Below are 144,179 nucleotides of genomic sequence, written 5' to 3'. Positions count from 1 at the left end.
AACCATTGGGAATGGAAATGCTGATTGCCAAATGCAACCTAGAATTGTGGGGAATTCATTTGTTAAATCCCAAAAATGGGTGCAGTACCAGTACTCACCACTATCCAAAAGCCGGCATTTTAAAACCACACCAGATTTTACTTTTTTGTGTAAAACTGAAAGAACCGAAAGCAGGCTAAATAAAGACTTACTGAGAGGTGGATACAATGTAAAGTGATATTCTGAAGTTACTTGAAGGTTTATAACAAGACTGGCTGAGCTGTGGATTGCAGCAGTTTAAGTTGCACTGGATTTAAAGACACTAAAATCGAAAATGTTTAGATTAAATGAGTGACCTATGTTTGGTGTCACATGCCTTTGTAACTGTTGAAATGTCATAGTTTTGCACTTAGAATCAGCATTCTAGCTGCATGTGTAAAATTGCAAGTTAATTTAAAAAGCAACAAAAAAAAACATGACAGTTAGCTGAAGGTCTGGCTTAAGGAACTTGATTTTGCTTGACAGCTACCCCCATCAGGAGTGAAACTTGAGTCACAACTGTGTTCCCAGGCTATCTGCCTTTTGCTGGCTACACTAAGGATATGCCATCTACCTGATAATTGAATTACCTGGGCTCTACAGGAGCTCTGAACAAAGCCCTCTTCACTCAGGCAAAGGTTTTATTACAGCAGTCGTAAAAATGTAGCTTCCTCTTGGCAGAAGCTGGGAGGAGCACTGCCTGTGAGAGCAAGCTGGCTTGGCAGAACTGGATAAACCAGTATTTCTACCTTGTGCTGAGAGAAAACCACACCCCTTTGGAGCCAGAACATAACTTTAAAAAGATGGATCATTCATAGAGCGGACATGTGAACATTTTATAAATGATACCATAATTCTTGTGATTTTTCTGCCCACAGTTTAAGAGGTTTTTAGAACCGGTGGTATGTTCAGGGGGGTGTTAGCGGAAAAGTGGATATTACTCTAAATGTATGCATGTTAAAAATCTGAAACTTCATCAGTTAATGTCCATACTCCCTGTGCACATGTATGTAAAGTTGGGTCAATGTCAGAAATTGAAAAATCAGTTAAAAAGTCAAGTATGTGCCATTTCTGAATGCAAGCTCCTAGAAACAGCAGATTTGGGACAGAGTATACCTCATGTGATAGGTGACATGGGTATGTAATTTCAAACAACTGTGTAACTGTGAAATATGGATTTTGATCATATATAGATTTGGGTGCACAGATGATAGGGGAGTTGTTTCAAGAGATCATAAATGGATGACATCACCCTGACACAACTTAGTTCCCCAATCAGGGGAGGATCAGGGGAGGAATGAAAGCTGGACCAATGACAAGTGAGAGGGGCGAGTTTAGTTATGACCAAACACACACACCCACTTGCAGAACATATAAATGGACCACTGAAACTTAGGTAGAGACCTTCAATTCCATCTGCAGTGGGACGCTCTGCCAAAATCCATACGTTACCTCCATCAACCTCCAGAAAGCCAAACTAGAGACTTCAATCTATCCAGAGCAGAGAGACCCAGAGAACCGGTGCCTAGCAGAGACCAGGCCATTGTATCCAGAGTGCTGACCCCGATGCTGTGAGCAGTTCCAGAGGCCAGGCGCTGTGAGCGGAACCCGGGAAGACCTGACCAGACTGAAGTCCGTGACCAAGTCGCTTTCCGGTTCAAAATCTCTTGTGAGTACTCAGCAAAACTCAGAACACATCTCTTAGTTAAAATAATATAATTCAATCCATTTTTAATCTAAGTAGAACTGCAGCTTAGCAATTGTGTTATTCTGCCATCATTTTTAAAGCTGAAAAAGTGTGCGTTTAAAATTTGCAAAACCAAAAACGACCTCTATTAGATCGGTCATATCTCCGCGACCGTTTGTCTTAGAGATAGTCCTTGCGGTTCCTCTGTAATAGCGCTCGGCGCATCTGCGAATTTTGCCGCGATTTGCAAATTTCTTCACGTGTAAAAAGACAGCAGTTTTGCTTTTCCATTTGCCAGAAATTCGTTTAACCTGCTAATCATCCCTGAATCATTGCTAGTGTGAGCCTGGACTAATATTAACTAGATACCACTCACTCTGAACCTCTGAAAGGGAATTAAAAGCATTTCCAGCATATTTCTCATCCATTGCTAGCACATATCAAAGCATTTGTGCCTGTGTTTTCAAAACTCCTATCTGTTTTCTGTAGTGTAAGCTTGCTGGGGTGAACTGAATTACAGTTGATTGCATTTCTGAGAACTGTGTGCTTCCTTCCATTTCCTTGCATTGCATCAAGGGGGGGAGGGGATTGCCAGAGAAAAGTGATTACATTGTTTTGTTGAAATCATATTGAGTATTTTCTATACTGCATTTCATTCATTCAACATTCCATCCATTTGAACTCTATAAAGCATTCTCTATCACATTATTCTTCTTTTGTTCCTATTTACCAGTGTGCTATCTCATCCATTTCATGTCAACTCATTAGTGATTATAAAGAAGTGTGCTAGTGCCAGATTCTCCGTTGTTAATCTTTATCATATCAGATTAAGTGTGATATTCAATTATTAATTTATTATAAAGTGTGATATATATATATTTTAAATTATCAAATAAACCTTTTAAACTTGCAAAACAGAACTACTTCTTGGCTCAGTGGGGTCAGGGGGATTCCAAGAGGGGTGTTATATAGGGGTAGTCATCCAGAACGCATGAACTGGACCTAAAGATATATCAATAAGGGTTTTCATTCAGTATTCTAGACTAGGCGTTAACTTAGCTGTAGTGCTGAATTGAATCCTCTTTCAAATTGGGGGCTCGAGCCGAGACGTTGGGTTAGATTTACCACTTGTGCAGCTTAATACAGTGTGCTAACTGACGGGATACATACATCCGGTCGGATCACCACGCTGCATTACGCTGTGAAGCATTCCTCAAAAGGGACACTCCAAGAAAAGTTCTGTTCTGCAAAAATAAAATACTAACTTCTGTAAGTCAGGACAGAGACCAATCTCTAGAATGACGACCTTGGTAGATATGAAAATAGCCAGAGAGCACTTCTTACATAAACTATTTGTGAGAGGTGAATGGGCTGAGCAGGGCCAGGATGGCTGGTTGCAGGCCATCACGCGACAGGTCACTGAAACAGGGTCAGACTTATGGAGAGATCAGGGTCCATTACATGTGGCCCTGAGTGAACTATATATGGCTCCTAAAGCCAAAGAGGAACACAATAAGATTGCCAGGATAGCAGCATACCTGTACCTATATATGGGAGACATGCAGGATAGATGTGCTGAAAGCCAAAATCTGGCAAATAGGCAACAGATGGTGTTAGAGAAGGTCCAATCTGACCTGGTCTCTTCTGAGCAGAGGCTGCAGAGGAGCCAGGAGTCAGAAAATGACAGCAGACTGTACATCACTAAAATGAAGGAGGATATGGATGTGCTGCAAAAGGAAAAGTCAGAACAGGATACTAGATTTCTGGCCTTGCAGAAGGAACACCAAGAAGGTTTGGACTCCCTACTGCAAAGCCAGAAAAAGCTGGAGCAACAGCTAGACTTCAATAGGGCATGTGCTGAGCAGGTAGTCACCCTGCAAAGCCACCTAGATAGAGAGAAGGCAGAGAGCAATAAACTGATTTTGAAAGACCTGGATACCCAGACAGAGTTTGACCAGGAGCGCCAGAAAGCTGGTACCTTCCAAAGGCAGAGGGACGACCTGGCGGCACAAATGCAGGCTCTTAGTCAGGAAAGAGACGCCATAGGCCAGGAAGTCTGCCATTTAAAAAGGAAAATGGAAGAAAATCACCTGGCCCTCCAGGGGCTGGGTGACCTCCAAAAAGAAAACCAGAACTTGTTAGAGCACACCAGGAGGGTGGAAGAGGCTCTGGCAAGAAAGGAGCAGGCCAATAGGGACATTGCCCAGGAGGTAACCCTCCTGCAGCAAAGACTGGCCCAGTACTCCAGGACCAATCAGGAAGCACAAAGAGAGAATGAGGCTCTCTGCCAACACAATGATAGGCTCCAACAACAGGTAGCGATGCAGGAGAGACTGATAGAGTCTAGTAAGGCCTTAACTGAGGAACTGAAGGCACAAATGCAGGCTCTTGCATTGCAACAGGGAGCAGGGGCGGATAGAGATGAGGTTCGCTGGGAAATGGAAACTCAGGAGCATAACCTCAGGAGCCCTGGTACCAGAGGCCCTCATACCTCTCAGTCCCTGGACTCTGCCACCCCCATGTCCCCTGGCGCACATGAGCACAGGGCCACAGGGATGGCAGATTACTATCCAGCTAAGAGTATGGGGCTCATAGGCCAGTACCACTCAGGAATGGAGGGGTGGGCATCCGGGTATGGGCACCCAAGTACAGTACAGTTCAATGGGGAACCCCAGGAGAGTAGGCCCATTAAGGGCATCCTGAAAACCTCTGCCCAGTTAGGTCAGTGGAGGGGGTACCCATCAAATCCTGGCAGCAAGGAGGAATCTGAAGACTCCTCTGAACTGCGCAGGACACAGGAGACCAGGTCCCCACATTCTGCCAGCCATTCCCAGGCTCGCAGAATCTGGGAAAACCTGGAAGAACAGACGGGAACCTCTGGGAGCAGTGCCTCTGAGTCCGAGGAAGAATGGACAAGGGTTACCCGAACCAAAAAGGCCAATAAGGCAAAAAGGGCCTTGCTTAAGGACCCCTTAAAGCAGATTAAGGCGATCAGGAGCGTCATCACGCCTTACCATAAGAACGCTAAGTATTCTGTTTGGGAGCACTTAGAGTTGTTTGAACAAATGATGGAGACTTTCCATTTGAAGGACAGCCAAAGCTGTATTCAATATGTAAAGTGGACCTTCTCCCCGGAATACTCCAGTTTCTTTGCGGGGCTGGAGGACCAAAATCATTTAAGATGGTCCACCTATAAGGCGGCCATCTTGAAACATTTCTCTGTTCACAGAAATCCTCAAGAGGCTCGCAAGGCAGCCTACAATTTGCAATGTGGGGAGGATCAGGCCCCACAAGAATTTGTGCAAGAACTGAAACGTGCTTTTGCGCAAACCACCAGAAGGGTGCGCACAGATAGTAGAGAGTTTATTAATACGTTTTTCCATGCCTTGCCCAAATATATCATGACCCAGCTCGTGAGGGATTTTCACGAGAAAAGATCTTTAGACTGGGTCATTGAACAGGCTACCCGGATCTATGAGGTGCAGAAACCGGTAGATAGCAAAAGTAATGCCCAGAAAAACCCCAAAGCCAACAGCACCCCTGCTGCTGCCAAGGTGGCAGAGGTAAAGGTCACCCCCGTTTTGGATTTGGAGATGGGGGGGCCTAAAAACCTACCTGCACCTAATAATGCTAGGCCCAGAAGGTCCTCGGGCCAGTCACAGACAGGGAGCCAGGGAGGCAGCCCCACAAATGGGGTCCCTCGCTCTCCTGATTATGTAAGTCCCCGTTACAAGGGAAATCGACCCATCCTGGGTTATGTGTGGACCCCTCCAGCCCAAGGGGGGGGATCCAGCCAAGCACCTAACCCAGGGAACTTCCCTCCAAACTTCCCACAGGAGGGCAGAAATTTACCAAACCCTGGGCAGAACTTTTTCCCCAGATATCCACCCGACTTTCAGCCCCAAAACCATCCATCCTTCTTTCCCCAATTCCCTGAGCCCAGACCACTGAATCCGGGAGAGTGGAGGCCAAGGGTGGAGGGGTACCCAAATCTTCCCAACCCGGGGTATTACCAGAGGAGGGACAGATATCCTTCCCGGGATCAGCCCAGGGGAGAAAACAGGGCCCCGTATCAGCCTGAGCGGGTTTCCCAGTTAGAGCGCCAGGTTCAAAACATGGCGCGGGATATGGGTCATATACTGAGGGCGCAGCAGAACCCTCAGATCAGCATGCCGGCGCAGAACGCACCTAACTCTGGACCTGGTGCTCCAGAACAATGACGGGGGCAGCACCCCGATAACTCACCGGTTCCCAGGGAGGAGGCACAAGGGGAAGGGGGGTGTAAAGCCTTGGAGGAAGCTTCCTTCCTCACTTGTAAATAGCCCCTGGAAACCCAGGAACCGGAAACAAAATCTCTTGCCCCTGAAAGTCTGCCTCCTAAGGAGCAGAGGGGGGGTAGGAGAAACAAAAGACCCAAACAGACTCAGTTTGAGGAGGAGGTACAGATCTTCCAATTTGAGGGAGAGGGATCCTCAGAGGATCCTGGGAAAAGGATCTTCTCCTTCAGAGAGGGGGGAACTCCTCCCAAAGAAAAATGGGTCCCTAGGGATGCAAATCCAGACTAGGGAGATGTGGAGACTGAGCTACCGCCGCCCACCATCTCATCCCAGAACCAACAGCAAGAAAATCCCCTGGGTCAAACCCATCCTGGTGACTGCCTCCAAAAAGGGGGGGGCGGCCCAGGACCGGAGCCAGGGGAACCCACAATGGCTCTGATCTCCAGTTGCCAAATTTTTCTTTCAGATTCCCAAGGCTCTCCACAGAATTCTGCCCAAATCTCTTCGCTAGCGATGTCCAAAACCAGAAAATTAGCCCACCAGTTGTCCAAAAATGTACATTATCTGTGCCCCCTGGAGGAGAAGGAGGGAAGATATTATGCCCTGGTACAAGTACAGGGGCAGGGTACAATCTCGGCACTGGTGGACACTGGATCTCAAGCTACCCTTCTGTCCAGAAGGGCCTTTGACGAACTGAATGCAGGAAGGGGAGAGAATTACCAAATTCCTCTCACCTCTCTTCCTGGACAACTGCAGAACTTTGACGGGAAGGAAATTCCCGTTGAGGGGACTGCAGACTTGGACATTAAGATCGGGCGACATAAGTTGAAACACCCGGTCATAGTTGTGACCCCAGAGGGCACCCCTTGTTTACTAGGCAATGACCTCCTGAGAAGGTTGTCATCCCTAATAGACTGCGTAAACAAGGTCCTCTGGACTCAGACTAGCCGACCCATAAAATTAAAACAGAGTGTCAACCATGTTAGTTTAAACGGCACATGCCACATGGTTGAACAAAAATCTGACCAAGTAGAATTTCACTTACAGAACAACCAAATTCCAGACGTGACAGTAATAGCAGTAGGACAACAGACTGGTGATGGGGGGTCCTCTCTATTTCTGAAAATCAACCTTCCTTCCAGTTTAAGGTGGTATTCCACGCTGGAAGGAAACACTCTGAAATTCTATACCAATCCACAATCTGAAACTCCCACTCCTATAGTCCAGAAAGATGTGAAATCAGCTCAGAGCCTGGCTGAGATTCAGCAAATTGGAGAGCAGTTGTTCATCCCTGTTCAGTTAAATGATGGGAAGGACTCTGTTCTCGCTCGAGTGTGTGTGAACAACGGTAAGAGCTTCATCAGCGAAGCCATGTTCCGCCAACTCCCAAAAGATCCAGCCATTCCCACCTTCAAACTGATAGACAAGTGGGAAATGGACCTGGAAGCACCCAATTCAAAACATCTCCTGCCAAGCAGGTGTATGCTCAAAATCTCCATTGGCAACAAGAGCATAGTCCACAATTGTTGGGTCGTGCGAGACGTCCCTGCCGCCTTTTACTTAGGCAGTGACATTCTCAATCGCTTTGCCATTAGTTTGGACCTAATAAACTTCAAAGCCTGGTCCCGATTAGCGGATAATCCCATGGGCTTTGATGATCCAGAAAAAGCATTTAGGTCAGCTCAATTGCTACCTTATGCAGTTGAAATTCAGGTTAAAGAGGAAGTCACCATCCCAGAAAGGACCCGACAATTCTCCCTGGAAGTGAAAGTTAAAAGGGGACAAGAGTTGAAAAACCCTGATGCTTACATACATCTAAATGCTTCTCTCCAACAGCAAGGGTTGGGGGTAAACCCAACACCATTAGTCAACATAGAACATGACACCATTCTAATAGAGGTGGATAACAGCGACTTAAAGAGTATTACTCTAGCCGCAGGCGGTTGATGACCGACATTTTTCCATTGATTTAGGCAACGAACTGTTAGGGCCAATCCCCAAGGACTGCGTTGACAGTGACAGTGAGGACAATACAACACCAGACAGGATTTTTACCCGGCATGGGGGGAACTTCCTGGTGTACACTTCCTGCCCCTATGGTAAGGAAGATGTGACTTGTGACTTAAGGAGGGATGAGGTGATTTTCCAGGTCCATGAGGGCTGCCTTTCCCACCTGAAGCCTCCGGTCCAAATCAGCACTCTGACCAGGGACTTCTCCACCCAGTTGGAGGAGGCCGCTGAGATAGCCAAACCAGAAGTCTTTCCAGGCTTCAGGCAGATGGTGGAAGAGAGAGTCAACCTAGCTGATGCCTGTGTGACTCTGGAACAAAAGCAAAAGTTGAAACAAGTTTTCTTGGATTTCCAAGATCTCTTTGCGGTAGACTCATATGACTGTGGTCGCACTGACATCCACACAACAACAATCCCCACGGACCCTGGCATGACTCCTGTGTTTGTGAAGCAATATCGCTTGCCTCTCGCATCAATGGAGTCCCTTACTGAAATAATTAAGAACCTTGAGTCCCGGGGAATAATCCGTCCAGTCCACAGCACCTTCAATAATCCGGTGCTGGGAATATTGAAGCCAAACGGCCAGTGGAGACTCTGTGCTGACCTCAGGGAGCTCAACAAACGGGTCCATACTTCCCGATGGCCTCTGCCCTACATTGACCAAGGGCTGGCCCAGATCCAGGGGTCACAGGTATTCACTGCAATAGACCTGACCAATGGATACTGGACTGTGCCTGTCAGTAGGGAGGACCAATACAAGCTGGCTTTTACCTTTGGGGGCCAGCAGTACACCTGGACCCGGACTCCCTTCGGATACCTCAACTCCGGCAATGAATTCAATATTTTCCTACATAAGGCCATGCCCGACTTGGGTGCAAGGGGTAACCTGGCTTATGTAGATGATGTCCTCATCAAAAGTTCATCTGTGGAGGAACACATAGCGGAGATCCGTTATGTTCTGACAAAGTTGAGGGCCGCCGGAGCAAAACTTTCCTTTCAGAAAGCACAGTGGTGTAGAACCCGTGTTAATTTCTTGGGGCATGAGATTACTCCTCAGGGTCTCTGTCCCCAGGAAAAGAAAGTGGAAGCCCTCCAAAAATTGAAAGACCCCAAAACTCTGCGGGAACTAAGGAGCCTCCTTGGACTGACTAATTACAGCAGAAAGTTCATTGAGGGCTACGCAGAGATCACCAGACCCCTGATTCATCTCCTGAAGGGGGGGGGTCAAGTGGGAATGGGGTCCAGAACAAGCCGAGGCAGTAAAACAACTCAAAAGAAGCCTCTCACAAGCGCCTTGCCTAGCTTACCCTGTCAGAAACAAGGAGTTCTTCCTGGAGACAGGGTTCTCTAATATGTGCTTGACGGCCGTATTATACCAAAAGCATGACAAGGTCAATAAAGTAATCTCCTACGCGAGCAAAACTTTATCCTCTGTGGAGGAAAAATTCAACGATTGTGAGAAGGCACTCCTGGCAACGGTGTGGGCATTGAAGAATTACCGCCCGTTTATCCAGGGGGAACACATCATAGTGGAGACTCCACACCAGCCTCTGCAATATCTCCAGAGTGACAGAATCCGGGCCGGAAATGTGAGTAATTCCCGAATTACTTCCTGGATTCTGTCAATGCAAGGCTTTCCTGTGGAGGTCCGATATGGCCAAAACAAGAAGAGTCCCCTCGCGCAAGGTCTGGCTGACTTGCATGATTGTGCCAGAGAAAACTGTCTCGAGGACGAAAGTCTAAAAATAAAGGACAACATGGAGGCATACCTTAATTCCCCCCACAAAGTCTTTGAAGAAGACAAGTGTGTGGGAATGCCCACTGTGTATGTGGATGGATGCTCTTACCATGTTGACAACAACGGGGAGAAAGAACTGGTGGCCGGCGTAGGGAATGCATGGGTGAATGAGTCCCCAGAACCTTCCGCTGGATACAAAATTGGTCCCCGAAGTAGTCAGGTGGCAGAATTGATGGCTGTGCATCAGGCCATCCTCACTGCTGTCCAGCATCAACTCCACGAACTGGTCATAATCACAGATTCGGATTATGTACGGAACGGGTTCGTGGAGCACCTGGTTAATTGGAAAACCAGAGGCATGTTATGTGCTAACAACAAACCCTTGAAACATGGGAAGTTGATCCAAAACATTGATGATCTGGTCACATCGAATGGGATGACCATCTATTGGAAGAAGATCAAGGGTCATTCCAAAGTAGAGGGACCAGACAAAACTGGAAATGACTTAGCTGATCAGCTGGCCAAAACCGGGGCCATCCAAGGGGATCTAATTGAGATTGAGTCCCTGTTGGGGGAAATCCAGGTCACTGCCATCACTAGGTCCCAGACAAATGCTCACAACGACCTTTCAAGTGCACAATGGAGTAAGGAGACCCCTGATGCTGATTTGATTACCGCTCAGAAGGGGGATCCAATTATTGGTAAATTTTACCAGCACCTTGAGGACCTTGAGAACTTTCCCCTGACGGATACCGATTACATTGGGAAAGAGGACCTAAGAGTGTTGATTAAATGTCCAAAAATGTTCTGGATCCAAGACGGTTTGTTGGTAAGGAAATCCAAAGCTGGCCACGATCAGTGGGTGGTTCCTACCTCATTCCGAAGCCTGATGTTAAGTCACACCCATGATGCGGCCACCGCCGGTCATAGGGGGTTTCACACAACATTGGAAATCTTAAGAGAGGTTGCATACTGGCCACACATGGGCCAGGACCTCAACCAATATTTGAAGGGTTGTCTTGTGTGTGCACAATTTCAGCCGACATCCCTCACACACCGGGCGCCTTTACAAAAGAGGGGAATGACACTGCCATGGTCAGATTTACAAATCGACTTTGTAGGCCCTGTGATTCGCTCGGCTAGGGGGAATAAGTACATGTTGACTGTGACATGCTTGTTTACCAAGTGGGTGGAATGTCTCCCAGCCCCAAATTGCAAGGCGGAAACTGCAGCTGCCTTGATGATCAACCACATCTTTTCCCGTTTTGGTCTACCTCAAAGGATTGAGTCAGACAGAGGTAGCCACTTCACCAGTGAAGTAATGACAAAGATGTGGGAGATACTGGGGGTCAAGAGAAAGCTGCATATTGCTTATCGACCAGCTTCTTCTGGGGCAGTAGAGAGATATAACCGGACAATTGTGAGCATATTAAAGAAGTTTGTGGCAGATTCTGGGCCAAGTTGAGATATCCGATTACCTCTGGTCCTAATGGCCATCAGATCTACCCCTTCATCTGCAACCAAAATGTCACCATTTGAGTTGATGACTGGGCGCAAGATGGTGCTTCCTCAGCATTTGCTCTACAGGACCCAAGAGCAGACACTGATAAATGCCTCCACTACTCATGAGTATGTAGAGAATTTAAGGAAACACCTCCAACATGCTTTTGCTTATGCTCAGCGGAATCTAGAAAGATCGGCTGATAGCATGAAGACCCATTATGACCTGAAAACTTCCAGGAAGGAATATCAGGTGGGAGACCGGGTCTATCTATACAACTTCCAAAGGAACCAGGCCAAGCAGCGCAAATTTTTGCCTACATGGAAGGGACCATTTGAGATCGTCGACAAGATCTCCCCTGTGGCCTACAAGATCCGCATCCCCAAAGGCGGTTCGGCAGAGGGGGAAGACAAGTGGGTCCACATAAACCAGTTGAAATGTTGCCATCCCAGGCACACTCTGCAACAACTGGAGCAATCCTCTGGAATCCTAGCGGGTACTGTATCAGACTAATTCAGTTTCAATCATAAAACATACCACATCTAGTCTCTAACATACTGTGATTTGTATGAAACTGCCTCTTAGTCATACTGTTTTTATTAAAATAAGAATGTAATGTTTCGTTATGATGAAATGCATATGCTGCCCCACTATCTCAACACTGGTGGAAAAACGTCTATGAGTAGGTATTGCCGCTCTTCCTTTGTCGTCCTAGGAGAAAGAAAACCTGAAGACGGGCCAAGGAGGGCGATCCGGAGACCGGGAACGAAGATCCAATGGGCCCAGTGGACCGCCCAATATTCACATCAGGACCGGCGAGGAGAACCCATCGATCAGTACCGGATGGAGAAGAAGATGCTGAACTGTGCCATCTACAGAAGAGGAACAAGATTATGCGGACAGACCGGTGCGTGGGTCAAAACCCTTGGGCACGCGACTCCCCATCGACTCAAATTCAGAGTGCAGTCGCGTGGGGGGGCTTGTTGGGTGTCCTGACCCACGTTTAAGCTATCATCCTACAACATTTGGTGCTGTGGGCTCAGAAAATTCAAGATGGCGGAAAACCCACATGTGCGCCGAAATCCAGGAAAGCTGCGCAGTTTGTGCGCACACTAAAATGGTTGCCTCACTTGCCACCCACCAGTGCGAGAATGAAAGGCCGGGTTGCCATGAGGGAAATGGGTTGCCAAAGGAAAAACAGTAGCGCCGGTTAGCTTCAAAGCGCTTTAAAACCACCATTGGACTACCCGCACAGTAGTCTGAAACCATTGGGAATGGAAATGCTGATTGCCAAATGCAACCTAGAATTGTGGGGAATTCATTTGTTAAATCCCAAAAATGGGTGCAGTACCAGTACTCACCACTATCCAAAAGCCGGCATTTTAAAACCACACCAGATTTTACTTTTTTGTGTAAAACTGAAAGAACCCAAAGCAGGCTAAATAAAGACTTACTGAGAGGTGGATACAATGTAAAGTGATATTCTGAAGTGACTTGAAGGTTTATAACAAGACTGGCTGAGCTGTGGATTGCAGCAGTTTAAGTTGCACTGGATTTAAAGACACTAAAATCGAAAATGTTTAGATTAAATGAGTGACCTATGTTTGGTGTCACATGCCTTTGTAACTGTTGAAATGTCATAGTTTTGCACTTAGAATCAGCATTCTAGCTGCATGTGTAAAATTGCAAGTTAATTTAAAAAGCAACAAAAAAAACATGACAGTTAGCTGAAGGTCTGGCTTAAGGAACTTGATTTTGCTTGACAGCTACCCCCATCAGGAGTGAAACTTGAGTCACAACTGTGTTCCCAGGCTATCTGCCTTTTGCTGGCTACACTAAGGATATGCCATCTACCTGATAATTGAATTACCTGGGCTCTACAGGAGCTCTGAACAAAGCCCTCTTCACTCAGGCAAAGGTTTTATTACAGCAGTCGTAAAAATGTAGCTTCCTCTTGGCAGAAGCTGGGAGGGGCACTGCCTGTGAGAGCAAGCTGGCTTGGCAGAACTGGATAAACCAGTATTTCTACCTTGTGCTGAGAGAAAACCACACCCCTTTGGAGCCAGAACATAACTTTAAAAAGATGGATCATTCATAGAGCGGACATGTGAAAATTTTATAAATGATACCATAATTCTTCTGATTTTTCTGCCCACAGTTTAAGAGGTTTTTAGAACCGGTGGTATGTTCAGGGGGGTGTTAGCGGAAAAGTGGATATTACTCTAAATGTATGCATGTTAAAAATCTGAAACTTCATCAGTTAATGTCCATACTCCCTGTGCACATGTATGTAAAGTTGGGTCAATGTCAGAAATTGAAAAATCAGTTAAAAAGTCAAGTATGTGCCATTTCTGAATGCAAGCTCCTAGAAACAGCAGATTTGGGACAGAGTATACCTCATGTGATAGGTGACATGGGTATGTAATTTCAAACAACTGTGTAACTGTGAAATATGGATTTTGATCATATATAGATTTGGGTGCACAGATGATAGGGGAGTTGTTTCAAGAGATCATAAATGGATGACATCACCCTGACACAACTTAGTTCCCCAATCAGGGGAGGATCAGGGGAGGAATGAAAGCTGGACCAATGACAAGTGAGAGGGGCGAGTTTAGTTATGACCAAACACACACACCCACTTGCAGAACATATAAATGGACCACTGAAACTTAGGTAGAGACCTTCAATTCCATCTGCAGTGGGACGCTCTGCCAAAATCCATATGTTACCTCCATCAACCTCCAGAAAGCCAAACTAGAGACTTCAATCTATCCAGAGCAGAGAGACCCAGAGAACCGGTGCCTAGCAGAGACCAGGCCATTGTATCCAGAGTGCTGACCCCGATGCTGTGAGCAGTTCCAAAGGCCAGGCGCTGTGAGCGGAACCCGGGAAGACCTGACCAGACTGAAGTCCGTGACCAAGTCGCTTTCCGGTTCAAAATCTCTTGTGAGTACTCAGCAAAACTCAGAACACATCTCTTAGTTAAAATAATATAATTTAATCAATTTTTAATCTAAGTAGAACTGCAGCTTAGCAATTGTGTTATTCTGCCATCATTTTTAAAGCTGAAAAAGTGTGCGTTTAAAATTTGCAAAACCAAAAACGACCTCTATTAGATCGGTCATATCTCCGCGACCGTTTGTCTTAGAGACTTGCAGTAACTTTCATTTGGAAGCTGAAATCCTAGGCTTTCCTAGGACTCCAAAACGATAGAGATAGTCCTTGCGGTTCCTCTGTAATAGCGCTCGGCGCATCTGCGAATTTTGCCGCGATTTGCAAATTTCTTCACGTGTAAAAAGACAGCAGTTTTGCTTTTCCATTTGCCAGAAATTCGTTTAACCTGCTAATCATCCCTGAATCATTGCTAGTGTGAGCCTGGACTAATATTAACTAGATACCACTCACCCTGAACCTCTGAAAGGGAATTAAAAGCATTTCCAGCATATTTCTCATCCATTGTTAGCACATATCAAAGCATTTGTGCCTGTGTTTTCAAAACTCCTATCTGTTTTCTGTAGTGTAAGCTTGCTGGGGTGAACTGAATTACAGTTGATTGCATTTCTGAGAACTGTGTGCTTCCTTCCATTTCCTTGCATTGCATCAAGGGGGGGAGGGGATTGCCAGAGAAAAGTGATTACATTGTTTTGTTGAAATCATATTGAGTATTTTCTATACTGCATTTCATTCATTCAACATTCCATCCATTTGAACTCTATAAAGCATTCTCTATCACATTATTCTTCTTTTGTTCCTATTTACCAGTGTGCTATCTCATCCATTTCATGTCAACTCATTAGTGATTATAAAGAAGTGTGCTACTGCCAGATTCTCCGTTGTTAATCTTTATCATATCAGATTAAGTGTGATATTCAATTATTAATTTATTATAAAGTGTGATATATATATATTTTAAATTATCAAATAAACCTTTTAAACTTGCAAAACAGAACTACTTCTTGGCTCAGTGGGGTCAGGGGGATTCCAAGAGAGGGGTGTTATATAGGGGTAGTCATCCAGAACGCATGAACTGGACCTAAAGATATATCAATAAGGGTTTTCATTCAGTATTCTAGACTAGGCGTTAACTTAGCTGTAGTGCTGAATTGAATCCTCTTACAAATTGGGGGCTCGAGCCGAGACGTTGGGTTAGATTTACCACTTGTGCAGCTTAATACAGTGTGCTAACTGACGGGATACATACATCCGGTCGGATCACCACGCTGCATTACGCTGTGAAGCATTCCTCAAAAGGGACACTCCAAGAAAAGTTCTGTTCTGCAAAAATAAAATACTAACTTCTGTAAGTCAGGACAGAGACCAATCTCTAGAATGACGACCTTGGTAGATATGAAAATAGCCAGAGAGCACTTCTTACATAAACTATTTGTGAGAGGTGAATGGGCTGAGCAGGGCCAGGATGGCTGGTTGCAGGCCATCACGCGACAGGTCACTGAAACAGGGTCAGACTTATGGAGAGATCAGGGTCCATTACATGTGGCCCTGAGTGAACTATATATGGCTCCTAAAGCCAAAGAGGAACACAATAAGATTGCCAGGATAGCAGCATACCTGTACCTATATATGGGAGACATGCAGGATAGATGTGCTGAAAGCCAAAATCTGGCAAATAGGCAACAGATGGTGTTAGAGAAGGTCCAATCTGACCTGGTCTCTTCTGAGCAGAGGCTGCAGAGGAGCCAGGAGTCAGAAAATGACAGCAGACTGTACATCACTAAAATGAAGGAGGATATGGATGTGCTGCAAAAGGAAAAGTCAGAACAGGATACTAGATTTCTGGCCTTGCAGAAGGAACACCAAGAAGGTTTGGACTCCCTACTGCAAAGCCAGAAAAAGCTGGAGCAACAGCTAGACTTCAATAGGGCATGTGCTGAGCAGGTAGTCACCCTGCAAAGCCACCTAGATAGAGAGAAGGCAGAGAGCAATAAACTGATTTTGAAAGACCTGGATACCCAGACAGAGTTTGACCAGGAGCGCCAGAAAGCTGGTACCTTCCAAAGGCAGAGGGACGACCTGGCGGCACAAATGCAGGCTCTTAGTCAGGAAAGAGACGCCATAGGCCAGGAAGTCTGCCATTTAAAAAGGAAAATGGAAGAAAATCACCTGGCCCTCCAGGGGCTGGGTGACCTCCAAAAAGAAAACCAGAACTTGTTAGAGCACACCAGGAGGGTGGAAGAGGCTCTGGCAAGAAAGGAGCAGGCCAATAGGGACATTGCCCAGGAGGTAACCCTCCTGCAGCAAAGACTGGCCCAGTACTCCAGGACCAATCAGGAAGCACAGAGAGAGAATGAGGCTCTCTGCCAACACAATGATAGGCTCCAACAACAGGTAGCGATGCAGGAGAGACTGATAGAGTCTAGTAAGGCCTTAACTGAGGAACTGAAGGCACAAATGCAGGCTCTTGCATTGCAACAGGGAGCAGGGGCGGATAGAGATGAGGTTCGCTGGGAAATGGAAACTCAGGAGCATAACCTCAGGAGCCCTAGTACCAGAGGCCCTCATACCTCTCAGTCCCTGGACTCTGCCACCCCCATGTCCCCTGGCACACATGAGCACAGGGCCACAGGGATGGCAGATTACTATCCAGCTAAGAGTATGGGGCTCATAGGCCAGTACCACTCAGGAATGGAGGGGTGGGCATCCGGGTATGGGCACCCAAGTGCAGTACAGTTCAATGGGGAACCCCAGGAGAGTAGGCCCATTAAGGGCATCCTGAAAACCTCTGCCCAGTTAGGTCAGTGGAGGGGGTACCCATCAAATCCTGGCAGCAAGGAGGAATCTGAAGACTCCTCTGAACTGCGCAGGACACAGGAGACCAGGTCCCCACATTCTGCCAGCCATTCCCAGGCTCGCAGAATCCGGGAAAACCTGGAAGAACAGACGGGAACCTCTGGGAGCAGTGCCTCTGAGTCCGAGGAAGAATGGACAAGGGTTACCCGAACCAAAAAGGCCAATAAGGCAAAAAGGGCCTTGCTTAAGGACCCCTTAAAGCAGATTAAGGCGATCAGGAGCGTCATCACGCCTTACCATAAGAACGCTAAGTATTCTGTTTGGGAGCACTTAGAGTTGTTTGAACAAATGATGGAGACTTTCCATTTGAAGGACAGCCAAAGCTGTATTCAATATGTAAAGTGGACCTTCTCCCCGGAATACTCCAGTTTCTTTGCGGGGCTGGAGGACCAAAATCATTTAAGATGGTCCACCTATAAGGCGGCCATCTTGAAACATTTCTCTGTTCACAGAAATCCTCAAGAGGCTCGCAAGGCAGCCTACAATTTGCAATGTGGGGAGGATCAGGCCCCACAAGAATTTGTGCAAGAACTGAAACGTGCTTTTGCGCAAACCACCAGAAGGGTGCGCACAGATAGTAGAGAGTTTATTAATACGTTTTTCCATGCCTTGCCCAAATATATCATGACCCAGCTCGTGAGGGATTTTCACGAGAAAAGATCTTTAGACTGGGTCATTGAACAGGCTACCCAGATCTATGAGGTGCAGAAACCGGTAGATAGCAAAAGTAATGCCCAGAAAAACCCCAAAGCCAACAGCACCCCTGCTGCTGCCAAGGTGGCAGAGGTAAAGGTCACCCCCGTTTTGGATTTGGAGATGGGGGGGCCTAAAAACCTACCTGCACCTAATAATGCTAGGCCCAGAAGGTCCTCGGGCCAGTCACAGACAGGGAGCCAGGGAGGCAGCCCCACAAATGGGGTCCCTCGCTCTCCTGATTATGTAAGTCCCCGTTACAAGGGAAATCGACCCATCCTGGGTTATGTGTGGACCCCTCCAGCCCAAGGGGGGGATCCAGCCAAGCACCTAACCCAGGGAACTTCCCTCCAAACTTCCCACAGGAGGGCAGAAATTTACCAAACCCTGGGCAGAACTTTTTCCCCAGATATCCACCCGACTTTCAGCCCCAAAACCATCCATCATTCTTTCCCCAATTCCCTGAGCCCAGACCACTGAATCCGGGAGAGTGGAGGCCAAGGGTGGAGGGGTACCCAAATCTTCCCAACCCGGGGTATTACCAGAGGAGGGACAGATATCCTTCCCGGGATCAGCCCAGGGGAGAAAACAGGGCCCCGTATCAGCCTGAGCGGGTTTCCCAGTTAGAGCGCCAGGTTCAAAACATGGCGCGGGATATGGGTCATATACTGAGGGCGCAGCAGAATCCTCAGATCAGCATGCCGGCGCAGAACGCACCTAACTCTGGACCTGGTGCTCCAGAACAATGACGGGGGCAGCACCCCGATAACTCACCGGTTCCCAGGGAGGAGGCACAAGGGGAAGGGGGGTGTAAAGCCTTGGAGGAAGCTTCCTTCCTCACTTGTAAACAGCCCCTGGAAACCCAGGAACCGGAAACAAAATCTCTTCCCCCTGAAAGTCTGCCTCCTAAGGAGCAGAGGGGGGGTAGGAGAAACAAAAGACCCAAACAGACTCAGTTTGAGGAGGAGGTACAGATCTTCCAATTTGAGGGAGAGGGATCCTCAGAGGATCCTGGGAAAAGGATCTTCTCCTTCAGAGAGGGGGGAACTCCTCCCAAAGAAAAATGGGTCCCTAGGGATGCAAATCCAGACTAGGGAGATGTGGAGACTGAGCTACCGCCGCCCACCATCTCATCCCAGAACCAACAGCAAGAAAATCCCCTGGGTCAAACCCATCCTGGTGACTGCCTCCAAAAAGGGGGGGGGCGGCCCAGGACCGGAGCAGGGGAACCCACAATGGCTCTGATCTCCAGTTGCCAAATTTTTCTTTCAGATTCCCAAGGCTCTCCACAGAATTCTGCCCAAATCTCTTCGCTAGCGATGTCCAAAACCAGAAAATTAGCCCACCAGTTGTCCAAAAATGTACATTATCTGTGCCCCCTGGAGGAGAAGGAGGGAAGATATTATGCCCTGGTACAAGTACAGGGGCAGGGTACAATCTCGGCACTGGTGGACACTGGATCTCAAGCTACCCTTCTGTCCAGAAGGGCCTTTGACGAACTGAATGCAGGAAGGGGAGAGAATTACCAAATTCCTCTCACCTCTCTTCCTGGACAACTGCAGAACTTTGACGGGAAGGAAATTCCTGTTGAGGGGACTGCAGACTTGGACATTAAGATCGGGCGACATAAGTTGAAACACCGGGTCATAGTTGTGACCCCAGAGGGCACCCCTTGTTTACTAGGCAATGACCTCCTGAGAAGGTTGTCACCCCTAATAGACTGCGTAAACAAGGTCCTCTGGACTCAGACTAGCCGACCCATAAAATTAAAACAGAGTGTCAACCATGTTAGTTTAAACGGCACATGCCACATGGTTGAACAAAAATCTGACCAAGTAGAATTTCACTTACAGAACAACCAAATTCCAGACGTGACAGTAATAGCAGTAGGACAACAGACTGGTGATGGGGGGTCCTCTCTATTTCTGAAAATCAACCTTCCTTCCAGTTTAAGGTGGTATTCCACGCTGGAAGGAAACACTCTGAAATTCTATACCAATCCACAATCTGAAACTCCCACTCCTATAGTCCAGAAAGATGTGAAATCAGCTCAGAGCCTGGCTGAGATTCAGCAAATTGGAGAGCAGTTGTTCATCCCTGTTCAGTTAAATGATGGGAAGGACTCTGTTCTCGCTCGAGTGTGTGTGAACAACGGTAAGAGCTTCATCAGCGAAGCCATGTTCCGCCAACTCCCAAAAGATCCAGCCATTCCCACCTTCAAACTGATAGACAAGTGGGAAATGGACCTGGAAGCACCCAATTCAAAACATCTCCTGCCAAGCAGGTGTATGCTCAAAATCTCCATTGGCAACAAGAGCATAGTCCACAATTGTTGGGTCGTGCGAGACGTCCCTGCCGCCTTTTACTTAGGCAGTGACATTCTCAATCGCTTTGCCATTAGTTTGGACCTAATAAACTTCAAAGCCTGGTCCCGATTAGCGGATAATCCCATGGGCTTTGATGATCCAGAAAAAGCATTTAGATCAGCTCAATTGCTACCTTATGCAGTTGAAATTCAGGTTAAAGAGGAAGTCACCATCCCAGAAAGGACCTGACAATTCTCCCTGGAAGTGAAAGTTAAAAGGGGACAAGAGTTGAAAAACCCTGATGCTTACATACATCTAAATGCTTCTCTCCAACAGCAAGGGTTGGGGGTAAACCCAACACCATTAGTCAACATAGAACATGACACCATTCTAATAGAGGTGGATAACAGCGACTTAAAGAGTATTACTCTAGCCGCAGGCACCATTATTGGAATGGCGGTTGATGACCGACATTTTTCCATTGATTTAGGCAACGAACTGTTAGGGCCAATCCCCAAGGACTGCGTTGACAGTGACAGTGAGGACAATACAACACCAGACAGGATTTTTACCCGGCATGGGGGGAACTTCCTGGTGTACACTTCCTGCCCCTATGGTAAGGAAGATGTGACTTGTGACTTAAGGAGGGATGAGGTGATTTTCCAGGTCCATGAGGGCTGCCTTTCCCACCTGAAGCCTCCGGTCCAAATCAGCACTCTGACCAGGGACTTCTCCACCCAGTTGGAGGAGGCCGCTGAGATAGCCAAACCAGAAGTCTTTCCAGGCTTCAGGCAGATGGTGGAAGAGAGAGTCAACCTAGCTGATGCCTGTGTGACTCTGGAACAAAAGCAAAAGTTGAAACAAGTTTTCTTGGATTTCCAAGATCTCTTTGCGGTAGACTCATATGACTGTGGTCGCACTGACATCCACACAACAACAATCCCCACGGACCCTGGCATGACTCCTGTGTTTGTGAAGCAATATCGCTTGCCTCTCGCATCAATGGAGTCCCTTACTGAAATAATTAAGAACCTTGAGTCCCGGGGAATAATCCGTCCAGTCCACAGCACCTTCAATAATCCGGTGCTGGGAATATTGAAGCCAAACGGCCAGTGGAGACTCTGTGCTGACCTCAGGGAGCTCAACAAACGGGTCCATACTTCCCGATGGCCTCTGCCCTACATTGACCAAGGGCTGGCCCAGATCCAGGGGTCACAGGTATTCACTGCAATAGACCTGACCAATGGATACTGGACTGTGCCTGTTAGTAGGGAGGACCAATACAAGCTGGCTTTTACCTTTGGGGGCCAGCAGTACACCTGGACCCGGACTCCCTTCGGATACCTCAACTCCGGCAATGAATTCAACATTTTCCTACATAAGGCCATGCCCGACTTGGGTGCAAGGGGTAACCTGGCTTATGTAGATGATGTCCTCATCAAAAGTTCATCTGTGGAGGAGCACATAGCGGAGATCCGTTATGTTCTGACACAGTTGAGGGCCGCCGGAGCAAAACTTTCCTTTCAGAAAGCACAGTGGTGTAGAACCTGTGTTAATTTCTTGGGGCATGAGATTACTCCTCAGGGTCTCTGTCCCCAGGAAAAGAAAGTGGAAGCCCTCCAAAAATTGAAAGACCCCAAAACTCTGCGGGAACTAAGGAGCCTCCTTGGACTGACTAATTACAGCAGAAAGTTCATTGAGGGCTACGCAGAGATCACCAGACCCCTGATTCATCTCCTGAAGGGGGGGGTCAAGTGGGAATGGGGTCCAGAACAAGCCGAGGCAGTAAAACAACTCAAAAGAAGCCTCTCACAAGCGCCTTGCCTAGCTTACCCTGTCAGAAACAAGGAGTTCTTCCTGGAGACAGGGTTCTCTAATATGTGCTTGACGGCCGTATTATACCAAAAGCATGACAAGGTCAATAAAGTAATCTCCTACGCGAGCAAAACTTTATCCTCTGTGGAGGAAAAATTCAACGATTGTGAGAAGGCACTCCTGGCAACGGTGTGGGCATTGAAGAATTACCGCCCGTTTATCCAGGGGGAACACATCATAGTGGAGACTCCACACCAGCCTCTGCAATATCTCCAGAGTGACAGAATCCGGGCCGGAAATGTGAGTAATTCCCGAATTACTTCCTGGATTCTGTCAATGCAAGGCTTTCCTGTGGAGGTCCGATATGGCCAAAACAAGAAGAGTCCCCTCGCGCAAGGTCTGGCTGACTTGCATGATTGTGCCAGAGAAAACTGTCTCGAGGACGAAAGTCTAAAAATAAAGGACAACATGGAGGCATACCTTAATTCCCCCCACAAAGTCTTTGAAGAAGACAAGTGTGTGGGAATGCCCACTGTGTATGTGGATGGATGCTCTTACCATGTTGACAACAACGGGGAAAAAGAACTGGTGGCCGGCGTAGGGAATGCATGGGTGAATGAGTCCCCAGAACCTTCCGCTGGATACAAAATTGGTCCCCGAAGTAGTCAGGTGGCAGAATTGATGGCTGTTCATCAGGCCATCCTCACTGCTGTCCAGCATCAACTCCACGAACTGGTCATAATCACAGATTCGGATTATGTACGGAACGGGTTCGTGGAGCACCTGGTTAATTGGAAAACCAGAGGCATGTTATGTGCTAACAACAAACCCTTGAAACATGGGAAGTTGATCCAAAACATTGATGATCTGGTCACATCGAATGGGATGACCATCTATTGGAAGAAGATCAAGGGTCATTCCAAAGTAGAGGGACCAGACAAAACTGGAAATGACTTAGCTGATCAGCTGGCCAAAACCGGGGCCATGCAAGGGGATCTAATTGAGATTGAGTCCCTGTTGGGGGAAATCCAGGTCACTGCCATCACTAGGTCCCAGACAAATGCTCACAACGACCTTTCAAGTGCACAATGGAGTAAGAAGACCCCTGATGCTGATTTGATTACCGCTCAGAAGGGGGATCCAATTATTGGTAAATTTTACCAGCACCTTGAGGACCTTGAGAACTTTCCCCTGACGGATACCGATTACATTGGGAAAGAGGACCTAAGAGTGTTGATGAAATGTCCAAAAATGTTCCGGATTCAAGACGGTTTGTTGGTAAGGAAATCCAAAGCTGGCCACGATCAGTGGGTGGTTCCTACCTCATTCCGAAGCCTGATGTTAAGTCACGCCCATGATGCGGCCACCGCCGGTCATAGGGGGTTTCACAAAACATTGGAAATCTTAAGAGAGGTTGCATACTGGCCACACATGGGCCAGGACCTCAACCAATATTTGAAGGGTTGTCTTGCGTGTGCACAATTTCAGCCGACATCCCTCACACACCGGGCGCCTTTACAAAAGAGGGGAATGACACTGCCATGGTCAGATTTACAAATCGACTTTGTAGGCCCTGTGATTCGCTCGGCTAGGGGGAATAAGTACATGTTGACTGTGACATGCTTGTTTACCAAGTGGGTGGAATGTCTCCCAGCCCCAAATTGCAAGGCGGAAACTGCAGCTGCCTTGATGATCAACCACATCTTTTCCCGTTTTGGTCTACCTCAAAGGATTGAGTCAGACAGATGTAGCCACTTCACCAGTGAAGTAATGACAAAGATGTGGGAGATACTGGGGGTCAAGAGAAAGCTGCATATTGCTTATCGACCAGCTTCTTCTGGGGCAGTAGAGAGATATAACCGGACAATTGTGAGCATATTAAAGAAGTTTGTGGCAGATTCTGGGCCAAGTTGGGATATCCGATTACCTCTGGTCCTAATGGCCATCAGATCTACCCCTTCATCTGCAACCAAAATGTCACCATTTGAGTTGATGACTGGGCGCAAGATGGTGCTTCCTCAGCATTTGCTCTACAGGACCCAAGAGCAGACACTGATAAATGCCTCCACTACTCATGAGTATGTAGAGAATTTAAGGAAACACCTCCAACATGCTTTTGCTTATGCTCAGCGGAATCTAGAAAGATCGGCTGATAGCATGAAGACCCATTATGACCTGAAAACTTCCAGGAAGGAATATCAGGTGGGAGACCGGGTCTATCTATACAACTTCCAAAGGAACCAGGCCAAGCAGCGCAAATTTTTGCCTACATGGAAGGGACCATTTGAGATCGTCGACAAGATCTCCCCTGTGGCCTACAAGATCCGCATCCCCAAAGGCGGTTCGGCAGAGGGGGAAGACAAGTGGGTCCACATAAACCAGTTGAAATGTTGCCATCCCAGGCACACTCTGCAACAACTGGAGCAATCCTCTGGAATCCTAGCGGGTACTGTATCAGACTAATTCAGTTTCAATCATAAAACATACCACATCTAGTCTCTAACATACTGTGATTTGTATGAAACTGTCTCTTAGTCATACTGTTTTTATTAAAATAAGAATGTAATGTTTCGTTATGATGAAATGCATATGCTGCCCCACTATCTCAACACTGGTGGAAAAACGTCTATGAGTAGGTATTGCCGCTCTTCCTTTGTCGTCCTAGGAGAAAGAAAACCTGAAGACGGGCCAAGGAGGGCGATCCGGAGACCGGGAACGAAGATCCAATGGGCCCAGTGGACCGCCCAATATTCACATCAGGACCGGCGAGGAGAACCCATCGATCAGTACCGGATGGAGAAGAAGATGCTGAACTGTGACATCTACAGAAGAGGAAGAAGATTATGCGGACAGACCGGTGCGTGGGTCAAAACCCTTGGGCACGCGACTCCCCATCGACTCAAATTCAGAGTGCAGTCGCGTGGGGGGGCTTGTTGGGTGTCCTGACCCACGTTTAAGCTATCATCCTACAACATTTGGTGCTGTGGGCTCAGAAAATTCAAGATGGCGGAAAACCCACATGTGCGCCGAAATCCAGGAAAGCTGCGCAGTTTGTGCGCACACTAAAATGGTTGCCTCACTTGCCACCCACCAGTGCGAGAATGAAAGGCCGGGTTGCCATGAGGGAAATGGGTTGCCAAAGGAAAAACAGTAGCGCCGGTTAGCTTCAAAGCGCTTTAAAACCACCATTGGACTACCCGCACAGTAGTCTGAAACCATTGGGAATGGAAATGCTGATTGCCAAATGCAACCTAGAATTGTGGGGAATTAATTTGTTAAATCCCAAAAATGGGTGCAGTACCAGTACTCACCACTATCCAAAAGCCGGCATTTTAAAACCACACCAGATTTTACTTTTTTGTGTAAAACTGAAAGAACCCAAAGCAGGCTAAATAAAGACTTACTGAGAGGTGGATACAATGTAAAGTGATATTCTGAAGTGACTTGAAGGTTTATAACAAGACTGGCTGAGCTGTGGATTGCAGCAGTTTAAGTTGCACTGGATTTAAAGACACTAAAATCGAAAATGTTTAGATTAAATGAGTGACCTATGTTTGGTGTCACATGCCTTTGTAACTGTTGAAATGTCATAGTTTTGCACTTAGAATCAGCATTCTAGCTGCATGTGTAAAATTGCAAGTTAATTTAAAAAGCAACAAAAAAAACATGACAGTTAGCTGAAGGTCTGGCTTAAGGAACTTGATTTTGCTTGACAGCTACCCCCATCAGGAGTGAAACTTGAGTCACAACTGTGTTCCCAGGCTATCTGCCTTTTGCTGGCTACACTAAGGATATGCCATCTACCTGATAATTGAATTACCTGGGCTCTACAGGAGCTCTGAACAAAGCCCTCTTCACTCAGGCAAAGGTTTTATTACAGCAGTCGTAAAAATGTAGCTTCCTCTTGGCAGAAGCTGGGAGGGGCACTGCCTGTGAGAGCAAGCTGGCTTGGCAGAACTGGATAAACCAGTATTTCTACCTTGTGCTGAGAGAAAACCACACCCCTTTGGAGCCAGAACATAACTTTAAAAAGATGGATCATTCATAGAGCGGACATGTGAAAATTTTATAAATGATACCATAATTCTTGTGATTTTTCTGCCCACAGTTTAAGAGGTTTTTAGAACCGGTGGTATGTTCAGGGGGGTGTTAGCGGAAAAGTGGATATTACTCTAAATGTATGCATGTTAAAAATCTGAAACTTCATCAGTTAATGTCCATACTCCCTGTGCACATGTATGTAAAGTTGGGTCAATGTCAGAAATTGAAAAATCAGTTAAAAAGTCAAGTATGTGCCATTTCTGAATGCAAGCTCCTAGAAACAGCAGATTTGGGACAGAGTATACCTCATGTGATAGGTGACATGGGTATGTAATTTCAAACAACTGTGTAACTGTGAAATATGGATTTTGATCATATATAGATTTGGGTGCACAGATGATAGGGGAGTTGTTTCAAGAGATCATAAATGGATGACATCACTCTGACACAACTTAGTTCCCCAATCAGGGGAGGATCAGGGGAGGACTGAAAGCTGGACCAATGACAAGTGAGAGGGGCGAGTTTAGTTATGACCAAACACACACACCCACTTGCAGAACATATAAATGGACCACTGAAACCTAGGTAGAGACCTTCAATTCCATCTGCAGCGGGACGCTCTGCCAAAATCCATACGTTACCTCCATCAACCTCCAGAAAGCCAAACTAGAGACTTCAATCTATCCAGAGCAGAGAGACCCAGAGAACCGGTGCCTAGCAGAGACCAGGCCATTGTATCCAGAGTGCTGACCCCGATGCTGTGAGCAGTTCCAGAGGCCAGGCGCTGTGAGCGGAACCCGGGAAGACCTGACCAGACTGAAGTCCGTGACCAAGTCGCTTTCCGGTTCAAAATCTCTTGTGAGTACTCAGCAAAACTCAGAACACATCTCTTAGTTAAAATAATATAATTCAATCCATTTTTAATCTAAGTAGAACTGCAGCTTAGCAATTGTGTTATTCTGCCATCATTTTTAAAGCTGAAAAAGTGTGCGTTTAAAATTTGCAAAAGCAAAAACGACCTCTATTAGATCGGTCATATCTCCGCGACCGTTTGTCTTAGAGACTTGCAGTAACTTTCATTTGGAAGCTGAGATCCTAGGCTTTCCTAGGACCCCAAAACGATAGAGATAGTCCTTGCGGTTCCTCTGTAATAGCGCTCGGCGCATCCGCGAATTTTGCCGCAATTTGCAAATTTCTTCACGTGTAAAAAGACAGCAGTTTTGCTTTTCCATTTGCCAGAAATTCGTTTAACCTGCTAATCATCCCTGAATCATTGCTAGTGTGAGCCTGGACTAATATTAACTAGATACCACTCACCCTGAACCTCTGAAAGGGAATTAAAAGCATTTCCAGCATATTTCTCATCCATTGCTAGCACATATCAAAGCATTTGTGCCTGTGTTTTCAAAACTCCTATCTGTTTTCTGTAGTGTAAGCTTGCTGGGGTGAACTGAATTACAGTTGATTGCATTTCTGAGAACTGTGTGCTTCCTTCCATTTCCTTGCATTGCATCAAGGGGGGGAGGGGATTGCCAGAGAAAAGTGATTACATTGTTTTGTTGAAATCATATTGAGTATTTTCTATACTGCATTTCATTCATTCAACATTCCATCCATTTGAACTCTATAAAGCATTCTCTATCACATTATTCTTCTTTTGTTCCTATTTACCAGTGTGCTATCTCATCCATTTCATGTCAACTCATTAGTGATTATAAAGAAGTGTGCTAGTGCCAGATTCTCCGTTGTTAATCTTTATCATATCAGATTAAGTGTGATATTCAATTATTAATTTATTATAAAGTGTGATATATATATATTTTAAATTACCAAATAAACCTTTTAAACTTGCAAAACAGAACTACTTCTTGGCTCAGTGGGGTCAGGGGGATTCCAAGAGAGGGGTGTTATATAGGGGTAGTCATCCAGAACGCATGAACTGGACCTAAAGATATATCAATAAGGGTTTTCATTCAGTATTCTAGACTAGGCGTTAACTTAGCTGTAGTGCTGAATTGAATCCTCTTACATCACTATTCAGGTAACTTTTCAGGATCACCATGCATATACCTCCCCAGTCTCTTGGCAGTCTGATGTATGCCTTGGATCTGCATAATTACTGCAGTTCCATGTACCATACCTGGAGCGTCAAAAACTCATCCAAAGTTCTTATTCTCTCCCATCTTTCTAGTGCCATTATTCCTGAAGACGAATTTTGGGCTTTCTAGCAGCACTATCTGCAAGGGTCCTCCTCAGTCTTCGACCCATGTCAATAGTTTTGCAAGTTTCGGCCACAATGGTTTGCAGCCATTCTGCACAATGTCAACAGTTTCTTGGTAGAGTCCAGTGATCACCTAGGCTCTGCAAATCACCACTCCTTTTTCCCACCCAGCACTGTGCCCCAGATCTGCATTTGAGCTCTATTCTTCCACTTTCGAGCTTCCTCTGGAGTTTTTCCTTGGATATTTAGTTTTGGGTTCACTTCCCATCTTATTCCTGCTCCTTTAACTCTAGGCTTCTCGTACCTGATCACATGATTCCTAGTATGAGCTCTGTTTCTTGTCTTAATGTCTTGAACATAATCATCTTCGTCAGGATAGGCTGTTTCAGTTGCCCATATTAATGAGGCATCACTACTCATGAACTGGCCACTGGTCTTGCACATTGCTACGTGTGACAGACAGTGTGCTGTCTGGACATCGATTTCTACAGCTACGAAGATCTTGGATTTCCCCATGCTGTATGGTAGGAGTGCACAAACAAAGCACTCCCTTCTGAATTTTGTCTTCCAGCTTCTTTCATATGCTGGTACCAAATGTTGTTTCCCAAATGTGCTATGCTGTCCAGGTAGTCGTTTAGTTCATTGTCATCTCCATGCATGCTTCTCTTGATTCTTAGTATTTTCCTGTAGTTTGCTATAACTACATCCCTAAATGCATCTGTATGGCTCTTTCTTGCTGGAGGATTCTCAGGTATCCCGGTCCATGGTGCAGGCTTCCTCATCTGCACCATTTGAGTGGATAAGAGTCTAGCAGCTCTTTCCCTCTCTTCATACATCCTTTTCTGTCTGGCTACAAATGTTCGTATCCATTCTGGCATTGGTGTAGTATATGGTTGTACTGTGGAAATGATACTTGTCCCCTGTGTTGGAACATATATGTTTGGCAATGCAGTCTCTGCGGTTTTATTCTTCAGTTCCTCTTGTATTTTCCTTGCTTTGGCTATGACCAGCCATAAAGAGTCTACTATTAGTTGTGCTTGTGAGATCTTCCTTGACTTTGTCTTTGTCTCCATCAGTGTTGTCTCAGGGGTGTTTATCATCATCATTTCTGTTGGTTTCTTCTCTGATTCCTCTTGCCTTCCACAATGTCTGTTGTGGAGTTTCTTATGGCAAGCAGTCTCTTCTTTTCTACTGTTTTGGCTTGTGGTTCTGCAGTCATTGACACTAGGCCTGTTTCGTGTGCATTCAGTGTTTGCATGCGTGTGGTTGTCAGTAACCTTTCTTCATTCATTTTTTGTCTACCCTGTCTCCGGATTTTCTTTTTGGTTGTTACCACAAGTGTGTGTGTGTCATTGCTAATCACATCCATTTCAAGTTCATTCATTCCTCCATCAGATCTTCTAGGGACTGGAATGACTATCTAAATTCTGGGTGCTTTTGTGGGTTTCATGTGTGCATCATTAGGTGGGTGCACTGGAATGTGAATGCTTTGTGCACCAATACAAAATGCAGTTCTGATCGTTAATGACAGTAAAACAATGATGAATATGATACACAAATACACTATGCCCCTGTAAATCAGTGTGATGGAGAACCAGCAGCTGCCGACATAAGAAGGAAGGACAATAAGGCACAGAACCACAGGGAGGGATATAATACAACCATAAAGCAGGACAACATAATGATCAATCTGGTTAAACGAATGAACCACAAAAGACAAGGACTACATATCCCAGAATGCCCCTCCACTTACCGCATTCATTTAAAAGCCAGAGAGTGGGCAATGTAAGTAAAGAAGGGAGGCGGAAAACCACGTGCCCCTATTCAAGCAGACCCTCACCATCAGGGGTTAAAACTCAGGCCAGCGTAGCGAGGAGGGAGCAGGGAGGAGGGGAATTAGACGCAGGTGTGAATGAAAGGTGGCCGGGAACACATGGCATTAATTACCAGAGAGGAGGGGCTCAAGGGTTAAAACTGCTACCAAACCACTCAAGCTCTCTCTCATGTTTCAGGAATGGAAGGAGGCTGCCGGTGAGGCTCCCGAGTGGAACGAGGCCAGTAGCCCATACCGGTGGGCCTTTTAGGGAGAAGAAGAAGGACCGGCGGAGCACACCGTACCTGTCCAGCAAACAACAGCGATTACAGAGCGGAGGAAAGTGCCTGACGGAAAAGGTGCTTGCCGCGGGTGTGTAAACTGACACCGAAAGATTTGATTTATCTTTGTGCTACAAGCCGGGATCAGCCAGGCAAGTGGGCTGCATTCCGGAGGGACCTTCAACAGAAGGCCAGGACATTGATTGATTAAACAAGCGGTCGGGAAAACGCTTGGACCTTTTTGGAATTACATTTGTTTGAGTCAAGAACTAGAGTCCTGTGTTAAAACCGTTGCAAACTTTAAGTGTTAAAAGAAACCCTGAACCCTTGTTTTTTTGTTCCGGCAAACGGCATTGGAAAGTAAGACTGACAACCTTGGGGGGGGGGGGGGGTTCTGATTTAAGTTAAGAACTGCAATTGCTGAAAGAGGCCAATCCTTAGTTGTTTTACCTGACCAACTGTATCGGCACTTGCCTAAATAACATCATATCCTCCGGTGAGCTGTGCAATAAAGTTTGTGTTTTGTGTACTCACACAGTGGTCTCTGACTCACTACATTACAGTCAGGCACCAGCATTTACTTCCAGAGAAACGTGGTCATCTCTCCTCTTGCGGGAGAACCAGATTGCTTCTCTGGATCCCCATCTCGATCATTCGCCAAATGTCAATTTTTATCGTACTCCTTTAAACAACAGTGTCTTTCGGGTTCTATGTTTAAGAGTGTTAGGTGCTCCACAAGTGTCCCCCCTCTTGCGGGTGATGAATTGTCTCTTATTTCAGGATACAGTTCCTTTGCTAACTATGGGAAAAAATCAAATCAAATTATACTTCACCACGTCCTTTCCCTGTGCATGTTCAAAGTAGATCAACTGCCAGTCCACACCTCGGATTTGCTTCAGTCCTGAGGACATATTGTATGCTAGTCAATATGAAGAATAAGGACAAAATAACAACAAATGCAATAAGTGAAGTCCTTGACACTGCTTCCTCGATCTGGACCTCGCGGAAGGCTTTTAGTATCTCCTCAGATAGTTCTGCTGCTGTTTCGAGAGTTCTATTTATAGTACAATTCCATGCAAGAGCATGCCCATCTGTGCAACATTAGCTGGGTCTCTGATGAATGTGAGGACGTCAACATCAATCTGTCTCCCCACTAACTCTGGAAAGTCAGTGACTAGACGAAAAAGGACCTTGTGAGCTATCCTGCTGTCTTCTAGTGACAGGGACATCCGTCCTGTCTTGCTGAGTTTTTCAGGATTGTATGCTTTCTCTTCAATGTAAACAATGTCTGCACTGTCCGTTCGCGTGGAGTGCAACTAAGATCACAATTTTATTTAGGAGTTGGCTTAGATGCTCTGTATTTGCTGGATCTTGACGAAACGTGAGTGTGTCTGTTGTTCTTCCGACAAGAGTTGGACCGTCTTCGATTATACGAAAGAACAATGCGTTGATAAGCTCATTTATTTCCATCTGTGTTTGAGACATTTCGTTCTTTCTCACTGTACTCAGGAAGTAAGAGACATTGTTCGGCAATAATAGTAAGCAATCTCTTTATTATATTTTCGTTTTCAGGATCTTGAAGAAAGTCAGTGACACTGGTGAGCCTTCCCACCAATGAAGGGTATGATCTTAGCACTAGATTAAAATAAGTGATCACGTCTTTTGTGATGTCACTACTGTGGGACACCATAAGTGATTCCGAATAGGGTCCAGGTGTGGAATGAGTCGGGATACTGTATTTGCTTCCAATGTAAGTGTCCTCGGTCAGAATTTGGCATATTCTTTTCTCATCAAGGCTTAAGTGTGCCTCAGTCCAAAGTTCAAAGTCAACAGACTATGTTTAGGCTTATACATGCAATTTTCTTCTTCACCCTGCAACTAGGATGCACAGAGTGTCAGTTGTTATGTCTTTATCCCCTTCTTTGCTTAGAGGAAGTGTCCAATTTAAGCACAATTTGCAAAAAGTTCTTTGTCTTTGTCTGGCTGGTCATGCGTCCTTCTTCCTCGTCATGGATCTCATCTGCACGTGCTGTGGTTCTTCTCCGTCGTTCTTTGATTCCTCTCATTGGGGTGCAGGCAGGGGGCCTTCTTCGATGTAGGGTTTGATATCGCCCAGAAAAATTGAAGCTCTCCTGCCTTGTAGTTTCACTGCGGATGGAGTGCAGTCCTCCACTGTGAAGGGACCGTTAAATCTTGGCTCGTCCCACTTTTTCCTTGTATGGTTCCTTACAAGGACGGTGTCTCCAGGGAAAACGGATGGTACACAAAGTCCTTGAACTGCGTCGGTAGTAGTATCTCTTCTGTGTTCCGTGCTGCCCTGCACCCCTTTCGTCGTCGCTGCAGCTGGTCTGAAATTACAGTAAGGCAAGATGTCATGCAGTTCAGGTAGTTTTACATTTCAGACCCTAACATTTCTCCTGTTGATTGGGCATTACATCTAGTTCTCATTCTTTTTCCTGTGACTATCTCGTGTGGCGTAAAATGATGGTCAGAACCGGGTTGGTTCCTAAGTGCATACAGTGCCAAAGGAAGGCAGTGCAACCATCCCTTCTTTAGAGTAAGCTTCAACTTGGCTATCCTTTCCTTTAACAAGCCATTGAGCTTCTCACAGATCCCCCGTTACCTTGCGGATGATACACCGTCAAGAACTTGTGCTTTATACCAAGCAGCAAGCTAATCTGTTAGAATATTGCATTAACAAAGTGAGGGCCATTATCTGATCTCATGACCTCGCACACCCCCCACCTGGGGAACACTTCCCTCACTAAATATGTGGCCGCACAGGTAGAGTCTGGGTGTGTACAGGCACATGCCTCAATCCATCTAGAGAATGGACACACCACAACCATTAAGTATCTGTACCCGTTACATGCTTGAATCATGTCGACATAATCGACATGCAAGTGCTGATAAGGCCCATTTGGCCTTGGGATGACTCCTCTCATTACTTTTAATGTGTGCCCAGCTGTGAATTGTTGGCATATTATACAATTTACTATAAAAGAAATGCAACATGCTCGGCTAAATTCAGTAGTGCGAGTGTTGCTGCAAGATTTTCTTTTGTCATGTGCGTCGGATAATGTAACTGCTCCAGCGCTATTTTTAATAGGGCTACAGGCATTACTGGTTTACCATTGCTTTCTTGTTGCCACAAGCTGTCAGAGGGGTTTAAAGAACACCCTTGACATTTCCAAAGGTTCTTTTCTTCCTGTGGTGCCTCCCCTTGGAGTTCCATTAGCTGTGTTTGCCCCAAATTACTGTAACTCTCAGGTGCAATTTGTGCAACCATCATTCACTCGTTGGCATGGATAACTTCCACTTCCAGGATTGTTTCACTTTTGGATGCCATTTGCTTGGCTTCCGTGTCTGCTGCTTGATTTCTGCGTGAGATAAAATCTGTCCCCTTTGTGTGGGTGGCGCACTTCACGACTGCTATGCCCACTGGGAGCTGTAGTGCCTTGATCAGCTTGTCCAGTAAGGCTGCGTGCTGCACTGGTGTGCCGTCTGCTCGGAGGTAGCCCCTCCTTTTCCAGCGCGCTAAGCCTGCATGCACTGTCGACGTCACATAGGCAGAATCACTGTACACCGTTACTTCCTGGTCTGCGCGATTCTCAATGGCGAGTATCAACGCCAATAATTCTGCAGCATTTGCTGAATAGCGAGATGGTATTTGTGCACTAAGAAGCATCACAGCAACACCTGCATATCTTTGTCCGTCACGTTCATCAATCCTCGAAGACCCGTCAATAAAGACGATCTCTCCTTCTGCTAAGGCATTTTCTTTCACCCTGGTATTTTCATCATAGAATTCTACATAATTTGCACAGTCATGTATTGGCTCTCCTTCAGTGACTGGCTCTGCTATAAACGTAGCTGGGTTCACTATCTTACGACAGACTACCTTAATCGAGGGATTTGATATGATCACTTCATAAGCAGAATATCTCTGAGATGTCAATGTGCCCTTTGGTTTCTCTAGAATGGCAAATAGCGAGTGCTCGACGTACAACGTCATAAAGCATCCAATCACAATGGTTGTAGCCTTCTCTATGGCGAACACTGCGGCAGCTAAATTTTGTTCGCACGGGAAATTATCTCTCATTACTGGGTCCAAATTTCCACTGTAGTAAGCCAGGGGCTTGCCATTGGACCACAATGTGGTTCTCTGCGTGAGTACTGCCGTCATAACGCTGCCATTTGTGTGTGAAAACAGGTAAAATACCTCTGCATAATTGGGAATCCCTAGAACTTGTACTGTGCAAATGGCTTTTTTGAGTTCAGCAAATCCTTTCTCCATGGTCTCAGACCATTCAATCTTTTCTTTCGTTACTTGGGCCTTCTTTAGGGCCTGAAGAAAAGGCTTAGTGTAAGAGCTATAGTCGAAGACCCATGCTCTGACATAGTTGCATAGGCCTAAAAAGCTCTGCATCTGGTTTATCATGTGTGGCTTAGCCGTGTTCAGTATGGCTTCAGCCCTTTCTGGGGTCACTCTTTCCCTCATGTAAGATTAGCTGGCCTATGTACAGCACTTCCTGTTGACAATATTGTAACTTCTCCTTGTCAACCTTATATCCTTTCTCAGCCAGTGTAGTCAGTAGCTGAACAGAATCGTGCCTGCATTGCTCTTCTCTTGTACTGCAAATTAAGATGTCATCCACATATTGCAGGATGACACTTTTTAGTGCAATATTGCTCAAGTCCATCTGCAGGACTCTGTTAAAAATCGATGGAGACTCACAATACTACAATACTCCTGGGGTAGCCTTGTGCTTTTCAGATGCATTTGTCTGAATGTGAATGACATCAGATCTTGTGAGTCACGGTGCAACGGGATTGAGAAAAATGCATTTTTCAAGTCAATCACCATGAAATATTTTGCCAAAATGGGTATATTACATAGAATTGTAGCCGGGTTAGGGACTAGAGGGAACTCAGCCTCAACAATATCATTTATTTGCCTTAGATCTTGGATTAAACGCCAAGACCCTCCCTTTGATTTTTTGATCGGATAAACCGCGGTATTGCATGACGACTCTGACGTCACTAAGATGCTTTGCTCCATCATTGCGGAAATTGTCTTAAAAATCCCCTCATCTGCCTCTCTGGACATGGCATATTGTCGGGCTTTTGGTAGAATTGCTCCTGGTTTCAGTTTAATTTTCACTTCTCCAACCCCTTTCAAGAGGCCTACGTAGGGGCCTGTGGTCCATACTGTGACAGGCACCTGGCCCCTGTCGTCATCAAAATATTCAGGACGGTTTTGTGCCAAGATTATTCTCTGAGGCACCTCTCTTTTGATTATTTTCAACCAAAAGGTGAGACTCACTTCCACTATTGTCTCTCCCATATCTGCTTGCTCTTCAAACAGATCGTCATCAGTGACGTCAGTCAATCGATATCCTTCTTCAATGGCGATTACTGTGCACCATTGTCGGCACTCGTCATCATAACCATCAATCAAGGCCATTCTCCCTCGTACTGCAGCTGTGTGTATCATCAAGGGAAATACTTGTCCCTTTTCCTCGTGCATCAGTATTCTTGGTCTGAATAGGAATTCATCAGGGGTTCTCATGATTCTGTCTGCAAGGCCTGGCAGTCCTGCCATAAGCACACGCATACCATATGCAAATATTTCTGGCTCTAATTGTGTAGCCCTCATTGCTGTGTGTCCCGCGTATGCTCTGATTATTTTGCATACATTTGAATAGTGCATTCCTGGAGTTGAGCATACTATGCCTTCCTCCGTGAATGAGATTGTCATGTTTAACTTTGTCATTAAATCTCGACCCAAAATGTTTACATGGGTCTGACAAGAACATAGTAAAGGCACATTCATTTCACATTCTCCTATGGAGACTGGAAGTGCATTTGTGAAGGGAACACGACGTGTAGCTCCTGTAAAACTCTGAGTATCTATGGCCTCGCCGGACAAGGAAAACCTGCCTTCACGTATGCACGAGCGTGTTGCACCCGTGTTAACTAGGAAGGAATATTCTTTATCCCCTATAACGACATCCACCTTAGGTTCCCTATGATGGTCTGGTGTCACTGATAAGATAGAACACATCAGGGTTCCCAGTGAGCTGTCCTAGTCCATATAAAAATGTGGCCTACTGTGTGCTGGTAGATTTCCCCCATTCCCCTTGTTACATCCCATTCCAGGGTTCGTGGTCTGCCCTCTACCAATCGTCTGCTATAGTTGCATCGGTGCCTGTTGGGATTGTACTTGTGGAAAATTCTGCATGTTCTGAGGTTGCACGCCTTGTTGCGCTCCTGGAACTTGTTGTTTCACGTGTGATTTTGTGCAACACCCTGCTGTCAATCTGCAGGTAGATTCGCCATGCCTGCTCCTGTCCCTTGGCCGTTCTGCATCATGCCTTGGTTTCTGCATGTGCGCGCTAAGGGCACTGTCATTCCACACAACCAACATACTGGCGGTGGTCTTATAATTTGCCCATTTGACATATCTTGATTGCCATTTTGCATATTCTGGAAACCTACTTGGTTATTATGAAAGCCTCCCTGATTGCTCTGCCATCCTCTTCCCCTAAATCCTCTTCCCCGTGGGTAAAACCCAGTACTGCCCTGATTATCCTGCTGCATGCTCGATTCAGCTGCGCTAGTTATCATGTCTTTTCCAAAAAACAAATCCCTACCATCGTCTAGCCCCCCTGGGCACCCATGCACCGGTCTTAGACAATCTTAGACAATCTCCTAGGGGGGTGTGGATCACTATACCCCCCTACTCTCGTATTTTAGGCCCTATGTGCACTGTGTTACTCCTAGATTACTTCTAACAACATACCAACATACTCCTATCTTACTACGGTGGACACAAATAACATAAGACACAAAGAAAACACATGAAGCGATTCAATTATAACAATAGAATACATTTATTTATGCACAGCAAAGCATGATGATGATGCAAGCATTCCTAAAACTATTGCACATATCTAATTTGCACCTTTTATACTTCTGGTGCAATTCTACCATGCAGTGAATAACTATAAGCCTTACAGGCTTCTAATGCAAGTCTGTGATTCAAGCCTATGATTCTAATGTCGTCTAATGGAAGCATCAGCATCCCTCTCCTTCATACAGGATCAATCCACACCAACCCACACCATACTTCACACTCACTCTCTTAAGACAATCCCTGTCTGATTTCCCCTTCTCCCAAACCCAAAGTTCTTTGTGTGAGTGTCTGTTCTAATCAATCAGTTCAGTCTAGGCCATAAACCATACTTCCCATTTGCATGTCTCTCCTCTCCAGCTCTGTCTTTGTCAAGTCTCTCTCTCTCTCGCTACTCTGCAATCAGCCAGTCATTCAGAGCCGGGCCTCGCTCTCTCTCTTCCAGATCAATTTCTATCTAACTGCTCTCTTCTCTCGGCTTCTGGTTATACTTTCCATGGTTACTTACATTCTCTAAGCTAAGAATGTCTCTTTCTCTGTTAGCAATGCCTGCCAGTCTGTGTTATGCGTGCACTTTCACTTTGTGTTCTGTCAGCGTGACATTGGACATCATATCTCTTCCTTGGCCTTCTGTGTGCAGTGCAAAATTCCATCTAATTCCTCCATTTCTCCACTCACTCCACTCCAATGTTGGCTCTCTCTGCATCACAAAATCCTCTCTCTCTGTGCCCGTGTTCAAAGCATCTCATTGCCTGAAAAGGCTTCTCTCCCATCTCCCCATGTTGCACTCCCTCCCACCGTTGCTGTCTCCGCAAAGCTCAGAGCTCAAGCTGATAAGGCTCCCTTCTACTAAGGCAAAGGCGACCTCTGTGTCTGCCAAGAAACTGTTTACATTCCTTCTATCACAATGTACCATAACATTTCGCAGTGCCGCGGCACTCCTCGGTCTCCATCAGAAATGGCTTTATGCTGCCAGCTAAATGCTTCCTAGCGTTTATGCTTTCTCTCGCAAATCCAAGCGCTAACTACATACAAACTCATTCTGTATGTAGTGCACACTCTCCATACATACATGTGTACATAACATATCTCTAAATGTGTCTCTACAAGAATAACAATGTGTCATTCTAAATGGCACTACGTGGCATTTCCAAATATGACAATGTGTCATTTCAGGCCTCATTCGTTCTCTCTAGTCTAGCACATACATTGGCACAATATATGGTAGAACACAGGTATAGATTTCGTCCAAGTTTCATGAGTCTCGAGCACCCATGCGTCTTGAAAATTCTGTATGTAAATTAACGGATCCTCAGACTCCTTCATTTTTCATGTCATTATAGCTCCCATATCCGAAGCGCCAGTAAAGCACTCATAGCGCTTTCCATACTGCGGCTCTGCAGTTGTTAGATGGTGCTCCGTCATGCGCGGTATTAATTGTGGTTACACCAGGGTAGCCTGCCCGTGTCCACACATCGTCTGCTCTCTCACCAAGTATGGCGATTTGGAGACCCTTAATATCCCCTATAGCTAACGTGTTCCCTCCTGTCATTTTCTCTAACTCATCAGCATTGGAAGCTTGTTCTTCAAATGTTCTCGATCCATGTCTGGCCATGGAATATATTGTGGTCTTACTCTCCCGTTCTCAAGCAATGGAAATTGGGATGCATAATTCTCTCTCTCTTCCCTCATGGTTATTCTATCTATAGCAGGGGTAATATTTCCGCATCGTCGCCTGCCTGGTAGGGACCTAAGTCTGTCCACGTAGGGCGGTGAAGACACCCCCCTCTGACCATGAGATACTTCTTCATGTCGTTCTGACTGCATGGCTGACTCTGATGCCCTCGGTGCAGACTCGCTAGTGTCTGACCACCTTATTCCTTTTTCTCTTGGGAGGCGTCTTTTGCTCTGTCTCTCTTCCTCATTTTCCTCACGCTCCTCCCTTTCTGAATCGGACATTGTCTGTCCCCAATTTGTGCAACATCTTGTATCTTCTTGGTTCCTACTTAATTCTAATCTATCCAGGGATAGTTCCCTACTCCCACTACTTCAGGTGACATCCTCACTGTCGTAGAGCGGGGTGCTCTGCAGGCGCTCATCTTCCCCCTCCCTTTGGGGTATTTGTTCTAGCCCCAGTTCATCATATATTCCATCGATTGTTTCTCCGATGCTTCTGGTGTCGAAGTCATCTTCAATATTCGCCCTAGACGTGCCTGGTACTGAATCATGTGCAGGAAAGAATTCCTCTACATCTTCCCAATCTACTACAGGATCAGGTTTTTTAACCTATCTCCCCAGATATTCAAGATCGCATGCTCTCTGTCTTCGCTTATGTTCTACATCGTCCTGAAATTCTTTGCATTTCCTTGCCTCTTCTCTGACTCTATCTTCTTCCTTTTTCTTTTCATTTCTACGTTCATCTGCCCTTTGAATGCCCTCATTTCTTTGTCTCTTTATTCTTTTCTCTCGTATTCTTTGTTCTTCCTCTGACCTTTGCTGTTCCTGTCTGTCTTGATCATTGGCTGTTCCTGGTTTGCGATCGAGCTGTCTTTCTTGCTCTTCGGGATGTAGCTGTTCTCCCCTTTGTCTGTCTTTCTTTCTTATTCTTTCATCTCTTAACTCCTTCTCTTTCCCCTTTCTCTGTACATCATCTAACCTCTCCTTTTGTTTCGCATCATCAATGCCTTTGCCATCAAGTTTCAATAAAATGTGCCCTACCATCCATTCGTTTTTTACAAATGCTAGCTCATCAGTTCTATCTTCGTTTCCCTTCCATCTTTTCCCTTCTCTCTCTTTGTCGAGAGATGCACTTGTCTGTGCCCGATCCCTTCTTTTGTCATTGTGTCCCCCCTTGTCCTGTGGGACTGTGGAGGTAATATCCTTATCGTTATCTTTCCCTTGATTTTCGTCCCTACTTTGCGTAGGCGACTCATATGCAGGGTTGCTATACCCCGTGGCTGCTTTAAGTTCTCTCAGCGGGTATAATCCCTCATCTTTAATTTCTTCAACTTTTGTTTCAGATGGGGAGGGTGGCGCGGTAGGCGTCGCAACCCTCTCTGTGCATATGTTAAGTATCCAACCTATTGGCAGCTCCTCTCCCTTTTCTAGTTCATACATTTTCCAAAGTTTTAAAATGGCTAGGCGTTTGTCTAACTTTTTACCTGTGTATGTGGCATGCAAATATGTTGTCATATGTTGCAAGACAGCTTTAGATAAGGATCCACCTTGTGGCCATGGCACAAACATTTTGTGGGCGGTTCCCTTAACCCACTCTGTACTATATTTCTTCAGTTTGAGTGCGTGTTTTGGCAACTGTTTGCATAAGTGTGTCAATGGGGTTATGTCTTCGATGCTTAAATCTGTTCCCTTTCCTCTTATATAACACTTGTCAACACTTTTGCGTAACTTAAACAGTTCCAAAAATATGAGCGAGCACCAACACTGCAAGCTCCAACCCAGATTTTTCACAAAATGTTATACCTTCTATTTTACTCAAAAAACATCAATTCATATGCAATATTATCTCAGCTATTCAATCGCATAAAATTGAAATCTGTTTTCTCAAGGAACATTTTTCGATGTATGACGCCACAACAAAAAACATGTAAGACAGACACTTAACAGACTAGACGAACACCAGCTGGTCACAGGTATCTCTGCCTCTAATCATTACCCATTCATGGAGTCTAAACATACCCCTTTCACAGCGTCTTTAATCGCTGTGGTAGTCTATTTGTTCCCCTTTCTTTGGGACTATGGGTACATGTTTCTTCTAGCCGCTTGTATTAAAAGCGTAGGAATAAGGCGAATCCTCTCACTTCTCGGGCGTCTTCCCCGGTAACCTCTCTCTCCTAGGGTGTCCTTCCCGGTAACCTTTATTTACTTAATTATCCTTGAGTCATTATTCCCTTATATACACATTCTTCTCTTCTTCTTACTATATTTTTCCCACCTCCCTCCGTTACCCTTTCCCTTTACTTGTTCTAAAGCATGCACTTTTGCCAAAACACTCAATCTTTTTTACTCACTGTTCTTATATTTCCTCTCTGGACCCTCGGGATCACAGCCTTCGTTACCGCCTTCTTTGACTTTTCACCCGCTCAGCTGCCCGTAGGAATGGGAAGGGATAATGTGGGCAACACGGGTCCCTTCAGACCCTGGTCTGCAGTTTTTTCTTACACTACCACTGTCTATGGGGAGCTTCACGGTCTACTCAGCCGAATGGCAAAGGACTTGTGATATTGCTGAAGACCTAGAGTTACTTTATGTCGATGGTCAATGGGTGTCTTATTCTAATCAATAATCGATAATCGATAACCATCAATCTCTGCTACCAAGTGTACTCTGGAGACCGCCAGCCGGCCGATAGAACCAAGTTTTGCTCCAAAATACTTTAAGACGAGATAGCTGCACCCATGAGATGGATGGGGGTGCAGATTTATTACTCCAACACCAATGAATAAGGACAACTCAATCGTTTGGCAAAGGGAGTCCGTTTCATGACAAGTACAAAAAACGGGGAGTCATGGAAATCAGCAGTGCTGCGATCGTCCTTCTCGCTTCAACTCCAATGACCTTCACACAAATTGTAACTTTTATACTCAAAACTCATCATAATTGACGTGTAACACTCCAAAGTTAACATGCAATTCTATTGGTTAGGAAAAGGTAACTTTAATATAAGTACTATATCTGTATATGGTAATGGAGTGAGGGGATTGGGTAAACACTGTCAGATGGGCATTTAAGCCCTACCTTCAAAAATGACTACTGAAGACGTCATTAAAGGTCCGATGTCCCATTGGTTTCTACTAACTATAGGACCCTAGATTATTTGGTCCGTTGTGATTGGGTTGGCACCAACCCCATGCATATTCTTCCACTTTGCTTAGCAGCACGCAGAACGGTCTGGGCTGAAATACACACAGCTGCTTCGTTGCCCTGCTGTGGTAACAATCTGTGCGGGTTCACTGCGTTTGGGACATCCTCAACTCTAACTTTGCTGCCGCGGAATCTACACGACGCCGAGACGTCCCCTGCTCGTATCTGAACCTGCCAGCACTGAAACTGACGCAGAGAAGTCTGGGTCTGCCTGTAGCGGGGACTGGTGAGTAGCAACGCTAGGAACTGGTCGCCCTCCTGCAGTAGCCCGTAGCTTTTCCTCGCTGTGTTAAACAGCACACCTTTTTCGCACTCGCGCTCTGCTTCTGCCCGCAAGTGGAGGCCGTGCTTGAGTAGTGGAGATCTGTTCGCCCTCCTTTGTTCACCACTCTGAACTGCCTGATTTCCTTGAAGAGACTCCCCTTGGCCCGTTGGCACCAGCGTGTGCAGGTACTTTTGAGCACAAGGCTCGACTCTTCATAGGGCTCGGACTTCCTTCTAGTTAGGTGGCCTCTGAAGGCGAACTGGGTCTAAAGATTACTTGCACTGCCTGTTTTCCTCCCCATCTAGGTGGTCTGCATATTTCATGCTTCGAACTCTTTAGACCCTTCGGTAATTGTATATATATTGTATTTGATTGTGATGTGTTGGTTTACTTGAGTTTTATCGTGATTCTTTACTATGGTCAATGTTACAAAGGCCTTGTAATAGATGTGTCTATATTTTTAATATAAGACCTGCTTGGAGTAATTTGTAAGTGTCCTTGCTTTGTCTGCTCATTGCGGGCTTTCAGTCACCCTCACCCCTCTTGAGACCTAGTCTTGACCGCCGCGATCGCTACCTAGATTGGTCTGGCTTGTCCAGAGGTTACCCTGTTCCAAGAAACTAGGCTGGCCTTCTGAACCTCTGCCCCTCCATGACAGAGTTCAGAAATCCATCTTAACAGGGGTCAATCATGTTGGAATCATGCTGGGTGCTGCTGCTTCACCATGAAATCAAGGTGGGGGTCGTCCCTGGTGTGGAGGTGAACGATAATGCATGTCTGCTGGGACGTGGAAATGACTGTCTTTTTCCTTTTTTCTCAGTGGCAACTCCCATTTTAGTTATGGGACACATTAATTTTTCTTCCATTTGAAAGGGTGTCTTATCCTTTTATTTTGAGTAGGACTCACTGGGTTCAGAGACGAACATCACCAAACCTGGCCACATGCCATGTGGTGTAGAAACCATAGGGTACTATCTATTCTGTCCTGGTATGTAATCGTTACTTGTAGTTGCTGATAGAAGGGTTGGAGGGTACAAGCATTATCAGTTATTAGTGCATTTCTTTACATTTGGAAAACATCGGGCCTCTCTAAAGTTTATTTCAAGAAAGGTGTTCACCCAGACATTTGATAAAACAGCACCCCAATCTACACACAACAGACATGTAGTGAACACCCATAACCCACAATCCACATCAAACATGATAACGTACACATTCTTTACATTCTTAACAAGGCTGAACATTCCCCATATGTTTTGGCCAGATTTTTTGGGGGCCAGGTAAAGGAGTATCCCCCCCCCAGAATGACTTTAGTTGTGTCACTGTTCAACCTCATGAAGTTGACACCCATTCACATTTAAAGAGCTTCCATAGAGCGTGTAAACGTATAAAGAGGCACTTGAGAATTTGCCACCATTTTCAAATAGACTTGCACATCATCCACACCATTGGATATGTGGATGCCGTGAGATTGTGGCAAAGCATCGGTGGGATTATGTAAATACCAAATAAGAGGAGACAAGACGGAGCCTACAGAACTCCACATGTTATGATCTCTTTGGGGGAGAACTCCACATGTTATGATCTCTTTGGGGGAGAACTCCACATGTTATGATCTCTTTGGGGGACTCAAATGGACGCAGGATGATTTTTTGTGTATGATTTATACTTTGCACTTTGCCTCTCATTGCTATGTCTAAGGATTTAGATATTACAATGGTGTTTTCTTCAATATCAAATGCAGCAGAGAGGTCCAAAGGGACCAATATCCTTGTTTCATTTGAGTAAATCTCCATCTTGAGGTCATGGTATGGTCTCAACCAAGTACAGGGACACGGGGAGGGCCGCATCCTATCCATCCCAGACACATGCACACAGGCATTGCTGAGCAGTGATTGCAAGCCCCAGCACATGCTGGCAGATCTAGAAGACAAACTCTTGCTTCCACCTACTCCAGATACAGGTCAAAGCTGGGGCTGCTGTGAAAGGTTTCCTGTGACATATTCTGGAGACCCACCTGTGCCAACAAACCAGCCCACTGAGAAATGTCATTTGAGGTGACCTGCCACTTTCAGATGAATCTCTACAGCAAGGCCCCAATGCATGCTGAGCAGGACAGGAAAGCAACTACTAGACAATGTTGCACTGCATAAGTGCATCAGCTTTGTGCCTAGTAGCAGATTTGGAGAATTGTAGCGCTGCCTTATGGTGATGGAAAATCACATTGCTGACTCTCCTCCAGTACAGTGCTTAAGTGCATCATTGCTGACTCACCTCCATTGAGTGTTTCAGGGTATACATTGCTGACTCACCTCCAGTGTAGTGCTTCAGTGTATACATTGCTGACTTTCCTTCAGTACCGTGCTTCAATGTACTGTATACAATGTATACATTGTTCATTCTCCTGCAGTTCAGAACTTCATTGTGTACATTGCTGACACTCCTCCTGCAGTACTAAAGTGTATACATTTCAGACTCTTTGCCAGTGCCGTGTTTCAGTGTATATATTGCTGACTCTCCTCCAGTGCAGTGCTTTAGTGTACACATAAGCTCAGGGGCAACACGCTCGCCTTGGAAGCAAGACGACGTGCAGCGAAACACGGGTCCGCGCTTAGAAACCTGCCTCTCCTCCAATACAGTACTTTAGTGCATACACTGCAGACTCTCCTCACCTACAGTGCTTCAGTGTATACATTGCTGCCTCTGGTCTAGTGTGGTACTTTAGTGTACACAATGCTGACAATCCTCCAGTGTAGTGCTTCAGTGTATACATTGCGGGCTCTCCTACATTGCTGTGATTCAGTGAATACATTGCTGACTCTGGTCTAGTGTGGTACTTTAGTGTACACAATGCTGACAATCCTCCAGTGTAGTGCTTCAGTGTATACATTGCGGGCTCTCCTACATTGCTGTGATTCAGTGAATACATTGCTTGCTCGCTGCCAGTTCTTGGTTAACACTTATTACACCTTTATTTATAAGATTAGGAGTCACAGTAAGTATCTTTGTCAGGGGGACTTCACAGCACTTCTACTTCCACTTCAGCAACTTTCAACTCTGAGCAACTTCTACAAGAGTTCACCATGAAGGTCTCCTCCCCTGACTTATAGTATTCCAACGTCAGTTGTGCTACTGAATCATCACATCTAATGACAACCAAGGGTCTCCTCCCCTGACTTACAGTATTCCAACGTCAGTTGTGCTACTGAATCATCACATCTACTGACAAGCAAAAATACCACCACAGCTTCATTACTTTGTGACTCTAAACAGTGTTCAGTTATGACAGTATTCACTTTCGGTTAATTCAACACCTTCAAGTAAGCAAGGCACTTTTCCTCTGAATATTCCTTTTCCAGAGGGGCAGCCTCTTTGCCACTCTTGTCTATCTACAACAAAGAAAACCCGGAATTGCCTTTAGGACACACTTCTCTTCTTCCTATTGGCTTTGGCAATGTAGGTTGTATCAACTTTAAAGAACAATCACAAGTAGCAAGCTTCCCTTCCCCAACCTTGTCTTTATCCCTCTGTCTTCTGTTAGCCAGTATAATTACCCAGAAGTTCTGTTTCCACTCTCTTGGATTTAGGCAACGCATGCACACTTTTGTCTTAGGCAATGCTGGTATTCTTTTTGGCTCATAGTAATAATTAAACCGTTCTTTGGCTTTGGGAAAGGCTGGTTTCAGTCTTAATTGGGGAAATACCGTATTCACTCTTGGCTTGGGCAATGCTTGCACTTTCCAACTTCTAATAACAATGTTTAAACATTTGACTTCTCTTGTTATAATTGTTCAACTGGTTTAGTAAATGATTCAGAGGTCACTCTTCCTCCTTTAACCTTTATTAGGTACATGCCACCACTTCTTTCTGTGCTTCTACAAGTTTTATGATATGATATGATATGATAATTTATATCGCGCTCGTACACAAGTGTTTCAGAGCGCGAAGTTTTAAGTTCAACAATTGAGTTTCACTTTGTTTCATCTTAACGTGAGTGAAAGAGAATACCTGATCACATGCAAGTGCTACAATTCAAGTGGTCCATTGTTAAATGCTCAACAATCAACTTCGCATCACTTCTACTCATAAGCAAGTGATGATTTTTATGGATACTGTTGCCAACAGTGTTTGCGCATGGAATCAGAATGCCCGGTTAAACTCTCTGGCTTCTGTGTTCCTTTTTCCGCAGGCTGCACAACTTCTACGACTTCTGGCTACACTTTGGACACACACACTCACTCAAGGCGTCTCCGGTCTGGCCATGCAATTAAGGGGCCCCTCTTGCTCCTAAGTCTCTTGGCTTCACAGCAACGTCTGGCCACTGTCTCCGACACGCTTTCTGCTGCGCAATCTCTGCAATTAGGCTCAAATGGGGAGAGGCAGTCTTCCTTCACGCCTTCCGCTGCACAACCTCTGCACATCAGAGTTTGATTGAACAGGATCCTCACAGGACAAGCAAGTGGAATCTGCTGTATCAAAGTCCTGGTGTCCCTTTGGTTCTCCCACTTCTGCCTGAATTGCCAACACTGTGCTTACTTCCTTCTGCTACTGCCGCATACACTCCAGCCCCAGTTCCAGCTCCTTCTAATGGCCTGCACCTGAGGGGGCTTTTATGCCTCTCAGCTTCCCTCAGGTGTGGGCTACTAGGCCTAATTGCCTGGCTACTACTGCAACATGCCTATTCAGCCCTCTTCCTCGTCTCAGTACCTATAGGATTGTGGAACTTGTAGTCCTCAACAACACAATCAGGAATTTGTGATAACTGCTTAGTTTTAAGGGAATTTTTATTTCCATTAAGGGTATTTAGGGATGCATCATAGGAATTGTAGAATAGCTCTGTGCAGTGTTTCCTTCTCTTCTCCTCCTCTCGCCTGCCCTTTCGCTTCCCTCTATCACATCCACTATGGTGCTCTCAATTTCCCCATCTTCTCTAACTGCTTTTCTATCTCCTATCCTGCTCTTCTCACTAAGACTGGAAAGAAGAATCTCAAGAAGGACACCCTGGTCTCCAATCCAGGCCTCCCCATTTCTAACACCTATGTCAGTGCTTCCTCCACACAGACTTTCACCGACATCCTGTTTGCCGTTCCTTTCACCCCAACTATGGACCCTTCATATGGTCGCACTTCTCTCTCCTTCCTCCTCATCTCCCATTCATGGTGGCACCCGGTCGGCGGTCCTCTTGGCCTCCTTCCAGTCCTCCAGAGTCATCATTAATGTCTATCTAAATGAAATTGTCATGGTCCCGAGCCCTCAGCCCAATCTCTTACTATTTGATAAGCGCCTCCCTAACCACATCAACTTCCTTCCTTCTCTTGCTATTCCTTCTACCACTTCTATGGCTCCTCTGCTACCTCCTTCCTCTACTGGTCTGGCTCCTATGCCATCTACTACTGCTCTGGCTCCTCGGCCACCTCTGTCCACCACCTCTCTGACTCCATTGCCATCCACTTTGACTCTGGCTTCTCTGCCGCCTCGTCCTTCCACCTCTCTGGCTCCTCTACCACTTTCAATGGAAACTCCTCTCCCCTGTAACTCCCACAGAATTCTTTCAAAAGTGGCAACCTGCTCCATGTGGCTACTCTCAACTTTCGATCTGATGTCAAACACTCCTGACATCAGCCATCTCCTTGAACACCTGGACCTGGATGTTCTTGCTCTTACTGAGACAGGGTTCAAGGCCAGCTATGTCACGAGTTTTAAGACACTCCTCCCCGAGGGCTACACAATCCTCTTCGAGCCCAGGCCCAATAGGCCCAGAGGTGGAGTGGCCCTTATCTTTGCTGAGTGGATCCTGGTTTCCAGCATCCCCACTCCGACCTATTCCTCCTTTGGATACCTGGTCTGCAGGCCCACTATCTCTCCTGGCATATCGCTGCCCATGGCCATCATCTACAGGCCAGCTGGTCAGGTCACCCTCTTACTCTCTGAATGGGCAGACCTCACTTCCTTTCTACTTTCCTCTTCCTCCCAGCTTCTCCTCCTTGGGGATCTCAACATCCACCTGGTCTCCCCAGACTCCTCTGGGCTTTTTCACAACCTATGGGACTCTTTCCCTCTCCATTCTGCCCTCTTCACCAACTCACTCTGCCGGCCAAACCTAGGATGTTCTCATCTCTTCAGACATCCCCCTCTCTAAACCTCTCAATACTCCTCTCTCCTAGACTGACCACTTTCTTCTTTCTTCTCACTTGGAGCTACCTGTTCCCTTGACAAAGGCACACCCAGTACTGCCACCTTCCTTTATGGTCATTCGACCTATGAAGCAAGTGTCAGTGGGCACCTTTGCCTCCACTTTCTCTCCCCCACCTACTACTGTGTCTGACTCCCATCCTGACATCTGTGCCCCTATTATGAGGATCTGTCTGAAGCCTACCGCCAAGTGCAATTCTTGGTATGACTCAGAGAAACATGAAAGACCGGGTGTATCTGCCAAGAGGGGGGCAAAGTTAGGCGGACCGCCACCGGATTGATCACAGAAGCAACAAGGTAAGGACCCACAAACCTAGGCATTAATAGCCTTTTGAGCAGTTCATAATTTGTAAATGTCTCTACTGGTTTCTTTAATGTTGCCTCTATCTTCCTCTTTCAGGTCGTTCTGTCCGGGAGGCGTGCAGATTCGAGGAAGCTGTTCTCAGTAGCTGGAAGTGTTTAAAGATGAAGACTGCAGGTAAGATGCTGCTGCTAATGAGGCTCCTTTTGTCTCCTTGCAGGTTCTGCTTTTCTGAGGTTCGAGGGAATAGCTGGACACGGTGAGCGTCACGTTGCAGGCTGCAAAATAACGCAAAGCTCGGGTGTGGTTTAAATAGCCCCGACAAAATAGTCCAGGTAAAGGAGTCCCTAGGCTACCACACCCAAAACACTAGACCGCATAGCTTGGTTCGTAGGAACCAAGCTATGTGGATGCCTCCATGTTGGCTGACAATACAACAAAGTAGTTCCCAAGCACATTGTTTTTCATGGTGTATGAGGACTGGCCCCATGAAGGCTTTTGAAGAGGATGCCAGGTTCTAGAGGCCCGAGTCCTGACTCCACCTGACCAATGGGTTTGCCAGAGGAGGTTTTGGACGAGGGTCGTGACGCTTGCGCGGTTTGAACTAGCTCCTCAGGAAGGACAAGTTCAAGATGGTTACTCTCTCTCAAGTCCTCCAGGCCCTTCAACTTCAGGACTGGTTGGTGTCTTTCGACCTCAAGGATGCTTATTTTCATGTGCGGATTCATCCCAAGCACAAGAAGTACCTGAGTTTTGCGGTTGGCGACTCGCATTTTCAGTTTCGGGTCCTGCCGTTCGGATTGACCTCCGCCCCGAGGGTCTTCACCAAGCTCGTGATGGTGGTGGCAGCGTATCTCAGGAAAGGGGGGATTCACGTCTACCCCTACATGGACCATTGGTTGATCAGGGCTCGCTCTCCCGAGCAAGTCTTCGATCATCTGTCAGTCACCTGCCACTCCCTTCACAGGCTGGGCTTTTCCCTCAACTTTAAGAAGTCCCATTTGACGCCAACACAACGGCTCCTGTACATCGAAGCAGTGCCCAACACATCCCTGGGACAGTGTTTCCCCAGGTGAGGGCTCATCACATTCTGCAGATGGTGCACAAGTTTCAGCATGCCCAGAGTCTCCTGGCGTTCGAGTTCTTGAGGTTGCTAGGCCTCATGGCATCCTGCATTCTTCTGGTGCCAGAGGTCAGACTGCGGATGAGATCTCTGCAGTGGGCTCTCAAGATGCAGTGGTCACAATCCCATTCAGGTGCCGCCCTCGGTCGCCCAGGATCTTCTGTGGTGGGCCGGCAAAGGCAATCTGATGAAGGGGGCTCCATTTTGGCTACCCTGGCCGGAGGTGACGATCGTGACAGATGCATCCCTCACAGGATGGGGAGGTCATGCCAACGAGTCGACAGTCAGCAGTCGTTGGTCTCCGTCGGATTCCAGACTCCATATCAATCTGTTGGAGCTGAGGGCCGTCAGGCTTGCCCTGAAGGCTTTTCTGACGACTGTGCGAGGGAAGAATGTCCTGATTCTGACAGACAACACAGTTGCCATGCACTACCTCAACAAAAAGGGGGGGCAGGGTCACTTCCTCTGTGCAGGGAGGCGATGCAGCTCTGGTTCTGGGCCATCCAGCAGGAAATTTCGATCTCGGCAGTTCATCTGGCCGGAGACGAAAACGAGACGGCGGATGCTCTGAGCAGGCAGAGCGTGATCTCTCATGAGTGGGAGCTGGCTCAGGAGATTCTCCTGGAAATCTTCGCCCTTTGGCGGAACCCACAAGTGGATCTCTTCGCCTCCAGTGTCAACCGGAAGTGTGAAAGGTTCTGCTTGCGGGAATTTCCTCCAGAAGGGGCCTTAGGGGACGCGTTCGTGATGGAGTGGTCCTTCCTACTGCTGTACGCGTTTCCTCCAGTCCCCGTCATCCCGCAAGTGCTGCAGAGGTTATGGAGGTTCGGATTCAGATGATCCTCTTTGCTCCGGCATGGGCCCTGAGAACGTGGTACCCCTACCTCTCGACTTGTCCATCTGCCCTCCACGCCGTCTTCCTTACGGAGACGGTCTGCTCTCACGGGAGGGCGGTCAGGTTCTCCATCCAGAGGTCAGATCCCTCAACCTTCACGCTTGGCTTCTGAAAGGTTTTGGTATAAGGATTGAGACCTCCCTGAAGACGTGATGGAGGTGTTGCTTTCGGCCAGACGGCCCGCAACAAAGTCCCTGTACCGTTGCCATTGGAGAAAGTTCTGCGACTGGTGCAGGGTTCAGAATGTGGATCCTTTTTCATGTGACATTCCTGTGGTTCTGTCTTTTTTGCTTTCCTTAGCCCACAAGGGCCTGCAAGTGGGTACCATTAAAGGTTACCTGGCGGCGCTGTCCATATTTAAGCGCTCGTCTGAGGAGTGTTCTTATTTTAAGATTCCTTTAATTTCTCAGTTTCTGAAAGGGCTCACTAATGTGTTTCCACCGTCACCTTTCCAGGTGCCCGGTTGGGATTTGAACCTGGTTCTAAAATTCCTAATGGGTGCTCCATTTGAGCCTTTACATTCTTGTCCTTTAAGACTGTTAACCCTTAAAACTGTATTTTTAGTTGCGGTTACTTCCGCTCGCAGAGTGAGTGAGTTGCAGGCACTTTCTGTTAAGCCACCCTTCACAGTGTTTCATAAGGACAGGGTTGTCCTTAGGGTTCGTCCTTCCTTTCTTCCGAAAGTTTTGTCGGAATTTCATTTAAGCCAGAAGGTCATTCTTCCGGCGTTCTATCCTCCTCCGCATCCTGGTAAGGAAGAGGAGAGGCTCCATAGGTTGGATCCTAGGAGAGATTTAAGTTTCTACATTTCACGCATGTCCCAGGACAGAGTGGACAATCAGCTCTTTATAGGATACGCTGGAAGGCGTTTGGGACAAGCTGTTACTAAGCAGACTTTGTCTAGATGGATTATCTTGGCAATTTCTGAATGTTACCACTTGGCGGGTAAGGACACTCCAGTAGGCTTACGGGCCCATTCTACTAGGGGTGTGGCTGCCTCTACTGCTCTGCAGAGGGGTGTTCCCATCCGTAACATTTATGAAACAGCCACATGGGCTTCGGTCCATACGTTTGTAAGACACTACTCCCTAGATTCTATCCATGAGGAGGATCTGGCCTTTGGCAAGGCGGTCCTTTATTCTGCATTTTAATTGGGCATTCTAAATTTCTATATTCTAAATTCTTTCCCTCCTCCATACGTTGGTACTGCTTTGGGAGTCTGTCATAGATATGGAATACGTCGGATGAACCAATCCCCTCGAAGAACAAGTTTCTTACCTGGTAACATTCTTTCGATTGGATGTTCTGACGACGTATTCCATGTCGCTCCCTCCCTGCCTGCCCCGCTACAGAATTTCTTATGCGATTGCAGCTTACGTATCCGCAAGGCTTTCTGTGGTCATACTGGCAGAAGATTGGTGCCACACTTTCTGGGAAAAACTACAACTGAGGCTACGGGCGTCGTGTGTCCTACTTATAACATCCGGTGACATCGGCTCGACGGAGGCCCTCGAGGACAGCGTATTGATGTCATCGATGCAGGATGCAGACACTGAAAATTTTCCGAAGCAGCACAGCTGTGGTGATTACCTGTCATAGATAGTCGTCGAAACATCCCATTGAAAGAACGTTACCAGGTAAGAAAGTAACTTGTTCTTCTCCATATATACACCTATTCAGGGCAAATGGCATGTCATTGTCGACCAGTGGCAATGAAATTTTGTTTCACAATCTACAGGCTGCACTGAAGACCCTTTTGTAAGAATGTGAGCTGACGTTGAACACAGGTTTACTTACAAAAACCGCAAAAAAAAGTGTTTCTATGGAAGCACCTGTTAAAAAAAAAAAGCCTCTTTTAAGAGCCGCCACAACTAATGACGTCCCCTACCCTAGTTGAAAGTTATTCTCCCACTCCCGCACACGCGCAATGGTCCGTGAATATCGCGATAGTTGCAGGATGGCACGTGTTAAATACGCCCCTTTTTAAGATGACGGCCATAGAAATGGGCCTGTAGAGGTGACGCGATTGGGCTTTAGGGATATTTGAAATACATTGACTGAAAGTGAATGGAAAACACTGTGAAGTAGCTGCTCATTTTGGAATCTATCATGTGGATGTGTAGTGCTATGGAGTACCTACAATGAAGTGACTGATTTTGGTTTGTCTGTGTGACACTTTGGTGACATGCAATCATGAGGATATTATTGTTGTTCATTGTGGAGGGAAAATTGCACAGCATGTTACACGAGTTTCAGTGATGTTTGCGATGAAGGAGGCACTTGCCCAGGTCATGCTTTTGTTTCCGATCTCTTGCATAACTTTCTATCGCATTATGCAGACACCCATGTGGCTGTATCATTTTCTATTTGTTCTGCAAATGGAGAAAGTGCAGTACATTGCGAAGAAGTGCATTTGTGTCTTTGTACGTCATGTGCCAATGGCGTACTTCACACATGGGAATATGACGTTTCACAGCATGAACAGTTTTCCCCAGCTATAACGTTCATCTTACTATGCCTGCCATCCCGATTTCTGCACACCCCATCCAAATTGCCTTGGTGCCCTTCTTGAAAGTAGTGAGACATTTTTGTAGTACGTGTTGCACACTGACACTCTTCAAAACGCTCTGCAACATGTAAAGAAACCTCTTTCTACTGCAACCCCCTTTCTTTTTTTTATTTTAATAATTGTTATTGAAATATATAATACAGTAATAATGGCATTGTTTTATAAACATAATGCAGTAATTCATTGGTTAAACTTAAAAGATGATAATTAGGGATGAAAAATTCTGAAGAACAAGTGAAAAAATCATTAAATGCTGATTTTGCTTATAAATTACTTGACTAATGTAGCATTATGACTAAACAAAAAAGAGAAATATGTAACCATATATGAGGACAACTTATCATTGAAAGATTTCTGCATAACAATATTTTAAGTAGGGGGTAGACAAACACAAGACATACATAGAACAAACAAGAGATAGAGGGGGGAATCATGGGGAGCTAAGTAAAGAAGATATGGCACTTTTGCATATGATTATATTCAATAAGGTTTCAGGAGTTAAATATAGATATACAAAATGCTAGGTGCATCGAAGGAATATAGGAGGTATGAGGAGGTCAACTTCATTGTGTGGTTACATTAAAGTGATCCAGATAGCGGATGAAAAAAGACCATTTAGCATTATACTTAGGTATAGAGTTTAGATTGCTTGCCATACACAGTTCCATCCTTTGCGTGAGATATATGTTATTCCACCAGCTGCTGATACACACGGAACGAACGTCTTTCCAATTGGCAGTTATGTTATTCAAAGCCAGACTGATAAAGAGATTGTAGAGTTTGGTTGCTCCAGATGGTAAGTGGGTGGTTATTGCAATGCTTCCCAAGACAATATTTATGAAGGAAAGTCAAATAAATAGAATTAAGGTATTTCCATACATGTTGCCAGAACTTGAAAGTATAGGGACACTTCAAAACGTATGCTAATATGAGGCAGAGGCAGATCCACATGTGCAACAGTTATCATTGCTACTTATCTTAGATGAAGATAATTAAGCAGGTGTGATGAATGCTCTATGTATAAAGAGGAAATGCTGAGAGAAATTCCCTGATGTAGAGATATGTTTAATTCTCAAAAAAAGAGTAGACCACGTGTGATCGTCTAAAATGTGACCAAAATCATTTTCCCATTTATAGGGATCGTACATAACTTTAACGATGCAATAAGAATGTTATAGAATTTTGAAGCCTTGGTGTCAGACAGCACTGTAAGCTGTAGTAGTCTCAGGGCATCAGGAGTTAATATGTCATTGGAAGAACTGTGAAGTGCATCAAAGCAAGAGCTGACTAATTATTGTATAAATTAAATTCTGTATTGGGGATGGAAAATTGATGTTTGAATTGTTGAAAAGATAGAATAGAGGATTATTTATGATTTTTTGTATAAATCTAATACCCTTTTTCAACCAGGATTTTCTGTGTAGGGTTCTGTTATTAATTAGGATCTCTCTGTTATGCCATAGTAAAGGAGAGAGGCATTTTTTACGAAGTTTTGTATGAGGAAATAGAAAGAATTGGAGGGCAGATATTGTAGCTCTGATTGGGTCTGATATGGTTGATGAAGAATGGTTAAATACATAAATAAGGTCAGTTATTTCTACAGGAAACACCAACTGTTTCTCTATGGTACACCATGTGGGAATATCTGATAATTTAGGACAAGCAAACCAACATCTAGATTTTTCAAGAGAAAAGCAGTGTGGTATACCTTAAAATCAGGAAATCTAACCCCACCCTTGCATTAAGGCGCCTTCAATTTGAACAAAGCAATTCTTTTGCTTTTACCCACCCCCCAAAGGAAGTTTAGTAGGATTGAGTAAATAGATGTAAAAAAGGAAGGAGATATCGGAACACATAGGAGTTGTAGATAATATAAAATTATTGGTGACAGCATCATCTTGATCGTATCAAGTCGTCCCCACCATGAATAATACAGGGGGGACCATCTAGATGTTAATTCCTTTAATCTATCCAATAGAGATGGTGTATTAAGTTTTATGGTATCCTGTATAGTAGGGGCAAAACATAAACCTAGATACTTAATAGAGGAGCTTTACCATTTAAAACGAAAGGGAGTCAATGTCATGTTTAAGACAGAAGGGATTGAGGGGCATGATTTCTGATTTGTCTTTGTTAAGTTTGTAGCCTGATACAGAGCTAAATTGAGAGTACGTTAAGTAAATGTGGGATGTGTATTTTAGGGTTCTTAATGAGAATGAGGATGTCATCTGTCATCTGCATATGGAGCTATTTTTATATGAGATGTACCACCTGATATACCTGGGATATTTTTGTTAGTTCTGATTAGTTCCAATAACGGTTCTAATGAGAGAATGTATAAGATAGGTGAGAAGGGGCAACCCTGTCTGGTGACTCTGCTATGGGAAAAGAATGGGGAGGTTAGATCATTAATACATATTGAAGATTTAAGAGAGGAATAAAGTAACCTGACAAGGGAGATAAACTTATCACCACAACTGTGCCAATGAAGAGACTGAAACATGAAGTCCCAATTGACCCGATCGAAAGCCTTTTCTGCCTCTAGTGCTATGACAGCGGAACCCTGATTATCTTTTTTATTTTTGGCCGATAGGTGGATAGCATTTAAAAGTGGTCTGGCATTGGAAGAAATGTTGCGCCCTTTTACATAGCCAACTTGATCAGGTTTTATTAGGGAAGGAAGAGAGGACTCGGTCCTATTGCCTAGAATTTTTGCAAAGATTTTGTTTTCAATATTGATAAGAGAGATGGGCCGATAATTACCAGGGAAAGAAGGATCCTTGTCGGGTTTGGGGAAGAGTATGAGTAAGGCTTCCGAAAAGGATCCAGAGTAGGCTTTTTGGCAAATAATGAAAGAGAATAGATTTTGGAGTTTGGGGATGAGGGATTGAGACACGCTATCAAAGAATTCAGTGGAAAGACCATCTGGGCCAGGGGCTTTGCCTTTACCTAAGCCTTTAATTGCTTTGGAGATTTCTAGAAGAGTAATATCGTTATCTAAGTGGGATGGATCCAATTGAGGATAAGAAGATCTGTTAATATTATCAAAAAAGAATATGATGTTGTTATGGGGAATTGAGTTCTCAGGAGTGTATAGGTTAGCATAAAATGTTTTGTAGCAATTTAGTATATCGCTAGGATGATGATATACAGTGCCGGATAAGACTTTGATATGGGAAATAAAAAATGTTTCTTTTTTTGTTTTCAAGTAAGAGGCAAGTGCTTTTCCGGCTTTATTGGATGTTTGATAAATGTTCGTTTTATATTTAAGAATGGTACCCGCAGCAAGATCAGTACTCTCCTTATAAATTAGGAAGCATATGACCAATACCTGACGAAGATTAGTATGGTTGGAGTCGCTATAATACTGTTGTTCAGCTAAGGTGAGCTGAGAGTAAAGGTCATCCAGATGCTTTTTGCGTAGAGCTTTCTTTTTTCCTGAATAAGCCATAATGTGACCACTTAGAGCCGCCTTAAAAGCATCACTATTATTGGGATAAATAGAGGATCTTGTAAGAGAAAATGATTAAGTTTCCAATGGCATGACGATTTATGCACGTCTGATAGGCTGACGGAGGTACATACCGGAGCGTGGTCGGATATGATATTTTCTATTTTAGAATCAATAATGGAACCTGTAAGGGATTTAGAAGAACAAATGTAATCTAGGCAGGAGAGGGTATTATGTGGAGAAGAGTGGAAAGTATAGTCAAGTTGAGTAGGATGAGATAATCTCCATGTATCAATAAGGCCGGTTTCAGCTAAACATCCCAAAAAAGATTTGTGTGATTTGTTGTTTTTGAACTGGCAACCATATTTTCCATCAGGAATAGGAACAAGGACCTGATTGATCTCCCCACACATAATTAAATTGGTAAAATTATTTTGAAGTATCAATTGTTTAATGGAAACACAAAAATTGGGATCAGGGTTAGTGGGATCATAAATGTTGAAAATGGTAACCTGTGTAGAATCTATCTGTAGTTTGACCCAGACCCATCTTCCATCAGTATCAGCACATGATTAAGAACTTTGAAGGGTAATTTCTTGCTAATTAAAATAGCTACACCATTTTTCTTAGTGACAGCGGGACTAGAAATGATTTCCATCACCCAACGGGATTTTAGTTTCAATGCTTCCTTGTGGGAAAGATGTGTTTCTTGTATACAGGCTATGGAATTGTTGAATTTGTTAAGATGAGTAATGACCTTACATCTCTTGATTGAGTTATTACAACCTTTGATGTTCCGTGTGACACAATTGCAGATCATTATAATATTTCAAGAATTATGATAACATAACCTGAGACCATGAAGATGAAGAACTGTAGTGCCAGAAAAAAACATATTAAATCATAAATATTCATAAGGAGACACAAGAGGGTGACACAATGGGTTAAGGGAGGGGGTTAGGAGGTCTGATCATGAGAATGAAAGGTAGGGTATAAGACAATAAAACAGCAATTAGGATCAGACTGGATAAGGGAAACAACAGGTGAGTGAAATAGCAGGGATGGGTGAGGCCCGCTGAGTCGTCAAAAAGAAAAAAACGACTCAGGATGGAATATGGACATAGTAAGGACACCCGTCCCACAAGTTATGGTAAGTATGAAAGCTCTAAGGTCAGCTGGTTTGTCAAACATGTTTGTACAACTTTAATGTCTCACTTTGAATTAACAAGGGTGGTATAGACCATACCAGATATTTAGTTGCTTTAAGGCTGGATGGAAGGATATAAAAATGTTCCTGCTTTGGGCCGTGCTTTTAGCAACATCTTGTGAGATGCATATCTTATTGCCGTTCCAAATGAGGGATTTTCGTTCCTTGGTAGCAGACAAGATGAGCTGAAGTTGGGAGTATTCCAGAAGATAAAAAATCAGTGTTCTGGACAAAGCTTTTGGAGATGTAGAGATGGGTGATTTTCCAATTCTATGAGCACGTTGTATGTTGATTATTAAATCAGAAGGTAAGTGAAGCTGGGTTGAGAGAAACCTTTGTAAAAAAACAATGGTGTTGTTACCTTCTGATCCCTCCGGCAGCCCTGAGATGCGAAGATTGTTGTGTCGGCAAGGTTGCGGAAAGAGAGGCCGATTACGGCCTGTTGGTCACGTGCACCACGCCGATGCGGAAACGGTGTCACCGTCGCCACGTAAACGCCCACGTAAATGGACATACCGCCCCCAAAAGCAGTGTAAAAACTGTGTCCCCCGCCGTCCTCACGGACACGGAAGCGGAAATACCATGACCGCGAAAATTGGTAAGAGAGAGGCGGCGATTATATAAACCACAATCCACTGCCATCCAGAGTCAGCACAGGCCAAATCACCACTCTGAGAAGGCAAAAAGGACCAACACCATGGCAGCCAGGATCCCTGCACAGAGACAGCGGAAACAGCGCTTCAGTGAGGCAGAGCTGACTGTACTAGTGGACCACATTGTTCAGCATGCAGAAATGCTGTTAAGCGCTGACCAACGCCGTGCAACCCAGCAGCGTAGAAAGGAGGTGTGGGCAGAAACTGCACGCAAGTGTACAGCTGTGGGTGTCGCCACACGCAGCGTGAAGGACTGCCACAAGAGGTGGGACGACCTCAGACTGAGGGTGCGAAACCTAATTGCTGCACTCTGGCATCGCAGCAGTGGCACAGGTGGAGGGCTTGCTTCACCACTAAGACTGCAGACATGGGAGGAGCGCTGCAGCAGTGTCCTCCACCTTGAGGCAATACATGGAATTGGCGATGCAGAGGCAGGAGTGAGCCCACCTGTAGATGCTGGTAAATGCACACATTACAATGCCATGAGTACTTGTGGAGCCCAGCTGTGCCCCAAAGGACCCATTCACAACCCCCCTCCCCCAGTCAGTGCAGGAGTGCCCCAAAGGACCCATTCACAACCCCCCCCAATCAGTGCAGGAGTGCCCCAAAGGACCCATTCACAACCCCCCCCAGTCAGTGCAGGAGTGCCCCAAAGGACCCATTTATAACCTCCCCCCCAGTCAGTGCAGGAGTGCCCCAAAGGACCCATTCAAGACCCAGACGAGAAGCAACACCCCCACAATACATGGCCATCAACAGTCATATGCGTGTTAATGTAAATGCTCACTGATCGACCTGTCTGATGCATGTGATGGACCATCAGGTACCAGCACACAACTAATAGCATGCCCTCTGTGTCCCCACAGCCATTTCAAGTGACAACGCCCAACAGGCGAGGCAACGTGCACCTGCATGTGGAGAACCCAGCACCCCTGCCCAGGAGGATGAGGCAAGCTGCTCTGGAACTCAGCCACCAGCTGCTTCTGGCACGGATGCACCAGCCAACACCACCATCCCCATGCTGCCTACTGCCACACAACTGCCAGGCCCACCCATCTTGCTCACAGATCCCATCCCTGAGAACCTCTGCACTGTGGAGGAGGCTGCAGGCAGTGACAACAGTGACCCAGCCCTGCAGGCTGATGTAGGGCCACAGGGGGAGGAGCCCAACCTGGATGACATACCATCCCTCCAAGACCTCCAGTTCAGCTGCCCACCACTGCATTGTCCCATGATGTCGCCAACACCCTCCATGGCTGAGCTGAATGCCCGTATGCAGCGGATGGAGGATCAGCAGGCCACCCTTACCCAGCTAGTTGAAAGACAGCTGGAGGAGTCCAGGCTGCAGCGGGAGGAGGCCATGCTGCAGAGGGAGAGTTACACTACATCTGTGTGTCGGATGTCCAGGGCCATTGGATGGTTTGCCACCACCATTGTGACCTTTGCACGCCATGTCCGGGAGGGCAACAACAACACATCCACGATAGCGGAGTCCATGTTGATTGCCCAGTAGGCGTATCTGGGATGTATGCCATCACTGACACCAACAGTGCCATCCACAAGCACCAACCCATCTAGCTCCACCACTGCCAGCCCACGGAGGTGCTCAAGTCGCCTGACAGGGCCCTCAGGCAAGGATGCACATGCGCAGAAGCGCACACGCAAAAAATGCGATGTGTGTTTGGCAGTGCAGGACACATATATGGACAAAAAGGGTGTAAGGGGGTGGGTGCGTTTATATAGTGGGGGAGAGCCATTAGGGGGTTAGTACATTGGGGCTGGGTAGGGGGTGGGTACGTTTGGATGGTGAGGGAGGTCTATTAGGGGGTTAGTACATTGGGGCCGGGTTGGGGGTTGGTATGTTTGGTTGGTGGGTGGGCACGGGTGTACAGCTTCCCTACCCAATGCACCTTCTTCCCTGTTTTGTTTAAAATATATAATCTTTGAGAAAATCATTAATGAGTGGACATCCATAATTTCATTTGCAGTCTATTCATTTATTTACTGCATTGTTATATCCATGCAATGGTGTCAATGTGCAGTCTCTCAAAAGTAAATGCCAATGAGTGTATCCCATGCTCGTTGGCCATCTTGTGCACCCCCGGAAGGCGGTGGAGCCATCCCATCCCCATCCCCATCTTCAGCTCCATCATCATCCTCTGTGTCTGGGGGCAGTGGAATGTTCATGCGCATGCACAGATTGTACAGCATGGCACACACAAGCGTCATTTTACCCATCTTCACTGGGCTGTAGAGCAGTGATCCGCCAGATCTGCTCAAGCAGCGGAACCTGGCCTTCAGTAGGCCAAATGTCCTCTCAATCATGCCACGTGTGTGGACGTGTGCCCTGTTGTACGCCTCATCATGCCTGTCCCTTGGCCTCCGTACAGGCCATGGCGTCTGTGCATATCCAGCATCACCTACATGGGATGGAAATGTGGGTGGCATGTCAGTGTCTGGTATCATGTCTTGATCAGATGCAGTTCAATCTTGTGCCATCATTCAGTCATCCATATGTGCCAAGCAGTGGTTGGACCGGTGGGTGATTACCATTCCTGGGTCATTGTTCCTTTGTTGGCATTTGTACATTGACCAACGACTTGCTGTGCATATGTAGTTGCCCTTGCGGACAATAGTGGTTGGTAAGTATGGCATTGTGCAGTGATGTACACACATGGCAGAGTCAATCAAATGACTGTGATGATGTGGTCGATGCAGGATGTCTCATGTGCAGGCATCATGTGCATTGGGGGGTAGTGGTGCATAGTGTGGGTGGATGCATTGAGTGGCTCAGGTTGTATGGGCTTGTGGTAGTATTGGTTGTGTATCTCATTTGGCAGGGTGTGTACGGGCACACTGTGGCAACCTGTCATGTGTAGCTTTGTGATGTTTGGGTTGTGCTGACTGTCCATTACATAGGCGGGGGCGTTGCATATGCTGTTGTAGCAGCCCACTCGCATAGGTCATTGCCTTGGAGACACACCCCCCTTCCACAGGGCCTGTGCATTGGCAGTTGTACTCACCCAATAGCCATGTGCTTTGTCCAGCGTAGCGCTCCATGTACCATGGCAACGTCAAATTCTGCAGGACCATTGAGTCATGTGTTGAGCCCGGGAAACACGCGCAGCAATGTGTTATGACTTGTCCGGCATCACGTACCATCTGTACATTCAGTGAGTGGTACAGTTTCCTATTGTGGAACACCATCTCCATTGCACGTGGTACTGTCAGCTCTATGTGGGTGCAGTCTACTGCACCTATGCAATTTGGCATGCCCGCAATAGCATGGAAGGCCAACTTGGTGGCAATAACCTGGGCAAGGGTACGGCGTATGGCGATGTGTTCAGAAACATGGTGCAACAGGGCATCCAGTACCTGTCCCAATATTTTTGAAAAACAGGGTTGTGAGAGCCCATGCAGCTCACCAACTGTGTGCTGATAAGTTCCGGTGCCAAGAAAATGCAGTACCGACACCACCTTCAGGAGGGGGGGGTGGCGGTGGAAATGTCAATGTGGCTGCTGATGTCCTCTATCATGGTGGTGATGTACATGATTGTTGGACGGTCCAGCCGGTATAATGTGTGTATCTGTCCTGGGGCAGGTTCCAGGGTGAGGCCCTGATGCGGGGTATTGCAGGCTGCCTGCGGGGTCATGCCGGCTGTACAATTGGGTTTGGCATGGGTACAGGGTTTGCTAACAGCCGCCTGCGCCTCCTACGCCTCCGCCTCATCCTCCTCTGCACCATTACTGCCACCATGTGCAGTGCTGCCTGTTGTTTCAATAGCCCCAGTCCCAATGCTGCTAGAGCTGCTGCCTGCATAGTTGTGTTTGGAGTTGGCCTGGGTGTGGCCCTTTTGTGAGCTCCCAGTGGCCTGCTGGGTCCAGCTGGGCTCATTTGGTGCACCTGTGGCCTGATTCAGCTCACCAGGCACTGTTTAACATCATGTTCACGGTTTTTACGCACATTTTGTGCCAGTGTTTCCATGTCCGTGATACTCGTAATGCGCACAGTGTTACGTATTGCTGGTAACTGGGGGGTTTCCCTGCAGACGGAGTTTACGGGTGCCTTAACTCCACGGTGGCGGTTTATGGTGGTGGTATTTCCGGATTCGTAGGTCAGAATGTGGCGATCATGAAAACGGCGCCAATGTGGTTATACTGGAAACGTTAAGTCCGGACAGCCGGACTCGTAATGAGGCCCTATCTGTTTATATGATGACTTTAATAAAACTGTTAGTTGTAAATGTAAAATGCACGTTGGAAAAATAACCTGTGTTTTGTTAGATTTTTAATAGCTTATTCGTGTTATATTATTGTAAATATTTGGCTAGGGCCAGCTGTTTTTTTGCAAAAACAACGAAAAATAAAAGAGCCTGCAGACGCTGAATTATACGAATGTGTTCCTGTACCTTTAAGTTGACTAAGTTCTTAAATGCACGTAATCCGGAAATTCACTTCTTTTTTCTTTTTTTCCTTCCTTCCTTGTTGACAGAGAGGCAGCAGTGTTGGTGAGAGAGAGCCGCACGTCGCAGTAGGCGCATCGCCGTTATTCTCCTCAGAGAGGACAGGCACCCAAGGCAGCTGTCTCCGTAGGCGGACGGCCGGAGCACAGGGAGCTCAGAAAGAGGGGCTGAGCAGCGTCAGGAAGCCAGTCGGAGCACGGAGCAGCAGCCAAAGATGGAATACAAACGTAAGGTAAGTGAAATAATGTTTGTATAATTTAAAATAATGCCATTGATATATACGTATGGGACGGAGCGGCAGCACTACACGTCCATCTTCAGTGGCGTCAGGCCACGCCCCTCTGCAACCCCCTTTCTAATCAATTGACCTACAGTGTTTTGCACAGTGCCACACCTCACGCCCTGCATCTGTTCATTGGCAATTCCGTTGTTCATCTCTAAAAGGTGCTTTCTTTATTTCCCTTTTTTCCTTTCCCAGTTCATTTCCATTTATTATGATCTTCTGACACACGCCACAGAAGGAACGGCAGGAAAGGCCTGGTACAGAAGGGGCAGCGCCTGCATGGATACCATAGGGGACGTGACGAGAGACAGAAATATTGGGTGGCCCTCACCTACATGTCATGCTCCCGGAATGACTCTTCCCACGCACTTCCAAGTACCTTTCCTATGTAGAGTAGCGCGTTGCAGTACATGCGCAATACAATGCCCTGTAGCGCGGCATATGGTCTGAAAGGATGTTTTAGAGCTCTGCAGCCCTACAGGAGTGCCCCTTTTGTTGCCCGCAACAGATGTGGTAAATGTTGTACATGAGATTACCCTACGTAATTGTTGGAAGGGCGGTAGACTGCCCACTTGTCCGTTGTACTTTCATTTCAGTTATTGTCACATGCAGTACAAATATTCATGCTACGGCATTAGTCTTAGGGGTAGCATTCCCGGAGATGCATACATTGTGGAATACAAGAATGTTTACAACAACGCAAAACATAGCTTTGTTACGTGTAGCAGGAAGCCATTTATTCTGGGCAACCCATGCAGCTGCAGTACTTTTCTAACCACCACTAAGATTGTTTGTGCTCTGCATATTCTGCTGTTTGCTTACTTGCCTTTACATGCACTAGTATGTGCGTGACCAAGGCGCACCAGCTTTCCCATTTTGCAGACTCACAACAAACTGTCCCACCTGCAGTTACATGTTTTGTTCAACTGTACGATCTGCCGGCGACCTCCTGACACTTTCCGTCACACTGCTCAGTGCAGACACGATGTGTCTGTTTCACAGGTCATGGAAAGGCAAGCAGCACAAAAAGAGAAACTACTCAAACACTCACCAACATTTACTATGTGCATCTGTAATGGCTAAAATACACCAACACTATTCGGAAAAGGAAGGGGTAGCGCAAATAGATACAGACACCAGACAATTTGGCCTTTCCACATGTTTATCATGAGGGCAGCCAAGGAATCAGCAACAAGCCGTTGTTAACGGGACGTTATAGTTCCCTTGCAGTACCAAACTGCTATCATCTTTACAGAAAACACTATGCTAAAGCAACGTTCTGGTTACAGTGTCCTACTAAAAACCTATGAAATTCAATAACAAAAACATTGTTAAAGGGATGTTATGGTTAAGTTGCACTAGCAAAAACTTATGAAATTCAATGGAAAAACGTTGTTACAGGGACGTTATGGTTACAAGTAAAACCGAGAAAAGAAAACGAAATTCGCCAGTTATGGCAAGCTAAGCAACCATAACTCGTGCCACCAGTGTGCACTGCAAGGACTAACACCCATGACATCAAACATGCCATCACAAATCTAAAACTGCTCTTTATCTGTGTTGCCATGAAAGATTGTGAGAATTGTAACAGGATATCTTAACCAATTGCTTTGTAGAGATAAGTGCAATTGTGTACCACAACATTACCACAACATTAGTGGCTGTAAAATTGTTTGATTTTCCTTTTTCATTAAAGAAATAATTTAATAAATATCTTACTAATACACACCGGCCTGATTCCTGATCCATTGAGACACAGGGTGTTTGTGGAGGTTGGGTGCGAGATGGGTTGGAGGCCTATTCAAACAGAAAAGAACCTGTGGTTTATTAAAAATAAAAAGCGCTTTATTGTATGCCACATTCTTTGTCAGAGGAGGAGTCCCTGGCTGGAGTGTTCCGTGTAATAAAACCGTGACACACTGTTGTAGAGAGGTCGAGAGCATTGGACATTTATTGACTGATTGCTGTAAATTGCAGGAATGGCACTATAAGGGGTACAAAGATACAGTATGCGACCCAAGAATGATAACAAGTGATCAATTTTGGTCTACGATTTACATTGCCAAAACCCTGCTTTACATAGGGTCAGCATATTATATATGGAAAAGAGCCAGAATCGAATCATATCCTGGTGGTGGAGCGAAATAACAACGTAGTTCTGGTAGGATAGAGGAATTTAAGGTGAAAAGAATAGGTAGATAGCTTTAGTACGATGTTAATCTATGGTTTCCTTGAATTTGTAATTTTATTGATTTGAATTACTGTTGATAATTAATGCTTTTGTGATTTTTACATACAATGGTTTTATTGACAGTTTAGTATATATTGGAAATTAATTATGATTATGTAATATTGTGTATGAAATGAAATGTAATGACATTTTGGGTATATGTTTTTTTAAGGGAATAGTAATGAAATGTAATGAATTATTTTGTATACGTTTTAAGAATTGTAATTTTATTTATATTTCTTTTAGTGTATAAGGTTTTTAATTAACCATTGCACTATAAACCAAATAAAAAAAGATTGAGAACAATAATTGAACATGGCAATGATGGATATACACATTTTCTAATATTACAGGTTGTTCCATTGATGAGGTAGTTTGTACATGAAGTGTGTTGGAAATTGCAAGAAAGAGAAATTATTCAACTGGAAAAAACCACAGTGGGCCTAATTCTGAGTTGGCCAGTAGCACTTAAATGCGGCGGTAACAGTGTTACCACCGCATTTTAGGGACCACCCAATCTCGAGTCTGGCATGTTTAAACCCAGTTCATGGGTGTAAACACGTCCGAAAAATTGTCATTTCCGGCGCAATTACCGCTGCAGTATTAAAGGGGATGCAGCATGGGGGGGGTTCTGGATATCTGAGAGGTGTACCCGATACCGCAGCTCCTTCACCTTGACCACAAATTGAGTGGCATAGATGACTGTGTAAGGACCATTATATCGTGGCTCACTCCACCTGCGGACGAAGTTGAGGACAAAAATATTTTTGAATGGATTGTATCCTTCCACGTATTCCTTATGTTTGATATTTCCGATATCCAGCTTTGCTGCTTCGCAAAAATGTCAGCAGGGGCACTGTGTGTCGATGCCTGTCGACACGATGTCCCTCGAAGGCCTCCATGTCGATGTCACTGGAAATATATGTAGCACGCGCAATGCCCGTTGGCTTCAATTCCGTTTTTCTGTGCTTACGCTTCGAATACGGTACGCTTAGTTCCTTGAGAGGAATATATTCGATAATTTCTTCGAATAAAATAGTTAATTCTTTGAGTGAATTTATGAAGAATGGCTACCTCTTTGGCGTCTTCCACTCCCAAGTCAGGCTTCAAGACATGCTGGCACTGCGGTGCGAAGATGTCCATTAAGGACCCTAATAGGATCTGTCATTGGTGTCTGGGGTCGACACATCCGTCATCGGAGTGTGAGGACTGCCTTTCCATGAAGGCCAAAGCCCTGAGAGAGCGGAGAGGGAAGCTTGTGGCATGTAGGTCCCAAAACTCCACTTTGACTCCATTGAAAAAACAAAAAACGTCAGACGACTTGAGAACAGTTTCTCCTCGTCGCAAAAAGAACAAACATTCCCGGTCACATATTGGTTCACACGACTCATCGTCCTCTAGACACAGAAAGAAATGGCGCCATAGATCACCATCTTCCTCGTCTACAAGTTCCTCACCGGAACAGGTCGGTTGCCCCACTAAATCTAGCTCACTGGCCCAGTGTGAAGAGTTTGGATTAAAAATGTTAGAGGTGTTCGAGAACGCGGCCTTGCCCCCCTCAACAACACCTAAAAGCCATGCTCCAGTCGAAAGTCCTCATAAGCACAAAAGCTCTGCATGTTCAGACACGTTGGGCAAGACTCCTTGAGAGCGGTCGAGCGGTCGAAGGATCCCTTGAGTCGAGGAAATGTCCCCTCATGGACTGCGTCGACGTCATTGATGCCGTAAAACTCGACATCAACACCATCAGGCACGAAAGGTGTGTCATCGACGCCATTGGCGCTGATAACTTATGAGAAGCCATCTACGCTTCGAGCATCAACCTCCTCGACGCCACATGTGTCGAAGCGATCAACGCAACCTTCGAAGCCGTCGACAGTCTTGAAGATTATGGCACCTTTGACCACTAATATAATGACGACGTCTACTACATTGGAAAAGACATAGGGCCTCATTATGAGTGTGCCAGTCTGATAACAACGGTACCAGTAAACGGTTTATAGTCATAATGTCGAAAAAAAAATGTCGACAAACAAAAATGTCGAAAAAAAAATGTAGAAAGCAATAATGTCGACATCCTATACATATAATGTAAAAAGTCATTTTTTAGAAAAAAAAATGTCGACAAAAAAATGTCAATTAGAACTATCAACACCTCACCCAACACCCCCTGCCACCCCCCACACCCTCTCACCCCTCATACTCAACACATTCTAATTATATATTTATTTATTTTTTCAATAAATAAATAAACAAAAAGAGTATCATTTACTATGGGGGGGGGGGGTCCCCCCCAAACCCCCCTCACCCAACACCCCCCTGCCATTTTTTCGAAATTTTGACTGTCGACATTTTTACTGTCGAAATTATGACTGACCACCCCAGTAAACGTACTGGCACCGTTGTTACCGGACCAGCAGCTGCTCACAGACTTTGACGGAAGCACCAGCACTGTGCCTATGGGACTTGAATGGGAATGGAGAGTAACATTTTCCGGCGCCGGGCTGTAATGCCCCAGTCATTCTCCTAAAGCAAGGTGTCAAAAAAACACAAATCCGGTGCAGCCTACCATTTTTACCAGCTCGGCTACCGCCAGAGTTGTAATGAGGCCCATATACTCCCTTGCCAAGGTCTGATTATTTCAAGTCCATCTCCTCTATTTATGAGGATGCAGAGGAATCTTCTGATGAATCCAGACCTTTTGGTTTACAGTATGGAACACCGTCAGTGCCTGAAGCATTAATTTCAGAAGATTCTAGAATAAAAAACTTACAAGAATGTCTGCATGATGCCAGTGGGTTAGCCACCTCACGAGAGGTTGAGTTTGGCTGGGCAGACCCCGCTAATCACACAGAAGTGTACATACAGACAATTGATGTCAAGAGTTATGGAGCATATGGGGTGGTCAAGACGAAAACCAGTCTTTGAGCAAGACGATTTAACTGATATCTTGGACAGGGGACCACAAGAAGACCCAATTGTGCCTTTCCATCAAGCCTTACAAAGGCGTGTGGCTACTAACTGGGAGGCACTAGAGGTTATTCCGGCTGTCAACAAGAAGTTAACTTCAAAGTACAGAGTTTCAAGCTCTGATCCTTTTTACACCAGAGAGTCTGGTGGTTCAAGCGTCCACGTCCACCAGTAGGCAGAATGCCTATCCCACAATCCCTCCGATAGGAATGACAGGCGTTATGACGTCCTGGCCAAAAATGTTTTTTCAGCTGCGAGTATGGCCTTGAAATTGGCTAATGCTACGTGCACATTACCAAGGTTTACACACACCCTTTGGGAGTGCATTTCCATGGCGGCTGACCATATCCCTGAAGGGGAAGAGCAAGACACGTTTATGAACATTGTCAGGGATGAGAAAGATGTGATGTGCGAATCCCTCCAGACTGGTCTCGACTCTGCTGACAGTATCAGCTGAGCTATGGCTGCAAGTACAGTGATGAGCAGATTTGGCTGGTTGAGAAAGTCAGGATTTACCCCAGACGTACAATCCAGACTTCTCAACATACCCTTTGACAGCATTCTTTTATTCGGAAGCAAGGCTGATGAGAATTTGGAGAAGCTGCAAACTTCTAAGGCAGCAGCCAAATCCCTTGGTGCTGCAATCAGACAACCTCCAAACTGTCCCTTGGGTACACCCTTTCATCACTACTCCACATTTGGAAATGGCAGAGGACCACCAGCTCAAAGAGGACAAAGAAGATTCACCCACGGTGGACGTGGAAGAAGTACTAAGACCGCAACAGCAGCACCTCGTCAGCCGTCCAAAAACCTCTCTGAGGACTTGATTCAAAAGACTGCAGTGGGAGGCAGACTGTCATAGCATCTGACGGAATGGCAGGCTATTACTTCAGATGCATGGGTATTGGAAACATTTGCCCAAGGTTACTGCCTACCTTTTCTGCAAAAACCTCAGAGTCAGCTCTTTTAAAGGTCCACATCCACTCCTTATGCATGAGATACTAACCCTGCTAGAGAAAATTGCTATAGAACCAGTACATGTAGCGGAGAGGAACAAGGGTTGGCTCCCTGTATTTTCTAATACCCAAAAAGGATGGAGGATTGAGACCCATCTTGGATTTAAGAGACTTGAACAAGTTCTTTAGGAAGGACAAGTTCAAGATGGTAACCCGTTCTCAGATCCTTCAGGCCCTCCAGCTTTAGGATTGGATAGTATCATTGAACCTTCAGGATGCCTACTTTCAAGTGCTGATCCATCACAAACACAGACAGTACCTGAGGTTCACCTTTGGAGGTTCTCATTATCAGTTGCAAGTTCTGCCATTTGGGCAGACCTGCGACCGAGGGTGTTCACCAAACTGATTGCGGGTGTGGTAGAAAGTCTCAGGAGAGGGAGAATACACGTTTACCCCTACCTAGACGATGGACTGATCAGGGCCAGTTCCGCCGAAAAGGCCTTAGAACATCTTAGCTATACCTGTCACTCCCTTCACAGACTGGGCTCCTCCCTCAACTTCAAGAAGTCCCACATGATACCATCACAAAGACTCCAATTAATTAATTGGGGCCGTCCTGGATGCATCCCTGGGAAAAGCCTTGCCACCAGTGGTGAGGGCTCAAGACATTCTGCAGATGGTGACCAAATTCCAGAATGCCCCGTGTCTACTGGCCTTCAATTTTCTGAGGTTGCTCGGCCTCATGGCATCCTGCATTTTCTGGTGCCTGAGACTCGTCTGTGAATGAGATCTCTCCAATGGGCTCTCAGGGCTCAGTGGTCCCAATTGTCAGGAAAGATTTCAGACCTCTTACAAATTCCGAGCAGAGTCTCACTGGACCTTCAGTGGTGGGCCTGTCGGGAGAACATCTTGAAAGAAGAACCATTTTGGCAATCATGGCCGGAGATAACAGTAATGACGGATGCCTCACTCACAGGGTGGGGAGCGATCTGCGACCAGCGACCAGCGATCTGACAATCAACCGTCATTGGTCGCCATCGGAGTCCAAACTACATGTCAACCTTTTTGAGCTGAGGGCAATCAAACTTGCACTGAAGGCCTTTTTGCCACCTGTACGGGGAAAGAATGTCTTGATAATGACAGACAACACAGTGGCCATGTACTACCTCAACAAGAGAGGAGGTGTAGGGTCACTTCCACTTTGCAGAGAGGCAATGTAGCTCCGGTTCTGGGCAATAAAAGAAGGAATCTCTCAGTCGGCAGTTCACCTAGGCGGAGAGAAGAACACGACAGCGGACGCTCTGAGCAGGCGGAGCACAGTCTCCCACAAACGGGAACTAGCTCAGGAAGTCCTTCAAGAGATCTTCACCCTTTGGGTAACCCCTCAAGTGGATCTGTTCACAACTAGTGCCAACCGGAAGTGCAAACTGTACTGCTCAAGGGAATTTCTCCCAAAATGAGCTCTAGGAGACGTGTTCGTGGTGGACTGGGAATTTCCACTCCTATACGTGTTTCCTCCAGTGCCTGTCATTCCTCACATAATCAGGAGGTTGAGAAAGTTCAGGAAATCCATGATCCTAGTTGCCCCGGATTGGGCCAGGAGGACGTGGCACCCGCCACCAGAGTCTCCCCTACATTGTTGTTCGTCAGCACTGCACAGCAGTAAATCATCTACGTATTGCATAATCATGCTGGCCACGTGTACACTACCCAAATCTGCATGTAGCACCCTGTTGAAAATACTGGGGGACTCACAGTTCCCTTGGAGGAGACTAGTGTGCTGGGATCTGGCTCTACCATATGAAAATGCAGTGAGATATTGCGAATCACTGTGCAATGGAACAGAGTAGAAGGCTTTTTTCAAATCCACTACTGTGAAATGTTTTGTTGTGGGGTGTATGTTAAACAAAATGGTTGCAGGATTGGGAACCGCTAGAAATTCATCCTGTGAGGGCGAAAATCCTGTATCAAACTCCAACTATCCCCCTTTGCCTTTTCACCTGATATATTGCGGTGTTGCATGGGGTGGTTGAAAGCACTATGATGCCTTGGTGTGAAGCGCTATAATAGTATCGCAGATACCTTCCTCTGCTTCTTTAGACAAGGGATACTGTTTCACTCTGGGTAGGACTGCAACTGGCTTCAAAGTAATACGGATCGGGGCAACACTTCGTAAAAGTCCCATGTCATGGGGGTTACTTGGCCACAGGTTGTTGGGCACTTGTGCTAGGTCATTTTGGGCAAAGGATGAGGTACTGCTTGCAATCTAAACAAGTGCGGGGACACGTCTGTACTATACCATTATCTCACATTGGACACAAACTGCCAATACCACTGACCTGTCTCTTTCATCACCGTCAAACAAGTCCCAATCTGTTAGTTCTTTCAAAGGTTTTGTCAGATCAGTGCATAACACTGTACGCCATTCCCCTCCCTCACTGTCTGCCCCGATCAGCACTATCTTGTCATTCAACACCAGCAACTCCTTAATGTCTACGGTGATAATGGTTCCTGGGACATGCTCTTAGGGTTGGGCTGGCCTGAACAGGAATTCGGCTGGTATTCTCCACGTCTTGCCAGCCGCACATGGCACTGCTTGTAATAACTCTGTAGCTCCATATGCGAACAAGTCTGAGTGCACCGGCACCCCTCTATCTGCGATCTCAGGTCCTAGCGAGTGTATTCTTAACATCACCCAAACGTAGCATAAACTGGGTGGGTTTAGCATACCACCCCCCTATCTGTAAAGCAGATGGTCATGTTCAGCTTACTGAGCACGTCCCGCCTCAACAGCTTAACGGGGGATGCTGTGGAATCCAACAACAGTGCCCGAACCACTCTGCCACCTACCTTGGTAGGTACTTCTTCAGTAAATTGAACCGATTTTATTGCCCCAGAGACCCTGTGTGTGTCCATTCCTTCCCCTGACAATGGGAAGTAGCCTTCTGTGATACACAATTTTTTTGCATCTGTGTCCACCATGAAAATGAACGTTTTATTCCCTATCTCCACACCCACCAATGTTCCTCATCTGGGCTGGCAGTGACTGATAGGACTGGGCACGCTAAAGTTCTATGTGGGTTGTCCTAGTCTGCAAATGTGTTTTTCCCCGGGAAGACGAAAGGATTGCCCCCTACTACGCTTGCTCCCATTGGGTACTGCGTTACTGTTTGGAATTTGAGGGGCCTATAGGGATGTGTATGCTGGCATAGCGGTAGATGTGGGTACAGGGAGCTGTGGGAATTGAGGTGGGGTTGCGGGCTGTGCATTGGGCAGAGGTATGCCATAAGGCACTGCTGGGGGTGGGGGCGGTCAGTAGGACTGTTGGTATGGGCCAGGGGCCCCTTGCATATACAGGGGCATCTGTTGATAATATGCAGATGCCTGTCTGGTCCTACATTCTTGCACACTGTCCCATGGTTTCACCCCTTGGGCCTGGTCCTCCAAATCCATACACTGGCCCTAGTATCATTGAAATGGGCCACAACATGACTGTCATCTCCCAATTGTATTCCGGGAAACCTTGTTTTTGTCCAGATGTCATCCGCCTGATCTCCTTGAATGGTAACAAACATTTAATGTCACCCACAGCTAGGGTAACCACAGCTGTTTAGTTCTCAAATGTGTAGATCCACTTTCCCACCCCTCTTGTGAGAAATGTTAAAATTTTATCAAATTATTCCTGTCCATGTGTGCCCATGGTACATACTGTGCCCTTCCCAGTCCCTCATGAAGTAGGAGAAACTGAGCTCCTAACATGTTCGCTCCTGCTCCCTGTGTCACCTTTTTCTTCCCCGCCTGCCTCCCTTTCACTACCACCATATGCCCATAACGATTTCTCAACCTAGGCACCCACAAACTTTCCACCTGTGGAGATATGGTGGGTGGGGCCTCATCATCTGCCACGTCTTCTACCTCATCCCATTCATCTCCTTGCCTGTGCGGCTTCTTGTCCAATCTAATGGACACAGTCCACACTTCCCTCATCCCCCTCACATGGAAATCCTTGATTGCCATAGTGTCATCTCTTAGCAAAAAGTCTCCTGCCCTTCATTCATCGTTCACAATAGGATCCTGCTGTCCCCCCATCTGTTTATACTCAGCCTGTCCAGCTCCCATTCCACACTCCGTAATGCCTCTGCCAGGTCTTTCTGTGGTTTCTGTTCTATCTTCTCAGGTGCGGATGCGGGCGCAATGGGGTTAAGGAGATTCTGGTACTATCCTGGAGATGATAGGGGAGGGGGCGCTGTAGTGGGGAGAGAGGCATACATGGGGTTTGTATATCCTAATGCTGCACAGGTTGGATGGCATCCTACTGTGAGTTCCAGGGGCACCAAAGCTTCTGGGGCAGTGGGAGCCGTGGGTGTGACTGAGGTTGGGGTGGATAATTGCAGTCTTTCACCTATTGTCTGTGCGGGGCCTGAAGTGGTGTCTTCAAAGCCCTCCACCATCTCCCACAACTCCAGCACTTCCTTTCTACTTTTTAATATCTTCCCCTTATATTTTGCAGTTAAAAACATGTACATATGTCTCAATACATCTGTTGTTTGCTTCTGGCCATGGTTAGTATATACCCCCCTCATTTCGGCCAACCACTCTCTGTGGTACTTCATTATCGTCTCCCTATAAAGCGGGGCAGCTGTGCACAAGTATTCCGATGGGGTTACCAGCTGCATTTTAGCCACCCCTGTACCTGGTACTGTACGCTTTCCTTTATTGCCTCAAGTTCTATCCCTCATGCGACCCATTAACGTGCCTCAAATTCAATTTCTTCCCCGCACACCACGCCTTCTTGCTACCTCTCACACCCTCATGCCCTCCCCTGAAACAGGCCACTCCCTGGCCTATACACAGAAACCTATAATACACTTGGACTCTCCTGCGGTCCACTCCGCACAATACAAAAACTCTCTATACATTCAGTGAACAAACTTTGTTAAAGGGATGTTATGGTTACAAATAAAAAACGAAAACCACTGCTAAGACTAACACCCAGGACATCACTGATGACATCACATATCTGGGCCACTTGTTTTTGTTCACCGACATATCAAGGTCACTTGTTTTTCTTACAGTGAGCATTTCAAAAATTCAAAAGGTGCTATATCTCTAGACATTAACCTTGTCGTATGTTCTTAAAGTACGTTCCTTAGGGTTTGGTCTTAGCTCATGGTGCACATACATGAGACAATAAACAGGACTCAAACACACAATTCATTTGTATACATGATGATGAACTTTAATGTTATTGTCATTTTCTGGTGATGTTTCTTTCTTCCTTAGTATAGTTTACTTGTATGTGCCTCTGATTTGTATGCATTCTGTCTTCGTATGCATTGTGTGTACTAACCCAAGTGTGTAGTAAGTCTTGAATTGTTAGCTATTTTTTCCATGTTTAACATTAGTTAATCTCTGATAGGGTTGCATTTATTATTTTACTGTACAATATTACCAGTTTAAAAATACTGTACTAACTCTATGGTGCATACTGCACCCATTGCCTATGTGTATGTATTATTAGGTTGCTGTATTATCAACAACACTCCGACATAACATTTTGTTTAATGAGTACATTTTATTAATACAGTAAGTAGTTCATGAGAGGTCTCCCAATCACCCCTGATATCTTGCTACCATCATTGTAAACACAACCCCTTGTAGGGATTGTTCATCAGAATTAATTTGATGTGATGTCATCAGTGATGCCATCAATTACATTTGTGATGTCATCTTTGATGTCCTAGGTGTTAGTCTTAGCAGTGAACCGTGGTGGCGCGAGTTATGGTTGCTTAGCTTACCATAACTGGCACATTTCTGGGGGTTTTCACTGAATTTCATAGATTTCTACCAGTACACTTTAAATAACTTCTATATTATGTTAACAACTCATGTTATTCGAATTGTTGATTATCACTGGCCTAGTTGTACCTGTTCACATTCCCCCAACAATCACCCCAATGAAGTTCACAAAACATCAATCAAACATTGTTTGATGAAACTTCTCTCCCTCATTCCCCCAATGATGACTTTCTAGAAATTCCAAATTCTCCCATTTATTTTTCCGAATCCTATACCCCATTCCTTTCATAAATACATGTATTTTATATACTTTAAATATCTTCTATATTATTCTTCAACACCCTAATTGGTAGCCATTCCCTATAGGTATGTTCGGAGTCCGGTCTCGCAAACCATGACATCCGCAGATGTGTGCCCTGTGACGCACCTTTAGTCCGCTGACAATGCCCCTGTTTGCGGGCACCGCTGCACTTGCTCCCCGCGTCTCCTGCTGCTGATGTCCGCGGGTTTCATGACGCCATCGCAGATATCATCATGTGACTGCGCCTGTCTGGTGTGATGACGTGTCCGTAATTAGGATACAGACATTTCAAAACTGCATTTTCTGCCGATCTAGGAAGTTTCAAGTAAAAACGGTGCCATTCCCCACCTCCTAGCAACAATCTTAACACTTCTATCAACTTTCTACAACTTTTTATGCTGTTGTTTGTTCGCCGACATTCGCAAACGCCCCCAGTCAGCGTCATGTGACCGCGCCTGTCTGATGTGATGACGTGTCCGCAAATGGGTCTGTGCTTCGCAGACTTTTTGAAATTGCATTTTCGGCCAATCTAGGAAGTTTGAAGTTGAAGGTTTACCCTTCCACAGCTTGGAAGACTATTAGCACACCTATTTAACTTCAAAAATGGCAAGCCCTCCTCCACAGAGGCCACCGCCACCACCAACACCACCACCAGCTCGAAGGCCTGGAAAGGGGAAGAGGTGCAATGATGCAGAGGAGGATCAGAGGGCGAGGAAGAGGAAGTACCTACCTCCAGCACCCAGAGAGAATCATGGGTGTGGTGGTTCTTTAAGACCATAGGAGGTGTACCAAAGGCTCTGGCTGCCCCTGTTGAATGCATTGAGTTTGGGGTCAAACTCAGTGACGGACAACATGGGCTGTACTCTTTTTATACTGCCACCATGCGCCAACATACCCGCTCAAACCGCCTGGGTCCTCTGAGTAGTAGGCTGTCTTACTCCACCTAATCTTCCTCAACCTCTCCTGCCACCACACAGGCTACTCCTGTGGGACAGAGGATCCCACCAGCTGCCCTGCAGGCCATAAAAGAGGCTGCTGATCCATATCTTTCCAGGACAACAGTACTCTGTATATTCTGCGACACACACTCTGCAGGGGGAGCAGTAGTGCTTTTGAGGCTGCGTTCAAGGAACATGAGAAACACTGCCGCCCACCTTAGATTTAAGGCACGCCCAACATCTTCCCATGTCTACCTGCCCCTCCATATCAATGGTTGGTGCCCCTTCTCTCACTACCCTCCCCCACCTGTCTTCCTTTTCTCTCCTGCAAAAATAAAAAATATTTTAATAAATCCAAACAAATACAAAACCAAAATACACAGAACATTTTCCTTTTGGAGCCACCTTTCACAGTTAGAAAATAGAACAAAAACAATCTTTTAGACTCCACCTGCGTTAGTTTTCTGTAAAGTAGTTAGACTCAATTATATTCTCCAACATTTCCATTAGCATTTTGTTCTATGCTAATAGAAATAATGGACAATTGTATACCAGAGAAAAAGATAAAAGGACAGAAAATGACCATCCCAAATCCTTTTCTCTAGCATACAATAAGGGCTATAATAAGTGGATCTTTACAACTGTCCGCTGCCTCCACAGTCCCCTTTCCATGCCAGGCATCCTTACACAACCCAGATGGCACGTGGACACCATCGGACAGGGCAGCCATTCTACCGTTTTACTTTTATGTTTGTAACACTCCCCCATTCGCTTCTTTCGAACAGTCACACATCCATCCTCCAACCACATCCAAACACACTACATATAACCTCGTCATCTCAGTCCAACACTTCACATGTACTCTTGAATTCTCAGACTACATGTCTTGCTGGTCAAGTGGCACAGCGAGTAGAGCGCTCGCTTGGACACCCGTACAGAGCCTGCAGATGCAGGTTCAAATCCCAGCAGGATGAAACTCAGCCTTTCATCCTTCCGAGGTCGATAAATGAGCACCACACACCGTGGGTAATAATAAGCAGCGCTCAGATACCTGAGGGTTTGTAGCGCTATATAAATGCTAAATTATTATTATTATTCTGTTAGTCAAAGCCACCTGCATAAAAAACTACTGTGAAACTCTCCAACATTTCTATTTACAGATTCAACACTATCTACATTTAACAAAACATAGTACAGGTATGCATACATGTTTTCAAGTCATATTTTAAAACATCTCTCTTTCTCATTATACAACATAATGTGCATATATATATATATATATATATATATTACACTGCCACGATAGTGGCAGTGTAGTTATGGTGAAGTTGGTGTTTCCATAGGAAGAGCACTTTTTGGACGGCTTATAACTTCGCCCCCTCTGGACGAATCCTCACCAAACTTTGCAAAGAAAGTATATGGCCCACTCTGAATTTTTTTGGAAAGTTTGGTGGGGATTCGTCCATGGGGGGTAAGTTATAGGGGGGGTCCCAAAATGTCTGTCTTTTCCCATAGACTGAATGGGAAATTTGTTTTGCTCGCGCCTACAGCCCAAACCGCTGGACGGATTTTCACCAAATTTGGACCAGGAGCAGCGGCTTGGTCCCGAAAGTGCGCTTTTGCAAATTTGGTGAAAATCCGTCCAGTAGTTATTTTTAAAATGACCGAAAAGCAGGTAAAAAAAAAAGAGTGATATCTGTGTTCGTTTCACGGACACACTTCCCTGTTCGCTCCGCGGACAGGACGGTGATTGGGCAAGCAGCTTGCGTGATGTCCGCGCTTGCGTGATGTGCTCTCTCATTGGATGCGGTGAAAGCGTGCAGTGTGTCTGGCTTCAGAGACGCCGCCATCTTTCTTTCCCGCATGAGAGGCTTTGTCAGGTCAGCAGTAGCGTGTCTGTCTCCTGTTCCTCCCACCCCCCGCTCATGCCCCGTGTCTGCCCCACCCCCCGCTCATGCCCCGTGCGTCCTTTCTGTCCCCCCCACCCCCGCTCATGCCCCGTGTGTCCTTCCTGTCCCCCTGACCCCCGCTCATGCTCGTGTCTCCCCTGTTCCTCCAGCCCCCTGCTCACGCCATCGCACACGGTGACCAGCGGAGGGCCGAGGAGCAGGATCTGCCGCACGAACTCATGTCCGTGTTTTTGTTTGTCTCCTGACATACAAACCCCCCTACCCCCCGCTCATGCCCCGTGTGTCTCTCTCCCTCCCCCCACCCCCCGCTCATTCCCCGTGTGTCTCTCCCCTCCCCCCACCCCCGCTCATGCCCCATGTGTCTCTCCCCTCCCCCGCTCATGCCCCGTGTGTCTCTCTCCCTCCCCCCCACCCCCCGCTCATGCCCCGTGTGTCTCTCTACCTCCCCCCCATCCCCGCTCATGCCCCGTGTGTCTCTCTCCCTCCCCCCACCCCCCCGCTCATGCCCCGTGTGACTCTCCCCTCCCCCCCACCCCCCGCTTATGCCCTGTGTGTCTCTCCCCTCCCCCCCACCCCCCGCTCATGCCCTGTGTGTCTCTCCCCTTCCCCCCACCCCCCGCTCATGCCCCGTGTGTCTCTCTCCCTCCCCCCCACCCCCCGCTCATGCCCGTGTCTCTCCCTCTCCCCCACCCCCCGCTCATGCCCCGTGTCTCTCTCCCTCCCCCCACCCCCCGCTCATGCCCCGTGTGTCTCTCCCCTCCCCCCACCCCCTGCTCATGCCCCGTGTGTCTCTCCCCCCACCCCCGCGTGTCTCTCCCCTCCCCCCCACCCCCCGCTCATGCCCCGTGTGTCTCTCTCCCTCCCCCCCACCCCCCGCTCATGCCCTGTGTCTCTCTCCCTCCCCCCACCCCCCGCTCATGCCCCGTGTCTCTCTCCCTCCCCCCACCCCCCGCTCATACCCCATGTCTCCCTTCATCCCCCCACCCCCGCTCATGCCCTGTGTCTCCCTTCTTTCCCACTCATGCCCCGTGTCTCCCTCTTCCACCCCACCCCCTGCTCATGCCCCGTGTCTCCCTTCTTTCCCACTCATGCCCCGTGTCTCCCTTCTTTCCACCCCCTGCTCATGCCCCATGTCTCTCTCCTGGTCTTCCCGACCCCCCGCCGATGCCCTGTTGTGTTCTCTTTACACACCCTGCCTTCCCTTTCCCTGGTGTCCATCTTGGTAAAAGATTTTCCTTCCTACACCGGGACGCCTGCCTGCGGCGTCCCGGTTTGGGAAGAAAAATCTTTTTTTTCCCACTTTGAGAACCTAGGATGCTAGTGGTCTTCCTCCATTGAAAAGGACGTTATGGTTAGGTTGCACTAATAAAAACCTATGAAATTCAGTAAAAAAAAATGTGTTAAAGTGACTTTATGGTTAAGTTGCACTAATAAAAACCTATGAAATTCAGTAAAAAAACATTGTTAAAGGGACGTTATGGTTAAGTTGCACTACTAAAAACCTATGAAATTCAGTAAAAAAAACTTTGTCAAGGGGACGTTATGGTTAAGTTTCGCTACTAAAAACCTATGAAATTCAGTAAAAAAACATTGTTAAAGGGACATTATGGTTAAGTTGCGCTACTAAAAACCTATGAAATTCAGTAAAAAAACTTTGTTAAAGGGACGTTATGGTTAAGTTGCGCTACTAAAAACCTATGAAATTGTCATGATGCCTACCTCCAAGGAGCCAGGCCCAGCCCAGCAACCCCAGAGGCAGACATCATTTTCCCCAAGGACGTCTCAGCGGGCCCAAGTTGGGGCCTTTTGGACGCAGTCCTGGCGCCTTCGGCGCCAGGCTCATTCTGGACCCCAGCACTGGCGCCTTAGGCGCCAGGCTCATAAAGCAAGACATGTGTGTAAGTGTTTTAATGTGCACTTACCTGAAGCAGACCGTGCTGCTACATCAAGGCCCTCTTGAGGACTGAATGGGACTACTTTATCTTTTGGACTACTTTATCACTCGGGTGTGGCCTGAGGAAGAATACATACCTGAGTGGAAGGATACATACCTGGAACTACTTTACAGGCTATTTAAACCACACCCGAAGAGCAGCACATGCTTCGCGTTGTTCTGCATCTAGCAGCTGGACGCTCACAGTGTTTGCTCCTGCATTCGGACTTCTGCCACGCCTGCCAGCATCCTGATCACCTACAAAGGAAGAGAAAGAGAGAATAGGGGAAGGAAAAGACTTTACCTGCAAGATCTGCATTCCGGAGTCAGCTCGCCGACGATCCTGCAAAGGAAGACACTTAATTTAAAAGCACATCGCATCGACCGCTGCAGCGCCGCATTCCACTCACCTTCACAGGGCGCCTCCATGTTCAGCAGCGATCACCCGGATTCGCAGCCACGCTTCCACGCCTAGGGAGAAAAAGACAAGAGCAAAGGTGAGAGAGAGAAGGGAATGAGGAAACCTAAACCTCCATGTTAAGACTTACCTGTTGGGTCATTCCCTCTTCATTTCGGGTCCGCGCCGCATCCAGGTGTTTCCGGACCCCGGCCCCTATGGGGAAAAAGACATTAGCGTCAATGAGCGAATGAAAAGACATTACCCAAAAACGCTCATCAAGACTTACCTGATTTCTACAGGGATTGCATCTCGGGTCGGTGCCTTTTCCCCGGCATTCCGTACCCCGGCCCCTATGGGGAAAAAGACATTGACATTAGCATATTGATGCAAGGACAAAAGGGGAACCTTTGAAGGAACTTACCTGGAAGCCAAGCAAGTTTGGTTCTCATAAAACCAAGAATCCAGTGAAGTAACTGGATACCAACGCGCCCCTGCATCAGAAGCAGGAAGGAGAGCTCGCCCTTCAAGACCCTAAGGTGAGACGCCACGGGAAGCACTGAAGGGTTTCGAGGAGGGTGAGAGGGGAAAGGGGGAGGCTGGTAGCATTCCCCGCAGACAGTTAATCCCTTATTCTCGCCTACAGAAGGATACTTTTGCAAGCCGGACAAGCAGGAGTTGGGAGTCCGGTCCAGTCCATCTTCTGAGCCCCGCGCAACACCTTAGAAGAGGTCACAGCAGCATGATCCTGGCCAGCGCCTCCGTGGGAGTCAGGTGAGCGTAACAGAACGCGAAGCCTACCCACAATTTCCCACCCGGGCGCTATGGAGACTTCTGAGACAGACCAGCTGGCCCACCTGTTGGGGGAATTAAGGGCAGAGGTACACTCAGCTCGCCAAGAGACTAATGCCCTCAAAAGAGAACTCATTCTCTCCAAGGAACAAACTGATGACCTGGCCAAACGATTGCTACAGAGTCAGGCTGGACAAATTCCTTTACCTAGTCCCGGGGGAATTTCCACTTCGTTGGGTTCGAGTAACCCTGTTCAGATCAATCTGCCGGGATCCATGCCTTTAGCACCGCCTGAACGTTTTTTGGGGGGACCCAAAGAAATATGCCATTTTTATGAACCAATGTCGCTTACATTTTATATGCAGACCAGGAGCCTTCCCTGATGATGGGACCAAAGTGGCCTTCGTGTTATCGTACCTAAGTGGCTGTGCTGCCGATTGGTCTGTTCCCTTGGTGAACCAGAACGATCCAATTCTCCAGGATTTTCAGGGCTTTCAGGCCAGCATGGAAAGGTTGTTCGCTCGACACTCGCAGGGACAGGCCCTTGACAACGAACTGCTATCTCTACGACAAGGTAGTCAAGATCTTTTGTCTTATATAGCCTCCTTTAACAGACTGGTGGTGGAAACCGGATGGCCTGAAAATAAAAGGATCACTTTATTTCACCGGGGTCTGCGCGGAGAGCTAAAAGACATTCTGGCCCAAGTAGTGAATCCACCCCAAGGCTGCGCAGAATATATTGACTTTGTGGTACAACTGGATCACAGACTTCAGAATAGGAAAGCTGATCGGTCCAAGTTTGAAACCCGAGTACCGATCAGAACCCTCGTAAACCCCAGGAATACCGAAGCGTCTGAACCTATGCAAATAGGGGGAGTTAAGGGGCCATTAACTCAGAAGGAACGTGAGAGAAGGCGACAAAAGCAACTATGCCTCTATTGCGGGGCTTCCGGTCACTTTCTTCGTGATTGTCCAGTAAAACCACCTAGGAAGGTGGTTGGTGCCTCTGACAACAACTTAATGGAACCTGTTTCGGGAAACGACCTGGCTCGACAAGCGTAGAGGTCCGCTTGCCGAGCTTGCAAACGAACTCTCTGACCTCGCATTTTGTCTTGCCAATGGTGCTCGTGGATCCAAAAAAGCCCAAACGGTTGCATGCCATCAAAGCATACGTCGACAGCGGAGCTATCGGAAACTACGTGGACCGCGAATTGGCCTCCAGGATGAACCTTCCTCTCCATCCAAAAATAAACCAGGATGTCATTACTACGGTTGATGGTACCGAAATAGCCTCTGGGCCGGTAACGCATTCCACCACAGAAGTGACACTTGTGAGTCAGGATGGACATCGGGAAGCAATAGTGTTTGATATAATCAAGGCTCCACAATTTCAAGTAATCCTCGGAATTCCTTGGTTAGAAACACACAATCCTCGAATAGACTGGCGAGCAAAGAGAATAACTTTTTCAGATTGTGGTCCCACTTGTTATCCTAGAAATCCAGCTATTGGTTTAGCCACAGTAACCCCCGCCACTGTTCAACTACCGGCAGAATACCTTGAATACCAGGACGTTTTTCAGAAAGAACAGGCTAACACGCTACCCCCTCATCGTTCTTACGATTGCCAGATCGATCTAGTTCCCAATGCTCAACCGCCGTGTAGTAGGATTTACGCTCTCACTGAACCTGAAAACCAGCATTTGCGTCAGTATTTGGATCAGTACCTTGCCAATGGCTTTATTCGCCCATCAAAGTCCCTGGTCTCTTCCGCTTTGTTCTTCGTGCCTAAAAAAGAAGGAGACCTTAGAACTTGTATTGACTACCGCGCTTTAAATCAGATAACGATAAAGAATCGTTATCCCCTGCCTCTGATCCCTGAACTTCTTGATCAAGTAAAAGATGCTCGTATATACACCAAGTTAGATCTCCGGGGAGCTTATCACCTAGTGCGAATAAAAGAAGGTGACGAGTGGAAGACAGCTTTCCGCACCAAATACGGGCTCTTCGAATATCAGGTTATGCCCTTCGGTTTGTGCAACGTGCCTGCAGCTTTTCAATTCTTCATGAATGATGTTCTGCGAGAACTTATCGATGTTTGTGTCATCGTATACATCGACGACATCCTGGTGTACTCATCTTCTGAGTCAGATCATCGAAAACATGTTTGAGCAGTTCTAGAGAAATTGCGCCAGCACAAACTATTTGCCAAGCTGGAAAAGTGTGTCTTTCATACCACTGAGGTTGAATTCCTCGGATTTGTTCTGACTCCTAAAGGAATTCGAATGGATTCACGAAAGGTGGACGCCATCCTCAAATGGCCATCTCCCGGTTCAGTGAAAGGGGTTCAGAGTATGCTTGGCTTTGCCAACTTCTATCGAAGATTCATCCCAGAGTTTTCACGAATAGTCCAACCCATTACTGCTCTTTTACGTAAGAATAAACATTTTGATTGGACTCCAGAGGCCGAACAAGCCTTTCAAGACCTAAAGACCAAATTCACTTCTGCACCTGTGTTGAAGCACCCGCGTCCTAATCTCCCGTATATTGTTGAAACTGACGCATCCAGTTTAGCCATGGGAGCTGTCCTGTCGCAAAGGGATCCGAAAACTAACCAGCTACACCCTGTAGCCTTTTGGTCCAGGAAATTCTCAGCTCCTGAAATTAATTACGCAATTACCGACAAAGAGTTACTGGCCATTAAATCTGCTTTTAAGGCTTGGCGTCATTACCTCCTCGGTGGAAGACACACCATCACTGTAATTACGGATCACAGAAATTTGCAGTATTTAAAGACGGCCAAAGCCCAATCTTCACGACAACTCCGATGGGCTTTATTCTTTGCAGAATTTGATTTTGTAATTACCTATCGCCCTGGCTGCAAGAATGGCAAAGCGGACGCCTTATCCCGAATTGGCATGGAAGAACCCAATTCATGTTTAGAACCTGTGCCGATAATACCTGAACAAAGAATCTTAGGTTTGACTTCATTGCAAACCATCGAGGACGTTGAAACCCGAGTCAAACTAATTTTCGACCCTTCAGCCTTACTGGAATGGACTCAAAAGGGTCCCCACTTCACCGTTAAGGATAACTTACCGTACTTCCAAGAGCGGTTATTTCTGCCAAGTAAGGAATTGCAAGAACTAGTTATTGCTCATTATCATGAATCGTTAATGGAAGGACACCTTGGTATCGCTAAAACGGAAGAAAAGATCAAACGCCAATTCTGGTGGCCTTCTTGGAGAAAAGCCATAAAGTCTTTTGGGATGTCTTGCGGAGTTTGCGCCCAAAATAAAGGTCAAAGGAACAGGCCAGCCGGCCTACTTCAACCCTTGGAGATTCCACCGGCACCTTGGCACACCTTGTCTATGGACTTCATTACGGACCTGCCTCCGTGTGGTGGTTACAACACTATCCTAGTAATCGTGGATCTGTTCTCCAAAATGGCCCACTTTATCCCTCTAAAAGGATTGCCTTCAGCTTCCATCCTGGCCAAGGAATTCCTGGAGAATATAGTTCGAATACATGGTTTCCCTTCCGTACTAGTCTCAGATCGTGGAAGTCAATTCATTTCCCATTTTTGGAGGAAGTGTTGCCAACTAGCACAAATAGATGTGCGATTATCCACCAGCCACCACCCCCAGACTGACGGACAAACCGAGAGGACAAATCAGACTCTCGAGCAATATCTTCGGTGCATGTTGCACCAATCCGAGTACAATTGGAAAGACATTCTTTGGATCGCAGAATATGCATACAACAATTCTATGCATTCTGGAACCGGTCAAACTCCTTTTTATACTTTGTATGGTCACCATCCTCGAACCTCTGACCTAGATCCACCTCTGACCCTGGAAATGCCCGCAGTAAATCATCTGCATTCCACAATAAACCGAGCCTTCAAAGAAGCTACAACTCATTTACAGCAAGCCAAGAAAAAGTACAAAGAAAACGCTGATTTGCACCAAAGTAAAACACCTCCTTACCAAGTAGGAGACTAGGTTTGGCTAGCAACTAGACATTTATCTCTCAAGGGCCCACGAACTTTCAATCCCAGATTCATTGGGCCTTACCCCATCAAAGCCATAATCAACCCAGTGGCCTTTAAACTGGATTTGCCTTCCAACATGCGTATTCATCCCGTTTTTCACGCATCACTTTTGAAACCGGTACAACCAGGAACCCGACTGTCCAAGCCTCCAGATCCTATTCAAATTGATGGGGAATTAGAATTCGAAGTGAAAGACATTTTAGACTCCAAAATGTTAATGTCAAAACTCTTCTATCTTGTTGAATGGAAGGGTTATGGACCTCATGAGAGATCGTGGGAGCCTAGTAACCATATTCACGCACCTCGATTAATACGAAGGTTCCACCGTAGATTCCCGAACAAGCCAAAACCCCCGGAGGAAACAACCTTGGGAGGGGCCTTGTGGGGGGGTACTGTCATGATGCCTACCTCCAAGGAGCCAGGCCCAGCCCAGCAACCCCAGAGGCAGACATCATTTTCCCCAAGGACGTCTCAGCGGGCCCAAGTTGGGGCCTTTTGGACGCAGTCCTGGCGCCTTCGGCACCAGGCTCATTCTGGACCCCAGTCCTGGCGCCTTAGGCGCCAGGCTCATAAAGCAAGACATGTGTGTAAGTGTTTTAATGTGCACTTACCTGAAGCAGACCGTGCTGCTACATCCAGGCCCTCTTGAGGACTGAATGGGACTACTTTATCTTTTGGACTACTTTATCACTCGGGTGTGGCCTGAGGAAGAATACATACCTGAGTGGAAGGATACATACCTGGAACTACTTTACAGGCTATTTAAACCACACCCGAAGAGCAGCACATGCTTCGCGTTGTTCTGCATCTAGCAGCTGGACGCTCACCGTGTTTGCTCCTGCATTCGGACTTCTGCCACGCCTGCCAGCATCCTGATCACCTACAAAGGAAGAGAAAGAGAGAATAGGAGAAGGAAAAGACTTTACCTGCAAGATCTGCATTCCGGAGTCAGCTCGCCGGCGATCCTGCAAAGGAAGACACTTAATTTAAAAGCACATCGCATCGACCGCCGCAGCGCCGCATTCCACTCACCTTCACAGGGCGCCTCCATGTTCAGCAGCGATCGCCCGGATTCGCAGCCACGCTTCAACGCCTAGGGAGAAAAAGACAAGAGCAAAGGTGAGAGAGAGAAGGGAATGAGGAAACCTAAACCTCCATGTTAAGACTTACCTGTTGGGTCATTCGCTCTTCTTTTCGGGTCCGCGCTGCATCCAGGTGTTTCCGGACCCCGGCCCCTATGGGGAAAAAGACATTAGCGTCAATGAGCGAATGAAAAGACATTACCCAAAAACGCTCATCAAGACTTACCTGATTTCTACAGGGATTGCATCTCGGGTCGGTGCCTTTTCCCCGGCATTCTGTACCCCGGCCCCTATGGGGAAAAAGACAATGACATTAGCATATTGATGCAAGGACAAAAGGGGAACCTTTGAAGGAACTTACCTGGAAGCCAAGCAAGTTTGGTTCTCATAAAACCAAGAATCCAGTGAAGTAACTGGATACCAAAGCGCCCCTGCATCAGAAGCAGGAAGGAGAGCTCGCCCTTCAAGACCCTAAGGTGAGACGCCACAGGAAGCACTGAAGGGTTTCAAGGAGGGTGAGAGGGGAAAGGGGGAGGCTGGTAGCATTCCCCGCAGGCAGTTAATCCCTTATTCTCGCCTACAGAAGGATACTTTTGCAAGCCGGACAAGCAGGAGTTGGGAGTCCGGTCCAGTCCATCTTCTGAGCCCCGCGCAACACCTTAGAAGAGGTCACAGCAGCACGATCCTGGCCAGCGCCTCCGTGGGAGTCAGGTGAGCGTAACAGAAATTCAGTGAAAAAACGTTATGGTTCCAAGTAAAACCGAAAAACCCTTTAAATTCGCCAGTTATGGTAAGCTAAGCAACCATAACTCGCGCCACCACCGTGCACTGCTAAGACTTACACCCACGACATCAAAGATGACATCACAAATGTCATTGATGACATTACTGATGACATCACATGTGTATGTACTTTTCATGAAATATGTGTACAAGGGATTCTTATTATAATGTTGCGAAAAAAGTGTCAAGGATCATTGCAATAAATATCATACTCTAATTAGTGCATTGAACGATGCATTGATATAAATAGCATTCTATTATGGGGTTCTATCTAGTATACTAAACTACTAATGCACAAACATAGCATTGTGTGCAGCGTACAAGATGAAGGTATAATATTCGTAATGTTAATATGTTGAATAATGAAATGATAATTGTTTTCTTAATAGATTTTTGTGTACTGTGAAATATGTAATAAGTAGCTAATTTTTTATTTATTTTACATTTTTAAAGCGCTCACACAGCCCGCGGGCATCGAGGCGCTGTTACAGGAATTATTTGTTTTCTTAGTTGCGTAATTGTTTTTTTTGTCTTAGTTACGTATTTATAACGCGCTTAAACACCCAGAGGTTTCTAAGCGCGGACCCGGGGACGAACCTGTGTTGCTTCGTGTCGTCTTGCTTCCAAGAAGCGCACGTTGCCGCTGAGCTATCCTCCCGGGACAGAACCCATATATTACATAATTGCATTACAATAGACAAAACACAAAGAGACAAGAACACATACCAATATACATATACATAGGGTAAATAGCAGCTTTGAAACAGAGCAATCATTTATTTGCATGAAAATAATGCTGTCTTTAAATCTTGTGTCTTCCCCTATGTATATGTTTCATATGATGTGACTGGACTCTAAGGGAATTACTATAAGAACCTACTTGTGGGATACGTCTACAAATAAAATACAATTTTTAGTTTCTGACTGTTACTGAAGAAAACCATGTGGCCTAGATATGTCAGCAAAAGAAAAAAGAGTGAGCCAGACATGTGATGTCATCAGTGATGTCATCAATGACATTTGTGATGTCATCTTTGATGTCGTGGGTGTTAGTCTTAGCAGTGCACGGTGGTGGCGTGAGTTATGGTTGCTTAGCTTACCATAACTGGCGAATTTCAAGGGTTTTTCGGTTTTACTTGGAACCATAACGTCCCTTTAACAAAGTTTTTTCACTGAATTTCATAGGTTTTTAGTAGTGCAATAATATATATATATATATATATATATATATATATATATATATATATATATATATATATATATATATGGGATACATTACTCACCGTAATCGTATTTCTGATGCTTGTATCTGCTTAGATTCACATGCTGTGCATAGGCCGACATCTAGTGGAAGCTGCGGAGTATTACAGTTTGTTTTTCGAAACTCGAAAATGGGCGTCGACACAGGCGTGCCAGTAATACTATCCCTAGTGTGACGTCCACTGTACCCAAGATCCCTCACGCGTCTACGATCCTCAGATTGTATTTTTTCTGACATGAGGAAACATGAGGAGTAGCGTGAGTACAGATAATCCAAGCAGATAGACAGAAAGGTAAGACTACAAGCAATCATGCGCCTTCTCTCGGAGGAGAGGAAGGGTGGGTCGCATGTGAATCTAAGCAGATACAAGCATCAGAAATACGATTACGGTGAGTAATGTATCCCTTCTGAGGCTTGTGGAATCTGCTTAGATCACATGCTGTGCATAGATTAGCAAGCAGTACCAGAAGAAGGAGGTGGGATGTGAGAAGGGTCATGAGCAAACAGGTGTCTTAGAACCGCTTGTCCCACTTGTGTATCTGTCTTGGAATGAGTGTCAATGCAGTAATGCTGAGTAAAAGTGTGAATAGAGCTCCAAGTAGCTGCTTTGCAAATGGTGTCGAGGGGAACATTTGCAATGAAAGCCAGAGTGGCCCCAATGCCTCTAGTAGAGTGGGCCCTTGTTGTAAAAGGCAGAGTTTTTTCAGAAAGAGAGTAACACAGCTGTATACAGTTGATAATCCACTTCGAGATAGCGCCTTTAGAGACGCGATCTCCCTCTCTGCCTGTAGCTACGGAGACAAACAGTTGATCTGTTTTCCTTAGCGGTCTGGTTTTATTCACATAGTAGAGGACTGCCCTACGCACATCTAGGGTGTGTAGTTTCACCTCAGCCGAGCTTTGCGGGTTCTGGAAGAAAGCCGGAAGCTCGATGGACTGGTTTACATGGAACTTTGATATAAATTTAGGTGAGAACCTAGGGTGTGTGCGTAAAACCAGTTTGTCTTTGTGGATAGTAAAGAAAGGATCCTGCACTGACAGAGCCTGAATTTCACTGACCCTTCTTATAGAGGTAATGGCTACTAAGAAGGCCGTTTTATAAGTCAGGTGTTTGAGACTACTTTTATGCATGGGTTCGAAAGGGGGGCCCATGAGCTTAGCTAGCACCATCCTGGCGGTGGGTTCGAAATAGGAGGGTGAAGTCTCTTTACTCCTTCCATGAAGGCTTTAACTACTGGTCCTTTCCACCACGACACCCTGTTATGGGATGTGGTGTAAGCCGAGAGGGCTGCCAGGTGTACTTTCAGAGAGTTAAAAACCAATCCTGCATCCAGCAGGTGGAGCTTTTATGTCACAACGTTGGAAGGAGTGCAATCAACAGGGTTGATTTGTTTATTCTGGCACCAAATAACGAATCTCTTCCACTTGTCAAAGTAACAGTGCCTTGTGTTTGGTTTCCTGGATTCTTTTAGGATGTCCATACACCTCTGTGGTAAATTGAGATGTCCAAACTCTATGACCTCAGGAGCCATGCTGCCAGGTTCATTGAGTTGGGTTCCTGGTGCACTGTTTGACCTTGTTGCTGGGACAGTAGGTTGTACCAGGCTGGAAGTTTGATGGGCTTGCACACCGCCATCCTGCGTAGGTGTGGAAACCATGGTTGTCTTGCCCACATGGGAGCAACTAGGATGAGCGTCATCGATTCCTTGTTCATCTTGTACACCAGCTTCCTGATGAGAGGAGTTGGTGGAAAAGCGTACGCAAACATCCCTGACCAGTTCATCCACAGGGCGTTCCCTTGGGAGTCTGGCTGGGGGAACCTGGATGCAAATCCTGGGCATTGTTTGTTTTCGCTTGTGGCGAATAAGTCTATAGTGGGGAAACCCCACTGAGAGAAGAGATCTTCTACGATCTTTCTGTGAAGGACCCATTCGTGTTCTTCTGGGAGGGAGTCTCTGCTTAGAGCATCCGCTAGGGAATTGAGCTCCCCTGGAACATGTTGCGATGACAGGAAGATGTTCCGTCTGAGTGCCCATATCCAGATTTTCTGGGCAAGCTTGGACAGATTTGGCGAACGAGTCCCTCCTTGCTTGTTTAGATAGAAAATGGCTGTCGTGCTGTCCGTCCGGATTTGCACCGACAAGTTTAGTAGATGGGGCTCGAACGCCCGAAGCGCTCGGAATACTGCCAGAAGCTCTAGCAGGTTGATGTGGTTCTTGGCTACTGAGTGAGACCAGAGACCCTGAGCTGTGTGGTGGAGATGGTGAGCTCCCCACCCAGTCAGGCATGCATCTGTAGTCACCACTGCCTGTACTTCGGGATCGTAAAAGTGTTTTCCCATTGCGAGATTCTCTCTTGTCCACCAGTGTAGGCTGTGTACAAGTGTTGGCGAAACGACCACTAGATCGTCCCACTGACCACTTGCCTGAGACCACTGTTTCGCCAACCATTCCTGCATGGGACGCATGTGCAGGCGCGCGTGGGGGACCAGGTAAATGCATGACGCCATCATGCCCAGTAACCGCATTGCTTTGGGTACCGTTATTTGTTGACCTGACTGATAATGTGGAATTTGCAGTAGTATATTCCGAATTCTCTCTTCCGAAGGGAAGGTCAACCCTTTCTGAGTATCTAGGATTGCTCCTAGGAACTGTTTTGAGGTGCTTGGCACCAGGCTTGACTTCTTCTCGTTGATTGAGAAGCCTAATTCGTGGAGGAGGTCGATAGTCCTCTGAATGTTTGACCTGCAAATTCCTGGGGTTTCCCCCGTTATGAGCCAGTCGTCCAGATAAGGGTACACTGGGATTGCCTCCCTGCGTAGGTGTGCAGCTGCCACCGCCAGTACCTTGGTGAATACCCTTGGTGCTGAAGCTATCCCGAAGGGCAGTACCTTGAATTGGTAGTGGTGACTGTCCACCTTGAAGCGCAAGTACTTTCTGTGCGCCGGGAGCATGGAAATATGAAAATAAGCATCTTTCATATCCAAGGTTGCCATGTAATCCCCCTTTTTTAGGAGGGGGATTACCTCTTGTAGCGTGGTCATACGGAATTTTTAGGGCTTGACATACTTGTTGGCAGGCCGTAAGTCCAATACTGGGCGCATTGTCAAATCTTTCTTTGGCACAAGGAAGTAAGTTGAATAGATACCCTTGTTTACCTGGTGTCCTGGGACGAGTTCTATCGCGTCCTTTTCTAGCAGAATGGCGATCTCCTCGAGAAGGATCTTCTGATGTTCTAAGGAGTGTACTCTTTGTCGTGGAGGATGGTTCCGGGGACGCTGCAGTAATTCTATACAATATCCTGTGGACACTGTTGACAGCACCCATCTGTCTGAGGTGATCCCTTCCCAAGCCTGGGTGAAGTTGGAAATGCGTCCCCCTACTGGGGTTGCGTGAGAAGGGACCCTGAACTGAGCGTCACTGCTTTGGTGGAGGCGTGCCACCTCCCTTGTTGGGGCTGCCTCTGGCTCTCCCACGACCTCTTTTGTTACCCCTGCCGTAACTTTGGGTAGACTGCTGGCTGTTGTTCCACTGTGTACCCTGTCCCTGGGCATAGTTGCCTCTTTGTGAATTTTGGCCGCGTGGGCGACGAAAATTACTGTTCCCCCTCTGGTTAGGGGGTTTGTTGGTTAGTTGGCCAAGGGATTTCAGTGTTTCGTATTCGTCTTTGGCATTTTTAAGTGCGTCTTCGACCGCTTTCCCAAACAATAGATCGGGTTCCACCGGCTTGTCTATTAATGAAGCCTGAGTTTCTGTCTTGAACCCCGACTGCCGTAGCCACGCATGTCTTTTGATAACAGGGTTCAGGAGCAGATGCTATGAGTGCCGCGACCTCTTCCCATTGATGGCAGTTGTAACTGGCCAACAGGGTGGTGGAGTTAGCAATTCTTGCTTGGTAGGCGGACGTTGAGGCTACCTTTCTGCCAAACCCGTACAGTTTCTTGCTCTCCTTGTCGGGAGGAGCTTCTGACGACGATAAGGGTGTTCCAGCCCTCTTCCTAGTGTTGGTAACAACTAGGGAGTCTGGTTTAAGATGTCCTCTTATATAGAGAGGGTCAGACTGGGCTGTCCGGAAAAGTTTTTCGACCCTGGGGTTGACTGCTCTGGTGAGGTTAGGGTTCACCAGGGACGGATCTATTCTACGTTGGATGGATTTAAGGATAGGGATGGTCTGAGCGACCGGCCTCCTCTCTCCCACCAACTCTTCCGCGAAGTCCCTTTCCTCCTGTACACCGTGGGTGTCGATGTGAAAATGTTCTGCCGTGCGAGCGAGAACTTCATTAAGGAGGGGCTGGTTATCAACTGGCGAGTCGGTAACTGGGGCTTCGCTCTCTACCGGGGAATCTACTCTGTAAATTTCCTGCTCATCTTCTCCCTCCTCCTGGTCCTCATCATCCGCATAGTATTCAGTCCCGGTTTGTTCCTCCATAATTTCAAACTCCTGGTCCCCCTCAGGGAAAGGCTGTCCTTGGTACCTGGGGTGTGGAGTAGAGTATGGAGTAGAGTAAGGCTGCACCTCGAAGGGTTCAGGTCTTTCGAACCGGGCCTTTTTACTTAGTGGGATAGGATCAGAGGAACCTGAGGGTGTGGCCCCTTGAGGGTCATACGAAAGGAAATGCTCTGGATTTTTGTCGTAAAAATCAGCCAAGGAAGACATCCTTGACATGACCCTGTCTATGTCTTCACTGGACCATTCTTTGGAACAGGGGATGACTTTAGTAGGCAATTTAGGGGACTTATCAGGGGTAACCTTGCTGGATGTTGATGTCCCAGTACTTGTGTTTGTCTGTCTGCTTAGGGGGGAAGGATGGTCTTACAGGAGTGGAAGAATGTGCTTTCCGCTGTTTTCCCCCCTCCCCGTGCGTGGAAAAATGTTTTCCCTGCCCCTTGGAGGCCCCAGAGACTTTCGACGCCTGGCGTCGAGGGTCGGGAGAGGTATCTGTGTTTCTCGAGCGTGGGGCCTCGCTGGTGTTAACTGCGGGCTCGGTCTCTTGGACCGCGGCCTGGGGGTGGAAGTCGTCTTCGTCTTCCGACGATCGAACTTCCGTTAATCTAGGGAGCGAGGCACTCTTGGCAAGAGTGGATGATTGCCTTGCGTCATGATGCGATCTCGATCGAGAGCGCCCAGAGGACACCGAGTCGGACCGTTCTATATGTGCCTCTTTCCGAGAAGTCGACGTCGTCGAGGTTTGGTTGGACTTAGTGTGCTTAGTGTGTGTAGGTGTAGCGCTTGCGTCGCCGGGGGTCTTCCCCATAGCCGCTCTGCCGGACGACCTTCTGCGGTCGGGGACCTGCGCTCGGCTGTCTTTCGACTCCGTAATGCCCCCGCCGTCTGAAAGTACGGCGTCGCTGCCATCGCTGAAGGCGCCCTCCGCTGCCATGGCCGCCTGCCTGGCGTGGTGGGCCCAACGCTTTGTCGAACGGTCCTTGAGTGTTTTAGGTTTAAACCTACTACACGCTCTGCAGTTCGCTTCGGGGTGGTCCCTCGGCAAGCAGAGATTGCACGTGGCGTGCCTGTCGACCCAAGGGTATTTGCGGTTGCACTTGGGGCAGAATTGGAAAGGGGTACCCTCCATACGCACCTTGAGGCAGCGGGCTGGTAAGTGTAGGAAATATATAAGGTGTACCTATATACCAAGAGTGAAGAGTATGTACCACCCCCCACTCTCCCTACTTGCAGGGCCGAGGCCAGCGGCCTACCAGGCCCGGGCCGAGGCAGCGGCCTTCCGAGGCCCAGATCCGTCGTGCAGCAGCCGACGGTCGATGTCTTCTCCAGCCGTCGTCGAGTGTCGAGGGTCGACGTTGGGGTGGAGAAGGATGTCTATAAAGAATTATAAATTTCAATTATTAGCAAAAGTATGGCTAAGGCCAGGAGACTCCGCAAGATGCTTCCGACCAGTATGGCGGAAAAAAACAATCTGAGGATCCTAGACGCGTGAGGGATCTTGGGTACAGTGGACGTCACACTACTGGATAGTATTACTGGCACGCCTGTGTCGACGCCCATTTTCGAGTTTCGAAAAACAAACTGTAATACTCCGCAGCTTCCACTAGATGTCGGCCTATGCACAGCATGTGATCTAAGCAGATTCCACAAGCCTCAGAAATATATATATATATGTAGGGTTACTGCCACTCACCCTGTAATAAGCTTCTCAATAAATATACTTGCCTTTTTAATCATTATATCAAATGCCATGTATTGCAGCATTATGCACCTGGTCACATCAGGTGGCAGTCTCCTTACATATGAAGTAATGTTCTTTTCCAACCACTACTATAACACACTGTACACTGCTCCAACTACAAACTGCCATACCATTACCAGTAGGCCACATTTCTCTATTCTTTAAAGACACTGCAACAAGTTACAAATACAGCATTCACACTCTTTCTATTCCTATCTAAACATTATAGCTTTCACGCCCGCCGGCAGCACGATCATGCCGTTAACAGCCCTCCAGCACACGATTTGTAGGGCCTCCGTTCAGACAGCAGGCCATTAAACACCATGTTCATCCCGGCGCTGGACCGTGAAAGCTATTTGTACCCCAGGATTTACCGGGGTGTGGATAGTTTTCTTTTTTTAGTCTGAAGGAAGATGCGCTGTGCTAGCGCATCTCCTGTCAGAGAAAAAATGATTAAAAGAATGGCTGCCATTAAAATGGAAGAGGGACTTGCTCCCTTTTCGGATGACGGTAGCCATTGAAAACATGTTCAAAATGGCCACTGTCATCCGAGAAGGGACCTAGTCTCTTTTTTTGATTTTAATGGCAGCAGCGTTTTTGTTTTGCTTTTTTGTTTCCCACCGCCGCGTCTGGTGAAGGCCGAATCACACCTCAGAAAGACAGATTCTGATTAGTCAGACTGCCTTTCCCCGGTGAGAATGCTCTTTATTCAATACACCATTAATTCCTTACTGCCTAACAACACATCCATCTCTCACTTTTATACCTAACATTACCACCCATACACACACTTCCTCACCCAATTTCAATTACACACTGACAAACCTGGTGTAAATCGCACCCTTATAACAACCATTATTTTCCTCAAAACATCATAATGATCCTGCTTATTCTATCACACCACACTCCCTTCCTAACATCAGCAGTGCTCAGCACATTCCACTATCAAAGGTTTATTACCCTTTCCCCATCACATAAATATACTTATTTTATACATCAGAGTTATTCTTACTGTAATACTTCTTATAAAATCCAATATAGTTAGAATACACCAATGGATATCTGACTACGTTAAGCATAGCCTTAATTATAACACACTTCAACAAACATCCTATCACACTTACATTCACATAATATATCCATGCTACCACACACATATATTCTGTAACATGTATTTTCTTTAAAACTGTTAAATGCCCGAAACTGTATGTAAATATAGTATTTTCTTTGTAATCCATTATGAATGGTCTTTCTCCCAATGATTATTTCATGGCAACACAACACAACAACAGTGTACCACACTATCTTGTTTAACAAAGTGTACAGTTTTATTACCATATGCAACTAAGTAATCATACCCAGTATTATTTTTCTCCTCACAAAGAAACACCTACCGATTCCATAAGCACGGTTAGGCAGAATTACATGCAGTACCCTTTGGGAACACTAGACACAATTAAGAATACAGGTGTAAGCACAATCTCACCTTTGGTATAAGTCTGTACTACACAGTTTTGTGGTAGTAGGGCTGAGCAGCCAGGCTTATCTCAAAAGGGATGTGAGCAGTACAAGATGTTACACAAAGGATTTGCAGTCACAGTAGTTCAAACAAACACTATTCAAGGTTTTTTGGTAAAAGATTATACATTTATTTACACATTTGGTTAGAAAACATTCCACTAGTAGGAAGCAGCTCAATATCACACTATAATACACTACAGTACACAACCAATAAGTTTCTGAACAAGTTAGGCTCCCCTGAAGTGGGAGCAAAATGGCACTTCATTAACTATCAAAAGGGGTAGAAAGACAAAGGTTAAAAGAATTGGAGCACAACTACTTTCATAGGCAGGGCAAATAGTTTCAGTTCAATTCAATAGGCCTGGGCCAAAATCAATGGTCAGTATCTTGGATAGGATAGAACAGTTCTGGTAGTAAACGGTTCCATCTTTGCCAATGTTCTTAGAAGTAGTTTGCCAGAAAAGGAGTTATATGTCGGTTTAAGAGCGAGCAAGACTCAAAAGTGGGGAAAGTTTCCCAAACTTTCACTGCGGCAGAAAGGATTTCCACACTGCGTTTGCACAGTACCTTAAGTATGAATAAAAGCTGTAGCTGAGGTAGTTGTTCCTGGCAGTTCCTGCAGATCTCGCTATTCCTGAGCTTCAGTTGTGGGGACAAGAAGGAGGACGTCAGGAGGTTCCAGCACTGCCCAGGGAAGAGGCCACAAGCTTGGCAAAATGTCAAGTTTAAGGTGTGAGTGCCTTAAAGTCCACAAACTGGTATCCATCTCACTGGCTATCCGGTTTTCAACAGCACTCTGATGAAAATTTGACCAGTAGGGAGACGATGTCCAGGTGGCTTACGAGCTGGTTGTTCCCACCAGCTCAAGGGAAGAAGTCGTCCTTGAAGGAGCGTCTCTGTTGATGGAGTTTCTGGCAATTCGGACCTGCAGCAGGGTTTCACCAGGCAAGCCAATGGTCCAGGAGTTGCAGCAGTTATCTTCCTTCAGCTCGTCTTTGGTTCTTTCGTTCCAGTGGTCGACTCTGCCTTCCAATTCATAGAGACCTGCTTTTAAACAGTTTTCTCCCAATCATTCCAGCCTAGCTTGCCGGACAGTCAACCAGCCAATCACACCAGAGTGCATTCAGGTCTCCTAGGAGACTAAGCACACAGAGTTTTGGGCACTTCCCTCACATCCTGTCCACCCCAGACACTCAGGCGCGCAGAGTTAAACACAAGAAGGACCTTTCCTAAAAGAAACAGCAAAAAAGATAACCGTAGTCTGTTTTTACAGAGGGGTCTTGTGTGCCATATTGAGAAAACATGGCTGACCCGATTTTTAGCTACCGGTGTACACGGTCGGGAAAAATCACAGTAGTGTGTTCTAAAACCACTGCCACCAGCCATTTCAACTGGAAAGGGTAACGTTTGACTGTTACATGAGTTTTTAGACACAGGGGATGGTAGGCACCCCCTCCAGCACTCTATAGGAAGATAGTGTGTGCAGGGTCTATGTATTTAAAAAGACTAGCAAAGTCAATTTAACTTTAAATGCTCTGGGAGACAGTAGTCAGTCCCAGAGAAGGCATTTAAAGCTTGGGAGGTCTGAAAGACACCCCTGTGCCACTGCACTGAAGGTGCTGTGTGACACACAAGAAAAGGATGATGCCTATGGAGTTGTTTTAAAACTCCATATCCAAAGAACACAAAAGTAAAACACACATAAAAATACACGAAAGAGTGGGGAAAAAGGCTCATACTCTTTCCAGGTAAAAATTCAAATCCTAGAAATCCAGCAAAGATGCTAGGGGTCTCAAAAAGGTAAGGGAAATTAGCACATACTTGAGAATTCTCCCTAACACTCTCCCCCCCGCCCCAGACTAAGAGACAGGAGGATTTAATCTACTCCTGGATGAATATCCTTACTCCAGTCGGTCAAGCATTCTGGAGGGACCATCAGAATTTTGGTGGTGACACCCAGACCTGTGTTCAATGGTTAAATCAAACCCTTGCAGGCTGATTGACCATCTCAGTAGTTTAGGGTTTCCCCCCTTTCATTTGCATCAACAATCTAAAGGGTTGGTGGTCAGTTTGAATCACAAAAGTAGATCCATATAAGTATGGTCTAAACTTCTTCAGTGACCACACAATAGCAAAACATTATCTTTCAGTGGTTGCCCACCTTGTTTCAGGTTCCTTCAGCTTCCTGCTAATGAAGCAAATGGGGTGCTCCTTACCTTTCTCATCCAGCTGATTCAGAACTGCACCTATACCTGTATCGGAAGCATCTGTTTGCACAATGAAGGTTTGGTTGTAGTCAGGAGCTCTTAAAACTGGAGCTTGACAAAGGGCTTTCTTAAGTCCTTCAAATGCTTGAGTGCACTCCTCATTCCACCTGACTTTTTTAGGAAATTTGGGTGAGGAGATCACATTCAAGGGAGAAGATATGGTCCCATAGTTATCTATAAAGTTCCTATAGTAACCAGTGAGGCCTAGGAAGGCTCTCACGTGGGTTTGAGTAGTAGGGGTGGCCCAGTTATGTACAGCTTGTACCTTGCTAGGCAATGGTCTGATTTCACCTCCTCCTACCTCATATCCAAGGTAGACCACTTTACTCTGACCAATTTGAGACTTACTCGCCTTTATGGTCAGATGGGCCTTCTCAAGACCCTTGAAATTATATCCTAAGTGGTCAACATGTTCTTTTCAAGTAGGGCTGAACACTACAATGTCATCCAAGTATGCCATGCAGAAGTCCTCCATCCCATTCAGAACTTGGTTAACGATCCTTTGGAATGCTGCAGGTGCATTCTTTTGTCCAAAAAGCATTACCTTAAACTGGTAGAGGCCTGCTGGGGTGGAGAATGCAGTTTTCTCCTTGGCATGGTCTGTCAGTGCTATTTGCCAATAGCCTGAAGTGAGATCAAATGTACTGAGGTACTTGGCTGAACCAAACGTTTGTCCATCAGTTCATCTGTCCTTGGTAAAGGATGGGCATCAGTCATTGTGACTGCATTAATAGCTCTATAGACCACAAAGAATCTCAACTCCTTGGATCCTGTCTTTGGCACTAGTACAACTGGACTAGACCAGAGACTTGTAGGCTCTATAACCCTGAGATCAAGCATCTTGTTGACCTCCTTTATGTGGGTCCTTACATGGTCTGACATCCTGTAACCTCTGCTTTTCAGAGGTAAACAGTCACCAGTGAGAATATTATGCTGGCCCCAAGGGGCAAGCCTGGTGATAGTGAAAACAAGGAGGGAAACTGATTTAACAGAAACTTGCACTCCTCCTGTTGTTCCAATGTCAGATTAGAAGAGAGATTGAATCCTATCTTCTAAAGGCTGTCCTCTCAGTAGGTCAGGTAGCTGTCCACTCTCCTCCTCCTCTTGAGCTGAAGCTAGAAGCAGAGCTCCTACTTCTGGTCTTCAGACATAAGCTTTTAGACAGTTGGTGTGAAAGACTATGAGAGCCTCCCTAGGAATGCCTAAGTCCACCAGATAGTTGACCTCTCCAAGTTTGCCCACAACCTTGAAGGGGCCTATCCATTTGTCCTGTAAGGCCCTTTGCCTTGTAGGTACCATAACTAGAACTTGCTGGTCTTGAGTAAACTCAACCATGTTGGCCTTCTGGTCATGTCAATGCTTCACCAAAGCCTGACCTGCTTTCAAGTTATCTGATGCTTCTGCCATCGTGTGTGACATTCTCCTCTGGAGACCTATCACATAGTCAGTGACTCTCACTGGCTTGGGGGAAGGAGCACTCTCCAACCCCTCCTTAATTAGGGCCAAGGGACCTCTAACTGGATGGCCATAGAGAAGCTCAAAGGGACTAAATCCAACTCCCTCTTGAGGGACTACTCTATAAGCAAATAGAAGGCATGGCAGTAGAAGGTCCCACTTTCTTATAAGGGGTTCTTCTAAAGCACCTATCATACCTCTCTACCAGTCCATTTATCTGTGAATGGTAGGCAGTTGAGAACTTGTAAGTCACTCCGCAGTTCTTCCACATGGCCTGCATGTAGTGGGACATAAAATTGGATCCCCTGTCAGAGATGACTTCCTTAGGAAAACCTACCCTGGTAAAAATCCCTGGTAGGGCCTTAGCAACAACCTGAGCTGCAACAGTCCTCATAGGTATTGCTTCAGGATACCTAGTAGCATGGTCTACTACAACCAGGATAAACCTGTTACCTGAAGAAGTGGGAGGGTCTAAGGGACCAACAATGTCGATTCCTACCCTCTCAAAATGGACTCCCACCACTGGCAGAGGCACCGAGGGTGCCACATTCTTGGTTCTACTCTTGCCAGATTTCTGTCAAGTGTGACAGCTCCTACAGAATTTATCTACATCAGACCCCAAGTTAGGCCAGTAGAAATACAGAGAAAGCCTTTTCTTAGTCTTCTTGAAACTCAAGTGTCCAGCCAAAGGAGACTTGTGGCCTAACTGTAGGAACTGTTGTCTGCTTTCCAGAGGAGTTACAAGTCTTCTGTAGTCCCCTGGAATCGACTCAGTAGGTTCACTGTAGAATAGGCCATCCTTCCAGTATAACCTATGCTTCCCTGGCTCTTGCACTTCCAGCTGGGAAGCTGCCTATTGGCGAAGACCTTCAAGAGTAGGACACTCCCTTTGACCTCTGCTGAAGTCTGCCATGTTGGGTCCACCTTCTGCCAGTAAAGACTGCAGCTCAGTATGGTCTGCAGGATCCAGATCTCCAACAAGAGCAAGGTCCTCTTCCAGCTCCGATTCCTCAGCAGCTGATTCAACCACACTAGGTTGTTCCTCACACTCAGCCTCTGCTGGTGCAGTCGTCACAGGTGTAACTTTGGACAGTCCTCTCGGGGATGTCCTTGTAGGTAGCACATGAGTGCTGGCTGGTTTCTTCCTTGAGGCTTTAGGTTTCCCCTTTTCCTCTTTTTTCTTAGAAATTACAGTCAGTGAGTCCTGTGGATTGGGGATTATAGTTTCCTCTATAAGTTCCCCTGGGGAGCCTTTTAAGGTGCTCTCTCTGGCCTTCCTTGTCTGCTCCTGTTTCCTTTTGCTGAGAGGCCTGGGGGTGCTTGATACAACTCAAAGAGTTTGTAAGTCATTCTCCAACCAGACTCTCCCAGATACATCACTCTGGACACTTACAGGTATCTTGACAGTCATGCCATTGCACTGGGTGAGAGCTGGTAACTTTGGAAGCATCTGGACAGGGCCTCCAGCAAGTTTAGTGAGGTATGTGGGTGCCTTAGCAACATCCTCTACCTGAAAAGATTCATCCACTACATTAATGCTGGCAACCGTGTCTCTGATGGCAGGGTTCTCCTGACCATTTAGAAGAACACTGTCTTTGTAATACTCTTTAGTATTGTCTGGAATGGAATTGTAGACATCTAAGTTCTGTTGTTCCCACAGTCCCAGGGACACTAAAGAAACACTGGCTGAGACTTTCATGGGTTCCTCAGCCAGTAGGTGAAAGTTTCCACTTGCCATTTGAACTTCTTCTGCTGGGGAGAAGGCTAAGGAGACAGTGTGGATCACTGAAGGTTTACCCTTACATCTGGGACCCCCTTTCACATAGTCAGTTACCCCACAAGCATAACATTTTCCAAATGTCTTGATGAATGGGGGTTTGGCCTGACCCATCTCTGGTTTAGCACCAGGGTTTACACAAGCCTGGTTTGGTTTCCCTTGTGGCTTACCCTTGTTATGTTTGAGGCCTTCTTTTAGATTGGAGGTATTGGAATTCTCTTTGTTTTCTTTCTTATGCTGCTTTCCCTCATCCTTCTTCTGAGTCGCCCCAGAATACTTGTGAGTAGCCTTGTTGGCCACCCACAAGTCAGCAGCCCTTGCCAACTACTTTGGATCAATTTCCATAGAGTCAGACAAATGCTGTCTCAGCTCAGGAGAGCAGGCATCATAGATAGACTCCAACATAAACAGATTGCTCATACCTTCCTAAGTGTTAACTCTGTAACCCTTAAACCAAGTATCTAAGTGTTTCAAGCATTCACACACCCAGGTAGGCCAAGGGGTACCATCATGGTTTTTGATGGTTCTAAACCTCTTAAGATACTGGGAAGGAGTTTCCCCAAACCTAGCTATCAAAGCTAGTTTCACACTTTCATACTCCATTCTATCTACTTCTCCCATCATCATTGCAACATCAGATGCAACTGGTGGTAGCCTAGAAAAAATCCAAGGAATCAGATGTTTCCCTGTAATGTTCTAAATCCCATGGTTATATTCAAAAGTTGCCAACCAATCCAAAATATCAAGCTTAACCACATACATACTTACTGCATCTTTGGGCATGCAAGGCCTCTTAGGACTGGAAGACCTAGAAGACTCTGGGAGAGAACCATTCTCAAGAGACAATTTCTTCTGTCTACTTCTCCCATCTCCATTACATCAGCTGCAACTGGCGGTGGCCTAGACAAAATCCAAGGAATCAGCTGATTCTGCGGCTCTCTCTCACTCACTATTCTCCTCTCGGGGCTGACTCACTCTGCAGGGCACACTCTGGATGTCTGATCTCCTCAGACCTTCCCCTCTCTCTTCCTCTCTCCACTCATCTCAACTGGAGCGAGCACTATCTCCTCACCCTCCCTAACCGTCAGGCCAAGCCACTTCCATCACTGCCACCCACCTTCTCGGTCATCTGACCCATGAAGCGGGTGTCAGTTTAGGGTTTCGCCGCCACCTTCTTACCTCCCCTCCCCCTTTGGCTGACTCTCACCCTGACACATCCCTCTCCACACTCCACTCTGCTATATGTGACACTCTTGATATCATTGCCCCTGTCATGAGAATCCGCCTGAAGCCCAAAGCCAAGTGCAACTCCTGGTATGACTCTGACCTCATCACCCTAAAACTCAAGTATAGGGTGGCCAAAAGGAAATGGCATGCTTCATGTACATACTCTGACAAACAGGCCTGCCGCATGCGCCAAAGGCATTACCGGCTCTCTGTCCTTACCAAGAAGAGAGCTCATATCCAAGCCTGCATCTCTGCGGCATTTAACAACTCGGCTGAACTCTTTAAAATCTGCAAGGAACTGGCCAACCCTGCCGCAGTCTCTACCTCTCCTGTCCCTTCCCAGGCCCTCTGCACAGCACTGGCTTCTCACATCATCTCTAAAACTCAGGACATCCTGTTCTGACTCTCCTCCTATCCCCTCCCCCTACTCCCTGCTCTTCCTCTGGCCCTTCTGCAGCCACCCCTCCTCCCTCCTTCTCTGCCTTTCCCCTGTTCTTTGCTGACAAGGTTTCTAGACAAGTCTGATCTATGAAAGTCTCGTCGAAACAGCTTCACCCCTGTTCCTCCAAAACTATCAAGGACCACATTGACTCACTGGCTCCTGCCCTGACTGATTTCTGCAATCACTCCTTCGCCACTGGAGTCATCCCATCCCCCTGAAGAACTCCCTTGTGCACCCTCTTCTTAGGAAACCCTCTGCCGACCCCTCCTGCCCGGCTAACTATCGCTCAATCTCCATCACTAGCTTCCTGGGCAAGCTCCTTTAGAAACTGGACATCTCCCAGCTTAATCTCCACACTGAATCTGTTGGTTGTCTTCATGACCATCAGTCTGGCTTCAGAGCTGCCAGAAGCATGGAAACTGCTCTCCTAAACATCCGTGATGATCTGCTCCCCAACCTTGACTCTAACACCCCTTCCGTCATCATCCTGCTTGATCTCTCTTCTGCCTTTGACACTGCCAACCAGGCCATCCTGCTCAACCGTCTATGTGATAACCTTGATATCACTGGTCAGGCCCTGGCATGGCTGACTTCCTTCCTCTCCGACAGATCCTCCCAGGTCCAACTTGGGTCCTTCCTCTCCGCTATCCTTTTCTCTACCTGTGGTGTCCCCTAGGGGTCTAACCTCTCTCCCTGGCTGTTCAACCAATACCTAGCACTCCTTGCCCACCCCATCGCTGCTCTCTGTCCCAGATTTCAGTGCTATGCGGATGACACTCAGCTCATTTTCAGGTTACCTTCGGCCTCCTCCTCTCCTTCCCTCATCTCTGACTGTCTGTCTGCTATCCAGGAGTGGTGTGCCGGCAATGACCTCTGCCTTAATGCCAGTAACACTGAGATTCTCCTCATCGGCACACCCACTCCCTCCTTCCTTGTACTTCTCTGGCCGGCCTCTCTTGACCCTCTTCCCGCTCCCACCTGCAAGGCAAAAAACCTTGGGGTTATCTTCGACTCCACATTCTCCTTCTTTCCTCACATTTCGGACGTCTGTAAGAAGTCACACTACCAGCTGCACCTCCTCAGAGGTATTCTTCCTTTCCTCACCTTCCCCCAGAAGCTCACTGACTCCAGAGCTCTGGTCCTCTCTAGGCTGGACTATTGTAACAGCCTCTTTCTAAATCTGCCTGCTTCTACTCTCCACCCTCAAACTTATCCAGACCACGACTGTGAGACTTGTCCTTGGCCTCAAGCCCAGGGAGCGTATCTCTCCAGGACTGAAATCTCTGCACTGGCTCCCAGTGGCTGCGAGGATTAAGTTCAAAACCCTCTGCATCGTTCACAAGGCATTCTGGGGTCTGGGGCCTCAATAACTTCAAATCTCTCTTCCTAAATATCTTCCTTCTCGAGCTCTTCGCTTATCCGCCTCCAACTCCCTCAGGGTCAGTCGTTTCTCCAAGCAGCCAGTTGGTGGTAGATCTCTTTCTTCGATGGGTGCCTCCCTCTGGAACAGCCTCCCTGCCTCCCTCAAACTTGAGGAGAACCATCTCCGGTTCCGGATGTACCTAAAAACCTTTCTCTTTGCTTCTGCTTTTTCTCCTCCTCTCCTCTGCTGACATCCTGGCTGTAACCTGAACTGCACTGGCTACCTGGACACCCTCTGATCTCGGGACCAAGTCCTTCCCCCGCCAGCATCACAAACCTATACTGCCCACCTGGCAACCCCTGCACTTCGGGACTGTTTCTGTATCCCTACAGTCCCCCTACCAGCCCTTGACACCTGATGCCCGCACTTACCCATGCACTTGCCACATGCTGGCCGTTTACTTACTTACCTTTATCATCTTCCCATGTACAGCACTGTCCCTTCCCCCTTCCCGTGCACTTGCGCGATCTGAATGACACCTGGCCAATAGGATCGCTGTCCGTCCTCCCTTTGTGCCCCTCCATTGCCTCGTCGCGCCTCAAAACACTTGTGTATAGGCACCTTATAAATGCCATACCATGCTTGTTAGTGAGAATTCTCAAGAATGTGCTAATTTCCCTTACCTTTTTGAGACCCCCAGCAACTTTGCTGGATTTCTAGGATTTTAATGTTTACCTGGAAAGAGTGAGAGCCTTTTTTCCCACTCTCTCATGACAATTGGACATTTGTATGGCACCTATACAGTAGAAAGTGTTTCCAGGCGCCACAAGACAAAGGGGGAAGGGGAGCAGTGAAGGATAAACAATAAGAATCGGTCCTGCTAGGAATCGTGACATTAGGATCATGCAAATGCAGGGGGGGGGCAGGTCTGAGGCAGGGTAAGTGCGAAGGGAGACAGGGCTATGGGTAAGTGCAAGGAGCAGGGGTGGACCAGTCACAGTAGGCTAGTCTGGGGGAGGTGCCCATAGGCAAGTACTGGTAGGGGGAGGGCCTGGCCCCTATAGTACTCAGAAGAGACCAGGCAACCAGTCGTAGCAGCAGGGGGGAGTTAGCAGGGGAGAGGGAAAGGGAAGGAGGAGGAGAAGAGGAAAGTCATGAGGCATTTCCAGAACTTAAGGAGATCCAGCTCAAGTCTGTATATATAATATCAAAAAACGACTTCACGTTCTCATGCCACCTTTATATCGGGCAGAGACATCCCAAGCACACTCAATATACGGATCCTCCACCCTTATTTATCTTTTCCTCTTAATAATACAGTGCTGCCTTCTTCGCTCGATTGGGAAGGATCTTGTTACTCCGTTATCCTCTTTACTCCAAATAATAACAAAAATAGATCATAAAACAAATTGCCACATGGTCTTTCTACACAAAACCCCCACTTGTCAGTCACTGTGTCACCACTCGCCTCCACATCCATCAACAGTCACGATTATCCCCTCTGCACCAACGTTGTTTTCTCCTGCAAAAGGTGCACTTAAATCAATGTGATCTCCCGAATGCCTCCATCACAGGGTCCCATCAGTGGCCTGCACAATCCAGGAGCGGAACCCCGCTCCAAAGAACAGACAGGAATTCTGGTAACATGGCTCCTGTAAACCTCTCCAGGTTGTGCACAAGGAGACTGGCTGCTGCAGGTGAGCACAGCCCCTCGGCTTGTGCAGCCATGAATTCTGCATCCCTGTGGAGGGTCTGGGATCACGTTGGGGTCACTAATTTGAATGGAAAGACCTCCAAACAACCAGAAAGTAATAACAACCCTCTAGGGAAAAAAGCTTGGTGTACCCTTTTGCGTGGAAACAAGGTTTATTTTGTATACAAAAAGGAAGATGACAGGGGTACCTCTCATGGGTCTGTCTTTCTGACCGAGCACAGCCCTGCCCACTCTCAGTCCTTCACATTCCATTCGGATTTCGCAGACCATTAACGCGATACAAGTGCATGTTATCTATGCGGCCTGAAGGTCTCTGTGTCTGGGGCCACTACCTCCCTTCTCGGGATAGGGAGTGGGGAAAGGAATCTGCTTCCTGGATATTAGCATATGCATTTCTCTGGCTCAGAGTGAAATGGGCCTAGTTTACAAGATGGCGGGACTTTAGTGCTGTTTGCGGTACAGGATGAGTGCAAGGTTGCAAGGTTTTAATCATTTTTCATTGTATTTCCATCTCTTTAGTTCTATATTGCACATGCCCTATATTGGGCCTACTTGTGTTTTCATATTTATAACAGTAAGCCCTATTTACTTGATGTACTCTGTGTGCCTCAGCCCTTTTGAACGTGTGTGGTCATTCTCGCGTCTACTAATATACCTTTCTTAATCGTTTTAGCGGGACTCTGAGCTGGACATGCATTGCAACATACTGCATCCCCTACCACGGTTCCAAATTGTTAAAACCTCTGTGGATCATTCTGACGTATGTGGGACAGGCGTGTAAGAAGTACAGCATCCCCTGGTACAGATGTATGTGGTTAAAACCACTGCAGATCTCTTTTGACATACATGGGACAAGTGGTGTATGAAGTACCGCACTCCCTACCACGGTTCCAAATGGTTGAAACCTCCGCTGATCGCTTTTGTCATATGCGGGCCAGGTGGTGTATGAAGTACCGCACTGGCTACCACGGTTCCAAATTGTTAAATCCTCTGTGCATCATTCTGACGTATGTGGGACAGGCGTGTAAGAAGTACAGCATCCCCTGGTACAGATTTATGTGGTTAAAACCACTGCAGATCTCTTTTGACATACATGGGACAAGTGGTGTATGAAGTACCGCACTCCCTACCACGGTTCCAAATGATTGAAACCTCTGCGGATCTCTTTTGTCACATGCGGGCCAGGTGGTGTATGAAGTACCGCACTGGCTACCATGTTTCCAAATGGTTGAAACCTCTGTGGATCTCTTTTGTCATGTGCGGGCCAGGTGGTGTATGAAGTACCGCACTCCCTACCACGGTTCAAAATGGTTGAAACCTCTGTGGATCTCTTTTGTCATATGCGGGCCAGGTGGTGTATGAAGTACTGCACTCCCTACCACGGTTCCAAATGGTTGAAACCTCTGCGGATCTCTTTTGTCATATGCGGGCCAGGTGGTGTATGAAGTACCGCACTCCCTACCACGGTTCAAAATGGTTGAAACCTCCCTGGATCTCTTTTGTCATGTGCGGGCCAGGTGGTGTATGAAGTACCGCACTCCCTACCACGGTTCCAAATGGTTGAAACCTCCGCTGATCGCTTTTGTCATATGCGGGCCAGGTGGTGTATGAAGTACCGCACTGGCTACCACGGTTCCAAATTGTTAAATCCTCTGTGCATCATTCTGATGTATGTGGGACAGGCGTGTAAGAAGTACAGCATCCCCTGGTACAGATTTATGTGGTTAAAACCACTGCAGATCTCTTTTGACATACATGGGACAAGTGGTGTATGAAGTACCGCACTCCCTACCACGGTTCCAAATGATTGAAACCTCTGCGGATCTCTTTTGTCACATGCGGGCCAGGTGGTGTATGAAGTACCGCACTGGCTACCATGTTTCCAAATGGTTGAAACCTCTGTGGATCTCTTTTGTCATGTGCGGGCCAGGTGGTGTATGAAGTACCGCACTCCCTACCACGGTTCAAAATGGTTGAAACCTCTGTGGATCTCTTTTGTCATATGCGGGCCAGGTGGTATATGAAGTACTGCACTCCCTACCACGGTTCCAAATGGTTGAAACCTCTGCGGATCTCTTTTGTCATATGCGGGCCAGGTGGTGTATGAAGTACCGCACTCCCTACCACGGTTCAAAATGGTTGAAACCTCCCTGGATCTCTTTTGTCATGTGCGGGCCAGGTGGTGTATGGAGTACCGCACTCCCTACCACGGTTCCAAATGGTTGAAACCTCTGTGGATCTCTTTTGTCATATGCGGGCCAGGTGGTGTATGAAGTACTGCACTCCCTACCACGGTTCCAAATGGTTGAAACCTCTGTGGATCTCTTTTGTCATATGTGGGCCAGGTGGAACCACAAACAGGGCTCTGGCCCACTTGTCCCAACCACAGCCAGCCAGCCCCCTTTGAATTGAACCCTCATCAACGCATGATCACTGCCTGCACATGCTTTAGACAATAACAACCTTATCTCCAAACAGAACCTTCACACCTTAGCCATATCTGAGACCTGGCTTCACAAAGCCTGTGGCCTTGTCCTCTCACTAGCAATACCTCTGGGATAAACCGTCTTCCGAAATGACAGATCCTCCGCTAAAGGAGGAGGAGGAGCCCTTATAGCTAGAGAATCTCTTCCCATCAGAAGATGCAAGTCCTCCATCGAGGGTTCTTCTTACCTCCTTTCACTCAAATCCTCACCCTCACCGACATGGACCATCACCATCCAAATCCTCTACTGCTCACCGTGCCCCTCACAAAACTTCGAGCAAAACCTACTTCATATTCTTCAGGACAACCTTAAAGCCTCCTCTAAAATGATCCTGCCTGGAGACCTTAACCTTGGGCTCCATGACCCTAACAACCCACAGGCATCGTCCCTATTTGAAACCCTCAACACCCTAGGATTCTGTCAACGCATTACCTTTCCCACACATTCGAAAGGACGCACTCTAGACTGGATCGATGACCACAATTGTAAGATCACCACCAGCACCATTACTCCCTGTCCTTGGTCTGATCATCACATCATCTTCTTTATCCCTCAGCCCTCCAAAGTCAAAACTACATCCAACCCACTACCTCCTGCGGTAACACAAAGCTCTCGCAAGCTCAATAGAGACGAGACCTTTCCCCCTCCAGCAAACAAAATAACACCTTGAGAGCTTTCCTTGATATCTCGAAACGAGAACACATCTCCAAAGCCAGAAGAGAAGCTCACTTGCTGCCCATCCAGGAGCAGATCACTTTTAAAACACTCTTCATTGCCCACAAGTAGCTCTCCAATTCAGCGCCCCCTTACTTCGTGCAAAGAATCACCAATTTCTTTTCGTGCCCAAAGTGAGGAGATGTAAAGCTGAGGCTCCAGCTTCCCCTACTGCACAGCCAAACTCTGGAATGAACCCCCCCCCCCTCCATGATAACTGAGAAATCCTACTGGATCTTTCGCAAAGCCCTCTAAACTCATCTCTTCTCCTACCCAGTGGTCGAAGTGAGCGGGAGCGGTCGGGAGCGGTGCTCCTCTACTTTTTTAAATCAAGTTTTACAGCTCCTATACTTTTATTTTAAAAAGAAACCGTTCCGGAACAGTTTTGTTTAAAAATAACAGTGTAGGAAGAGGTTGAAACTTGCATCTTCAGTGCACTGCACTAAACATTCCCTTAAACAGTAGGCAAATGTGTTTGGGGGCTTATATTGTGTGTAGGAGGGAGCAGGACAATGGGGTTTGTGAGGAGCGGGACAGGCTAGCAGGGGTAGTAGTTCCACTACTTATTTTCTTACACTTCGACCACTGCTCCTACCTCGTCCACCCTTCCCATCACGTCAGCAAGTTACCCACACCATACCTCCTTACAGCATGCACAGTATGACTAATATGTACGAGAATGCTATGTCTCAATGTAACTGTACTATTACCTTTGCTCATTCTTGTCTATGCTACAATTACCTGACTGTAGGACTCAGTTTGCCTCCTTGACCTGCAACAGCGCCTCATTGCCTCTGGGTTGTATGTGCGCTTTACAAATGAAAAAAATAAATAAATATGTGGCGAGTTTGAAACTCAGGAGAAGGGATTCCGGTGTTTATGGTAATAGCAATGTTGTAGGTGCTGGGAACTGCAAAGAGACTACAGGTATACCTTGACTCTTCCCCAGGAGACCTGTGCAGCCCAGAGTTGGGTTTAACATGGGATACTAATAGAAGAAATAGTGGGTTTTGCTATTGCTTTTATTTCAGTTTCAGCATTTTTCTGTACCTTCTTATGATGTCGTGTATTATGCATAGTTATATTTTGAATTTATTTTTAAGTCTGTTGTATTGTAATGTTGCATTTGTAATTGCTCTACATCTACAAGAAATGTAACTGACTAAAACGCAGGCATGTTACTAGCACATCTGATGGGACCAGGTAATTGTACACATTTAATAATGCCAGGTCTCCAAGATTAGTACTCTTAAATTAGGGATGCTAGAACTATCATGAGGAAACTCGCCCTTCTTAGGTTTATAGCAGCATTCTTTGTGGCAAACAGTTGTATGACTTTGACTGTCTTTACGTGGCAAAGATATGTATACATAAGATAATATTTTCCCCATTTAATGCTTGGGGTGATTCCAAGGAGTTGACGTTCCAAGCTTCATCCTGTATGTTGTCAGCAACTAAAGTGTCTTCCTGTGTACTTACCTCTAGGCTGCTTGGATGTTCCTTAATATGCACCCCAAATCAATATGATGTCATCTTGATGTCTTAAACTAAAATAACTATTGAAACACAAACAAGCATAGATTTCTGTAGAACAGCTTCAGTGGTGTGTGGTGAGGCTGCAGTAATGATCCCGTGTGACCCTCCTTGTAAATATGATGCATTTCTCATGGGTGAAGTGATGGGAGTTTGCTGAGGCAGAAAGTGACATAATTTCCTCAACATCTCCGAGCCTTGGACTTGGCTCTCGCAAGGTTTAGCGCAGAGGCATACCCAAGATCTTCCGCAGGCACTGCATTTATTCACCCCCACTGCTCACTCTTACAGGCAGATAGCAGCAGAAACGACCACCTGATCAGCACCACCTATGACCCCTGATACAGAGTCATACCCAAGACCTGCCACATGCATTGCATTTCTTCACGCCCACTGCTCACTCTTACAGGCAGATAGCAGCAGAAACGACCACCTGATCAGCAGCACCTATGACCCCTGATACAGAGTCATACCCAAGACCTGCCACAGGCATTGCATTTCTTCACGCCCACTGCTCACTCTTACATGCAGATCGCAGTAGAAAGTAGGACCTGATCAGCACCACCTATGACCCCTGATACAGAGTAATACCCAAGACCTGCCGCAGGCATTGCATTATTTCATTCCCATTGCTCACTCTTACAGGCAGATCACAGCAGAAAGTAGGACCTGATCAGCACCACCTATTCAGTAAAACCATGTAGGAAATATTACACAAGTTTCCGCAGAACCCACAAACAGAAGCCTTAAAGTGAATAATGGAGCCCAGAATACAAAATGCTAAAATATGATGGATTACTGTAGTAGGTCATAACATGTTTATTTTGTCAGTTGACTGTTGCTTTCATATGTATTGATTTACGTAAAATATTTTTCAGCTTTCAAAAGAGATGGCGCCCACTAATGACAACCAATTGAAACTCCTCGTTGTGACACATATTCCTTGGTGTTCATGTCTGGCCTGAGAAGAATCACATAGCACTTGGGTAGAAATATACAGCCCAGGAGCCCCGCGCCAGAGGCCAGGATGGCAAAGACCTCCACGGCCACCATGTACTTGCCCTTGGAGCTCAGTGTAACGCTCACCTGATTCCCGTAGAGGCGCCGGTCTTGACTGGGCATATACCGTATCTTCTAAGGTGATGTGTAACACACGGCTGGCTCTTTGGGCTGGACCCCTGTGCACTGTATGTCTGACTTGAAGGGTAAGGTGTCTGCAGATAGAAAATATGGGATTAATGAACTGGGTTATTGAATGTCTCTCTCTTCTTCCCTTTCTCTTCTCCTGTAGGACCCCAAAGGTTAACGCGCTCACCTTAGGTAAGTGAACGCCGTGCTCTCCATCTGCTTCGGAGCAGGGTGCTGAAACCAGTTTCCTCACTGGATAAGGGAAGCAGGCCTCTTGACTTCAGAGGACTGCTGTCCGTCGTTTTCTTCACGCACGGTAAGTTTCGAGTAATTCAAATGTCTTTAAAAGTCTTTAGTAATGTTGTATCTTGTTTTGCAGGGTTCCGGCGATGGCGAAGATGGAGCCCGTGTGATGAATAAAAGCGCCTTGAAGCACGTAAGTAAGCGCTTGCTGCCTGCTTCACGGCGCGCTCTAACTGTCTTTTTCCTTTGCAGGTATAAGTTCGGAGTGGCTGCAGGGTGCCCGAATACCCACTGGGTTAGATGTGAAAGGAGTAATGGCTCGTGAGTATTTAAGTTCCCCAAAGTCTTTAAACGCACCTTGTTTTATCTTTCAGATGCGGGATGCAGCGCTGAAGGCCTCCGGAGCGTGCGCAGCATTGGTAAGCTTTTGTCTTTCAGATGCCGGAATGCAGTGCGAGGCGTTGATGACAGCCGATGGATCAGGTAAAAGGAGCGCTGTCACTGAAGACCGTAATGCTAACCTGTTCTTTCTTGTCTTTATAGGTGTTGCTGAAGACTGGATTCAGGATGGAAGCCTTTTTCCTTAGGCCCAGGATCAGATGCAGAAGACACCATGAGCGTTCTGCTGCAGAGGATGCAGAATAACACAAAGCAAGATTCATCCATCGGCTGTGGTTTAAATAGCCTCCTGTAGTGCTTAGGTGTCTCCTTCCACAGCCACGCCTAGGAAAGAAAAGAGTCCCTGCTTTCCAGAAGAGTTCCAGGGTTCTGAACCTAGGGAGTGGCTCCTGCCCCACCCAACAGGAAAAGTAGTCCCGAACAGAAGAGGATCAGAGGCTCAAATGGCAGGTAAGTAAGCAGCATGGTCTGCCGCAGGTAAGTCCACCCAAGCATTGTGAGCCCGGCGCTTCCAACGCTGGGACTGGGCACATTTATGAGCCTGGCGCCACCGGCGCCAGGACAGAGTCCAAAAGGTCCCAATTGGGACCGGCTGGCGCTCGGAACCTGGGTTATGGGTCTGCTTCCAAGGGAGTTGGGCAAGTCCTGACCTCTTGGAAGCAGAGATCATGACAGTACCCCCCCTCAAGGCCCCTCCCAAACCGGGCTTCTCCGGGGGTTTGGGTTTGTCAGGAAATGTTCGATGAAATTTTTTGATTAGGCGAGGAGCGTGGACATATTCAGCAGGTTCCCAGGATCTCTCTTGGGGGCCGTAGCCTTTCCAGTCAATTAGGTAAAATAGTTTAGATTTGGAGATCTTGGAGTCCAGAATGCTTTTGACTTCAAACTCGAGTTCTCCATCAACTAGGATAGGTTTTGGAGATTTAGTTAGTCGGGTTTGAGGTTGCACGGGTTTTAATAGAGAGACGTGGAAGACCGGATGAATCTTCATGTGTGGGGGCAAGTCCAACTTGACCGCTACTGGGTTTACTATGGTAGTGATGGAATAGGGACCAAGGTATCTTGGGTTGAATGTACGTGGCCCTTTTAGAGGTAGATATTTGGTAGATAACCAGACTTGATCCCCTACTTGATATTGAGGGGCTTCCTTCCGATGTTGATCTGCTCCTTTCTTGTATTGTTCTTTAGCCCTTTGAAGGTGAGAAACAGCTTCCTTAAAGGCTTGGGTGATTGTAGCATGCAGGTATTCTACTGCTGGTGTTTCAAGATCTTGGAGGGGATCCAACTCCGAGGTTCGAGGGTGACTGCCGTATAAAAGAAAAAACGGGGTTTTCCCAGTTCCCGAATGGACAGAGTTATTGTAGGCATATTCGGCTATCCAAAGTATGTCTTTCCAAGTTTTTTCAGTTTGTTGCAGCATGCAGCGTAAATACTGTTCCAGAGTTTGATTGGTCCTCTCGGTTTGTCCGTCGGTCTGAGGGTGGTGACTGGTCGATAGTCTCACATCAATTTGAGCCGACCGACAGCAACTTCGCCAAAAATGAGAAATAAATTGACTACCACGATCTGATATTAGAACCGAAGGAAAACCGTGTAGTCGGACGATGTTTTACAGAAATTCACGGGCCAGAGTTGCTGCTGTTGGCAAGCCTTTGAGCGGAATGAAATGCGCCATCTTGGAGAATAAGTCCACGATTACTAGAATCGTATTGTATCCGGAGCATGGAGGTAGATCAGTGATGAAGTCCATAGAAAGCGTATGCCAAGGGCGAGGTGGGATGTCAATAGGGCGTAAGAGGCCTGCTGGTCTTTCCTTTTGACTCTTGTTTTGGGCGCATACTCCACAGGACATTATAAAGTCTCTGATATCTTTTTTCCAAGACGGCCACCAGAAGTAGCGCTTGATCTTTTCTGAAGTCTTGGTCATACCGGGATGTCCTTCCATTAAAGAATCGTGATAACAAGAGATTACTTTTTTCTGTAAATCTGTGCTGGGCAGGTATAATCGTTCTTGGAAATACAACAAGTTGTCCTTTACTGCAAAGTCCTTTCCCTTTAAAGGCCAATTCTGTATGTCTGCTGGAGTTACAAGTTGCCTGGCTTTATCCTTAACTTCCTCTATGGATTGTGTGGCGATTACACCCAGGATTCTTTGTTCGGGAATGATAGGTACAGGTTTAGGGTTGATCAAGTGTTCTTCCACTCCCATTCGAGAAAGGGCATCGGCTTTACCGTTTTTTGTACCGGGTCGATAGGTAATTATAAAGTCAAATTCGGCAAAGAATAATGCCCAACGAAGTTGTCTAGAGGATTGGGCTTTTGCAGTTTTCAAATATTGCAGGTTTCGGTGATCCGTAATCACAGTAACGGTGTGTCGGGCCCCCAGCAGATAATGCCGCCAAGCCTTAAAAGCAGACTTGATAGCCAGAAGTTCCTTGTCAGTAATCGTGTAATTGATTTCAGGAGGCGAGAATTTGCGGGACCAAAATGCCACAGGATGCAACTGATTGGTTACCGGGTCCTTTTGTGATAGAACTGCCCCCATGGCAAGGCTTGAAGCATCAGTTTCCACGATGTAGGGGAGTTCGGGGCGAGGGTGTTTTAAGATTGGTGCAGAGATAAATTTAGTCTTCAAATCCTGGAAAGCTTGTTCCGCCTCGGTAGACCATTCAAAACGTTTGTTTTTCTTTAACAAGGCAGTGATGGGCTGGACTATTCGAGAAAATTCGGGGATAAACCTACGGTAAAAGTTAGCGAAGCCTAACATGCTTTGCACACCTTTTACGGAGGAAGGGGATGGCCATTTGAGAATTGCATCGACCTTCTTTGAATCCATACGTACTCCGCTGGGTGATAATATGAATCCCAAGAATTCAACTTCAGTCACGTTGGAAACACATTTTTCCAACTTAGCGAAAAGTTTGTGTTGACGCAATCTTTCGAGGACCATTTTTACGTGTTTCCGATGTTCAGATTCCGATGAAGAATAAACGAGGATGTCGTCAATGTAAACAACAACACACACATCTATGAGCTCTCTGAGGACATCGTTCATAAAATATTGAAAGGCGGCCGGGGCATTGCAAAGTCCAAAGGGCATGACCTGATATTCAAATAGCCCATATTTGGTGCGGAAGGCCGTCTTCCATTCATCGCCCTCCTTTATTCGAACCAAATGGTAGGCTCCTCTAAGGTCCAACTTTGTATATATGCATGCTTTTCTGACCTGGTCCAAGAGTTCAGGGATCAAAGGTAACGGATATCTATTCTTGACGGTGATCTGGTTCAGGGAGCGATAATCTATACAAGTTCTAAGGTCTCCTTCCTTTTTTGGAACGAAGAACAAAGCTGAAGAAGCAGGGGACTTGGAAGGACGAATAAACCCATTTGCCAGGTATTGATCCAGGTATTGACGAAGGTGAAGGTTCTCAGGATCGGTGAGGGCATAAATTCTACTACAAGGAGGAGTAGATCCAGGTATCAGGTCTATCTGGCAGTCATAAGACCTATGAGGAGGTAGAGAGTTAGCCTGATCCTTCCGGAAAACATCTTGGTATTCTTGGTATTCGGGAGGTAACTGGGGAGTCGTCTCTGAAGAAGTAGCTGCCAGTGCAACACCAGGTGGAGGATGACAAGTAGAGACACATTCTGGAAACTGGACCGTTCTTGCTCGCCAATCGATCAGAGGATTGTGTTTCTCTAACCAAGGAATTCCTAGAATAACCTGAAACTGAGGGGCCTTGATCACATCGAACACGATCTTCTCATGGTGTCCATCTTGACTTACGAGTGTCACTTCTTGAGTGGTATGCGTTACTGGTCCGGAGGCTATCTCCGTTCCATCCACCGTAGTAATGACGTCCTTTACAGCCTTAGGACAAAGAGTTAGATTCATCCTCAAAACCATTGCATGATCCACATAATTGCCGATGGCACCGCTGTCGACGTAAGCTTCAATTGCATGTAATCGATCCGGATTATCAGGGCTAATGAGGACCATAGGTATCACGAAATGCGAGGTCACGGAACTGGTTTTCACGCTCGGCAAGAGGACCTCTATTCTTGTCGGGCGAGGTCGTTTCCCTGCTCAGAGTTTGTAACTTTGGTAACTGCAGCTCCTACTGCCTTCTTGGCAGGTTTCACCGGACAGTCTCGAAGAAAGTGCCCTGAGTTTCCGCAATAGAGGCATAATTGCAACTGTTTTCTTCTTTCCCGCTCCTTTTGTGTTAGAGGACCTTTCAGGCCCCCTATTTGCATGGGTTCCCCGGAGTCTACTCCTTTGGAAGGAGTTGGCGGTTTGGAAAATACTCGAGCATCAAACTTGGAACGATCAGCCTTCCTGTTCTGCAGTCTGTGATCTATTTGAACAACTAAATCTATATAGTCCGAACAATCTTGTGGGGGATTCACTACTTGGGCTAACACATCTTTGAGCTCTCCACGTAGACCTCTATAAAACAGCGTAATCCTTTTGTCCTCAGGCCATTGAGTTTCCACTATCAGTCTGTTGAAAGATGCAATATAAGCCAAAAGGTCTTGATTACCTTGTCGCAACGAAAGAAGCTCATTGTCCAAAGCCTGCCCCTGTGAATGTCTTGCGAAAAGTTTTTCCATACTGAGCTGAAAAGCTTGAAAATCATGGAGGACCGGATCATCTTGATTTACTAGAGGGATCGACCAGTCTGCCGCATTACCACTAAGGTACGAAAGCACGAAAGCTACTTTAGCCTGATCAGTTGGAAATGCTGCTGGCCGGCATAAGAAATGCAACCGACACTGATTGATAAATACTGCAAACCTCTTTGGGTCACCAGAAAATCGTTCGGGCGGAGCCAGAGGTACATTCCCAGGTAGGTTGATCTGCACTGGACTCATAGAGGATGTAGAAGGAAGATTTCCCCCAGATGCGGGTAACGGGGTCTGTCCGGCTTGTGACTGTAGCAATTGCCTAGCGAGATCATCTGTTCGCTCCTTGGAAATAATCAGTTCCCTTTTTAGAGCGTTGGTTTCCTGACGGGCTGCATGCACTTCTGCCCTTAGTTCCCCAAGCAACTGGGCTAGCTGGTCGGTATCCGAGGTTTCCATAGCGCCTGGACGGGAGTTTTGTGGTAGGCTTTGTGTTCTGTAACGCTCACCTGATTCCCGTAGAGGCGCCGGTCTTGACTGGGCATATACCGTATCTTCTAAGGTGATGTGTAACACACGGCTGGCTCTTTGGGCTTGACCCCTGTGCACTGTATGTCTGACTTGAAGGGTAAGGTGTCTGCAGATAGAAAATATGGGATTAATGAACTGGGTTATTGAATGTCTCTCTCTTCTTCCCTTTCTCTTCTCCTGTAGGACCCCAAAGGTTAACGCGCTCACCTTAGGTAAGTGAACGCCGTGCTCTCCATCTGCTTCGGAGCAGGGTGCTGAAACCAGTTTCCTCACTGGATAAGGGAAGCAGGCCTCTTGACTTCAGAGGACTGCTGTCCGTCGTTTTCTTCACGCACGGTAAGTTTCGAGTAATTCAAATGTCTTTAAAAGTCTTTAGTAATGTTGTATCTTGTTTTGCAGGGTTCCGGCGATGGCGAAGATGGAGCCCGTGTGATGAATAAAAGCGCCTTGAAGTACGTAAGTAAGCGCTTGCTGCCTGCTTCACGGCGCGCTCTAACTGTCTTTTTCCTTTGCAGGTATAAGTTCGGAGTGGCTGCAGGGTGCCCGAATACCCACTGGGTTAGATGTGAAAGGAGTAATGGCTCGTGAGTATTTAAGTTCCCCAAAGTCTTTAAACGCACCTTGTTTTATCTTTCAGATGCGGGATGCAGCGCTGAAGGCCTCCGGAGCGTGCGCAGCATTGGTAAGCTTTTGTCTTTCAGATGCCGGAATGCAGTGCGAGGCGTTGATGACAGCCGATGGATCAGGTAAAAGGAGCGCTGTCACTGAAGACCGTAATGCTAACCTGTTCTTTCTTGTCTTTATAGGTGTTGCTGAAGACTGGATTCAGGATGGAAGCCTTTTTCCTTAGGCCCAGGATCAGATGCAGAAGACACGATGAGCGTTCTGCTGCAGAGGATGCAGAATAACACAAAGCAAGATTCATCCATCGGGTGTGGTTTAAATAGCCTCCTGTAGTGCTTAGGTGTCTCCTTCCACAGCCACGCCTAGGAAAGAAAAGAGTCCCTGCTTTCCAGAAGAGTTCCAGGGTTCTGAACCTAGGGAGTGGCTCCTGCCCCACCCAACAGGAAAAGTAGTCCCGAACAGAAGAGGATCAGAGGCTCAACTGGCAGGTAAGTAAGCAGCATGGTCTGCCGCAGGTAAGTCCACCCAAGCATTATGAGCCCGGCGCTTCCAGCGCTGGGACTGGGCACATTTATGAGCCTGGCGCCACCGGCGCCAGGATAGAGTCCAAAAGGTCCCAATTGGGACCGGCTGGCGCTCGGAACCTGGGTTATGGGTCTGTTTCCAAGGGAGTTGGGCAAGTCCTGACCTCTTGGAAGCAGAGATCATGACACTCAGGTAGGTTGGGATGAAGGAGACCCAGACGCTGCAGAACACCAGCATGCTGAAGGTGATGAACTTGGCCTCGTTGAAACTGTCCGGTAAGTTCCTTGCTAGGAAGGCAATGATGAAGCAGAAGCAGGTCAGGAATGCCAGGTACCCCAGAACACAGTAGAATGCAATGTTTGACCCCTCGTTACATTCCAGTATTATCTGACCAATCACAGACTGTGTGTCATAGGACGGGAAAGGGGGAGCTAGCCCCAGCCAGACGATACAGATAACGACTTGGATACCGGAACACAAAGTGACTAGATAGTTGGAAAACCCGAATCTCATCCAGCGTCTCATCCCACTTCCTGGTTTGGTGGCTTGGAATGCCATAACTACAGTCAGGGTTTTACCTAATATCGAAGACACAGAAAGAGTAAAAGTGACACCAAACACAGACTGTCGGAGAAGACAGGTGATCATCTGAGGTTGACCAATGAAAATCAAGGAACAGAGGAAGCAGAGCATCAGTGAGAGCAGGAGGACATAGCTGAGGTTACGGTTATTGGCCTTCACTATCGGAGTGTCTCTGAAATGTAAAAAGATGCCCAGAACTAGAGCTGTGATTAAAGAGAAGGCCACAGCAATGACGGCCAACAAGGCTCCCAACGGCTCCCCGTAGGACAGAAATACAACCTCCTTTGGGATGCATCCATCTTGTCGTGTATTTGACCACATCTTTTCCGGGCACGTAACACAATGATCAGCATCTGAGAGAGAAAGAGAGAGAGAGAGAGAGAGAGAGAGAGAAAGAGAGAGAGAGAGAGAGAGAGAGGGAGAGAGAGAGAGGGAGAGAGAGAGAGAGCACAGTTTCATTAGCTCAGAAGGTCAATGAGTGGAAGAGAAAACATTGTATTGGAGAGATTCAACCTAGTGCCTAATATGCAAGGTGTGGAAGGTGAAGACTGTATTCAGTCTTTTTATTTGAAACTATGATTCTGAAAAAACACTGTCACAACTGCTTATCGTCAAATCATTGGAGTGCTAAGAATCAGGATCCACCCTCATCCACTAGTAATCCATTCTATGTTAAAAGCAAGACATTTATATTTGAGAATTAATATGTTATACGAAAGAGTGGTACTTATGCACAAAGATTTTATTTATCAACCAGCTCAATCATTGAGGTCATCAAACTCCCACTCCTTTACTACTAATCTTTTTCTGCTAAAATCATCCCGAGGGTAAGGGCAGTGTCTCTTGTAAAACCAATGACATTTGGTTCAAATATGTCTTTGGATTGTGAGCAGTCTCTAGAGGCAGCTGCTGAGAAAATAAGATACCAAAGAGATTGTATTGCCCTTACTGCATGAGCTATCGGAGACCAGGTCCAGTCGGCGTAACACAAGGAATATTACTTTATGCAGGCCAAACCATATGGCTTACTATGCTCTCTCTAGAGGAGGCTGCTAAGGTAGTAAGCTCACCAAAGGCATTATATTGCCCTCCATACAGTAGCCATTGTTGGCCAGGTCAAGGCGGCCCAATAGAAGGAATATTACTTGATACAGGCACCCAAACCATATGGATAACTTAGCTGTCTCTAGAGGTGGGTGCCAAGATAGTAATCTTCCCAAAGACATGATATTGCCCTGCATACACTAGCCATGGGAAGCCAGGTTAAGGTGACCCAACACAAGTTATATTACTTCATGCAGGCACCTGAACTATATGGCTTACTAAGCTCTCTCTAGAGGCATGTGCTAAGATAGTAAGCCCCCCCAAAGACATGATAGTGCGCCCCATTGTCGTTCTAGCACTATGGGTAATATTTTATTGACTGACTATGCACCGGTAACTATGCATTTGGAACTAGATTTTGAGTTGCATAGGACGTTTACTTGGCAAATTAATTCCTCTATTGTACATTATGGAAAGATTCTTGAAAACATTTCTTCGGAGGTTGACTATTTTGTAGAAGATAATCACTCCGGGGAGCTAAATGCTAAAATAGTATGGGAAGCCTTTAAGTGCACCATGTAAGGCTTGCTACTTGGTCTTTCCTGCAGTAAGAAAAAAGCCTTAAGGGAGCTAAAGAAGACTTAGATTTGAAAATTCAGGATTTATCAAGAGAATTGATGATAGATCAATCTCAGCCGGATAAAGTGAAGGAACTGAGGAAATTGAAAAACAAGATGAACTCTATTCTAACGGAAAGGGCAGAGAGGAATCTATACTATTTGAGGTGTTTATATTTTGAAAATGGGGAGAAGTGTGATCGTTGGTTAGTGCACATTCTCAGGAAAATGACTTCTGATAGAGCCATAACGTCGTCTCAGGTCCTAAAGGTTTGATCACATATGATCCCAAAGAGATTAATGAGATCTTTAGAATTTATTACATAAACCTTTATCGCAATGAGACTGGCATTTCTGGTGTGGGAGAGCGTTTTTTGGGAATCTTGATATTCCTAAAATCTCAAGCAAAGGTCGTATTTGTCTCTCGAATCAGAAATGATGGTAGATGACATACGGAAAGCGATAAGTAGATTGAATATTGGGAAAACACTGGGACCGGATGGGCTCTGAGTCGAGTTTTATAAGATCCTCGCATGGTCTGCCCTCATTCTAGTGAAAGATATGTTTGAGTCTTCGCTGAAGGGCAGCATGTTGCCTCCCACTAAAAATCATGCCATGATTTCAGTATTTCTAAAGAAAGGAAAAGATGGAATTTGCCTTTTAGCTATAGCCCCATTAGTTTAATTAATATTGGCAACAAGATCTTGGCAAAAATCCTTGCTATGAAGCTTGAAAAACTTATTCCAAAAATAATCCATTAAAATCAGTTCAGTTTCTTTTCCAAAAATAATCCATGAAAATCAGTCCGGTTTCATTCGAAATCGGCTGACTTCAAGTAATATTCGTAAACAGATCCAGACTATGTCTCAGGCCATTGATTCAAGGGTTGATGCAGCTGTGTTTTCCCTAGACGCCGAAAAGGCTTTTGACCGTGTCAACTGGAATTATTTGTACTACTGTTCTACGTAAATGAATATGTGTGAGAGGTTCATATCTTGGGTTACTTTGCTATATGCAAACCCCACGGCGGATGTTAAAACCAATGGGCTAAGGTCAGAGCCTTTCATCTTAGAGGGAGGCACGAGGCAGGGCTGTCCTCTTTCACTGCTCTTGTTCATTATGGCGATTGAACCCTTAGCGATTGCTCTTAGGTTTGAGAGTGGGTTGAGTGGTATTAAGTGCTGGGGAGTTGTACAGAAGATCTGGTTTTACACAGACGATGTATTGCTAAATTTGCAAGGTCTGGGGAATTCTTTACCCATTCTGATGGAAACATTTTCCAAATTTAATGAAGCATCTGGATATAAACTCAACTGGACAAAGTCCGACGCAATGTCTTTACATTTTTTATGTTGTAAGTCTTCAATAACGGCTCTAGGTTTCAAGTGGTGCGAGAAGAGATTAAACTATCTAGGAATCTGGTTGACACCATTGGTTGAGGACATGGTTGATGAAAACTTAAAAAAATCTTTGCAAGGATTTCAAGATGAATTTAGAGGGATGGGCAATACTAAATCTGTCACTTTGGGGTAAGGTAAACGCTCTTAAAATGACATCTACTCCGAGAATCAAATACGTACTCGGTATGATACCATTGAAGAATGCCCAACACTACTGGAAGGAGATCGACAGACTAATGCACACTTTTATTTGGGATCAAAAACCACCAAGACTTAAATTGTGGAAGCTTCAATTGCCGTTAGAATAGGATGGATTGGGATTACCTAATTGTCAAGCATACCATCTGGCATTCACGGCTCAATTCATTGTTCCATTTCTTGGAGATGTTTCTGATGACTGGTTGATGGCTGAAGGTAGCCGTGTGGGTCCATTGATCCCTAGGACAATTCTTTCTACAACAATGATAGCAGGAGGGGTACAAAATCCCACTACTGAATTTCTGCATATCAGTTGGAGAGATTTAAACAGGTAGTTAGGGGTGGATGCTTTAAAGGCGCCAAGTGCCTCTAGCTGGCATAACGCGGCGATTAAATACAAGGGGAGATCATTATTCTGGCCAGTCTGGTTCCTGGGAGGGATCAACTGGATCCGGGATCTTGGGAAAGATGGTAGATGGCTTCCGGCCAAGGAAGTCACGACAAAATGGAGTATTCCTGGCTTTTCAAATGGAGCTTATAGACAATTGAAAAGGGTTATTGGAGAGGTCGATTGGTTGAATGATCTGAATCTAGGTATTTTTTATCTCAATTCCCGGGCAGTTGAGAGTGGTCTTGCAAGCAGGATATACAAGTTGATTATGGCAAATTATAAGGAGAACGATAGTCTTTGGGTAGAAAGGAGTGAGAGTCTGGGTTGCGAGATCAATACGGAAGTATGGCAAAATATGTGCACAAATGTTAATCTCTGTTCTATTAATATTGGTGAGAGATCTAGACGAATTACAATATTAAACAGGGTCTACTGGAGACCTGAACTTTTGTATAAGAGAGGTCTGTCTGATTCTGATGAATGTTGGGGCTGTGTGCAACAAGTTGGTAGTATAGAGCATCCGTTATGGAATTGCATAAGAGTGCTTTTTGGCGGGAAATCTGTAGGGCCTGTCTGGATGTGCTAGGAGAAAGGATTGACTTTAAGACAATGATTCTAGGTGGGGATGAGGGACTGGATGATTTGACTAGTTCTCAGAAGAAATGGCTCTTCAGAGGTGCGGCAGTTGGGAGGAAAGTAATCTTACGTGGTTGGAAATCTAGGGTTGCTCCATCTCTGGATGATTGGATTATTGAAATGAACAAGCTGGCAAATGTAGAAAAGACCATTTACAGGTGAATTGGGAAAGTGAATCTTTTTGAGAAGATGTGGCGGATGTTTTTGGATCGATACTAGCCTCTTCATTTTTTTGAATTGTATATTGTTGTAAGTTGGGTTGGAGGGGGATGGGTGGTTTGGTGAATTTAGTCTGTGTTTTTGGTACATTTTACTATTAATATGCATTTAATGATTAGTTTCCTAGATTAACTCAGAACATGTGATAGGGTGACTTGGAGGGGGGGAGAGCTAGAAATGGTATATTTTGTTTTTCACTGTTGGAGTGTTGTTTTTTATTTCTTTTGTTTATCTGATTGCTATTGTATTTGTATGCTGGTCTTAATGATCTGATGTAGCTATTTTGTTTTAAGAATAAAATGAAAATAAATATTTTAAAAAAAGAAAATATATTGCCCTCCATACACTAGCCATCGGACCCAACACAAGATTTTATTACTATAAGAACACACTCAAGTACATATGGCTTTCTAGGCAGTCTCTAGATGTGGGTGCTGAAATACTAAGCTATCAAAAGACATACTATTGCCATCACTACACTAGCCATCAGAGGCCAGGTCTAGGCAGCCCAACCCAATGTGCATTACTTTATGCAGATAACCAAACGGTATGGCTGTATGCTGTCTCTATACGCAGCTGCGGAGATAGTAAGCTTTACAAAAGCATCATATTGCCCTCCGTACATTAGCCATCAGAGGTCAGGTCCATGTGACTGACCATTAGTTATATCACTTTAAGAACACACCCAAGACCATATTGATTTCTAAGCAGACTCTAGATGCAAGTATTCATATAGTAAAATATCAAAGGTGTTAAGTCCCCCTCCATAGACTAGTAAAGGAGGACAGCCCTAAGCGACCCAACAGATGGTACGCAACTTTAAACACCATATGGCTTTTTATCATAGCAGTGGGGGTGTTGGGAAAGACTTCCCTTAGTTCAGACACACTATACCCACCTTACCTAGAAATGCAGTAGAGCAGTGCTCACCACTGGACCAATGCAATGTAGGGTCAACAGAGCACATGAGACAGAATTAAAGTTCAACATCAGGATGGATGGGATAAACTCCCACAAGGCCTAAGGACTTGACCTAAAACTAAAGAGGGATGACTACATTAAAAGTGTCCGGATGGATAATTTAACAGATGAAGGGAATGGAAGTTAGGAAGGAAGCCTCTCCTATGACTCTGTGTCCTGAGGAAAAGGTTTTCTTGAGAAAATAAACTATGCTTCAGGGTGTCATGATGAGTTATCTTAAGGAACCTAACAAAGGGAATGCTGATCTTCACTAAGATTCCCTAATACACACACTCTAGGATATGGTGCTCTGCTTGTTTCTTGACAACCCAGGAATATAACTCCCTTCTCACTTCTTAATAACCTAAGGGTATAGTGTCCCGTTCGTGCCACGACCTACCTGCTCTTCTCACAGGGATATAACTCCTTTCTCACTTTATATTGTCCTGCCTCAGCCATGCCTCACCTCCTCTTCTCCCAGGGATATAACTTCATCCTCAATTCTTAACAACCATGGGGTATATTGTCCTGCCTCTGTCATGCCATACCAGCTCATCACCCAGGGGCGCTGTTCATTACTCAGTACTGTAAAGCAAGACCCCCAGACAACAAGACAATAAAAAAAACTCCATTAGGGGAAAAAGGCTTGGTGCACCGCTTTGCAAGGAAAACAAGATTTCTTTTGTATACAAAAAGAAAAAAGGTATCAGGAGGTCCCGTAGAACAATGAACAGTGTTATTACCCCAACATCGTTGGCTACCACCTATATAAATACTACCAGTCCTCTATAGTCTCACATCCTAATCTACTCCTACCCTCCAAAACGTGGTTCCCATTTTCTGTCACCTATCCAATTATTGGATAGGCAAATTACCTGGAATGTTACCCGCCCCATTGGCCTAGTCACATGGTATGCACCTGGTCATTAGCATGAGCTCAGTGGACAACTCTGAGGCGAAATTGCCCATAGAAATAATAGTGCGTTTTTTTTATACCAAACGCGTAGATGCCCCAGTCATGCCTCTTCAGCTTTGGACTAGATATATTGGCATCACCTTTCGCTCTTCAAATCACAAATCACTGGATTTTCTGCTCCTCGCTCGCCCCTTATCAGTTGACCATCCGCGGTACACCTCCTTGCTCTCACTCCCGAGAACCACATCGGCCCCATTCTAAAGGATTTACGTACTCTATTTTCCAGCCGCCTTCCAGTCCAAATAGGATGGCCATTGTGCCGGGGGCACCAGTACTCTAAATCTACACTGAGCATTTTGGTAGCTCGAGACCTCTTACTTGTCTCCCATGGATTTGTCCTTTGGGACAGGCGCAGCCCTACCATCACTTTGCCGTTCACATTTCAATCTTATTCCACAGGCCTACAGCTTGATACAATTAAGCAATGTCGCTATACTCAGCTTCAACTCCTGGGACTTGGGAAAGGGAAAATGATTTGAACTCTTCATTTTGCAAAGCTGCAACACCTCCAACAGGTAATTCACTTCCAGTATGGCAATGCTTCAGTATCTCCTGCACCTCGGTGTTACACTCACCTGGCTCCCACAGGGGCGTCGGTCGGACACGGACTGCTGCGGCCTCCACCCACGTGATGCGTAGTGCAGCGATGACTGACTGGATCTGCCCTCCTAATCTTGTCTGCTTTGCCCGTAGAAATATTCTCCTACAAGTGGAGAGATAGATTTAGCCACTCGTGGATTCTAGTGATAGCACCCCCACTGTCCTTCCCACTAATCACCTCTGAAGCGCCCTCAGCAATCTCACCTTATATTCTTGAAGAATGAGCCCTCCATCCTACGAAGCACGCAGGGGTGCGTTGATGACCAGTTACTTCACTGGCCTGAAGATATTGGAAGAGTTGTAGATGAATCCTGGCTCCAAAGGTCCTGGCGAAGAGCCGTAAGTATATAGTTCGTAAGAGTTCAAAATGTCTGGAATTCACTCCTGTCCAATTCCTCTTTTATCTTGCAGCTTTGACCCAATAAGAAGATTGACAGCTGAAAGCGCTCCGGTAAAAGTCTGTGTTACCCAAAACTGTCCAGTAAATAATGCCAAGGGTTAAACTTGCTGCTTTCTCCTTATTTTACAGGTGCGGCATTAGAAGATGTGGCGTGCTGAGGAATTATACCTCCGGCTGTAAAATCAGGTAAGCATATGGCGGCTAAAGAGATTGTCTCTGTCTGTTCTCTCTGCTCACCTTGTTGTTTCTTGTCCCCCTTAGGTGCCGGGATTCGGCGATGTAAAGATGGAGACAGCGCCGGATCGAAGAGATGCTGCGTGGAACGGTGAGTATGGCGCGGCACTGCTGCTGGCGATGCGACGCGTTTAAAACAAAGTCTTTCCTCTGGTTTGAAGATGCGTTCCTCTGGTTTGAAGATGCGATGAATCCGGAATCAGGTAAGAAATCAGGTAATACTCTTGTTCTAATCTATGCTTCTTTCCTTCTTTCTAGGTGCTCCAGGTTCGAGGCGGGCGTCGCAGAAAGCTGGATGCTGCTGCTGGCACGGTGAGCGTTACGCTGCTGGATGCAGAATAACGCGAAGCGTGTGCTGCTCTTCGGGCGTGGTTTAAATAGCCTCCAAAGTAGTCCCAGGTAGGTATTCCTCCCCGACCACACCCGAGTAACAAAATAGTCCCTAAGGTAAAGTAGTCCCTTCCAGGCCTCACATGGGCTTGGATCTTCTTGCAGCATGGTCTGCATCAGGTAAGTGTGCACCTATGAGCCTGGCGCCTATGGCGCCAGGACTGATGTCCCATATGAGCCTGGCGTCATAGGCGCCAGGACTGAACCCAGACAGCCCCTAGCAGGGGTTGCTGGGTTTTCTCAAGGCGACATGATGCCTGCTCCCGGGGCTGATGGACGTGGTCTGGATGCCCGGGGGTATTCATCATGACACCCGGCCCTGTGTCTACGTAGTCAGCGTTAAGCATTATATTTCACTACTGCTACACAATATCACCCATGCCCTATACCTGGGCCTAACTAAGCCTCTATAACTACCTTGAAGATACATTTGTTGCTCCCAATTGTGCCCCCATCCCCGTAGAGCTGCGTACCTTCACATTCTCATGCGCTAATAGATATTTATTTGCTTGAGTTGTTTGGCCGTGTATGGGAGCTGAACGTGCATCCCAACAGTACCCTCACTAGGATTCTAAGTTAACAGGTATGGGGCACTCTGGTTGTGTTTGCCATAAGGGAATGGGGAAATCAGATGAATGAGGTTTTCTGTGGTACCTTAGCGAAGGGATTTTACTGTGATAGCCTTCAACGAGAAGGACCGTGGATTTGACCCGAGTTCTTGCCTTGGTTCCTCTGGGTCCCAATAAACTCTAGGCAGCTATGTGCTGTGGTGGAGAAGGAAGGGTGCTTTGTCATCTCTGGATCTTTTCATTTGCACCGGAATCTTGCCATTCTATGGGGATGTGAACAAAACCAAAAGTGACCTTCACTACTGGATGAGTGAGTGCGGTTCCCACCCTGAGCTGCCTGGCTCCAATCACCACATGCATGTGGCAACTACCGCATTCACGTGCTTTTTCACCTATCAGAACGTAGTCTCCCTACCATGTACAATAGCCCTATGTGTGCTTATCTCGAAGGCCCAATTGCCCAATTACCATGTATGTGTATTTCTCTAAATGTGCTAGGTACGCGCACATCCTAGATATCTGCTTGGCTACTCCAAATGTGCATTATGTTACTATTGTATCCCCCTGTGGTGAGCCTCACACTTGTGCTCATGTTGCAAAGTGTGCAAAGCTCCTCGAACCTAAGGCCGCAAAGTAGCTATTTGCAAGCTCCTTGCCGTCATTTACCAGTTTAGGAAACACACAGGTTGCAAGTGCTGTTCAAGCTTCGATAAGTCGATAAGTGGAAGGACTGTAATGAGGGCATATGCCCATGTTTTCAAGCATAGTCTGCCTGTCCCTGCCCTAAACCTTCAAAGTGCCTTTGCTGGGCTACCATGTTGGTTCCTCTTCCTCACTGGTAGCAGCATCTAGGAGTCCTGCCCAACCTCCAATTATTCGCCTATGTTCCTGAATTGGATCCAGACTGAACCGCACACAGAGGAATTTAGCACATGATTTGTATGGACCAGAACTAGTCCGGAGAACATTATAGCGCTCATGTAGACATGCACGCAGGCGGCTCCCCACAGCCAAGTGCTGGTTCATTTGCACGCAGAGTGCAAATGTGCAGGTTAAAAGTCGGCAAACACACATGTACACGCCTTCTGCCCTGCATATTTCCACTCTGCGGTGCAAATGAGTAAACGCTGCCTACCATGTGCGGATGGCGAGAAGCGTTTACAATTGCAGTTAAAATCTGCCTACCATGCACGGTAGGCACCGTTTAATTGTATACATTGCATGGCATGCAAGCATAGCAGGCATCGTGTACAATGATCCCTACAGAGTCTGCCAGTTTTTATTTTTTTTATTTGTTCAGTTTTACAAAAAACTTTTTACAAAACATCAATTACACATTTCCATTTTAAATCCTAATTACCAACCGAGATAAAGAGAAGCTAAACGTCTATTCTGAACAGAAAATCTATTACTGCACATATCAACCTGAATCTATTTCCGGACAGTATCACCGTCCACCATTCATTCATATATTCATTTAAAGGAGCAAACTTTCCCAACCATATCGTTCTCTCAACTTTGATGATAGGACATTCGGTGATCACGTGTCTCAATGTTTCTTTCTCTTTATGACAATACTGACATCTATTATCGATAGTGTTGGGAGTTTTTTTAACAAATAGGTTTTCATTTGTAGGCAACAAATTTAAACGAAACCTTATAAATTTGTCACGATGATATTTTGAGGGGAACTTGGTTAGGTATTTTGCTAGAAAATCTACTGCTCGGTTCTCACTTTCCACATCAAGACTAATTTTCAATTTTCCACTTTGAGAAGTTGTCATCATCCAATCATGATATTTCAGTTTTTCTTTTTACTGCGTTTGGATTTTCATGGACTAATTTCAGTGAGGCGCCAATATTTAGCGTTGTTTTAGCATTTTATCTGACCAAACTTTTAGTAGCCCTTTGTTAGGTTTCCTAGTATCTTCTTTTAGAATGTTATACTGGGGTACTGAGTCCGTCGGTTATTTTCCTAAACAAGGACATACTTTTCCATATCACTACTGATTCCAGTGACTGTAACCCAAGCTCATATCTAATCGCATTCACTGAAGTGTTTTGTGGAAGTTCCAACACACGTTTCCAGAATTGACCTTCTAACAAAGTCCATATCTTGTTGTCCAAACTAAGCTCAGCCTTGCAGCCGAATGTAATCGCAGCTACCACCTTTTGCCGGTAGAACATGAAGATCGGAATCAAGGTATATTGACCATACTCTTGGTGAAGCTTTGCGCCTTGAAGTTTCAAACTAGTCATTTTTGATTTTAGATCTTCACACCATTGTTGTTCTTGCACTGAGGTGTTAAAAATGATTCCAAGGTAACGGATGTTCTGTATCTTTCCTAACTCTAGTTGCGCAACATACCATTTGAACTTTCTTCCCATCAATTCTTGTTTATGCCCAAATGGGATCATTTTGGATTTACTAGCATTAATTTCCATGTTATTGTTTCGTAAATAGGTCTCAAGACGCTGTAAACCAATCTGTGTGGAATCTGCTAGGACGAGATCATCAGCGTATGTTGCCCAGGAAATCTCATGGCCGTTTAACTTTGGTGGAAAGGTGCGACAGTTCATGAGTGCCTCTGGCAAATCTGCTATACATAGTTTAAAAATTAGCGCTGCCAGAGGGCAATCTTGTTTCACACCTCTATTCGTGGAGATGTTCGCGGACAGTTTTCCATCGCCATTTAGTCTTATTTTTATCAAGGTGTTTGTATGAAGTTGTTTTTTTTTTTTATCCAACTTTATTTTCATTCATTTTTAACTGTAAGACAACAATTAGCTTTCGGTTACAGCAGTATTACAGAAATTAACATCTGTGTGAACCAAATGTTTGACCTCCCCGAACTTTGGCCTTGAAACTATTGTCTTCCAACTTTTCCCCCTCCAGTGCCCCCACCCTCACCCGCCCTATCCCACCCTCTACCTTTAGAAAATACTGAACCAAACTGAGTCAAGGTTATAACCAGAGCAAGGCAGTTTCCTGAGCCCGTCCCTCAGTGTCTTCTGTTGTCATTATCTGATGTGAATGTTTCTTAAAATCCTGGGTTTAAAGAATTGGGCCTCCCTCTCCCCCACGTAGTCCTGAAGTGGATCCCATATGGCTAGGAATTTCAGGCATGTCCCTGATTTTGTGGCGCAAATGTTCTCCATCGCCATCACTCCCCACACTTTCATCCACCACCATGGGGCTGTAGGGCCTTCCACTGTTTTCCATCGTTGGGCGACTGTCATCCTTGCTGCCGCCAGCAGGTGGGTGATGAGGGCCGCTCTGTTCCCTGAGGCTGCGTATGTCCCTCCTGCCACTGCGCCCAACAGGATGACCTTGGGGGATTGAGGTAGGCCTGCACCTGTTATGTCTTTGATTAGACTCAGAACTTCTTTCCATTACACTTTTATCTTTGGACATGTCCACCACATATGGAATAGGTCACCTCTTTCACCACACCGGTGCCAACAGTCTGAAGGGTACGTGGGGTTCATTTTATGGATTCTACTTGGGGGCAGATACCAACGATAGCATAGCTTATAGGCTGATTCTTTGATTGCAGTGGACTTGGATAGTTTGTGAGCCCTCCTCCAGATTTGGCACCATTCTTCCTGAGTGATCTCCTCCCCCATGTCCCGCTCCCAATCTTTCATGTATTGGAGGGTTTCATCTGCTTGCGATTTATCTAATAACTTGTACAATCTGCTGATCTCTTTTCCCTGTGCCCCTTCCCGTATCGTGAGTTCTAAGCCTACTGGGGGGCGTAGTCCGGCCCTTTTTACTGCAGGGTGCGAGATCCAGTGGCGCACTTGTATATATTTAAATCTGTGCTGTTCGGTGATGCCAAATCTTTGTTTGCATAAATCAAAGGAGAGTGGGGCATCATCTTGGTACAAGTCTCGTAAGGACGCGATGTCTGCTCCCTGCCAGCCATCCCAGAACCTCAGTTGGAGCCCAGGCGAGAAATCTGGATTGTGTATAATAGGGGACATCGGGCCCAGACCTGGTTTGATCCTTCTGCGATGGATTGCCGTATCCCAGGTGTGAAGTGTCATCTTTGTCGCTTCCAATAGGATGCCTCCCCTCTCTCGTGCTTTTTGCTTAAGGAATGGGAGCACACGTAATGGGGTGTCGGTCACGAACTGTTCTATTTCCCCCCACCCTGGGAGGGGGTCACTACCCACCCATTTCAGTGCTGCGCCAATTGGGCCGCTAGGACTTATCTCCCTATATCCGGCACTCCCAGACCCCCCAGAAGGGTTGGGCGCATCATGATCTTTTTTTGGATTCTTGGCTTCTTATTCCCCCAGATAAATTTGAACACAGCATTTTGGAGTTGCTGAATCATTTTCAGGGGGATTACCACCGGGGTGGAGCTTACCACGTACAGCAGTTTGGGTAGCAAGGTCATTTTTGTCGCCGCTATTCTAGCAAACCAAGAAAGTTCCTGGAGGTCCCATCTCTGCAAGTCTCCTAGCAGGCGCTTCCAAAGAGGATTGATGTTAGCTTTGAGCAGGTTTTTTGTGGACCTGGTGATGCTGATTCCTAGGTATTCCAGGCATTCCTCTAGGTATGTTATGTTCCTTCTATCCTCGGTTGCATTCAGTGCTTTGGATTTGGCGTGCTTTATTGTGAACCCTCATGTATTTTCGAATCTCTGCAGTTCTTTAATTATGTTGGGTAGTGTGTGCTTTGGGTCTGCCATGTAAAGCATAACATCGTCTGCATATAAGGCTATCTTATGTTGGGTCTCCCCTATTCGTACCCCACTAATACCCGGGTCCTCCCTGATCCTATGGGCAAATGGCTCCATTGCCATGGCGAATATAAGGGGGGAGAGGGGACAACCCTGCCGAGTACCTCTCCGGATATTGAGTCTTTCTGATGTGTAGCCGTTTACAATTAGGTGTGTGGATGGGAACTGGTAATTAGCCAGGACCACCTTAGTAAATGACGGCCCACAGCCGAAACCATCTAGTACCAAGCTTATGTATTTCCAGTCAATGCTGTCGAACGCACGTGTGGCATCAAGTGCAGCGATGGCGAATTTCTGGGTGCTCCTAGTGCCCCAGTCTATGATATCAATTACCCGCCTAACATTATCTTGAGTGTGTCTACCCCGTACGAAGCCCGCCTGGTCTGTATGTATTATCTCGGGCAGTACTGTTGCCAACCGGTTCGCGAGAATTTTAGCATACAGTTTTGCGTCAGTATTGAGGAGGGCTATGGGGCGGTAGCTGGAGCATTCCACCGGGTCATTCCCCGGCTTTAGGGGGAGAATTGTGACCGAGTGACCCATATCCTTTGAGACTGCTCCTTTATCCCTAATTAGGTTGAAAAGGCGAGTGAGTGGGGTTGACAACTGGGTAAGGAACACTTTGTAGTACCCGTTCCCCAAACCATCTGGGCCGGGTGCTTTCCCCCTGGATAGTGCTGCTATCGCGTCCACCACCTCTTGTGTTGTGAATGGGGCTCCTAATTGTTCTTTCTGCTGAACGGAAATCTGTGGCAGTTTTATGGCCGACAAATAGGATACTTGTTCTGCTGCGTTCAGGTTCCCATTAGACAGCAGGTTTTTGTGGAAGTGGACCATCGTTTCTAGTTTCTCATTATCTCCCGTTTGCAGAACCCCACTACTGTTTCTCAACCGGGTAATGTGGTTGCGCACTTTTTGTTTGCGTAATTTGGCTGCCAAGAATTTGCTCGCTTTCCCCCCGTGTAGGTAATATGACTGTTTAGCGTTTAGTAGTATTTGCGCTGTTTTGTCCGCCATATGGTTTTCAAGTTTGGATCTAGCTTTTTTGAGGTCTCGCCAGGCTCTGGGCGTCTGACGGGTCTTATGGAGTTTTTCAGCGTTTCTCACCTCTTCCTCTAGTTTATGCGTTATAAGGGCTTTCTCCCTGTAGTATTGCGTTGCTTGGGCTATGAATTCACCTCTAACAACTGCCTTCCCCGCGTCCCATACTACCCGCCAGTCCACCTCCCCATTGTCATTTTCCTGGAAGCAATTACTTATGACTTCCTCCATGTGTGCCCTAAGCGCTACGTCTCGCAGGATTGTTTCATTCAGCCTCCATTGTGGACGGGGCCTACTCGTGTTTTCCTGCAGTTCTATGCAGGGTACCACTGGGGCGTGATCTGAGAGATATTGGACTCCAATTTCTATTTTCTTGACATAGGGGATCAGGGTGGAGGACACTAGGATCATGTCGATTCTAGAGTATCCCTTGTGTACCGCCGAGTAGTGTGTGTATTCCTTGCAATCTGGGTGGAAGAACCGCCATGTCTCTATCACCTCCAGGTCTCTGAAGAGTTTACCCAGGGCTTGTCTATTTCGCTGGTCTGCAGTCGTCGGGGGGAGTGATTTATCTAACTTTGGGTCCATGACACAATTAAAGTCACTTCCTATTATCACTCTGCCCTCACACAATCCTCCGATCTTCTGAAGTAGTTTGGGAATATACTGGTCCTGTTTATCGTTGGGGACATATACTGCAAAAATCGTGTACATTTGGCCATTGATGGTACCTTTCAACCCCAGGTATCTGCCCTCCCGATCCTTCATGATATTTTGTTTGTGGAATCCCAGGTCCCTGCTACATAAGATTGCCCCCCCTTTCGTTTTAGACTGACTTGAGGCGAAAAACTGGAGAGGGAATGCTCTGCTGTGCATCCTTCTCTCGTCTTGCTGGAGCAGGTGTGTCTCCTGTAGGATCGCTATTTTCATTTGCATGGCTTCCAGCCTGCCTAGGATCGATCGTCTTTTAGCAGGGGAACTTAGGCCCTGGACATTAAGCGAGATTATGTTCACATCAGCCACTGGCTCCTAGGAGATGGGATTCAGTATATGGATCCAGTGTCCTGCTCCGGAATTTACTTCCTTTTGTTTTCATCGCATTAAACCCGGTTGTGGAGGTGGCCCCTCTTTGCTCATAGTTTTTGGGTTCCTTGTTTTCCTGTTCTTCGAATGCTTCCCCACCCCTTCCCCCCCCTTTCGTTCTCCCCGCATCCTGGGAGAGTATGAGGCCTGGGCCCCTAATGGGCTCCTCTGCTGAACCAACGGATGCAAGGCCTCTAGATTCTCCCCAGTTCACGTAGGTCAGAAGTAGTATAACTCCGACCCTGGTTCCAAGATTAATGACCTCCTACCTCCGTGCAGGCACTTCAGAGTTCTTTTGCAGCCTTCTTACTTTTAAGTGGCGCTTCACTCAATGTCTGTGTGCTTGACTGCATTCGGATCTGGTGGGCTTTTTGGTTCGCGAACTTGAACTGGTTGGGTACTGCCCGACCTACCGCTTCTCCCTCGTCTTTGCCTTCTCCCCGTCGACCATTCCCATGGTTTGCTTGGCTGGCCTGGTGCGTTCGGCCGAGGGCATTCGGGAGCCTCCTGTTGTTCGTCCTCCAGATGTAGGAGAGCTAGACCTTCTGCACAGGGCCTAATATTCCTCTGTTTGCCTTCCCATGTGAATGACAGGCCATACGGGTGCAACCATCTATATCTGACTTGGTGTGTCCGAAGGGCTTTTGTGACTGGTTGCATTAGGCGCCTTTTATGAAGAGTGATCCAGGCGAGGTCTTGGTATAGCTGTATACGGGACCCGTTGATCGTGAGGTCCCCGTTTGTCCTTGCCACGTGTAGCACTTCTTCCTTCAGACCATACAAAGTCATTGCTATTAAGACATCTCTGGGACGCGAACCTGGTTCGCTACGTGTCGGGCCAACTCGATGAATCCTGGCGAAGCCGATAGCTTCAGGTTGGGCATCGGCCAGTAGGCTGCTAAAGCAGAGTTGCATCGTGTCTCTTAAGTCCTTATCCAGTACTGATTCCGCCAGGCCCTTGACCCTGATATTTGATCTTCTCAAGCGGTTTTCCAGATCCTCTGCCTGGAGCTCCAAATTGTTCGTTGCGGTAGCCAACTGGTCTAGGAGTAGGCTGTTTTGATTCGTTTCCTCCGCAAAGTTCGAGAGGCCTCTTTCCACAATATCTACTCTCTCCCCCATCTCCGCCATGTCCTTGTTGACCTCCTGGAGGGACGATTTCAGGTCCTCCCTAAGTTGTTCCATTTGAGTATGGAAGGCTTTCGTCATTCTGGCTTCCATACCTTTCAGGCAATTTAAGAGTTTGTCTTTGTCGGTTGCCATGTTGCTAGTTGGGTGGGCCTGTGTTTCGGCGGGTGGCGCTGGTGGAGGGGAAGGTGAGTCCGCCTGCGTGCGGCCCCTTTGTCACCAGCCCTTCTCTATCTGCCCCTCCTGGGGCCTGGCCGGGGTCCGTGCTCTTGATGGGCCCGTTTTGGTTTTGGTATTCGGCATCTGAGGCGGTCAGCTGCTGTCGGCAATTGGGTTGACCGAGGCCGTGAGTGTTTTGCAGACACGGTCGTTGCCTTTCCACGTTTTAGGTGTCCATTGCTGGATTACGGGTTATGGGTTCGGATCACTGTTCATTATGGGCGCCCTGTTCCTCCCGCCCCCACGGGAGGCAGGATCTTCTGTGCCCCTCGGGACTCCGGTGGTCAGCTACTGGGCTGCTAGCTCAGCTCAGGCCTATGGGGCACCTTTAACTCTTCCAAATGTGCTCTGCTTACCGCATCACCTCCAGCCTGCGCTCCACGTGTAAAACATTTGGAGGGGGTCGCCCACCTCCCGACACCTCGTGACACCTCGTTATGTGTGGCCCCCGCTGGTCCAAATATGACCTTCTTGGCTTTCCGTGGGGGGGGGGTACCCCACCTCAGCGGCGCTTCCTCTCTCCTCCACCGCCACAGCTCTCCGGTTCCGTGTCTCGGGTCTTCCCCCAACGTCTACCGCTCCCCTCTCCGTCCGCACCTCTGTCTCTCCCCGCTCCACTGGGGCTCCTTTTGCTGGAGCCGCCGGCACCTCGCGGGCTCCGCACCGAAGTTGTCCGTTGTCAAGCTGGGGGATGAGAAGAACTCCCCCCCCAACGTCTGCCGCTCCCCTCTCAGTCCGCACCTCTGTCTCTCCCCACTCCACTGGGGCTCCTTTTGCTGAGGCCGCTGGCACCTCGCGGGCTCCGCACCGTAGTGGCCTGTTGTCGGGCTGGGGGATGAAAAGAGTCCCCCCCCCACCGCTCACCTTTCTCTGCTTCAGGGAGCGTGCTTAATGGGGGTCGGGGCTTCGGTCGACCATATATGGGCATGCAGGAGTGCCCGTCGCTACTGACCCGGGTGCGTGGGGTTGTTGGTCCTGATCTTCCTTCCTCTTTTTCCGGCCTCTGGCGGGGTTGATCTTGCCCTTACCACTGGGAGTGCGCCTGGATGATGCAGGCTCCGGCGCCCGCTCCTGCACACGCTATCCGGGTGTTCGGTCCACGTGTGCTATGCTTCTTCTGCTGCGGTTTGCTTAGGGGCTTGGGGCTGCCTGTCGCTGCTGTCTCGGGGCCGCCTGCCTCCCTGGAAGACCGCACCAGGGCGCGCTGGGCTGCTCGACACCTGCCTCCCTCCGAGGTTTCCAGCGGGCGCTTCGTGGGCTCTGCCGCACCACCGAGGAGCGCTGTAGGGCGGGAGCTCGGGCTTCGTTGTCTTGGGGCGGGGTGTCTCCTCTGGGCGTCTGCGACCGGGCGTGTGGGTCTGCCGGTCGCGGTCTTCCTGCCTCTCTCCACGGCCTTTGGCAGGGGGCTGGCACTCTCCCCGCTGAGTGCACGCCTGAATGTTGTGAGCGCCCACGCCCGCATCGGATCCCTCGCTTCGGTGTGCGCTGTCTGGGAGCTCGATCCGCACATACTAAGCTTCGCCTTCGGGTTGCTTAGAGCTTCATCAGCCGCAGTTTTCACCATTTATTTTCTCAGCCTGCACGGAGGACTCGAGGAGTACGTCCTCACAGTCCGGCGGCCATTTTGGAATGGGGCCGTATGAAGTTGTTTTATCATCTGAAGTAGATCTTCTGGACATTTCCATTTTTGCAGTTTTTTCCAGAGAATTTCTCTGCTTACCCGATCGAATGCTTGCCGCATATCGATAAAGGCCAAGTATAAATTTTGTTTATTCTTTAGTGCCTCCAATTTTAAGAAGTTTAACTGACTCAAATTCAGTTCTACTCCGACACCCTTGGTAAAACCTGTTTGTCTTAAATCTATGATGTTATTGTCTTTGGCCCATTTTGCAAGTCGTTTTTGCAAAAACATTGCAAATATTTTCCCGATGACATCTAATAAGGCAATCGGTCGGTAGTTGGCCGGATCTGCACGATCACCTTTCTTAAATATTGGCACAACCACCGCCGATTGCCAAGAACTGGGGATCTTTTTCAACTTCCTAATTTCCTGAAATAACACCTCGATAAACATAGCCCAACTAGATTTGTGCTTCTTTAACATCAGATTACAAATCCGATCAGGTCCAGCTGCACCTGAGTTTTTCAATTTCATGATCACCTCTTCGATATCTTCTTTAGTATAGGGCACTTTCCATTCGATATCTGGATCATTATCATGTATTTTGAGTTCCTTTTTTAAAATTTGAAATACTGCAGAGAAATGTGCAATCCATGCAGACTCATTTACCCCATTTTCTAGATTAGCCTTTTGTGCTTGAGTACCTGAGTTTATGATTGTTTAACATTGATTCAGCTTGTTCTTGTCTTCGCATAAGCTTGAAATTTAACATCCAATTTCTGTATTTCTGCTTACGTTTTTTCGTCATGATCTACAACATCTCATTTGAGACTTCAGTTTTGAAACGTTTCAGATCTTCCTTCAAGGCATTTTTTGCCTCAGCTATTTGTTTGCTAAATGGATGAGAATGCGTCATATGATCAGACCTAAGACCACTCTTTTTTGTTTTGTAGAGAACTAGAAGTGCGTCATAATCCGCAGCACTTCCGTTCTCTATGTTGTAAATCGTAAATTGTTCAGTTAAGTTTGCAATATCTGCCGGTTTCATTCTGAGCCGATTTAGGCCTTGATTTATTTCCAATTTTTGCTTATAGTTTCCATTAAGTTCAGTCTTTGGTGAGAATTCATTCCAAAGCATAACCACAGCATCATGATCACTTTCTCATTTTTTTATCCTCAATTATATGATCTTTCTTTTAAAACAACTCGTTGTCCAAATATAATCTAAAGTTTTATGTGTGTGACGATGCCAGTTGTAACCAGCCGGAATGTCACCGGTAGTTTGTCCATTAAGCATTTTACAATTCCTTGCGTTCATAGTGTTCAGCCAACATTTCCCTCGGCTACAATCCCCTTCTGAATAACAATTCTTTATTAGACCATCACCATCAAGCATGAATAGTTCAGATCGCCACAGATTATCACCGCACAGATCCCATACCCAAGCACAAAATCGTCCACCAATCTTGAGATTGAGGAAAGGAACTGTTTGGTGGAAATCTTATTAAGAGTATGTTGCTGATCAAACCTGCATCGCCTTCAGATATTTGGATAATTATTCCCTGAACAAACGGATTAGGGTGGAAGAATTTTAACAATGTCCACCCGGGAATGTCTTTCATTAATATCAGAAGTCCGGAGAAAGGACGACCACATTGTTTCTTCGAAGCTGGATTTAAATTAACTGTGTAGCCTTCACATACTGGCGAGACCCGCATCCACGTCTCCTGTAAACAAACAGGTTAATCAGCAGTTTTCAATTCATCATCCTGCAATAAATGGACAAATCCACGTGTGTTCCATGAAATTAACGAATGATGGTCCACTTGTCTTGACTTGCTATCCTAGTATGAGTCCACCTCGAATCATCTTTGGTTATTCAATTGTTCCATTCTTTTATCCTTACTTGGGTGTCTGCAGAAACGTTGAGCAATTCCATTTAGCTCAAACTGAGGCTGAAGAACGCCTCTCCTTGATTCATTCTTGGTTAGCTCATCCTCTTTATCCAAGTCAGATGCCTGCATTTTTTATTGGGGACGAAGCTTCACAGTCACTAGCATATCCAATTTCATAGCCCAGTGTAAGTAATTCCATTTTGGCTGCTTTTAAAATATTGGCCACCAAGTAGGAATGAACGTGAAGCAATACTCGATCAGAGTGTCTCTGACAGGTATTCTACAATCTTAATATCTTCCGATTTTATTGTTCTTTGTGAAGGAACACAATTTAGAAGACTCATTATATTTTTCCTATTTAGATTAATTTCCACCTTGTCTCACAGGATATATTCAAGTTTAAATTTTCTTGTGCTATTATTTATCCTACCAGTACTGGCATAATCATTCTGGCACCTTCCATCATCTCTCTGTTTATTCTTTTCCTGGGCATCTGTGAATTTTGGGTTTAGTCTCTTATTTAACAAAACCGGTGATGCTATCTTAGTTTGTTTATTTTGCCCTAATTTTAGTGATGCTCTTCCTTCAATACTTGTTCTTTTTGCTACGAGATTCCTTTTAGGAACTTCAAATCTTCTTTGCAATGGTGAGTCGCTACCAATCTTTATAGAGCAGAATTTAGGGCTTACATTATCTGCAACCGTCGCCAAAATGCCACTCGTTACATCAGAGAACTCTTCCACTGTTTCATCTCCACTAGTATAAGTTGATAGATTGGCCAGATCTTCTGAATTGAAGGAGTCTATTTCTTCAACTGAAACGTCATCCAGTCTTGGCCTTTTGTTAGGATTGCAGACTGACTGCTGCTTTTTTAATTCTAACGGCTCTTTAAACTCAATTATTGGGCCAATATTTGTTTTAGGCTTCTGGTACCCCCGTTCAAACATAGAAATTGGAGGAGGCGTTGTTAAGTTACAAATGAACTTTTTTGAGTGGCTCGACTGATTGTTCTTTCCAACCAGTAGTTTCTTCCTTGGGCCTTTAGTTTGTTCAGTTTGTTTTGATTTTACAGTACCCCAGCTATCGGAGCGTTTTTGTTGAAAATCCCAAACGTCATATTTGTCGATACACCTGCATTCTCTAGTGTTGCACCCAATCCACAGTGTTGGGACTTAAGTAGTCAGTTTCAGGCCCGTGGGCTTTGATACTTGAATTTTCACCATTTTTGAAGATATATCCTGACTTTGGCTTGCATCAACATCGTTGTCTGTTTTTTTTGCTACAACTAACACAACAGGAGCTGGGTCATCGTCGCTAACTACGTGGCAAGGTTTACTTTGACTGATATCGCAGTTGACCTGTGATAAGTTCTCTTTTACTCCCAATTGCGGTTTGAGCTTATTTAACTCAGTCACCTGTTGCACTAAGTTTGTTACACAGTCTTTTTTTTCTGATCCAGGAGTTACCGACTGTTGTGTTTTTTTACAGACACAATCATATAAGTTATTTTGAGTCCTCACCCCAGTAGTGTTATGCCTCATCCATTTTACGTTTTACATTACTGCCTCCATCAAATCCTTATTTTGTAGTCTTTCATTGCTTGCAATCTCACTTAATCGATATTCCCATTTAGAAGTATTTTCTGCTTCTAAATCTAATCTTTTGGACAACTGAGTCGATATTAATTCTAGTGCACTTATTCTACTGTTAATTAGTGCCAATATTGAAATCTGATCTTTTGAGGCCTCATGTAGTGATTCATATATTTTGATGAATGGAGACAACGCCAATGAAGTTGCTGCCATAACATTATTATGCTTTTGAATGCCAGCTGCAACAGATAAGTGTTGTTTATTGCCATATTCTAGATTAATTGTGTTTTGTTGTGGCAAACAGGAATCCACTTTTTTCGTTAGTTACAGGTGGAGCCAAACCTTGCTCTGCCACTTCCTCATTACGCATTTTGGGTGAACGTAGATGAAAGGAATATGCTTTTTTTCCATTCCTTTGCATATCCGGGGTCAACATGTTTTCCTTCCCACATTTTGCCGGTGAGCATATGTTCGATATTTCTTCTGATACATAAAGGTTTACATTACCAGATCTCCCGTCTTTCACACTGCAAGCAGGTATCGGTAAAAGAGAATGTTCAAAATCACCTTTCCTCGCAGAGAGCCCACTCGAGCGTTCTAATTTCTTTTTAACAATTAGGAAGTCCGCCTTTAATCCCTCTGATAGTCTTGCTTCTCTTGCTGCTATTTGCGAAAAGGAAGGGGTATGAGAGCTTGCCCCTTTCATATTAGGCCCTGAAGAGTTCAAATTGGAATTCTCAGGATGCATTGTGTTTTCACTCAAAGGATGAACCTTATGTTTCCGGGATCATCAATAACATCCACTTGATCCCTTTCTTCATCCTCAATACTGTTTCTCTGAGTTAACTCAGGCACATTTACATTTGCAGTGTCAGCAAGACAATTTATTGTCGACTCTCCGTGCATCACTGGTGCACTTCCCAGAAGGTCCGGGAGGCTTTGGTTATCATTCAAGGGTTCTTCATTTTGTTGAGCATTGTGCTCATGCGTTGCAATCAACAGTTTATCAGTAAATTTGCTAATCTCTAGAAGGTCACAATCGGAAACATCCCTCCGTTTCGTGAAAAGTAAAGACTGTCTCTGCGGATGTACCCGCCGTAAGAAACGGAGTAACTCCTGAATTCCCCAAGTGTGTCATATTAGTTTTAATACATTCAATGGGAACTGTCATACATTTTGCTTGAATGCTGCATTGAAAATTCACTGGTGTTGAACATGCACCATTAGGGGAAAGCTGTTGTGATATATCAATGCCTTCTGATACAAACACAGTCAGTGCTGCTATTACACTCACCTCGAGAGGCCTCAGGCTCTTGTTCCGGTTCACGCCGTAGTTGAGATTGGTGCAATAGCTTTTGCTGTGTTAGCGGGGCGGCATCAAGCATTCTTGCACCAGAGGAATCCGGTTTCAAGTTTCTCTACATGTTCGGCTTCCTTCGACTTGTAATCAGCAAGTTGGACTGAGCTCAGGGGATCGGCAGCTTCTTATCGCGGACGCTGGGATGTTTTATGGGCAGCAAGAAAGGACTGTCCCTGCACCGGCTCCTCCTCCAGGTGCTCGCAATAACAACCGACGGGCGGGGGCCCCCCTTAGTGCCGACTGCCTCACGCGGCACGGCGGCAAGAGGAGTCGGGGGTGGAGGGGGTGGGTGACGTCATCTCCCGCGTGCCCATTGGCGCTATAAATACACCTGGACAAGGGTCGCGGGGTCTCTCTTTGCCGGCTCCTCGCCGACGTTGCAGCTCCTGTTCGTGTGGATTCGATTCCTGCTCCGGTTTCGTGTGAAGGAGTTCGAGGTTCGCCTGAGGAAGGAGCCGCGGTTCGAGTCGGGCAGGAGAATCGCAGTGCTGATAAGGAGATAGGAGGTACGAGAATGAGGAAAGCCAGTTTTATAGCTCAATTGGTTATAGGGGTAGGAGACGTGCTGCTTCCGTGCATCGGCTCTAGGCTGTAGAATAAATGCTTAACTGTGGGGCCCGAGGGTGTTATTAGAACAGAACACAGTCGGAGTCGGCAAGTTAGGCAGCTGGGGCCGGAGTGGTTAAGGAAGGAATGC

The 144,179-nt window shown here is 46.4% G+C and overlaps 1 protein-coding gene across 1 annotated transcript; it reads left to right on the top strand.

Moving 5' to 3' along the window:
- The first annotated feature begins 58,709 nt into the window (after positions 1 to 58,709).
- On the top strand, positions 58,710 to 128,149 carry LOC138453829 (myb-related transcription factor, partner of profilin-like). Its single transcript, XM_069606995.1, has 4 exons — positions 58,710 to 59,124; positions 59,532 to 60,174; positions 127,729 to 127,785; positions 128,092 to 128,149. The coding sequence occupies exons 1-4, from the start codon at positions 58,710 to 58,712 to the stop codon at positions 128,147 to 128,149; spliced, it is 1,173 nt and encodes a 390-aa protein (XP_069463096.1).
- The last annotated feature ends 16,030 nt before the right edge of the window (positions 128,150 to 144,179 follow it).

The sequence above is a fragment of the Ambystoma mexicanum genome, chromosome 4p, assembly GCF_040938575.1.
Source record: "Ambystoma mexicanum isolate Mex_15411 chromosome 4p, UKY_AmexF1_1, whole genome shotgun sequence".
Taxonomy (NCBI): Eukaryota; Metazoa; Chordata; class Amphibia; order Caudata; family Ambystomatidae; genus Ambystoma; species Ambystoma mexicanum.
Note: the sequence above shows the minus strand (reverse complement) of the source record. Positions and strands in the feature narration are given on the sequence as shown.

Excerpts from the sequence above, each read along its gene's own strand:
- LOC138453829 (XM_069606995.1), top strand. The coding sequence starts at position 58,710 with ATGGCAGCCAGGATCCCTGCACAGAGACAGCGGAAACAGCGCTTCAGT. Across the intron at positions 59,125-59,531 it reads GAGCCCACCTGTAGATGCTG|CCATTTCAAGTGACAACGCC; the intron begins GTAAATGCACAC and ends GTGTCCCCACAG. Across the intron at positions 60,175-127,728 it reads GAGTCCATGTTGATTGCCCA|GTGCGGCATTAGAAGATGTG; the intron begins GTAGGCGTATCT and ends CTTATTTTACAG.